At 43.0% G+C, this 144,179-nt stretch overlaps 1 protein-coding gene across 3 annotated transcripts; it reads right to left on the bottom strand.

Annotated features, from left to right (window-relative positions):
- Nucleotides 1-24,835: 24,835 nt before the first annotated feature.
- On the bottom strand, nt 24,836-133,175 carry LOC128457940 (chemokine-like protein TAFA-1). Of its 3 annotated transcripts, XM_053442505.1 has the most exons (5): nt 133,083-133,169; nt 133,005-133,017; nt 41,042-41,182; nt 31,213-31,337; nt 24,836-24,853 (listed from the first exon to the last, which is right to left on the bottom strand). In XM_053442505.1, exons 1-5 carry the CDS (start codon nt 133,167-133,169, stop codon nt 24,836-24,838), a joined length of 384 nt encoding a protein of 127 aa, XP_053298480.1. The 3 variants fall into 3 exon arrangements, with proteins under 3 accessions (XP_053298480.1, XP_053298473.1, XP_053298487.1); XM_053442498.1 differs by lacking the exon at nt 133,005-133,017 and having other exon boundaries at nt 133,046-133,169; XM_053442512.1 differs by lacking the exons at nt 24,836-24,853; nt 133,005-133,017 and adding an exon at nt 29,874-29,900 and having other exon boundaries at nt 133,046-133,175.
- Nucleotides 133,176-144,179: the final 11,004 nt, after the last annotated feature.

The raw sequence follows: 144,179 nt of genomic DNA, 5'->3' as shown, positions 1-144,179 counted from the left end.
AAAAATTAACTTTTAGTCGACATCGCAGTTGCCCCATAAGATTTCATTGGAGCCACTGCTGTCGTGACTCAGATGCCGGCTGAGATGATATAGTGAAATAAATCAAAAAAACTTGAGCCCAATCACAGGAAGCACAGCAACCACATTCAGACCTAACACGAGACCACTACTTGGGGCTGCTCTGGTAAAATTACCCTAATTCAAAATCACTCTGCTACTCGTACTCACATAGCTTGCTCAACACCCTATAATGTTAGTTGGTTGTTTGTAGATATCACAGCAAAGGTAATAAAAGGTGATGCATGATATACTCAAAACCAAGATGGAGTAATTTTATGGGAACTGTAGTTCTTATATAAGAAATAAATAATTGTCATTGTTAAGATAAGAAAAGGTGCAGACGGCCAACAGGAAGAGCAGATACTGATTTGTGTCCTCTGTCCACTATCAATTGACCCAGGTTGTAGAGCAGGCTGATATCCAGACACTTCTTTTCAGAGCTTCCTGATCGTGGCTGCACATCTGCCGGGACTGGCAGCCAGATGCATATGCCGTGCCCTAAGCCAGACCTCAGCCCAGACGACAAGCTCCACAGGCGGTGGCGGGCGTCCCTCATCCTGCTCTACAATGTGCACCCTCAGAGAGCTAGGGGCTACACGCTGCTGTGCCAGCCTGACAGATGCCATGTCAGCTCAGATGTGATCGGTGTGGGGTTAAGGGGGGGGGTGAGGGGTTGGGGGATTGCAGAATGGAGCTAAATCACTGTGTAATCAACGCGTGTGGTTGGAAAGGTGATGGGGGCTCAGCGGGCGCACAAACATTTGCAATTGTCCAGGTAGTCCTTGTAAACAGGAGTGGTTCTACAAAAGAGGCTGGTTGAATAATTGATAGGGTGTAAGAGGATCTGGCTTCGGGGGATTTTGGAGCATTGATTCTGGCTGAGAGGGAGTGAGCACGGGGAGGAGAGAATGGCTTTCCTGGTGCTTACCTTTATAAATGCTTTTCTCCTCTCCTTTAGCCATTGCATGGCCCAGCCCTTTGCATGCTAGGTCTACTTCCAATCCATCCCAGCTCCCCTCGCTCTCTCTTTTTCTCTATTCTCCTTTTGTGCTGTTATTCTTTGTGGAATGGTGGTCAGCATAGCCAGAGAAAAACAAAAGAGCAGCTGGCTGCAAAGAGCAAGAAAAAGAAAGAAAGAAAGTATATGCAGGATAATTTATACAAGGTAAGGAGGAGGGGAAAAAAATGATAAACAGGGAAAGGATATGTGAACATTGTTTCACTTTTTTATTGTCGTGAATGAAGTGCAAATACCATAAAAATACATTAATTTTATTTATTAAAAATAAAAAGTATAACATAAAAGCTTTAATTCTTAAATGTCATTTAAAGTAGAAATAATTTCTGTCCACATAAGCACACTCTGTAATTTATTTTACAACATTATCTTTACTTTAAATTGAATGTTAGTGTTATTTGTTGTAGTGTATGGTAAAGATAGAGGTGTAGAGTATTAACTCAGGAAGGAAAGAGAGAGGAAGATATTTCACTTTGTTTGCCCCCGGCACAAAATGTCAAAAAACTAAAAATATAAGCACGTGATATTTCCCCACTTTACCTGGATGAGAGTAATTATTAATCTGCTCTCTCTCTCTCACACACACACACTCGGCATACACACACACACTGGTAACCCTTTCATCTCACCAGCTGCAGGGCTTGTAAAACGAACTGATATAAACAAATTCACCAGCTTGGTTTTGGAGCCCTGCTCTTAGTCGGCATGTGCCGTGCAAACATGTGGGTAACACACACAAGCACACACAGACAGAGGCATGCACACACTCTTTCAGAGCTTCTTTTGACTCTGCACACTTTGCATTCCCGTCACGTCCACACACTGAGAAACAAGCTTATCTGTGGTTGTTTCACTCGAGCTGCACTTCCCATCAAACACAATGGGTATCAAAATGTGACATTTCTCAACACTGGTCACTGCAAAAGTGGCGCTGCCGAGTTATTGTTGTGCAAGTGATGGGCACTTGTTCTATTTAAATGCAAATCACTCTTTGGACAAAGTGGCACAGCTGTAGCATCAGGTGCTGTGACTGTATGTCGCCTGCTTTTTTATCAGAACAAATCACAAACATTGCATTTGAAGATTGTACAGATCGACATGGAAATGACTTGTACTTCAAAGTCACACACAGTCAATTTTTTCCTTAAATTTCGACCGGCTGAACTGAGATTGCTGCAGTAATTTAAAGTCCTGACTTTGCCTTACCGTAACACTTTGCAATTAGCTATGATGGCTATGCTAATGCTTTCCCTCCTCTTGGCTACACTCTTTGGTTTCCCACAGAGCCTGTGTGTCTGGGGAAACTGAATAGAGATGAGGGCTTTTTTTGGTCTTCGTCTTGCTCTTGGATTTGCTTATTTCTTCCCTTCAAATGAGGCCTTTTTTGTGCACGAAGTAACTGTGAACAGTGGGTGGCTTCTCCCGGACAAGAGACATGTGTTTATTTGGCATTGGGTGGGTGGGTTACATCATCTAGCTGTCCGCCTCATGGCCATGCGCTCCTCTGTGCCGACACAAAGACAACGCGCTAAGACCATCATCAGAGGAAATTAGTTCAGTAGCGTTGAAAGTGCTCGCCTCTCACAATAGCCAGTGGCCATGCTAAATCATTAGCCTGTCACTTTGTTGGGGTTGAGTCCAATTATTCTCTCAATCCGCCTCCAAACCAAATTGCATTATTGCAATTATATCCATTGCATGACATATTGTCGCAGCAAGGCTGCATGAGCTCGGGAGAGGACTCGGAGGAGAGGGGCTGAAAAAAGCCAGGCTGATGGAGGGGGAAAGTACTTTTGGTGGCATTATCAAGCACCGAAGTTTGTCTCACTGTTTGTTAGCCGGCTCTTCCAAAGGGCATATTGATCATGTTTTCCTCTGTAGTCGATGTTTGTACTTACCACATAAACATTTCTCCCCATCACCCTTTACCTCACTTTTTCCCAATTGATTAGTTTCTGTGTCTGACTTTGTTATGGGGACACTTCTTGTTACTTGTTAGTGCTCTTCTTATGAACCTTTACCACTTCTCCATCTTGCTTTTTCTCTCCGCTCTCTCTAGTGACCTCCCTCCGCCCCTGTCTCTCTCTCACCACAGCTTCTGCCATCACAGTGCGCTTGTCATCGGGCTGTCAGTGCTAATCAGGACATGGGGCCGCTGATCACTGTGCATCAGATCATTACGCGGAATTTCCACTCCGATGAAGTCCGAGGTGTGATTCTGTGCAGTTCTGTCGCCGCCGGCTCTGTCCGTGTCACCTGCTTTTACAGTAGATCATACTCTCTGCCAAGACACTTAGCACTGACTGTGGCTGACCGACTGCACCCCAGTCACAAGCTTGATGCGCATGCTGCACAACATTTCATTGTCAACATCCGTTATCACTCACTTTCATTATGTCTCTGTTGCCGTTGTGTGGTTGTAGAATTCATGTTATGGCATTTGGAGTTGTGCTGTCCTTTTTGCGTTTGTATATAGCTTTTGCATTAATTTTTCCGTTATTGCACTCGTGTGAGACATCTAAGCCACCGCACGACTCTCCAGCCTCTCTTTAAACAGCCATTTTAAAGAGTTTATCTCTTTGATCATTGCTTTGCTGTAGTCTATCCTCCCCTCTCGTTGTTAACTGCACTGGACAAGTGGGTGTATGTGTTTGTTACTGTGCCCTCGTGTGTGTGCCTGTGTCTGTCTGCTGTGAGAGCTCGGACCCAAATGTAATTAGACTTGGTAATGATGTGGCCTGTTTGCAGCTTAACCTCCTGCTTATGATAAATGCACTTGACGTATGTAATCCAGACTCCACTGAGAACACAGTGTGGGACAATGGCTCCATGTCACTCAGTCAAATAGCAGTTCTGTCTCATTCATTGGATCCCTCTGATCAGGGTTTTGACAGCTGACTTACCTAACCCTGCAATGACACGAAACCTTTCAACTTTGAGTAATCATTTGTAGGAGCAGGATCATGACTTAACTGGAGGGGAGACAAGACAAATAAGTGAGGATGACATCACATATTAAATAATGATTAAGTAATGACAAGCACATATGGTTGATGATATCTACACTCAGTTCATCAGTCTTGAGTTGAAATGTGTTTGTTCTTTTTCTGCACTTGTTCAATGTTGATGCAAATTAAAATTAGGTTGTTAGTTTGAATCCTAGTTAGAATGGCACTCAGTACAGCCAATACCTCTGCCAAGGACCATAAAACAGTCGTCTTATTAAACCACATTTGATTTCACTAGACCTTGGGTATTTATCTGAATCTGCACCACATTGCACATAAATATCAGTCCTCGGATCATGCCTGATTTTTTCAATGAATTGTTTTCTGAGACATCAAGGAAAAAGTTAAAAAATAAATATTGGATCAGCCTGAACACTGAATTCTTCCCTGAGCCATACTGCTTCCTACTACCAATTGTTATGCCAATCCCTCGAGTGGAATTTGCATGATCCTGCTTACAAACACACATACAAAGGTACAGAGGTGAAAACATTAACCTTCTTCTTAGCAGGGGTAATAAAAGTGTCCTGGTGAAGTAATTGATTATGCATTTAACACTGGCACTGGCAGGAAGCTTGATATTACGAATGATAGACAGAGAGAGAGACAGAGAGAGAGAGAGAGAGAGAGAGAGAGAGAGAGAGAGAGAGAGAGATCCAGCCTGCTGACAACTTGCCCTCCCTCCTTGCTCACCGTGCTGCCGGGGGTCACCTAGGACACTCAGCAGACATCAACTTAAACACCTTGGAATCTGAAAGGAATGCATGTCCTCCCTCATTAATCCACTCCGCATTTGTGTGTGGCAAACTGTGCACTTACCTGCATGTAGCCAGCATGTATGGCCCAGTGTGTGTGTGTGTGTGTGTGTGTGTGAGTGTGTGTACGTGTGTGTGTGTGTGTGTGTGCACGTAGGGTGGTCCAGTTCCCCAGGGTGTCAGATGGTGGGATGGCGGGATGATAGCCGCTCTTGGTGATGTGACAGCATGGGGGCAGAGCAGGGCCAGTTGGTGCAGCTCCATCTGTGGTCCTTCTGTTCCTCCACCAGCTGACCTTTGACTGTCTTTAGGTGTTACATGACAAGAATATCTGAGCCCCGGCCCATAGGGCTGCTGGTGCTGCAGACTCAGGATATGCAGAGGTTGTCAAAATGTGCATGAAATGGCTCCAGAATAAATCACACCTCCTGTCAAATGACTGTGTGCGTATGTGGACAGGTGTTTCTGGATAAAACTGGGAGGGCATTTTGTAAAGGCTTTGATTCACACTTGACACTGTGCTAATGAGAGAAAAAAAACTGTAACTTCCCAGCACTAATTTGGGTGTAATATCCCAAAGTCAGCCAATTCACTGAGGACAGGAGAATGAGAAAATCAAGCATCTGTTTCATTTCCCTAACTGGCCATAGCAAGACTCATTAACATGAACTATGCTCATCCACTGAGGCTGCATGGATGCGAGCATCTTCACAGAAAAATGCCAACAGCCAGTTAAGGAGGTAAAACACGTTGCAGACTGTAAAGTCTGGATCACAGCTCAATTCCTTTTGGAGTCACAGAATCCAAAGGAGAATCTCAAAAGGAAAATACGGCAGATAAAACCAATAACACTTACATGAAGGAACCCTTGATAATATCAAAGGGACCCATGCTCCACTCTCTGGTGCTGACGTGTAGTTCCGGTGAACTTGAACATCCATCATTAACCTCCATGGTTATGATTGCGAGCTGCAAGCCCGGCTTTAACAAAGCTGCCTATCACACCGCTGAGCTGCGTGGCAAGATTTCTGGGTCATTGCATATGAGAGCTGAGCTCATAAGAAAATGAGGGCTGTTGTCGCTGTGGAGTCGCACAACAGATGGAGAACGGAGACTGGAGAAAGTTTTGAGGAGGAATCAATTAGTTGGGTTCTTAAAATTCATTAGTGACAGCCAAATTACCAAGGAACAACTGGCTGATAATTACATCTGCAATAATTAATACACTTATTGTAACAAAAGAGGCGCAGAGAACAAAATCATCTGCTAATAGCTTATTACTGAGTTGATACAATCAGCAATTCTGTAATGAGAGACGACACAGCCAGAAAACTTGAGGCGTTGCAGGGCTGCTGTTAACGGATGTCCAACAACAGAACGTGGTCTCATTAATGTTGGCGGAGAAACACATGGCTTTAACTGAACAATACCAATACCCCATAACGCAAACAGATAAATTATAAGGTGCAGAAATGTTTTAAAGTTTTGTTTTGTTTTGTTATATTATGTTATATCAATTATGTTACGGTTAGTTTGGGGGACCTGTCTTCCTTATGGAGACAACATTTTAAGGTCAAGACATGTTTTAATGTTATGTCAGGTCAGCTTAATTTGGATTAGGTTAGGTTAGGTTGAGTTAGGCTAGGTAAAGCTAGGTTAAGGTCAGATTTAGGTTAGGGTTAGGATTATGGTTAGGCAAGTAGTAACTATGGTTAGGGTTGGAGTAAGTCTCAGGATCATTGAGACACAACTATGTGTGTGTGTGTGTGTGTGTGTGTTTGTGTGTGTGTGTGCAATCGGGGTGCTACAGTATTTATGTAATTATATTGTAATATATATATATTATATAATTATAAAATATATATTCTAAAATTACAGAAATACAGTATTTATGTAATTATATTGTAATATATATAATATAATTACATATATACTGTAGCACCACGATATATACTATAAATATATTACAATATAATTGAAGAGATCACAATTGAGCTTTACACCCACAGATATAGAGGACTACATGAGCATAGGAGACAGAAGTCATAATGAAAACAGCGGGACAGCTCAGTACCTTCATGTTTCTGTCCTTTGAATGATAGACAAGGTGAGCTGAGACTCAGTGGGGATGGTGAGGACAGCAAAGGGCTCCGTACCGTCATTGACCGCTCATCTGCTGGGTGGCATGCCCATCCTAGAAAAATTGTCAGCAAGGTCCCTGTCAACTTGAGGGAAGCGCCATAATTAAAACACCCTGGAGGTGCCTCGATGTCGGTGTCGGATTCCCGAGTGAATTTCACACGAGGCCTGCGCGAGAGACAAGGTCATCCTTGACTGCAGGTAAGTCCTAGTAGTTGTTAGGATGATTTTCTGTAAAAAGAAAGATCCCATCTGTAGGAGTGACAGATGTTTTACAGCTGCTACTGAAGAATTGTACAATGCAGCAGGTGGCTTCCTGTGCCGATTGAGCCATATCAGGAATACGCTGTTTGGCAGATTATAATAATATAAAATGTTTAGTTTATATCTTAAGGCTAACAAAAGTCATTCAAATTATTGATTTTATATTTCTGATTCAAGTAATTCAACTAAATCTTATTTACTACAACTAGATAAAAACAGTTTTCTTTTTTCATCTAGATCAATGACTTATTCCCTGGAAAGTAAAACCTTGCAGCGTTATAGAAAGTGACCATACAGATCTATATCCAGCCCCTGACTACACTTATGTAATGTGTTTCTCCCTGACCCACACTGCATCCTTCGATCAAGTTCTGTACATCTCTTACAAACAAACAAACAAACAAACAAACAAACAAACAAACAAAAGGACAGCGGTGTAAAATATTTAACCTCTTGTTAGTGGAGGTCCTATTTACCATATACTACAGTACGTATTTATTATATACTCAATAGTCCAGCAGTTCATAAATATGTTAATCAAATATTCAAAGATGTGGTAGCAAGAATAAACACAAGAACAGACCCATTAACCTTCTTTTCAATATCCTCAGGAATCCTACCAGGGTAATTTCTGTACAGTATCCATCTCCCTGGTAATTTAAACCTGGGACAGGGAGGTCCATCTTAACTGATTATTGTATACTTGGCAGGTAGTGCATGGGAAACCCTGCGCCATGAGACATAAGATGTCCACAGGGAAAGACATAGACCATCTCCTCATTATTACTTCTGCTCACCTATGCTTGTGTGAACAGTCCGCAAGGAAAGCCCACGAGATCAGACTGTCTGTTGTGTTCTCAGCTGCCTTGACACATGTCAACACATAAGCCATTGTCCTTGGGTAAACCCCCTGTGGGTTGGGGGATATGTGGCCGTATATATGATGTAAGCTGTAGAAAAAGAAGAGCCCTTGAGAGAGTTGCCGGCTTTTTTTTAAAAACTTGTATAGTGAGCGTCGAAAACAGAGGAACAGTCAAGAGGCTAATACATTTAAATTACAATAATCTTTACCTTTATAAAACCTTTTCATCATTTTTTGAAAATGAAGGTAGCCTATAATTTATTGTATATGAAATCCTATATAACCTGATAATAAACCTGATTATGATTATTCTGTGACCTTAACTGTCATGTTTCAATCAAGGACACTTGAGACGTCAAGTTTAATTCAATGAAAGAAATCACAACCCCTTTAGAGAAACGTCTGGAATAATCTAAAGACACCTTGGGCCTCACAAGTTAATGGGGGCTGCCCGTCAACATTGAATCATCGGTGCCGGTTCAGAAATACTGCAAAAGAGCAAAAGGGAGATGCACATCATAGAGAGACAAGCAGGCACATAAACAGTCACCCTCATACAAGGTCACAGTACAACATTCCCCGGAAACAACATCAACCAGTGGAATGACGCACAACCTGGCAGGAGAAATACGCTTTTGTACATGTCAGTGAGGGCAACACCTGCAACCACTGCCAGGAACATCGCTGTGGTGGTGAAGGTCTTCGACTGGCGGCAGTGACCAAAGAGCATCTGCGTCCACTGCCAAGAAGCACCCCCGGTGTCCGACATCTGGGAGAGAGGAAAAATAGGCCGAGCAGGCGAACACGTTCGGCCCACGCTCACACAGTGCAGACAGCCAGTGAGTGCAGAAAAACAGCAGCTGAGATGCTTGCTGTCGAAAAGTCTTTCAAACTGGTGCTTTCTTTTTGAGGTATGACCTCTCTAATCATGAGAGTCCTCCGCTGGTCCAGGTGGTAAACTGCACCACATGTAGCCCAGTGTTAACCCCCGACATCCTTATTTGAAGCATCAGAGCTCTTCACTGCACTAAAATGAGTGAGTGTCATTACTTATGTCGACCTTTTAGTGTCAGCCAGCACATCTCTTGCATCGTTGCAGAAGCCTGTTAGAGGCAGCGGACTGAGACATGACGAGATCGGACTGTGTCCACCTGTCTGTCTGTCTAGCAGACAGGTATATTGACTTTCATTCACAGGACATCTCGCCGTTTGCTCTGGGTAAATGTTAGAGCTATGACTATGCTTGACTGATGCTGTAGATCTGCCTTAGTCTTAAGTAAATATTCCACTCATGAGGTAGCTACTGGCTCTCTGCGGGACATTCACATCTCAGTTACAAATGGCAGAGCACGACACAACACAATGTCTGACTGCTATTTTCACCCGCTCACATCCTGCACACTGGATTTCTGACAGCTTGACCAGCTCCGGCTCCAGTTTCATCCATTTCTTGGGAAGAATATCACAGTATAGTTATGTCTTATAAGGCTGTAACAATTCTCGAACAAAAAGCAAAGTCGGTTTCGGTTCTTGAAATGCAAAGACAGAACCCTGACACACCTCTCTGCCTTATCCCACTCGCCTAATACGTATTTGTGTCCAATCACACTCCATTCCGTCATCTAAACCAACACAGAAGTGACTTGGGTCTTCTGAGCAATGCATGTAGAAATCAGGTGAATTGTTTTATCCTCATGGAGTTTCCCTGGAGATGCCGGCCGGCGCATATCCGACTGACCGACTGACTCTTAAATTGAAAGTACCCTGAGAGCCCTGTACATATTGTATAAAGGACATTTTTATTATTAGAGTAACACGTACACTTCTTTTTTTTCGAACCGTGGCTCAAAAACCGAGGTCCAAACAAACCATGGATTTGGACTATCCTTACAGCCCTACTTAGCGAGCCCCAGCTAATTATATCCATTTTAAAGAGCCATCATTTTCAATTATTTGCCAATACTTGTAGCCTGTCAGAGCCATCCACCATGTCTGGAAATGCCACTGGTAAATGTGATAGAACAGTTCATGTCAGGTGAGTTGTATAACAAGTGAATGGCATCATTGTCAAATCACTTTTTCAGTTTATACAGTAAATTAGCAACAAATCTGGAAATCTCATTGGAATCAAAGTCACAGATGCTCCCTTGATGTGAAACGATATTATTACAATTGATCTGGTACCGATAGCTAGTACAAATAAAACTTTAAATTCTAGAAAATTCGTCAATTAATTTAAATTTTGCTCAAGGGAAACCTGAGTGCATTCAAGTTAACTAAAAGTATGTTACGTCACCTCTGCATACAATAAACTATATCTAAGTTTGTGAGTTACTGGTCATGGGAGTATCAACCAATCATGAGGCAGAACTGTGATGTGACTGATTAATACAAAAATATTGCAGAAGACTCATTTAACTATTTTACCTAGTTGCGCTCATACATTTTTATTTGTAAGGTTGCTTACAAAAAGGAAGATGGTGTTAATGTAATGAATGACATCATGACATCAGTCTGCTTCCTGGCTTTGATGTATAACAGTGTTGACACTGTATGCATGTGTTGAGTCCGGCTGCTGTGAGAGAAAGGTCTGTACATATACTGGAATATCCAGTAAATCTATTGTGACAGAGGCAGTAAGGTGGTGACATGCCTGTAAATGCCCCATGATGACAAAAAATAAACTATTCACACCCAATCATTTTGAAAGAACAATGCCCAGTGGGAAAAGTCCAACACTTGACTAATGGTGTCACTTAATTACTAAGACACTCACAAACATATAGGGATGAAAGGCTGGACGTTGGTTTGAGAATTTCTGAATGTGCGGATCTCCTGGAATTTTCACACACGACAGTCTCAAGAGTTTACTCACACTGGTGTAAGAAACAAAGAACATCCAGTGGGCAGCATTTCAGTGGACGGAAACACCTTGTTGATGAGAGAAGTCCAGACGTTCTCCCTGGACTTGTTGGAACTGGCAAAAAGGCCTCTGTAACTCAGATAACCCCTTGTTACAACTGTGGAGAGCACAAAGGCATTTCAGAATGAACATGTTGAATCTTGAAGTGGAAGAGCTACAACTGCAGAAGATGTCAGATTGTACTTGTCTCAGCCCGGCACATAAATCTGCGGCTGCAGTGTGCACAGACTCAACAACACTGGAAAAACAAAGCCTAGTCTGATGAGTCTCAGTTTGTGGTGAGGCCGCAGATGGCAGGGTCAGAATTTGATGGTGTGGAGAAATGTTTTCTTGCCACATTCAGGGCCCTTAATACCAATTAATCACCGTTTGAATGCAACAGCCGATCTAATTTACCGATCTAAGTAGCTCAATACAGAAAGTTACCAAAAAAGTAGTTGAACTGAGTTTCTCCTGCCAGCCCCCTAGTAAAAATCCTGCATAGTTTTCCAGATGAGGCCATTTGAGAACACAGCAGGACATTCTCAGGAGGATTCACAGCAAACAACATCTAAAGTGATGGACCAGAAAACAAAGATTACAAAATCACAAAACGATAAAAACGATTCCAGAAGACACGGACGGAAATGCCAACGTGGAAAGACAGCAGCTAGTCTGATGGTGCTCCGGTGCTGAAGATCAAGCAGAGATTGATGAAGCTGAAGCAGGAGATCGTTCAGTGAGGATCGTTCTGTACAGCAGGCAACGTGTTTGTGTTTAATTAAATCTTTTTGTGAAATACCACTTAAAAGCTATGTAGTGTCCCTAAAAAGTGCCCTGTGATTGTAGATATACATGTTTTATGGCTGTGTCTTTACCTGTTTAAGAGAAGACGTGATCGGAGTTAAAATCACGATAATATGAAATGTAATTAAAAACCTATCTACACAGCTCTGTCATTTTCATTTTAATATCATTCTCCTCAGTTACGTTGGTTTCTATTTCTATAATTCAATAAAAACCTTTCTTCTCTGAATCACTGGAGGCTTTGATTCAACCTTGATAAATGTCCCTTCAATATAAACCCATGAAAATACAATTACATCGCAGACATGTCTTATCACATACATGAGATGCTGTATATGAAATGGATAAAGATCTGGTGTTGCTGTGCGTAATACTTCCTGCCTTTGACATCTTAATTAACAGCATCTGTTCACTTCTCTAAGCGGGTATGATAAACTCCACCAGAGTCTGCTGGGACTTAGTTCTCAAGGCTGTTCAGTTCACCACTTCTCATTCTGTGACTGGTTTCGCTGCAGTACTGAAGGGTTTGTTCCTCAAGTGCAGAGGTCAGACCGTGAACCTTTCAAGCCTATATCACCTGGGGGCTGTAACAGAGAGTGGGACGGTGGTTTGGTCAGTTTTAGCAGCATTGCAAACAATTTCAAGCCTGTACAGTATTTCAATTTACAGGATTGAATATCTCTGTGTTTCTGTCATAAGGCACAGAGCAAGGCAACCAATTGTTTGGACTCATTCAGCCGCCCAACACTCTTATGACCTTCTCTCTACATTATAAAAACCTGCTGTTCAGAAAGTTTGTTCAACAATGTTGCAGAAGTTCCTATGTTTGTGTTGCAGGTACAAGGTGTTTCAGTCTGGAGACTGTGCTGCTCATCCATCATGTGAAGCTACGGTACTTTTCTTCCACTATTTACTGTTTCAGGATGAATTCCTTACCTACCGTCTTTTGTTACTGGTATTTTTCTCAACATTATGATGGAAATAAACAGTACTGTACTTCCTGCAGGTCAGTATTCCCTGGATAACCGGGATGAAGTAACATAGTCTGCTCCGACACTTTGTTTGTACAGACAGAGGGTTTGTCAAAACTATTTGCATCAACTTTTAAGGCTTCTTTTACTTTATTCTTGCAGAAAAGGCTTTTTCTATCAAAACTAGTAAACTTTTTCCTTTTAAGTCACATCCACAGTACTACATTTTCGTTTTAAAATGCATCAACTCTGCGAAGGACATTCCTGGAGTTCACTCTACTCGCTGGCCCCGCTTTAATTTGAAAACTCTTGGGCTGCAATCTAGTCTCGACGAGCAGAAGCAGAGATGTTTGGAGCAGTGACATGGGCCCCCAACTGCTCATACTGTTTCAGTCACGGTGTGGCCTTTGCTGATTCATCAGGCTCCCTTCAAATGACCCTCTTCTGGAAGAGAACAACCAGTATTAGCCTCTAGTGTAAAACACATCCTAGATAATCATTTACAAGCGTTGCTGTTTTCAGGTGTAGACGGGGATTAAAACTGATACAAAGCCAAAATGCTTGTGTGGACATTGCATTAGTTGCATAGAACAAAAAATGTACTCTTATGGATGTAAACTTAGATGAATACAAACTTAATTTTTGTGAAGGCATGGATGGGCATGCAGACAACACACACATTCATCACTGTATCAAAAAAACTAAACACCATCACCACATACTTGGCCTCTAAGATGACCTTAAAGTATGTTAAAAACTTCAATGTCTCTGTCTATGTGGGGAGATATTGATTCAACATCGGTCGGTCAACATCTGTAAGGCCGGGGGATTGAATCCTATAATCGAACATCATATGCTTCCCACGGATAGAATTTAAAGCTGTAGGACTGCATCATATTATACAGGCAATCCTATCACTATGTCTGCCTTCTGCAGGGGATAAACACAACAACAAACACTCCATCCCCCATCCACATCTCTCACCCTCCACCTCATAATAAAAGAGAAATCAATTGGAATTCACCTGAGAAATGAATTACAGGCGGCGTGCAAACCTCCTCTCCGCTTTTCATTCAGAATCACCTGAGAGGCCAAGAGGTGAACTCTGCCATTATATTACAATGGCAGCACAGCTATAGACGGGGGCCAACCCTCCTTTAATGAAAACGTAATCTCCATGCTTCTGAATGTCCTTTCATTTGTGACCTTTGGAACTGCAGGGCAGGCTCCCTGTTGACCTTGTAAGATGACCTCTCCACCCACACCCTACTCGGATGGCTCAGTGATTAATGTCCTGCCCTCATCTTTTACTCTCTTACTGCTTTAATCTGTCACATTGTGTTCTCCTCTTCTTCAAAAAGTTTGTGTAATGTCTGGAACGCCTTATCTCATTCTGGCCATCACTTGTTGCTTTATAAAGGTGCACCGTCCAATTATTCAGTGATAACAATAATGTAACTTCGAAGGCGCTGATTAAATTCCAGTCACTCCCCTGTCAGTGACTTTGTCACAAGGCTATCTATCCAAAGACTTCTTTAATCTGATCGCTTCATGTGGATCGCAAGTGGATTTTCGTGCCTCTCCGAGCCCCCGCTACTCATGTTTTATTAATGTCATATGCTGTCGAGTAAGGCTCTCCTAACTGACTTACCAAGTCATCCCTTTCCTTGTCACAAATCAAATTAGCCCAGGCTGTGATTAATCATCAGGCAGAGCACCCAGTGAAAGGGGGCTGACACCTTATTAATTTCCTTAATTACATCTTGTATTAGGTTTCAGAATCGTCCTGTCTAATTATGCTGCCTTTGACTCCCAACTCTTTCAACCTGGCTACACAAATTATTTGTGCAACCAGGGGTATTTAAGTGGATTTCATTTAATATAGGTGAGCGTGATTAATGTAATAAAGACGTGTGTGTGTGTGTGTGTGTATGTGTGTGCGTCAGGGACAGGCTTGAAAGTTGGGTCATGCACCATTTTACACACCAAGTATGAAGATGTAAAGTTTGGGTTTTAGCTAATTTTACACCAGGAATTATTTATCAATGTAATCTCTGATTTTGCCATATCAAAGTGAATAAATTGTGGAAAATAAGAGCAGAAATATTCGTCTGTATCTTGTATATTTCACAAAAATTTAAATAAAAGGCTGCCTTGCTCTCAAGAAAAGAGGATAATTCATTCTAGGCTTAAGGTCTTTGCACATCGAGGGCGACGTGAATAAATGGAACAAAGGAGCGTATAATTCAGAGGCAAATTTCAACTAATCTGACGAGTCAGATTAAGTGCGATATGTTTTAGCGAATAAATAATATGGATTAAAAAAATCGCCCTTTGGAAGAAGAAAGATGGAATTAACAATGGGCGTTGATTCTTTTACTTAATAAATTACAAAAACTGATTAAATTCCTGTGTGCACTGAATAGTAATGAAGACACAGGAACGTGGTTCTGTTTCCAGCTTCAGGATGTATTTCTGAATGTCTGTCAGACAGTTTGACAAACTGCTGCAACAGCTGGCCCGGACATGGTCGATCTTTCTTGAGACTTTAATTTGATGAAGGTGTTTGTTAACAGTTCCAGCTGTGCATGTTTGGCTAATTCATTTTCTTCTCCAGGAGTTGTGTTGCCTGTTACTCAATCCCAGTCGACTCTCCTATATCCTTTAAAGTAAAATAAAGTAAAACATGAAACGATGTGACAGCGTGCATTGACTAGATGAAAAAAAATCTAAATATAACGTGAGTATTAATAAAATAAAATTGTACAAAAACCTTTACGTTTCACGTTCATTGTGAAATCATTCATCTACACACTAAAGCAAAAATCATGTTCTTAAATGCACACCAGGATCTGTAAAGGGTTACTATACATTTTCTTTTATTCATCACGTTGATAAATATCTTACTTCTGCAGCCCCCTGAAAAAATTAAATCATCCAAATGATCAACACATTTCATATGAGCTTGTGGATAGGCTCGCAGAGCTTTGCTGCCACTGTCATTATTTGTGTTTAGAATGCAATTCTGGAGGTGCTGAAATGAGAAAAGAGAGATTATGTGGCTGAGTGCACACGCTGCCTATGAATCATAGGAGAAGGACTGTGCTGGCTAATCGATGACAGAGTCCAGGCCTTCCTTTACCAGGTTGTTCATATATAGGGGGCGATTTTAAATAGTTTAGTTCAGAGCACTTGAGGAAAATGCACTGCCGGTGTTATATGAGATGAGAGCTGTGTCTTGGGGAGTCCCTGAATGGGCCTGCAGTGGACTGGGGATCACAGTTTCTCTGCAGGTGAACCTTTCACAGTAAAGCTTTGATATTCATGTGAACCACATATACCTGCTGGAATTAATGAAGCATGGTTGTCCCTGCTGTTGTGCTTATCATCAAGATGTGGGCTACATTGTAGACAATTAGCAGCGTCACATCAGGGGTAATTTGAAGCAGTCGCTGTGCAAGTCTTCAGTCAGAGTTGAAACTGACCCACAAAGGGCCAGTGGTGTGCATCTTTTTTTATTATTATTTTTTTATTACATCTGAAGTCTCAGTCCCTAGTCAATCAAACAATCAAATATATCTGATTCGGCTGCTTCAAAATTTATCCCTGAGAATTCTAAAGTGATTTCTGGACCCAAACACTTCAGCCACCCCTCCACCTGCATAGTGGTGGATAGATAATGGGTGAATTGTCATATTTCAGTAAACTATACCTTTAATGCAACAGCGGTAAAGAGCATCACTTAACTTGAGTAGAAACTGTGCATCATTATGACAGACACACAGAGTTATTATGAGTAGCCTATACTACATTATAAATGGTCTGTATTAATATATTCACATTCATACAGTGCATCTATTAGAAGCGCATTTTTTTCTATAAGGGGCAATTCAGGCTTCAGTATCTTGCTCAAGGACACTTCGGCACGCAGATGAACTGCCGACCTTCTGATTGGAGGACAACCGCTCAGTCACTCAGCCACAGCCGCCTATTATATGCCTTTCAGTCTTCCATTTTCTGATCTACGTTTATCTGGTAGAGTAGGATATAATGTAAAGTTAACTTTGAGATAGCTAACAGAAGCTTAAACAGAAAATGATCAGTACATTTTAGGAGGCTTGTGGTCTGTTGTAAAATAGGCTGCTGTAAGTACTAGTACTGTAAGTTAAAGTATTATTACCTCTGCTATGGGTTTTCCTCGTGCCTTTTTGTGGTTTGTATATTTGTTTGTGTGTTTTTTTTTATCTGTAAGCAGAATTAATTAAAAAGTGATGTTTTATAAAGACATGATGTTTGGATCTGGATGTAAACAAATCAAGCATATTTATAGGCGTTGAGATCTATGAGTCTGTATAATTCTCCATGTGTTATTCTATTATAGGAACTTGAAAGACCTGTAGGATTGTTTGGCCATGGTGAAGGTATATGCTCTACTGAGCTCCATTGTACTATATTCTATATTAGATAAGAAAACCCCTCATAGATCCATAAGGTACAAAGAGAGCCCAGGGCACTGTTTATAAAGAATCCTGGCTGATGAGCCTAGCTTCTTCTACGACCATGTGTTTCCCAGAGTTATATTTGTTCAGGCATCATGACCATTTTGAATTTATGTCACCCAGATTTCCTACACTCATCACACAGTGTGTCAAAGCTGTGACCATAAAGGCTTGTCATGCACGACATCATGCTGCAATCCTCCGAGCTGTCATTCAAGTTGACATCAAACAGAATAGCGTGCTTAGTGAGAGCCTATCACATCATATTGGTTATGTAGACAAATTATAATGGGACGTTTTTATGCATGTGAACATGTCAGAAAAAGGAGTGGGTTATGTATGGAGCTGCTGCAACACGATTCAATGACATCTACAATTTCCAGTTCTTAGTGAAAACAGTGCATTGCACGGCAGCAGGTTTCTAACACTGGTCCTTGAGGGCTTTTTTTTTTTAGCATGGTCTGTCTGTCTGTCTGTTTGCTCTCATCAATGTGGCCTGACAAATAAAACACATTGTGTTGATGGCTCAGGCAGTTGCATCTCACTTCCAATGTGGATCAATGGTCATTGCCTTGAGACAGAGACACAATTCCATTTGGGTTGATGGCTTGGGGGAAAACAAGGAGGAGCAGGTAATACGAAATAGAAATAGTCTGGATAGTCATACGCAGCCACTGTCATGGGAATAACATCCAAATTGATTTCTGCACCATGCCCATGTTAACATTCCACTCTAGCAGCGAGGTTTGCTATGCTGCCTAGATAAAGGAAGGCACTCTGCCCTATCGCGTGGTTGTGTGTCTGTATGCTTGTTGCTAGGTTATGGTGATTTGCTAAACCAGTGTAGGCTGATGTGAGTTTGTGAGCATGCAGTCGGGGCCGGGAGCACATTATGGTAATTCGCACAAAATTCTGCTGCGATAGCCTCAACAAGACTTGCGAAATGACAACAGGTCACACACAATTGTCTCTACAGCTCATGCAGGGAACGCCAGCTTGTGTTCATGGCACCGTACCGGGTGAAGCGTGGCACTTAGATTTCACCTGCCTGAGTGAGATGATAGCATTGCATCTAAATGAGGCGTGCCTGGCCCCAGGTCCCGAAAACCTGTCCTTCACAATCCCCACTCGCCCTTGTGCCTCTCATTTGCATACCAGAGAACGAGGCATCTCATTGGCTGTGCCAGTGTCCCTGCGTCTGCATGGACTCTCTCCATGTTCTTTAACTTGCGCCCACAGTCCAAGCACATGCAGATTTGTGTTAGGTTAACTGAGACTTTAAATCTCATAGGTGTTAGTGTGAGTGTGAATGGTCGTGATATACTGGCGAGCTGCTATAAACCATGTTTACAGACTCTGAGATTAGCAGCAAACTTTGTTTTTATGTCAGTGCGTGTTCTCCTGTTCTATGTGTTCTATTGGGTTTTCTTCTGTTATTTTAGTACGTTTTCAATCATATGAAACTCAAAGTCTTTTATGAATTGATGCGATTGTGGTTTCCTGCTCGGAGGTTCATGATAGACAGTGATACACTATCAAAGGCAACACAATGAAAAGGACTTTTATTATGAAGTCCTTGAAGTATGATATGATGTGGAGCCGACACAGACGTGACTGAACAGAGACGTTCATCTTGAAAATTTGTGTGTGAAGAAGGTGACAGTTGTGAAATGTGTGTTTTTTATATATTGTACTAGTGTGGATTTGGTTGAGAACACAATGTATCACTGCAAACAAAGAGGCTTTTTTATATTCCCCTTTAATTCAGATCGCTGTTGGGATTTATCAAGCTAAACATAAATCCAATTCAAGACTTTCTATTTGTCACCTTCATTCTCAATTCTCTCTCACTCTCTTCACCTCTTCTAATCAGCTGTTTACGGTAGTCCAAACAGTTTTTGCCACGATTTCAATCAGCCAATCTTGTCATTGCTGTCAAATTACTTTATATTCTGCACTCCTCTCTGTCACTGTCAGCTGTCACCTCCTGTCTCCATATCCACTGCCCAGGTTAAGCTCAGCGGAGTCCATTAATCTCAGCTCATTCACATCCACAACATTTCCTGGATCCTATCAACCAACACTAGTGTCTAGAGTCTAGACCCTGGGCTGTTCCTATAAAATGCGTTCACGCCCCCTTTCGATCTTGATGACATCACAGGGTTTAGGCTCCAAATAGACTCATCACTCTTTCAGTAAAAAAAAGCCAAACAAAATCTGCTTTCTCTCACAGACAATGAAACTAACAATTTTTACATTTGCACAATAAGCTACCTTTAGTTTATTATGCCCATGATTATTATTTTTTTAAATATTTTATACATATATTTTTTTAATTATTTCTCAATGGTATTTTTTAAAACTGCTGTTTTGTTTTTATTGTCTTTTCATGATTTGTATGTGCACACAGGTCCTAAGAAACGTAATTGTGTTCCACTGTATGTTTTACGGATATGCCTGGAAAGACAGAAATAAACTTGAAACTTGAAATTGAATTCTTGTTGTGCATGGCAATACATTGTGTGCATGATCTTGATAGAAAAACAGTAGAAATGTTAGAAGTTTAAAGTAACTCAATGCTTACCACTGTTGCATTATGAAAGGAGGGTGCAGTGTTCAAGTTTAACCCATTGTGTGGGGGATCTTTTGTTAGTTTCATTTCCTCTCTTGTCTGCATTGTTGTTGTTTTTAGCTGCTTTACTTCCCTCAGTATAAACACCTGCAGGTTAGGTGAACTGTGAACTAAATTGATATCTTTCAGCATTGCAGATTCTCCCAGTCACTGGAACCACTGGGTCAGTCATACGTTGAGCCTTTCTGAGCTGTAAAGGGTAAAGGTCACATATATACATACTGTAAATATTTATGTATCTATAGCTTGGTCTCATGTAATAAACTGAATTGCTGGTGTAGAGTTGACCTCCGAATGAAGATGATTTTAAATCAGGATTCAACTTGAATGTATCATTCTCAAAGTTAGAACATTTAAAAACTGTGGATTGAGAAACAAAGGCAGAACAACAGGGGCTGAAAGAGAAAGATTGCCCAAACCCAGTGACATAGCAAAACTTTTCGGTCAGTGCGTAGGCAAGAAAAATGCTCTAGTTATCCTCTCCTTGGTCCAAACTTTGGCTAAGTTCACTGCAGCATACTGTGTGTGTGGGCAGGTTTGGACTGACGCTACACTGCTTTGTTTCTGGCAGGCAGCCTGAAGGCCAGGCTGCGGTTCCAACTCTCCATACAAACTTGGAATTTCATCTGTCCGTCACTCCAGAAAAATCCTAGTTTATAGTTATTATACACATTATATAATTTCCTTCAAATATACCCACAGAAAAACATTAATATTAATCATATGTTAATGATAGATGGATAAATCAAGAAATATATAAAAGCATTAACACATTGCATGATGAGAACGTACAAAAAAAAGAAAGAAGATGCAATGCAATATTAGCACTGAAAGGTGTTTGTCAGTATACAGGTATGGGTTTGTAGAAAACACATACTTCTTTATTTGCACATGTTTAAGAGAGATTTTTAGTGTTTGTTGTGTTATACGCCTGCAAGGTGGATAAGGTGTTGTTATTCCCTCGTGATAGTCTCAGCAGAGTGTTCACACCATCTGTAGTGCCCACAGAGGATTTAAAGTATTTCTCTACATTTCTGTATTATTATACAGTATTTTCTTGTCCAGTTGGAGACCTAGGCTAAACCTATGCAGCTTCTCGCACACTCCCCTCCGAAATTGTAAAACACATTATCTCCTTTCTCTACCTGATCCCCCTCTTTTCCTAATCGAACTCTTGGTCACTCGTCCTCAAGTGGCAAACAACTGAGAGTGAGTGAGTCGATGTCAGAGCGGCTGTGCGGAGACACTGCTGTGAAAAATGCTCCCTGTTAAATGGGAAAGTGTGAAGTCTGAATTCTCTCTCTGGGGAGGCTGGTGTCTGTGACGACATCGGTGCCCCCTGTGGGACAAGACCCGTCGTGCTCAACTATCGCACGCTCATGTTTATGATGATGGATCTTGTGGGTCGACCCTGTGCAAGTTGCTGCGTTTTGGTTTAAAACCGGACAGGGGGATATGAGTTGAGCAAAAAACAGCAGAGCGGCAGTGAAATAAATTATCATTATGGCAGCCGCTGACAATCACAGACTGGCAAGGCATTTGGCTGACAAGTGTGTTGGTGGTTGGCGGGCATGGTGCAGTGTCACGGGACAAGACAGTGATGTATTGTGTACCCATCAGAGTGTTCATTTGTTACAAATAATGGCGTTGCACTAGGCCACTGGTGGGTTTCACTTTACACCGTGTTGTATGCAGTTTTGACCTTGTTAAGCTGCACAAATGTAGCTGCGGGCGTTTTCGTATCAACTTTGTGAAGCCTTGGAACTGGCTCGTTGTGATGTCACGGACACTGATTATAATGACATGTAATTTAGCCATTTCCAGTGTCCACTGATTAAAAAAGAATTAATCAAGAATCCACCAGAACAAAAGACTCTGATTTCAAAAGCACCTGAAGTCACTGAACGGCCGTCAGTGAGACCAAGTGGTGGTGTCGTTGATGATTTACTGAGGCTCTCAGTCGTCCAGCTCCAGTGGATGTTCATTGTAAAGGCAACACTCACTGTGACTCATGCCAGTAATGACTGTAATTATAGACCGCAAAGCCCCCACAGGTAAGGAGTGTGCCCTCTCTGCAAATTATAGGTTGCTGTGCAAAATGATTAAAGAATATGGATGTGATAAAGTGCAGGGAATGGAAGTGCTTGTCAGAGAGCAGAGGGGGCCACTACTAAAAGCTCCTAAAAGCAACCAAGCATTTAGCTCCCAAGCGGGGCAAAAGTTTTTTGCTTACCCTTGGAAGTTGCTAATGCAAGTTTTCTACACAACACTGTCCAATATCTGGTGGACGCGTCTTGGTTGTATGAAAGAGGTTGTCCTTGCTGTCAGGCGTTGATTAGCCATCCAGCGTGATGTGGACATGGCTGTCTCTGTGTCTCGGTGGGAGGTTGGCAGGACATGATGGATGTCTCTCTTCTGAGATTGCACAGCACCGCGGAGAGGGAGGAGGACGCAGCCCCTGTTATCTATTCATGCTGTGTTGCTTTCTGCTCGGCCTAAAATGGCGCAGGCCCTCCCTCCACAGCACGACACCATCACTTCTGGATAGAGCTGAAGGAGTGCATAAAAGAGAATAAGAGAAAGCACCTCTTCCGTTTCTGATCCCCAAGCACCTCTTAGGCAAAAAATCCACTTAGAACTTGCATAAGCAGGGAGGAAGAAATCCCTTGATTCTCAGCAGAAGCACTGAATTTGAGGATAATCTTCAGAATACGTCATTGCGGAATGCCTGTCTCCCAGATTCTGCGGATCCTCTCTAAAAATACACACTTACGCATTGTAAAACAGGCAAATGCACACGTACGCTCACTTGTTTTCTAAGTGCGAGAGAAAAGCAGGAAGAGACACGACCATGCACAAACCCAAACTGTGTATGTAAAAGATTTATCTTTCGTTTTCTCCCTCATTTTCCTTTGCACAAGCTCGGTAACACTGGAAGACAGTGGATTATATTAGATATGAAGAAACAAAGGAGGGAGCGGATCATTGAAGGGGAAAAAACATGCTCTTGCTCTCTCCCGTTCCGTTCGCATATTCCTTCATGATTCTGGCAAGACCATTGGGAGATTGATGTGTCTGTCTTTTTCATACCTTCTGTGACTGCTCAGTGAGGCCCTGGGCTCCATGGAACTAGCCAAATTCCAAAATGATGAATGTACACTGGTGCCTCCGCTGGGAGAAGAGACAAATCTCATATCAGTCGAGAGAGGAGGCTGATATTGAAAATCATCTGGAATTTTCGCCTGGCACGATATTGGAAATCTTTATTCTAATTGCATGAATGAATTGAATGTGCTCTTCTGATAAATCCACTCTGCCACCTAGGGAATTGTGCAAATGAAGCATCACAGATTTGTTTGTGTGTTTACTGCATGTGTGTGTGTTTGACTGCCCTTAAGTCATTTTCATACTCGCCTTGTGCCGGTGTTGATTGCTTGTTTACTCAAGCAAAAACTCTGTTCACAGTGTTAACATATCATATAAATGAAACTCTTGACAAGATCTTCCACCCACATATTACAACATATCAAATAGGGATGAGAGGAACATTTTTCAAAATATTGGTTACCACGTGAAGGAACGGGAGACAGCATATCAGTATAGAAAACCATATTTATTTCTCATAAGGCTGTCCTGTAATGTACTTATATCTACTGGGGGATAACTGCATGTTTCTCCATTGTGACTAATACTTTCTCTCTGTCATTTGGAATAAATCATTTCTCTCTGGTGTGTGAGAGCGAGATCTACACGACAAACACAATAAAGCCGCCGTCCGCGACCGCTCTCCACGGGCAGACACTGGTGCTAACTGTCCGATTACGGTCCCAGTTTTTCTGTTGCTGTTCTGTGTCCCTGCTGGATCTGAGTGGAAAGCTCAGGGGCTGTTGTCGTCGGGGTTGCTTTCTTTATTGAGGCAGTTCTATACAGTGTTTTCCTCGTCTTAAAAGAAACTACAAGCATTTTCGGGCTTCACCAACAGTGTTGCTGAATGACAAAAGTGACCAATATTTATTTTCATGATTCCAATGAGGCTGTTTCCAATGCAAGCATACACACAACACTGTATTGGGACAAGAGCCTCTGGAGAATATATTCAGGGTCTGATCAACACCCGGAGCTCTTAATAGTCTTCAGCTTCTTGGATCTGTCATCTAATATGTAATGTATTTATATATGTATATATACACAAATGATCTTACATACAAAGAAAAGAGGTGCTCATGAATTTACACTGGGCATGCCCACCGAGCAACGTCAAATGTCCATCAAGGAGTTTGAAGGTGAGGCCATGAGGGAAGCTCAGGCCTCCGAAAGATTCCTCATCAACCCGTCATAGGCTGCCAGTGGTCGTGTTCACGGGAAATCCAGTACATGACTGTCCTCTGTGTCCTCACTGCAAAGCCATCCTGCTGAGCCGGTGAGTCCAATACAAACACCGTCCTCGCAGAAAGAAAAGGATATCAGGGTAATTTCTCTCCTACAGTTCTGAGGATTCTCATGTTCGGGTCCATGTAAGCCCCTCAATCCATCTACCTTCAGGCAGGCTGCGCAAATGTCTTCAAATAATGTTTTAACAACCTCTAAATAACCCCCGCTAAGCTGCCTCAGTTTTCGAGGGCGAGACAGAGAGCGGTGGAAACAGAGAGCAGGAGCATGTCGGAAACTGGCCACAGCTGTGCGGAAGAGGAGAGTCACCAACATGGGGCTCATTGATCAAACAGGGGATTAGTCTGGTTTCAAATCCTTGGCACCACACGAGCAAAGCTGTTTATCTGGGTGGATATCCTTTTTGTGGTCCCAGGTAATCCAGTCAGTAGCAGTGGATGTAATAGTTTCAGTGCGTTCGGTGGGAAGAGAAAGGGGGGGTAGGTGAGGGGAAGAGCCTGGCACGCAGACCTGCAGTAGGAGCTCGCCGTTAGGTCCTGGGATGAATCTGCAACACAGAGGAGGGAGAAGAGAGGAAAGAAAACACACATACACTTAGACAGAACAAAGGCATACAAGTGAGCGAGGATTAGACCCCGAAGAATTTCTCTGTTTGCATGTCTCAAAAACAAGGGGGGAGTCTTTTGAACTGTGGAGGCTTTGTACAGCCCCGTCTCCCCTCCTGGTTCCTGCTCCTACTAAAAACAGACTGCTCAGACGAGCAGAAAAATACAAACGCAGAAATTGGAAGTGTGTTCAAGTGCACTGGAATATGTCAGGCAGCCAACTTATACGAAAGGAAATAAAACCCAGATGTGTTTCCATGCTGTGTATGTCTGCTTCACAAGTTGACACTCATATTTGGCATATTCTGGACTTCATCTCAGACCATCTCTAGCCTTGCTAAATGGGATCGAGGCCCCCGCTGTGGAGTCTGAGCTGTCTCCCTCCGTGACTATAGTTCATGGACTTTTATTCTACCTCAGATGTAGACCTGAACACATTTCAGAGGTACGGAGTGCAGCCTTGAGACTGCTATTGAATATCCTGCTTTTCACCATCCTTTTCAACCTGATGCTCAATAAAAAAATCTATGTGGATGATGTCCGTGACGGTTAAAGCAGCCGAGTTATTTGCCCTCATATGATGTCTCCACAACTAAAGCCTGTAAATGTTTTTCAGACTATTTCCTTATCTTCATTTTCTATCACATTTTCTAGTTATTCTGCTGCTTTGAGATTCTTACAGTGAATAAATCTGTAGTCGTGTGGTCACCGTGGAGCCAATTAGAAATCCCATAATCCCGTTCAACAAGAAATACTGCCGTGACATTTCCTGTACGCTTGGCAGGTGGTAGCCAGGTGTGTGGATTTGATTGTGGAGGGTGCTGTTGGGAAGCTGTAGCACATAGAGAGTCTTAACGCTCCGCTATGTTGGAAATGCTGGCAGGAGAGCCCAATGAGTTTACTAACCATGTTTTTCCTGTGGATAGAGTTTCGTGCACCTGTACTCACCCACTGCACCGTGTGTTATTTTAGGTAAAATGCTTCAGAGAACAAATAGAGAAGCAGGGGGACTCGCAGGTATTATAATGTGGGTTTAATTTAATGTTAACATTAAGAGACAGAAAACATATGCACTGTTGTTATATTGTTTCTTGGCTGCATTAGATTTGTCATAATCATTTAAAAGTAATTACAATGAAGTTAATCTAATTACATTTCAAAGTCGTTTTGGAAACATACACTCTTTGCAACCAATATATATCATGAATGAACTTTGAATTGTGTTATTTGTAGCTTAGACTCTTTTTCTTCATCACAATGCGTAGGTTTATATCTCTTTCAGATAAGGTGCTCACTTGAATTATTACAAATTTGTGTCCGTTTAAACCTGCCTGTTAGAAGACTTCACTTACGTGTTCATCCTACCTGGTTTATTTGCAACTAAGATGTTATGGTCAATGTGTTTCAAATGAAACTGTTCACATGTTATATATAAGTTAATTACTTCACTCCTGTTATTTGTTCCTACATTGCATGGACACAATCTTCAGACCCAAGTTCACACCTTTTCGAAATGGCTCTGTAATTACACTTGGTATAAAGCATTAACATAACAAAACAAATGTTGTGCTTCTATTTTGCAGGACAAACTGCTAATAAATAAGTAATTCTATGAATGTAATGTTTTTGTCATTAAGTCTTTGTCTCAGTCTGATATGGTGAAATAAAATGTATAATTTATCAAACTTTTGAAATTTTGATGCACTGTTTGACCCAGTTGCAAACCCATGATGTATTGATGTATTTATCTGTGGATGTAGAAGACATGTTCAACTTGGTCCACAGACTGACTGTTAGCCAGTACCCTATCCAGTACAGTTTTTTAGAAGGTACTTAGTTGATTAATATAGACATCCTTTGTATTTTGATAGCGATCCAGATCCAAATGAACAATATCTTTTACTAAAATAACATATTTGCATTATTGCGCAGCTGTCTCTCAGTTGTTTATGCTCTAGTTTGTCTGAGGACACTGCTGCTAGAAGGTTCCTGACACAAGGGAGGCATCACTGAAAAAAAACTCATTGGCTGCAAGAAAGTTATTTGCTTGAGATCTAATATCATATGACCTATCATCTCCTTGAAAAAGAAACACTATTGATATCCTCTCCATTGCTGACGATATCATTCCTATTAAACCAGTTGACCTGCCGTGGCTCCTCTGTGAGCTTCAAAATCTCGGATTTAACACATTGATTTCTCCTCCATGTTGTGTCACAGCGGCTCTCCGTCTTTTTTATCTCGTGATCTTTAAACAGAGTAATCCTCTAGGCTCATCCGTCCAGCATTTGCATCTGTGTCATCTGCTGTGTGACGAAACATTAAAAATGTTGGCGCGGAGAATGACCTCTGCCAGAAAAAGAGCAGTAACAGGTTACACATAACAGCTCGCTTGCTACACTTCCGACACAATCCACCGGAGGTTTGTTAGCGAGAGAAGAGGGGTTTTATGCAAATGCTGTCATTTCAGCCCACGTGCATGTGAGTGTATGTGACTAAAAGTGTCCTCTGTTCTTTTTTGTCCTCTGCCTCTTCAAATGAACAGTGCAGCAGGTAGCAGCGGATCGCTCAAGGATTTCCTGCCTATCCCGTCGTTGCTGGCAACTAAGCCTTCTGCATTCTAATTTGCTGGCCGCATTAAATTGCAATTTACTCAGACTTCAGTTAGTAAAAGGAGCCAAGGACGACTGCCTTAGCTAAAGAATTTTGTGCAAACACAGCCTCGCCTTTCCCACCTCTCTCGTTTAGAGCTGAGCAAATCAATCATGCTGCATGAGAAACCCTTTCAAACAGCGCTAAAGAGCACCCACTAAAAACAGAAGACTCCAGACAACAAAATACACCAAGATCCATTTAATGTGATATTGACAATGGAAAGAGCAAAGAAAGGAAAACAAGTATAAATTAATTGGAAGCTCCTGGAATGAACTCCTCCTCATTAAACCTGTATAAAAATGCCATGAGGATGACAGCCCGGCCGGTCTGTGCAGCCACCTGTCAGCTCACAATTTTAAAATAAGCAAGCAATCTAATATTTATCCCCGATGACACACTGTTTGCCATATGTGTATGATTTTATGTTAGTCTTCATGATGTCATTATACAGGAGTGAAGGAGGAGGAGGAGGGGTGATGGTGAAGATGCGGCATGGCCGGCGTTCACATTGGATTTGACAAATCAAGATGGGGATGGTTCTGCTGGCAGGTCACTTTTGCTCTGAAACGGTCTCACCGACGGGCCCCTTGTTAGAGTGGGTTATCTAATGACGACTGTATGTCAGTGTTTATGCTGCAGTGTGAAATCACTTAAAAAAGGCCATTAAAATTGATTTAATGCTGAGGGCTGTAGTATGCATGTACAGTATGATGCTCTTGCCTTATTACGGGTGACATGTTCATATTCACTCTAGCACATAGTGAAGTTATCAAGTGAACGAAATTCTCTTTTCACAATCATGAGAAACAGGGACAAGAACGAGTGGGAGGAAAGATGTTCTCAATGTTTTCATTACAGCCTCCCTCATTCTGCCTGTCGCTCTTAAGGTGTCTAATTGTTTGGAGGGAGCAGAAAGGGAATTGATCTATTTAGCCAGTGGAGCGAGTAATGCAGATCTATGGTGGGCGAGTGTTTTGGAAGGTGCTCCCCAGCCTCGCTCTCACTGTGACTTCCTCAAACAAAAGGGGCTGCCTTGTCTGCTGCTACAGAACAGGCAATGAAGGGCTCCCTCTCTGAAAGACATAAAGAAAGAAAAGAAGAAACATGGGTGTCAGGGACTTGCTTTGCTCGGCTTCTTTACTTTTCATGCCAATTTTTCATGAAACACAATGATGAAGTAAGTGTGTGTGTGTGTGTGTGGGTGCACACGTGTGCGTGCCGGCCTCATTGTGCTTCACTGACACTTTTCAGAGCAAAATGAAAACCTGCAGGAAATAAAAAAGGCTGCGAATAGGAAATATAAAGAAACAATGGCGCTTTGTGGGCTTGCTGTCTTGTGACGAATCAAATACAAATGAGGCAATTTGGCCTGAGAGGCAGGTGAATGAGGAATGTTGATTAAAAACAGAGAGCAGAGTGCAGGATAAAAGGCCTTTCATGTAGCCTGTGGGCTATGCTGTGTGCTGATAGCTGCCTCAACAAGAGCCTCAGAGGGGGATCAGGATATCAAGTGGACTCTGATAAGAAGCCACACAACCAAAATGGAAAAGACCTGCCCGGGGTTGTAGCGCACACATGTGAGCAAACATACACACGCACTTTCATAAATATCAAACAAATTGGACATGTGCGCGTGTACACAACTAGAAGGGAACACAGAGAGGAGCAAGTAGCATGTCACAGATTAGTGGCTAATGGGATTGGCAGACCGATGCAAGGCGCTGTAATCAAGCCCACACAGTGGCCGATAGCAAAGACAGGACATGGAACAAAGGAAGCAATGAAAGGCAGAGGGCCACTACACACTGATCACAGACTGCAAGGTTCTGCTGAGAGGTGGACCTGCTTCTCTGTGTGACTCTACAGAGCTATGAAAGTGCTGCTGCAGTATATGCATGTTTATTTACACCACATGTGTGTGGTATATATGACACAGTTTATATGAAAAACGCAGCAACTTATTTCTTATTTATGCGAGCTGCCTGCGCTGGGTGATAAATATTTACAGAGGGTGGTGGTGCGTTCAGTATTTGTGTCACGCCTTCCTAATCATGCACAGCATGTAAACACACACTTGATTATTTTCCAGCGAGTATTTGGGTTAATGAGAAGTCATTGAACACGATTTGGTTCCATTCTACCCGACACTCAAGTGCACATACAGTGGTGTGAGTGTGTGTGTGAGAGAAAGAGAGGCGGACACAGAAACAGAAACAGAAAACAGCTTAAGAAAAAGACTAACCTTTACAGAAGCTAGAATGCAGCTCAATTTCCGTGGACGCATCATCTGCATTTTGCTTCCAGAAGCTAAAAAGGGGAGTATGGCTGGGTGTTCTGCAAAGAGAGGGTCAAGAGATAAGGACATGTGTCTTTTGGGTAGCAAAAGCAGCTTCAGGCCTTTTGCCCTCTTCAATTTTATTTATAGATATGCATTAATGCTTTTTCACCATCTATGTGAAAACATTTACAATCTTTCACAATATAATAATTTGTGCCCAGGTATTTAAGAAAAACAATATTCAGCTAAAGTTTATTTATTTTAAAATTGTGCAATGGACTAAAGTGAGAATTCGAGATGCATTCTTTAAAGAAAACCAAATACTGCACCTTACCTTGACAGGCTGGAAAGCCCCATTCCATCAACTTCTTTCTGAAAGTTTTAAGCCTGTGGTGGCTGATAGGGGGGGGGGGGCGGGGCAGTGAAAGCTTTATGTCTATCTGCTGCCACATAAATCTGCAGAACAACCTTGGGAAGCCCCGTGTGGTCTAACCTTCACTGGCTGTTCCCTGTTTCCCTACCATCACATTAGTCTCTGCTCCGATTCAAAGTCATTGTCACGCGCTAAGAGAACACATGGGGCTGATGTGTGTGTTTGTGTGTGTGTGTGTGTGTGTGTGCGTGGGGGTCAAGCAGGTAGGGGAGGGGTGAATCAATTAAATTAATACAAAACGGGTGATCAACCTGTCACAGAGTGCTGGACTGCTGGCTTCGAGGACTTAACTCCCTTCATTATTTTTGCGTGCCGCATTTGGAGTCGATTTACAGAGCTGAAAGGGAGCGCAGAAGCAAAGTGGCTGTTAACTTTATCTCTGAGAGGAGTGCAGCCCGAGGCAGAGCCCACCTGTTTGTTTACTTCCTGCTTTACGCTTGTTCTCCACCACTACTGGGCCCTTACACAGGTTACTCACATCAAACTGAATCTAACTCGTTAAACAGAGCTCTCTGTATGGTATAATTGTAAGTGTGCGCATCCTTTTTACCCACAGGGTTGACACTGTACATGTTCGATTCTTCAGTGACTAAAGATGAATTAGAAGTGAAGCAGGCCGATTGCAGAGAAGCCTTGTTAAAGCATCAACTTGTCCAAACAGATTTGTCTTATTTCTTTGTGACTTTCTTTGTTTAAGTCGAAGAAGGAGAAGGTTGAATTGTAAATCTAAAGTCATGTACTTACTGAAAACGGTGCAAGGGTGTACATGTAGATATGTGTTAGTGTGCTTCAGTTAGAATATACACATACAGCACAGGTATGTATTGTATATGTATTTCTGCATCTTCGCACAGTAGGTGTGTGTTATATGTGTGTATGTGTGTATGTGTGTGTGTGTGCGTGCGCGTGCACGTAGACAACATGTGAGGCCTCACCCTCGTGGTCTTGATTTTGTTGCCAGAGGAGCACATCCATCCAGAGTTGTCAGGCAGAGTCTTGCACTCTTCTCCATCCAGACACGGTTCCATCTCACACCACCATTTCCCAATTACAATGGACGCTGGGGAAGGTGAGCACAGACATGCATGGAACAGGTTGGTATTTCACAGAAACAACTGTGTACATATAAATATATATACCAGCAAAAACAGCTTGACTTTAATGTGCAAAAGTAACAAATAATAGTGTAAAAAAAAAAAAAAAAACACACGGAAGAACGAAATTTATTATGTAGATGGAATCATCACAAAAAGTCAATCAAATGCTGATGCCTCCCACATAAACCTATTTTGTATTCATATTCTAAACAGGCAAACTACATGTGTACACACATGGGCGAGTGTCTAGATGATTGTTTTCTCTTCTGCCTCAGAGCAGTCGTATCATTGCTGCATGGATACCTCCTCTGTTGACAATAATGTCTTAAACCAACAGAAATGAATCATTATTTCGTTTTTGATATATCTAAATTGCATGTACGAGCGCAATCTCATTTTTAATCAAAACTAATTGCCTCTCATTAACATCGACTGAATATTTCCTGCAGCTATCTGACAAAAACAAATATGTTCTCATCTTCAAATCAAGATCTCTCTCTCCCTCCCCCCTCCCTCCCTCCCTTCCTCTCTCTCTCTCTTTCTATTGCTGCGTGTGTGTTTTAGGAGTTTGATGATACAAAATTAGACCTTTCATAATAGATGATCAACCGGAGCAAAAATAAATAAATGAAAAAAAGCTTTGTTTGGTATATGTTTCTCTAATTAACTTTCCACAGTTCATATGTTCAATTAATCTGATGAAGAAAGTATCCGCCCCTTTACCTTCACATCCAGTTGTTCTTGATTTGAGATGTGTATTTATAACAAATCAGCTCTAAAGCACCGATGCAAATTTGTTTTAGATACTTTGATTTTAGTTTTCCCCTTTTGTTAAATCCAGATACATTGCAATGGAAACCTCTCGGATCAAATCATGGCAAACAAATCTAAACCCTGTTATAAAAAATGTCAGCATGTTGTGCATTTTTTTTTAATTTGCAGTTTAAACCTCCGATCAGAATCTTTTTACTTCACTGACATAACGAAGATGTGAAGGTCAGATGATGGAGTCTAAATAGTAACTCGGAATTTCGTTTTCCAAACCCTTTTTTGAACCTTTGGGAAAAATATATATTTTTCCCATCAGCCAACTGCTGCCAAGGTTACTGGCCACCCACCAATAAATTGTGGATGTGAGCAACATGTCGTCTCAAACTGATGGAAGAAGACGGTTTAAGTGCCGTCACACACAGCACAGTGTGCTCGGGTTCTGTTTGAACGGACGAACAAACACACACACACACACACACACACACACACACACACACACACACACACAGGTATTCCAGACGAAAACTGGACACAGAGTTACACCCCACTGCTGTTCGCTAAACTTGCTGCATTTGCTGACTTCCTCCTTCGTTTTCCCCTCCATGAGCCCTGAGGATACTGAAAGCCAGAATGAGAGCATCCACCAACCAGCTGTGAACCTGCCCTTTGGCTTTCCCCATGGTTGTTTACTTTATCCACTAATTACCACATGTTGGCCCATCCTCCACTGCACTCCTGCCCCCCCTACTTTTTCTCCCTCCATCATCCCCCACGGGCTATCGTTAACCATGTTTACATTCAGCTGCTTCTCAGGTGCAACACCATAACTAGACAGGAAGTCTTTCTTAAGTTGCAAGTTATGACTTGGCTGGAGGACATTTGCTTAACTAGTTCTATCGAGTGCTCTCTGCTCAGCCACTTCCCTTCGCTGCAGAGAGTCAGAAGACTTTCTTACTCACAGTCCGGACACATGTGCATATATGTCATATATTAGTCCCTCGTCCAAGGAGTTCATATTTCACTGGCGTTTGATTGTTTATCTGTTTGTTAGCAGGATTACTCAAAAAAGACACTCAAACTTTTTTAATTAAAATTTTGTGGATGGATCTGACATAATCCAAAGGGTAGACAATAACATTTTGGAGCAGATATGACATTTTTTCACTTTCTTTAGTATGTCAAGATGGATTAATTTGATTGGTATTTGTTGGTAATCAGGATCACACAAAGAAGTACAGGACAGATTTTCATGTAACCCTGAGGAAGGATGTGGTTTGGATCAGGAAAGAACCCATCAACTTTTGTTGTGATCAGGGGGCTGATCAAGGATTTTTTTTTAACTTGCCTCAACATTGTGAGTTTAGGCTCTTTTCAACATTTTCATTGATTTTTGAGATTTGAGGGTATGCACTTTACTAAGTGCCATTTTATTTAATCCATTGGAAGTCTAGAAAAGGCACTAACTTTATCTTGAAGGTTTTTAGTTTTAAACGTAAACCATGTTTCTGAGGAGGGACTGAGTCAGAATACCAGCTGGTTGTTTCATGAAAAATCTGCTCCTGTTGGTGATATTTATTTAATGATGTGGTTTTGTTCTTTTTTCCCATGATGCAGTGTTTTTATGTCTTTGGCTTTTATTGAATTATTTAAAGGTTCACTGTGTAGAACTTAGTGATATCTAGTGGGGAAGTTGCATGTTGCAGCTGAATAGCCCTCACCGTACCCTCCCCTTCCAAACATGACAGAGAACGTGTGGCAGCCTTCAGTCGTCGTAATAACTCAAAAGGAGTTTAGCTTGTCCCGTCTGGATTACTGCAAAAAATATGGCGGCCTCCGTAGAGAAGACCCGCTCCATATATAAATATAAAGTAGATGCCTTTCATTAAAAAACAATGGACATTTTAAGGGACATGATTCAGACAATGGATTTATTGAGGATGAAACATCCAACCAGTGACAGTACTATACTTTCTCTTTAACTGTACTTTATGCCCACAAAATCAATGATGGATTACCAGAGGCTTGACAAATAGCAGAAAATATGTCTCTGCTCAGAAATTGTCAACTAGAGCTGTTGAAAAAAACCTTCTTGTTAAACAGGGGTTAAATAAGGTCACATCAAGGCAAAGATCAGATGAGGATAATTCACCACCTTTAAAAGCTACCGGATCTCTGGGTAATGTCTTGACAGCTTCTAATGGTGTAATAAAAGGAGAGTAAAAGTTTAATGACCTGGGATTATTAAATGCATCTAATAAATATTCAAATTTGATCTTTGAAAATCCCTCTCCGTCGGTCAATGAGGCAGACAGCAGGCTCATCTCAGGACAACTTGACAGCACAATGTAGTGACCCGTCAGCTCTGATGGCCATGAGGATATGAACCAGACAGAGTTCGGCCCTCACACAAACACACACACACATAAACACTCTTCATGTCTATGGCTGTACCTAGGCCAGGACATCTGGCTCTGACCTTGACCACTGGAGAAGAGCCATTTCTGGGTCAGGATCCATGCATCACTCCCTGGTGACCGCTGACCTCCAACAGTCGTTTTACTTTAACTACTCCCTGAGCAATCGTCAGCATAGAGGGTATGACCTTTGTTCCAACATGAGCAAACTTTACTCCTCCTCTGTGTCTGCCACGGAGTGAAGGAGGAGGGGGGCATTACAGCCGACCCCTGTCCTAATTCCTGCTTTAGGTTCGCTATTCATTTTCAGATCCATGATTTTAAGCACCAACATCAATTAATGTGATCTTCAGATGTTACCATAAAGAAGCTGCTGTACTCTGTCAGATATGACAGCTGGTCTTGGTTTAATCTGCAAAGTGTGAGAGTGTTTGATTCGAGATGTTAGCCACGTAGCAGCCTGTAGTCTGCAGCTTTGATGGACAAACAACCGAGAGTAGGACTTGAATTGATTGAAAAACATGAAGCGATGGACCTTTTACAAGTGCATCTGTCAGATCACTGTTGAGCGGTCTCCGTGATGGATTGAACTCGCCGTCACGTCCCTGCCAGGTAGCAGAATGTTTGAACACCTTGACGGATGAGGAGGGGAATTGATTTCTGCCTGCGTCAGAATGTGAATATGCCTCTGAATAGTTAATGTTTCTTTAACTTAGAGCGGCCGCAGAGCTTGGCTTAATCATAACAAAACAATGGCTTTCATATTGTGTCGGCTGAAGTGTTTGCTGTTTTAAATTTTATTCACAGATGAGCTGCCTTCAGTCAAGACCTGGAGCTGAAAACGATCAGGTTTTAAATTGTTACGCCATCAATCAGGTAAAATGTACAGTTTGGGGTGAAGGATCACTGCCTCCCGAAAGTTCAAACTTCTTTTTTTACAGACTCATGCAGGTCCTCTGGGTCTTTTTCTTTACCCCTTCACGTTAACAGTTCAGATCAGTGCTCGGCTACAAGTGCCATGATCCTTTATTACCCAAACAAGTAGCCAATCAATCGTTCACTCCTATAATCATGCAGGTAAGAATCATGTGAGAGAATTCCAGTGTAATATTTGTCTCAAAAACACATTTCCATCTCAATGAGACAGAGGTGTGCACCAGCAGTAAAGCACCGGAGGGGTCAAAGGAGCATGAAGCAAATGAAGCAAATGTATAATTACAGCAGGACTGAAATTGGACCACTAAACCCAAGGTCAGCCTCAGACGGTCAATATTCTGCATTAATCTTTGCCCGAGAGAGAGAGAGAGAGAGAGAGAGAGAGAGAGAGCCAAGGTTTGATTAGCTATTCAGAAAATATTTTTGGGCTTTCTCATCACATAGCTTTAATTTCAGAATTTTGCAATGGATATTCCACAGACTTAAACAAGCCGTCCTGTTTTTAATTGATTATTTTCTGTGTGGATGTGGAATTCAGATTAATTCTTTAAATTGCCTACAGAAACTTTGTCTGCATGATCGCAGATTCATTAAGGTGAAACCAGAGTTTTCTTTTAGACAAACAAATAACAGCAAAGTTTGTGAGGGTTGATGCACATCATCTATGCACTTTTGAGGGTGGAGCTGGTTCCCATATGTAACCAGTCTGTGTGGAGACCAAAAGAGATGAAACATGTTGACTGAAATGCAACAGCTATCTTTTTTTTTTTATGTACCTATAGTCAGACATGCAGATAGAGGTTAGTGTCACTGTTAGTGTTCTTTGTGAAGAATGTTTGTCTCCTGGGATAAATGAAACTAGTCAGACTGTAAACAATGTATGGGGAATGTAAGACAGAGTCTTGTCCCGGATAAGCATGGTCCCAAGATACTGGCCTGTGCCCCAGGAGGCTAAATCGTGGTCAGATTACAGTCGATTTGTTCCGTGATTGGAGACAAACAACCACTGACACATGTATTCACACCAAGTCAGAGTCTGCAAGTAACCCTAACCCTTCCAATAAAAACCATTATGAACATTGTATGTTTGCCTGTGGAAGTAGGATGTGCGTGTTTGTGTGGGGGTAGCATTCTTCAGATTTTGAAAGTGACTCAGGAAAATTTGATCTCCCACAGGGCGGACTTCCCTGATTCTTTACCTCTCTCTCTCTTTCTAGATACAACCGCAGACTTGTCACTAGCGTGTCAGTAGCTAGAGCAGAAAGCAAATATGATTTTTTTGTTTTCTTAAAAAAGAAGAGAGAGATGAAAAATAACACAAAAAAAACTAGGCGACCTTTCAACTCCAGCTGAGGGTCGGATCCTGTTCCGGCAGGTTAGAGGTTGAGAGTCTAATCATCTGCCAAAGCTGTGTGAGCTCAGACGGAGGAGAAAACCTGCCTCACAATCATTATCCTCAACTTCTCGAAAGACACGAACATCATTTCTGACCCAGGAGAATTCTGTGTGCTTGTAAGTCGCTCGTTATATCTGTCTATGTGTGTGTGTTTGTCAGTAAGAGAAAGGACTTATTGTTTTCCATTGTACAGTATAATCTACTCCTTCTGTCCGTCCCCTCAGGCAGTCTCTGCAGCAGGTTTGTGTCTTGCCAGCCACATCCAGTCGTGTGTGGAGACGATTTGACAGCCCAGCTGTGGGGGGGCAGAGATTTTATAGTGGGAGGATGAAATATAGGCTTTTCTTTGTCATTCATCCAGGAAAGTACAGTGGTTAATAAAATCAATATGTGCATAAAACATATATGAACAAGCTTTACTAATAGTTCAGAAACTCTTTGCGGATTTCCCCGTTTGCATTGAAATTTGTGATGTTTCTATTCATAATGTGCATCAGTTTGACCAATTGGCAGAGCTGTGGCATTTCTTGTCCCTCCTCTCAAGTAGAGTCAATGTGTGTCCCCGCTGGATGTATCTCAAACGTACCATGACAACCTGTCATGCTCGGCTATATGCGCCCACAGACAGACAGAAGGGTTCATTCCCCATCAGCGATCAGCAGCAAGCCGTCATGTGCGTGGATTTCTTCTTGAAAGACTTTACTGCTACAGCGGCTACATGAAAAGTGGTAGCATGTGTGCGTATCAGGGCATCTGCATGCATGTAAACAGTATGTCCAAACTGTGGCTGAGGGCTTTACACGTCTCATACGCTGTATTAAAGGCAGCAGTGCAGTGACGAGTGCCTAATCTGAGTGCATGTGATCGGCCCAGTGAGGCTGGAGAGATACGAGCGTTTGACTTGTTAAAAGGAATGTTCTTCACTGAAAGCCTTGTTGGCCCTGACATAACTGGGACATAGCTCTCCTTGTCAAAGCTAATAATCAATTCCCAACACGCAGCATAATCTGACAGCAGACCCCCACTGAGCATGACCCCCAACGCAGGCTGTCGTCATAACCCCCTATATTAATAACAACCAAAACAGTAACCAATGGCAACTGAAATAACCCCATGTGGCCCACATTCACAAGGTGGAGAACGCTTGACAATGAGACTGATCTTCAGTGTGCGCTTGATGTTGGGCTTTGATGCTAATGACCAATAATACAGTGCATGAAGAAGACCTGCTGTTTCTGCAAATTTTGCCAAAGATAAAGAAGCGTTAGCTCCCCTGGGCTCTGTGTTCAAACCTAACAACTGCTGAAGATATACTTTTGATTTGTTATATCAGGGCACTGGCTATTCTTTTTTGTGTAGGAACATAACCTGTGTATGCTACAGTGGCGGCAGGTGTCCCCCAGAGGGTGGCGAGATGAGATGGGTTGGGCTGCGGCATCGTTCCTTATCTGGATGGAACATTAATAATGCTGGGACCTGGGGAGAAAGCTCCATCTGGGCCAGGCCGGTGCGCTGCTAAGGGGCCAGACCACTGACTCCACAAGTCTATAATCCCTCACATAGTAGCAAAGGTAGCCTGCGGCGCCCGGTTGACAAACACACACTTTCAAGTGTAGCTTTCCTAGACAATCAAAAGCTCTGGAACAGAGTGGCCCCCTCACCTGCCTCTGTCCATTTATTTCCACATTTATAAAAAAATACCTTGATTAAACGGTGCGTTTGCAGCATCTGACACTTCCAACTACAAATGAGCTCTAATGAATAATCACGAATTTTTTTCCTCTGCCCTTCAGCTCTTATCCCCTGATGGTTTCAGGGTTAAATAAATAACAAACGGCCTCATTCACTTTAAAGAAAAGTGAATATTATCCAGGAGAAACTGTAAAGGCTTGAACTAATGGAAATAATAATCATTAACAGGCCAGGTCATCTTAACTCTTTCAATGTGGGGCAGTGCTTCCCAGCAGCACAGCTTGCTGCTCAGTGACTTGTCATTTCCATTTTTTCACCACTCTTTCCATAAGTGCTTGTTAATCAATACGCTAACAGCAAGGATTCTCCTGCTGCAGGAGTCCGAAGCATAGAGGCATGAAGTGTTAACAACATCTTCCACCTCTTTCACCTCCACGCCTCAGTCCTTGCAATATCGCTTTTGATTCATACAGCTCTGTCCAGCTTCTGCCCTCGACTTTTGGGGATTTCCCCGCTACTGTATGTCCACCTTCTATTATACGCGGTTCACCTATAAGGACTGGGGTGTATTTCTTAGTTGAGTGCAAGAAAATGTCCCTCATTTTTAGGTTTTTAAGTTTTTAAGGTATTTCATGAACTCTGTCTAGACAGTGCTTAGTGAAAGAGACACAAACTGAATGGTTCTAAGTCCAGAGTCCCTTGTCTGTTATGTGCTGCAGAGGAGACAGCGTCTGCCTCTCTGCTCAAGGACGACGCTGCCTGCTGAAAAAGCTACATCCCAAGGTCAGAGCTGTGTTAATGTTTCATTCAGGCGATGTCTCCAACCACAGGGCAAACACAACATCAATTTTTCTGAACAAAACTCCCCAAAGACTGGAAAATTCCGCCGTTCACTGAAAATTTTTATTGGGTTGTGGGGGATTTTTCATCCACCCGGAGGGAAAGTTCTTTTTTTGTGGCATCCTTGGGTAGCTAATTCATATTCTAGGGTCTTGTTGAGTGTCAGCTGTGGCTAACCAAGCCTGTGAAGCCCACTGAGCAGGCATGTCTGGCCTTTCATGTAACATTCCTCGTAATGAATATATTTTTGGTGTCATTCCTCTGCGAGGGGGTCAGTCAGAGAAAAAACTTTGATCTGTGCTGAAGGTGGAGGGGAAAAGATCAAGGCTGAGGTGCAATAAATGAGCTCCACGGAGTGAAGGGGGCATCGCAGGTCTGTCTCAGCTGACTTGTGATTTCCTTCAGCTTTTTTTCCCCTTCACATGGAGCTACCTCAGCCTGATTGTTTTTCTCAGCTAAGGTAATTCAGGTGCACTAGCCTGGAGCTTCCCTGACTCGTGTTTATTAGTTATTCATTTCCATCAGCCTGAGCTGCCTTGGGCGATGTGATCTGCAACATGCTCCTTGCTCAGGTGTTCAACAGCCCGTCATCTCGCTCCCATGATGCCCAGCAGCGCAGCACTACTGATTTCGTAATGGTTGAATGTATTTTTGTTATCAGAGGAAAAAAATATCACAGAGAGACAGCAGTGAATGGTATATTGGAAAATGCTTAGGCTGAGCTGTTTATTAAAGCAAGTGAAGAATAAGTGTTTTCAAAACAACTCACTCAAACCTGAGGAAAATCTGGAGAGGTAGGCTACTCATATTTTCACATTTCATATTCTTCAAATCAAATATGAAATTATTGCATTCAACATTTCCCTTCAGTAAAAGTAAACAAGTGTTATCATCCATATGTACATTAGGTGTAAAAACTGTTATACTACTTTATCATTTGATCATTATTATTAATGCATTACTTTAAATGTTGTATTTTTTTTAGACTTAGGTTTTATTTTTACTCTTTAACAACCTTTGCGTCATAATTTTTTAGCAAAGTACGATATTGTATTATAGTAAAAAAAGGAAACACTCAAGTTAAGAACAGGTACTAGGGTAATATGTTTAGGAATATTTTTCAATTTCCATATTTTCCATACTTACCATACATGACCAAAGTAATAGTAAAATAAACCCCCCAAAATTGAAATGTCCAAATACCTTCAACATAAACACATAGAAAACTTGATTTTAAGTAAGTTTCTTAAATTTTTTATTTAGATTAATTTAGCATCTAATGTCTTTTAATGACAGTGTCCTGTGGTTTATTATTTGTTTAGCAATGATTCTATTTTCTATTTCAGAAATAAAGAAAAAAGATATTTAAATGTAACATGTAATGTTAAATATTGGATGATCCTGCAAAACCCTTGATTATATAAACCCTTTTTTTGTCCATTAGTGTGTAGTATCTACACAAAGAGGGCAAAATAGGTTTTGCATTGTCACTTGATATCATTTGTACCTTTTGTATATAAGGAAGAGACTGAAGATGTATCACCGACAAAGACGTTTTCCCTCATAGCAGTCTTCATTAATAAACAAATTATTATTAAGAAAAATGAGTGGGCCTCACCATCCACACAGGAGGGCTTGTTGCGTGTCGTCCCGGCCACTTTCCCCGGTAAACAGGAGCATTTGACTGTCTGAGAACGCTCCTCGATACGATTCTTGTTACAGCATCGGTGGGCGGCGATCACCTCGCACGTGCCTCCCTCTGCAGACAGACACAGAGGAAAACACATCATTAAAACCGAGGCAACCATAGATCTATACAGTGTTTTTTTACATATAAATGAACGAGCATAAACCTCGACTGCCTCGCATCATATAGTGTGAAGCACATAGTAGTACATATATGTGTGTAACATATCGGCCCTCGAGGCATCTCAATTAGTATGTCATCTAATTGCCTCTTACTAAATGCTGGCTGTCCTCAGTACATACTAATCAGCCCATTATAAAGATCACAAACACTTAGTATTCATCATTGTGCTTGCCTTGACATCTTTGAAATCTTCCGTATGTTGTCCATACGACTAGAAAGGATGAATGCTTTGTCTCAGTGAAGACCTGCCAGTCATCAGACACATAATGGCTGACGCACGACCATTTTTCACTGGCATAGTGAGCCGATACCAGTGCATTTAAAAATATAATTTTTAAATGCTACCAACCCTGAGAGGAAGTGATGATTGCTCTCATTGTTGTATGACCTGCCACTTACAGAGAGGGAATGCCATAGAGCTTCTTTTGTTATCTAGTTTGACAGTCATAACTAAAGAACAACACAAATAAATAAATCAAAGAACACAACAATTCCTATAAAAAACTTGCAGCCGCAGCCAAATTTTAGAAAAATAAAGTAAAAATACAGGTCTTGCAAATGGTTGTGCTCACCATTTTCCTTGAGGGACTCTCCAGTGTAAATGTTTGGACGATTACTACAATTTTGACCAGCTCTGGTTAATGCTACACTAGAAATCTTTTCCCTCATCACCGGTCTAAAAAAAAATACTTGCCAGTGGCTGTACAGCACAACTGCTATTTGGAGCAGTGAAGAAGACATGGTTTCCAGGAAAATAAATGGTTTTGGTTCATGGTATTGGATCGGTATGAGGCCTGACCCGGCATCTCCAGCAGTATCTGAGGTATTTCTGAGACTGGTATTGGAAGATCTCTTTTCTACTGTACGTTAAAAACACTAACTCCAAAGCATAGGTGAAATCAGTCCGATAACAGAGGGAGTCAAGAAACATTCTGCCAAAAGAGATGGCAATTTGTGAAGATGGTGGTACTGGGTCAAAATCACAAAAGGATGGGTTGCCCAAGAGAAGGAGAGGGGGTGATGGCACTTACTGACATCCTGAAATGAGTGAGACAGGCAGGGAGAGAGAGAGAGAGAGAGAGAGAGAGAGAGAGAGAGAGAGAGAGAGAGAGAGAGAGAGAGAGCTAGAGGACAAGGTGTGTCTGGCTGCCAGGGACTGGCCATGCCAGTGAGTAATGAGGGAGCCACTGGAAGTGCCCCCTTCACACAATTATAAAGCGTGGGGCTAATGCAGCCAGCGGAGCTACAGGAGAGAGACCCTCCATCACCGCTCTCCCCTTTCCTTATGCCCCAGGAAAAACTCTTTATCTTCCCTTGACAGCCACTGCAACAGACACCAGCATCCAACAATTAAACTGGAGCTCATCCCAGGACGGAGAAGGAGAGAAGAGGAGAGGAGAGGAGAGGAGAGGAAAGGAGAGATGCCGGATTCCATCTTTCTTGTGCCTTATTTTACTTGGTGGCACCAAGTTCTAAAGAGGACATCCAGCTGTGGTGAGAGGAAGCAGTTTCTTCCACTGGCATGACAACAACCGGTCTGTGTTGTGCAAATGTTTAAAATGGCTCCGGTCATGAATTACAGAACTGAGCTCACAGCAGACTCGACAAGTTTGGCAACAGTTTTCTTCTCCCATTCCCATCACTGTCTGCATTGGCCAGACCAAGGGCTGCAGATACCTGGATTAAAAGGCAAACATTTGCAGTCCTGCTGGACCATGATGTCGTGCAGTATTAATGTCACTCTCTCAGCGTTTGTTGTCAGATATTTCTGGGCAGGAGGAGCCAGAAGACAGAGTGTAAAAGTGGGGAGAAAATCCCCTGAGTGTGCTAAAACCCCAAACCCCACAACGTGTTGGTTTGTTTAATATTTTACCAACAGCTTCCTGACCTGCAGACTTGCTTTCAACTCAGAGCACGGCTCTGAATAAGTGAGGAGTTTACATTGCGTCACAGAATACTGGATTGGCTTGAATACCCTCAGCTATAGTGTCAGAGCCAGATTTGCAGCTTTGCACTACAGAGGTGTATCCGACAACCATCTGCTGAGGCACAACACAACACACACCTATTCAAATCCATGTCAGCTGTGTGAATGTCCTTTAGGATTTAGTTCCTCAGTGGGACTTAAGTTAAAGAAGTAATTGCTGATCTGAAATATTCAAAACTGTGGGTTTCCCTAATATATTTAGAGGTACGTGAACAAGGATCTCCTCTTTGAGATTGATTTGGAATTAATTGTCTATAACATATATCACGGTCATATTGAGATTGAGATCTATTTTTTTTAAGACAGACCTGGGAACAACAATCACAAAAATCAATCAACACAACACAGATTACAAATTATACAATAAACTAGGAAGCGAGAAAGTAAAACAAAACTCTAATGACCAAAAAAATAAAAAATAATGCACACACACACACACACACAAAACATAAGCGCATGGCAATGTGTGTGTCAGCTATGGGGCTGAAATCCGGCCATCAACCTGGTGACAGGTGGACATTAGGCATGAACACTACTATCCATCTGGTATGTGGAGGAGAGAGAGCAGTGTAACTGGCTCCACGATGACTCCACTCAGTCTGTGACGAGAGCCACTTATACGACTAATGGCCACTTGGACTTGAAACAATCCCATTCAGGTAGCTGGGAGCTCAAGGTGACATACATGACCATCCATTATCTGTGACTTGGTTTGTGTATTGTGTACTTAAGCATATAATATTGTGTACTTTGTTTTCCATAATGGACATTTTCTGCTCAGCTACACAGTGGTATGGTGGTGTGTGCATTCTGCTACAGTAGGTCCATGACCACTTGAGACAGCACTGGAGGTGCTGATGGATGCAGTGCTGGGAGCCTGTCAGGCAGCTAAAGGGGTTAAACCAACCTGGAAAGATGGAGTGGCTGCCTGTGCACTCTAGCCTTTAGTGAGAAGAGGTGAAGGGCATCGATGGGCCCGGTGACTGGTCATTTTTCTCTTGGTGGCCCACAGTGACAGCAGCCATTACATGACTGGATGAGGTAATTATGTTTAAGGAAATCAATGCTTCATTGTTTTCAGCTCAGCCCAAGGGCCAATTAAGAGCTGCTAATGAGGGGAGGCTGTAAAATGTGGAGGTTGTCAGGGAAGACAAGGAACGAGGACCAATAAGAGTTTGTCTGAAAAAGGGGTTGCAGGTGGGGATGGCTTTTGAAGGGGAAGTCTTACAAACAGGCCAAAATGGCAACTTTACGGGCTTTATTCAGACCTGGTTTCAAAATTGGTCCTTGGACATCCAATCAGAAGTGGTGATGACATTAAACTCTTAGTGTTTGCCAACCCACTAAAAATGTAGCAGTGAAACTGTAGCCTTGCAGCATGTAGCAGGTCAGCATGTCAGCTGAGTATAAGCTCCTTCATATGCGGAGACACATGGGACACATTTACTTTCAAACAGCAAAAAGAATTGTGTCAATTGTGTCCCCGACATTCTCTGAATGTGTTTCTTGTTAATTAATGCCATGTCGAAGTCTACGCAAAAGGTCACCATTAAGAGGTCAAACACATAATGTATGACTGTATCTGCTCAAATATTCAAGCTCAACTAACAAACACAAATTAACAAACCCATGACAATTTATTCAATAAACACGCTTACAGACAGTTTCTCCTTTTTTATTTTCTTAGTGACTAAAAACGTACTCAACTGGGAACTGATTGTCTTCTGATCTCACTGCATCTGGAATTGTTTTTGGCACAGAGATAAATGCAGGTGCTCATTACAATGTTACCACAGAACCCCCCCCCTCAACACAAACACACACACCAACTCTTTCCACTACACCTTGGCTCAGCTTCAGCGTCAACAACTATTATCTATGCAGAGTAGCCAAGAGCAGAACTCCCTTCAACACCATCAGCAAGCGTTTCTGTCATCACTTTCTCTCTTTGGTTCTTTCACACTCACACACACACACACACACACACACACACACACACACACTGCTTCTCTCACTGCTACAGTTATTAAGCAATGACATATGGCCGAGGGAGGAACACAGCAGCCGGGAAAACTTAAGCCTTTCAAGGACTCATCATAACAACTTAATCTGTGCATACTCAGATGAAAATGAGCAGTTTTCCGCCTGCTTTGCTGGAGTTCCTGTATTGTTTTGCCAGTCAGGCAGCTGCTGACAGCCACCGCGGCCCATTTCTTCTCGCAGCTCCTTTTACTCCGTGGTTTTGATGCCATTCCCTGGTGATTGTGTGTAGCTGACAGTTAGCCACTTCCTTAGCGCTTCTCATTGACAAGTTATTCTCTTGTGGCAACACAAATTGGGGTTCCTGTTGTCGGTAAATAATTGTAGACATGCGTGGAGCTGAGAAATGTGACCTGCACCCATTTTACCCAAGAGTGGGATGTTTCAATCTGCTGCTGAAAATGACAAAAATTGGGACTCAAAGTCGTCAAAAGCGTCTTTCAGTACAAAGTGATTAAAATGACTTTGTACTGTGTCTCACAGTGGTCCATTCAAACGCTTATAAAAAAACTGTTTGTTAATCCAATTGGTTTAGTTCTGTCAATGTGTCTTTCTGTGAAGCCATGCATAATGGAACATAACCCTTTTCTATGATGCACAGTTTGAAACATGCTAAAATGCAGCTGATTGAAAAGTTGTCAGATATGTCCAAAATAAAAAAAGCTCTATTCTGTTTGTCCCAATTAGTTTTATGTTTCTCAGATTTGAGGGAAGAAAAAATTAGCATATTAATGATGTGCTTTAAGTGGCAGCGGCATCAAAGTGGACTCGGGCAAGCTGCCCCACTGCATATATGTTTAATACCGCCCATCAGAATTTTGCTTTTCATTACTTAAACATCAAGCTGGAACTTCATGAACACTCCCACTGATTACTTAGGATAATGTTCAAACATGTTACAAAGCAGCGCTGAGTGGCTTCCAAACGGAGGCCTTGGAGGCTGCACCAGGGAAGAACTTTTCATGTGCCTCCCATTGGCAACTGATACAGTTTATATATTTCAACAGAAATTACACAAGCCCCGTTTACTGCTCAAATGCCTCTAAGTTGTGTAACATGACATTTTAAAGGGGAACATGAGGAAAGAGAAATCTGTGGAAGTAGCAGAATAAGACCCCAGTGCTACTTTTTCATGATTGAACTACCTTAGAACACACACACACACACACCTCGTGCAATATTGAGTAGCTTTGGTGAGGCCTGTTCAAAATGGTGCTGGTATGGCAAAATGATGCTAGTCTTCCCTGTCTCTCTGTTTTCTAGCAGATGTTTTGAAAATGGAAAGTGTGGTCCACCCTATCAATCATGACACATTTGACAAACCAAACCCTCTATTCAATTATCTCTATTCAGGTAAAAGACTCTGCAGTAATACACCTGGGGCAAGCTGCCTGCCGCGTGTGTGCATGACGGCTACATCAGCAAACTGCAGTGGTTTGATGTGTGCGTGTGTGTGTGTGTGTGTTGTGTCCACACCGCCAGTTTGTCTGCTGCTGCGCCGCTAATGCCAGTCCTCTTTCCAAACAGACTTTGCCTTTGATATTGGCCATCAATAATAATCATCATCCATTGTTGTTAAGTGGTCTGAAAAGCGAGGAGAAAGCAGCGAGCGACCAGGGAGCGGTCATGTATGTTTACGCTCATTTCAGAGGGAGAGAGAAAAAGAGTGAGAGAACCAGAAAAAGATTTATCCTGTTAAATTATTGAAATCAAATAATTTTTAAGCTACATTGGGTTTCTGCCATGACTATATCACAAACATATGACCTCAACTTTATCCTTTAATAACTATTGTAGTAGCTACAATAGGTAAATACATCATCACTATAGGTTTTGTCTGTGACTTCAGATATGTATGTAGATATATACATGTATATGTAGCAGTAAAAACAGTTACTTCACAGAAGTGTACTGTTTTATTCTATGTGTTTATTCATTTATTTTAAATTAAGTGTAAATGTAATGCCGAATTATTCAATTGCTGAATGGTCTTGGATGCTTACAGTTCATTGAAATCTACGTTTATATTTGTATTTAATTCTTGAAGAAAAAAGTGAATTCTTTAATTTGTTTTACTGTATTTTGACATTAAGTGTTTGCCAAACGTTGTTACCAGAATTGTTACCATTTTTTTTTACAGTATAGAAATTAAAACTACTGAAAGGTGTCATTTCTAGGTGATGTGACTGGTGATCAATAAATGATCTATCAATTGATCTTCCCCTCGTTTATTTATATTCTAGAAACTATGTGCATGGAAAAAAAGCACATTAAGCCGAAACCCTAGATGACGTTCAGGGTCGTGTTGCTGCTCCAACCTTTTAAGATGGGCGCCAAAATAAAAACCACAATGTTCCCCAACAACCACACAGTGTGGCCAAGGCGTTAGGAGCAGAGCGTCTCAACTGCAAGTGCCCTGAAGCAATCCGCATCCTCAATGCCTCACTGGTTGTATAAACAAGCACAGGCACTTTAATCTGGCACTCAAGCGCAAGGGCCCGAGTGGCGCTCTCACTGGATTTACTGCTTTTTAATTGTGACTGTTTTGTGCGGTCACCTCTTGTGTGTATGTGTTTATATGTTTACTGTTGCTGAGCATGGAGCCACATTCAATCATATGGCACTAAAGGACTGAATCTAGGAGGAGATGAGTGAAACAGCGGGAAGAGGAGAAGAGCGAAGAACAGACACCACATGATAGGTAGATAGATTTTTGACACTGTGAACGGAATTTCGTCTGGCAGCAGTCCACTAGAAGCATAAAATAAAATAAAAAATTATAATTAAGAAACAAGACAAATAGTGCATATATCTGAGATAGTGCCACATTAGAGTTATGCTGATATGCATTCTGCTGAATAGAGGTGTTAACATGAACACTGACCGTGTGTTTACACAGGAAATGGAAGAAAAATGAACTCCTCTTATCGTGAGAACTTTCGCTACAGCGGTGAAGTCGGCTTAAGCCACAGCCACTTGTTCTCCCTCTGAAGTCGTCTCCCAGAGAGCTGACTCTCACCAATGAATAATAAAACGCAGCCTCAAGGAAGAAGGCTCCCGAGGAGTCTGCACCATTCACTGTTAAACACATCGAAAGAAGTGGGAGGAATGCCAGCTTAGCAGTGCAGATTTCCTCCACACATACCAAACAAAATAATCTCAGGGATTGTTAGACATTATTTATCTAATAAATAATGACCCGTGTGTCACATATGCATCAGGAGCTACTTTGGATCTACCACTTATCAAGTGCCTATCAGCGACCTGTTGTAGTGATCCGTGTGGCTTCTCCGACCTCAGACAGATTGAAGGCTTCAGGCTGGTTTCTTGCTGACCCCTCTGTGGCCTGGATTTCACTTTACTCCTGAGGCAGCATCACCCACAGTAATGGGAGTAGACAAACAAGTGGACACAGTAGCTATAGTAGTGCCTGAAGCTACCACAAACCTGAGGGAGGGAGGTCGGGAGGGATGGGGGGGGGGAGAAAGACACTCCAGAGCTCGAGCTGACTGACAGGAACCACTGACCCAGCTCGACTGGAGTCACACAAATCAATGTTGTTTTTCCCCTCTGTTGGTATGGCTTACTTTGAATCTGGCTATACCCTTACAGAATACTGAGCACGACTCAACAGCAGGTCCGACTTAAAGAAACCTATATTGGAAACAGGTTTGAGTAAAATAGGAGGAATCCTGGGCGAAAGAAGTGGTAAAAAGAAAAATCTTAAAATGCACCACGCATTCTTCATGCACGAAGACACGGAAATGGGCTCCAGTTTACTGAATCGGAAAAATGCAGCAATTGCACCACTGGTGGTAATAGTTTCAACATCTTTAACAGGTAATTCCATTAGTACGAATAAGAAATGTGAAGTGCTGCTGGACACGGCCTTGGTCGATTCTTAATCACCTGTATGGGTTTCCTCTCATGGGCCTGTATGACTCCACTGCTCACATCTTTATGGTTATTAAAGTTAACGATTGCTGCGTGGCTCATTTACTAAGGCTCTATCAATACCAGTTCAGCACCATGAAATTACCCCGGTCCAGAGGGAGCAGCGTGACAAACCGGATTAAGAAGGGCTCTGTAATGCCCCGGCATATATAACTCTCCGTGTCATGGACTCAGACCGCCACGAGAAGACCCACTGCCAAGCTCCATCCTCGGGAAGGGAGGGGCCCTGTGGGGGCTGCTGACAGCCATTATGGCTTAAATGTCAATCAAAGCTTTTATTATCCCCATGGTCATTCTGGAAAAAAGTCATGAAAACTAATAACTGGCAGGTTGAAAAAAACACACAAAAAAAACACTTTGGAAAGAAAACACATTAAAAGTTTTTAGGGGCTACCTTACAGATGAGTGGAGAAAGAAGGATGATTATGGTAAATATATGCAGGATGTAACCTACTTATGTGGTCTTTCAGGTGTGAGCGTAACTTTGTTGGATGCTCTTTTATAATCACAACAGTTACATTTTGTATGGAGATGGGCTTCATTGCATTTTAAATGTGGTATCAAAATAACACCCTGCAGTAAAGAGGAGATACGGCTCATGTGTCTTCACTCGCCGCTTATATTATTTCCATGACAGAAGGACAAGGCCAGAAATAATGTGCAGTGCCAGAAACACTATAATACAGAATTTACTGTATGCTGTCACATTCATATAAAGAGACACATTAGATAAAGCCAGCAAACCTTTATTTATCACTTCCTGTTTCTCACTTTATTGCCCTCATGCTTTGTGTCTCTCTGTGTGTGTCTTTGAAAACCAACACAACCACTGAATCCGAGCCTGCAGGTGTCGGCGCAACTCTCTTTGTTTTACTGCGGTACAGTTGGTGGTGCCTGACCTCCATCGAATGTTCATATGACACGGGTCAGTGCTCGCTCTAAGCGAGAATCGGATGGTGAAATGAGCAGCTAAATTGTCCATTCAAAATCACAAAAGTGCCTTTTTCAACGGGACCACATAGCAGCCTTCAAAAAGGGACATTCATGGGAGAAAACAATTGGATGCTGTGAGCTCTGGAAAATGGCCTGAATATAACCCATGAGTTTCAGTTGACCTCTTTTAAAGAGAGGAAACAAAGGAATGGGTAGAAAAAAGTTCACGAGCAAAGGTAAAGTTAGAAAGTGCACCATATAAGCAGTGCTTCAGCAGTTAAAGCTAAGAATAGACATTGATTAATACAATGATAAAGGGAAAGCGATATCTCAGAACACTGTTTGGTCCTATGAAGGATCCAATGTAGCCTTATCAGTAGCCTTATATTATTACATTACATTACAGGTCATTTGGCTGATGCTTTTGTCCAAAGCGACTTACAATTAGTAAACTCAACATTTTAAGAGGGGCAATTTAGGGGTTCAGTATCTTGCCAAGGACACTTCAGCATGCAGATGGGGAAGAGTGGGGATTTAACCGGCAACCTTCTTGTTTGAGAACGACCATTCTACCCCCTAGGCCACACCGCCCTGTCTGTATGTTAAGCAATATTATGTATTGCTTAACATCCATGCCAATTTAAGGATGTGGGTATGTGGGCAATGATGGTTACATTGAATAAAACAAAAGCTTTTCTTCTCAAGTAGAGACAGCATAAATTAACGTTAAACATGCTATCTTTGGTAACAAGCTATAGCTAGCTATGGACAAATGTGGATTTCAATCTATCCTTAACGAAACCTCCACTTTTCTGAAAATCAGATATGATACTGGACACATTATTATAAACGTGCAGATGTGTAGGTGTATATGCACATTAGACTTCACTTCCTAAGCTTTAAGAATAGCTTAGTAAATGAGCTAATTACTGTGTTTTATCATCAGAAATCAGTAGAAGTTATGAAGATAGTAATCTCCTTGGTCAACATTTGTGATGATGATGATGATGAAGAGGAGTAAGGGTGTTTTGAGGAGCAGTTTTTACAACTTAAGCCAGTGAATTTCAACCTTTTTTGAGCCGCGGCACATTTTTTACATTTACAAAATCCTGGGGCACACCACCAACCAAAATGACACTCTATGGACTAACACAGTACATATAATACATATAGTTACTAATATTATTTCTAAATGTATTAAAAAGCGCTATTTTAAAATATTTCAGCCCTTTCTTACTCTTACCTTTTAATAAGCACAAATTGAATCAGATTTATGCAACAATCTTTGATTTAACTAAACTTTATTTAACGGAGACATATTATACCCATTTTATCACATTTGATATGGTTCCTTGGGGTCTTATTGAAATGTCTGTAACATATTTTGGTCAAAATACCACAAGGATCATTTAAAACAGGACCTTTTAACCCTGTCTAAAACAGATTGACCTGTTTTGAGTGCCAATAGTTACTCCCGCCGTTTACCCGCGCTTCATTGAATTTCTTCACTTTGACATTCAGAGCACTGGGCAGAAATCACATCGCGTCAACACCCACCGTGGGCCTTCGCGATGCTTTGTTTTAATTAAACAGTCGGATTCCCCTGGTCCGCACCAGAGTCAGCTGCTAGGCGCCAGCCGAGGCGCACCGCCGGAGGGGGCCCCCGCGCGAACGGAGGGTTCCCCCAGCGGGCGCTGTAGCTGAGGTGATCCGCGAGAAGGGCCCGACACGCGTCCAGAGTCGCTGCCGCCGACCGCCGTACCCGATCCCCTCCAACGGCCCGCCTTCCGCACCGGCGACGGACACCGCCCCACGGTCCATTAGAAAGAAAGCACCCCGCACCACTGACGCCGTGAGGCACAGCGGAATAGGACCTCCCCCCCCCAAAAAAAACGTGGAGGCGTGCCGCACGCCGAGTCTCCGGCGGAGTGGAGAGGAGGGCGACTGCTCCCCCAGCCGCGGCACCTGCCCAGCGGTTTAACCACAAATACCAATGATATCGGTGAAAGTCAAGTTTATTACCGATGTGCAGATGTCGGTAAACGAGGCAAATATCTTCCGCTACCGATGTTCGGTCGATACTTCAGTGCAACACTAGATATTAGATAATTTCCCATGGCACACCTGACGATCTCTCACGGCACACTAGTGTGCCGCGGCACACTGGTTGAAAATCACTGACTTAAGCATTCTCAGGCATATTTATTACATTTTCAGACTTTTAAATCTTTCTACTTATTATCAATTATATGAATATATCCTTTTTATGTTTATGTTTTTTGTTGGGGTTGGATATTTAGCTCTACTATTCACTACACGCCACTGCTATATAGGATTGTTTGGTATGACACAGGGCTCGCTCCTGTCTGGTCTCAGGCCCAGTCTGAATATTGTGTGACACAAAATGTCACATTGGAGGAGGTGTGATGCATGGTGGCTGTCTCAACCAGCAATCACGCCATACTGGGGCTTCTGCGTGTGGGGTCTGAAACGACATGTCATTCGAAGTTCAGGCGAGGTCTGCCTGGATTACACACAATGCATTATGTGACATGCATAATGTATCAGCAGGCACTTAACATCAAATTATAGATGCACGCAAAACTTCCCTGAGCACTGTATATGTAGAGAAAGGGCACTTTGCTGTGCAGATAATCTGCCCACTTTCTGTAAAGCCGAGGTATCAGCGAGTGGCATGATTTTGTATAACTGGATGACGTCAATACAAAGCCAAAAGCTAATCTAAATCTGAACCATCCCATCCTGTTTACTGAGCTGATATACACGGTACCAATTTTTTATATAATTTGGGTTTTATGTGTTTTATTTTGTAATTTTTTTTATTTAACAAGGATATTGTAATATATTTAATTATATTTCAGATGTACGACTGAATATTTTTTAGAATTAAGTTCATTGCTTTTTCAAAGAGTGTCATAAATGATTATGCTATAATATTATCATTATAGCAGTGATTTAAAAGGGTTTCACAATGATGACAATAATATGATTCATCACAATAATTTATGGGACAAAATATCAACCTAATTTGATATCATTAAAGGCCTACCTTAATATGTTTAATAATGCACCAAGTTAGAAGTTTTGTTGTTCAGCTCACAGCATTAGTTCGCAGAGAATTTCTTTCCTATCCAGGCAAAATTGGAATTGAATCGAATCTGAAATGGAATGGAATTGTGACCTTTTTAATTGGAATCTAATTGATTTGGCAAATCAGTGGTGATACCCAGCCTTTACGAAATTACAGATGTAAAGAAATAGTGTAATAGGTGTCTTATCGCCGTGCCAAAGGGAGCAGTGAAAAATGGTGGGTGCACCTAAATGAAAAAGTTTTGTATACCTGTGCAACCAATATAGAAATACAGTCTGGACCCCTGAGAAAACTGTTGATGTTCCTACAGTCAATGCAAATTTTTCAACCACATCATCCTGTAGAGTTTAACCTCTACTTCCCAAAATTGATTGAAGAATAAGAGATAGGTCGGCTGGGTAGATGCTCAGTTCTCCATACAGCAAGACAGGAGTGGGGAGCCACCAGTTCCACTTTTATAACATCCTGGGAGGGGCCAAACTGAATTATTAAACATATTGAACATTATTCTCAATCCACTTATCTTTTCTTGACGTTTGCCACTTGCCAGCAATAACACGCAACAGCTACATGTGTTTTATTCACCCTGAAGAAAAGGTTATTTTACCATTTCATGTTGTTGTTTTCCTAAGAATTTCTTTTCAGAATTGTCCCTTGGGCTATTTACGGCCCAGAGACAACTCCTGCTATAAGAAAATCAATTACAACACATACAATACTGTATAACAATATGTGTGTCCCACTGCAGCAACATACAATATACAGTAGATATTAAATTACATTAAACTAAAAGAGGACTAAGACACAGTTGTGTTGGATAATTAAGGTAAAATAAATCTCCCCAGCAGTGTTCTGGAGTGTATCACTGCAAGTTATCACAATGGTCACTCCTTAGTGGTTACAACCCATGTTTACAACTACAGTTAAAACAACTACAACAGCCACGTTTATTGGAAACACATTAGCTGGTAAAAGCTGGAATGATCCTTCAAGCATTTCACAGAATGATTTGTCTTACTAACTAAATTCTACAGAGCTGTCAAATGCACAGGCTCCATTTAGAAAAGCTTACAGCTTCTGCACATGCTTTATTATTCAGTGCCTACATTCTCTATTTAGGTCCAGTAGCGTTGCCTGACATGAACATGACAAACTATTTTCTACTAAGCACCCTATTAAAACGGATATTGGCTTGTAAATGACGCATTCCTGAGATGATAATTGTGTGGCAGAGCATTGATCACTTTGCCAAAGACTGACTTCCAAGTGATGATCAATCTAAGTAAGAGCAAAAAGGGAGGGAAATCAATGTGCTAAACACTCGGCTCCTGTTTGACAATGCAGAATAACAATGTCAGATTCGACATTTAGCCGTTGACCTTGCTCTGGCAAGGACAGGAGAGTGTTGTGGACTATGAAGAGGACAGAGAGTGTGAACGCAGGAATCTGCCAGGACTGAACACATTTGATTAATAGTCTTCTTTATTATATACTGAAGAATAACTAATAGTAATAATAAATAATCATGGTTTTTATCATTATATTCATTCATTAATCAAACAATCGGCTCATTTGTCATTAGTTTCCCATTATTTCATTAGTAAACATTTTCTCAATTGTTTTCGGTACTTTTGCTGTTCAATATAGTGCATACTAAAAATACAAAATAATTATGTATTAATAAACAATTAAGTATGTATGGATACATTCTTAATACCTGTACAAGAAGTAGAGTTAGCAGCTATTTGTACTTATTTTCTCTTTTTTGACGTATTACATTTAAATTACATTTCTGTTATTTATACACCTTACAATTTGAAAAGAGGCTCCTTACTTTCATTATAATGAATTTTAGAGGAATCATCAGTTTATATTTATCTTTGCAACTTTTAGTGCCTCCTTCCTAAAATAAAGACAGATTTAAACCTAAATGAATAATAACAAAGAAAAGACCATCACTGCATAACACACAAAACATGCGTAACAAGGTGTGTAGGAGGTAACAAGATCCAACAGTGAAGTGAGGAAGACTCGACCGCGGTGTAAAGCTGCAGCTCATATGTCAAAGACGTGGAGGGAAGGGAAGAATCAGCAGACATCGCTGACAACGTCAATGACGAAGAACTGCAACAATGCATTCCCCGACTCTGGCCTAGTTTAAAATGAAGAATACTTCATTCAATACATTGTACAATTTCCTCTCGGACTATTATTAATGCTCACAAACCTTTTCTTACTGTAACCTCCCCTTTTTGTTGTTTCCTCCTGTTTGACACAATTGTTTTTTAAGTTAATTAATCTTCCAACTATATTAATGTGACATGAGTCTCAGTTTTTCAATTTTCATATACAGTCGCTAGAAATGACGTTCAGAGGGGAATAGTTTTCCCCTATACTTTTATATATATTTCAGAGCTTGTATTTTGTTTGACTTTTACTTACGTAAAGAAGTTTAATGAGTACTTTAATTAAGTTTTGAGATAAAATCTACCTGTACTTCAACTTTAGTCAAGAATGTGTTTCCTTTTTTCACTTTTGGTTAAATGTCTGGAATCACAATGTAAGATACATATACTTAGCCTTTCACCCCCATAATGGAGTTGGGCTTTTTACAACAATTATTAATACTGTCTGACATTGTTCAATTTCCAGGAAAAAAGGATTTTAAACAGAGAGAGCTAAAGAAAAAGCTAATTATCCTCATCATAAAGCAGAGCTGACACCTTTAGAGACAGGTTCTCGGTCTTATCACAGAGCAGAAAGGAGCCTGCTGGAAATACAGCACAGTACACAATGTACAGCAGATTAACTACAGGCCAAATAGACAATGGACAATGATAATCTATTTTTGTGTCACAGAGCACCAAAAATTGGTTTTCAACCCATCTTCTCTACCTTTGGGGAAGAATCACAGCCATGACAAATGGCTGTAAGTGAGACGGGAGGTTTTGACAGGGGTGAGAGTGAGAGGAGACGGCGAGCGCTTTCTCTAAAATCGGAACAATATGAGAAGTGGAACACAATTTGGCATCAGATTACTCACAGGGATATCCATCAAAACACACAATTCAGTCACTCAATATCATTACGGTGGGCTTGATAAGCTTTTAAGCTGGAGATAACATCTTGATGTGGCAACACAAATGGGAAAAGAGTCTCGGCCTCATCTGTGTCTATTGTCGAGGCCACAACGGAGAAAAATGAACCGCAGACCGTGGCGATGAGAGAGATGATTCATTATCAAAATGATTGACGAGTTTATCATTAACAGTGCCGTCCCCACTGACACGGAGTCAGAAACAAACTTCCCACACATCTCATCATCACATCGCCCTGTTTTGAATCAATACTTTTATATTCTTTTGTCGCATGTTTTCACATATTGCAATCAAATGCTTTTAAAGCCTCCTGTGGCTTTCTATCAAACGTCATCACGATGGGGAATTCAGTGAGTCGACTGTGAGAAGAGAGAGGCCTCAACTTTTACTCTTCTCTCTCTTGACTGAGAGTGATTTCTTCATCTTCCACAGCAATCCTGTGCGGAGGAGAATCAATCATGACTTGAAATATGCCATCATTCAGTCACAGAAACTATCCCCCATCTACCGGATTAAATATCAGCAGTAATGAATGACGCAGGCTCTTGTACCCATTAATTATAAAGATTAGAATGATGACTTTGTTTTGAACTCGTGCTCACGCTGAGTCTCAAGGTCACCCTCCTTTATAACGGGACTTAATTGCAAAGACACACAGAGGCGGAATGAATTCAATATTTTCTCCATTCAGTTTTCAGTCATAGCCTCTTAACTTGTTCATGCAAAGTTGTGGTAAAGAAAGAGAGTCTTATATCAACATTACAACCCAATATTCAGATACAGAGCATGTATGTATCTATGTTAGACGTGATATTGTCTCGTGTGAAACCGTTAAATAGAGATGAAATGAAAACTCAAATCTCCTCATCAGTCTTGCCTCTGCCTACCTGTAAATTTGATCTGTGCCACCGGGGTGGACTGTGAAATCATGTGGCTGCACATCAAAGTGTGACTAAATTCAGCGTGCATACTAATGCCGGAGCAACACACGCACAGAGCTCTGCCACGGAGCGAGAGGGAGAGCCAAGAAAGGAGAGAGGAAGAGCAGAGAAAGGAGAGAGGGAGAGGGCAACCAAAGATAATTTCTCTTCAAAGAAAAAATAAATATATTGGAAAACTGAATTATGTTGACATTTGGAGAATATTTCATCCGGGGATGGGGGGGTGGGGGGGAATAAGGTTAAACACAAATTTGCGGGTACATGAAAGCTCCCCTTTAACCACATTTCCAAGCAGGTTCCTGCCTTTTATCTATTGATTGTACTTGCAAAAAAAAGCTCCCTTCCTTGCATATCATCAAATTGGGAAGAGATACGGCTGATGTACTGCCAGAAAGCAGCCGTCACTGTGTGTATCCTCTTTATCCATCATATCCCCCGCATCATGTCCCTGGTCATTGCCTGCGTACTGGTGGCGCTCTAACTTGTGACTGTGAGATCAGAGGAAGATAAGTGATTGTCTTCTGGCAGACAGACGAGCTGCTGTGACAGGCTGTGAAGAAAGGAGCCCGAGCACAGCACTTCAGTAGATGCTCTCCCTATTTCTCTGTGTTCCCTCTCCCACCATCCACCCATCCGTCCATCCATCCATCCGTCCATCCATCCATCCGCTGCTCTCCAAGGTAGGTCAAAAGAAAGATCCCAGTTGGCAGCTCATTGCTCACTCTGAGGAAGCTGCTTGTTAGAGACTCATCAACTCCTCTGTGTCACCCACACTCACTCACTCACGCACACATGCACGCACGCACGCACGCACACCCACACACAATCACAAACAAACAGCAGCACTATCTTTCACTCTAATACTTGTCTTAGAGTGTCTCCATTTCATTTTTCTCTCCTCCTGCCTTCCCCTCTCTCAGGTCTTCGTCTCAGGTCTCTCTCTCATTAGACATCTCCAGCAGTTGAGTGTACAAGGGAGGTAAAGCATCTGAGCAGGCTGAACCGTGACATGATCGAAGATGGCCGATTGCACCATGCATGCGCTCTCGTTACTCCAGGTCACTGACCTCAGGTCATTGAGGCACAGTGTTCCCACTGGCTCGCAGCCGCTGTCATAAAAATCAATCTTTCCTCAAAAAACATATGCTTTGGGATGAGAACAGGTAGAATTCAGTATGTGTTATGGGAGCACATACAAAAAAAACTAAAAAGAGATTAGACTCTTCCGGGCTGTAATTACTGCAATTAAGTCAATCATACAAAAGAGAAATGAAGTGCAAGATAATATTCCTAAATGTCAACTCACGGCATTGTACTAGCTGTCGTTTGCTTGACACTGTTGCTGTGTGTTTTTGACTGATTTCCTCCTGGAGTAATTTGTACATTCAATTTCACATTATTGCTCTGATCTGTCAACACCTCTGCTCTCTAAATGGAAGAAAATGCAATAACGATATTTGCCAGCTGGTTGTCGCATACAAATTGAATTAGAGTGCAGCTCTCAAGGACAGCAACAGATGGTTGATCACAACAAGAGGAGAGTAAATCCCCAGTAGTTACTGTAGTATGACACTCCAATGTTTATCTCTGCAGACCCTTTTGGTAAAGCTCCATTAAACAGCCCTTTTGCACAACCACTGGCATTTTGGTAACGGTAAACTGCTGCATGTTCTCCAGAAGACAGACGCTGCAGACAAAGGCAGCGTGTTCCACCGCGTTTGGAAAGTCTTCTATCTTTCCCCCTCAGAGTCGCCGTGGCCGAGGCAGATGCCAAATCCTCAGAAAACAAATGTCTTCAGACCCGCCCGTTCTCTTTAGAATTTAATTAATCATCCTTAAATTTGGCATGTGGCCTTCTGAGAACAGTGCCGCTTTTTTATTGTGACGTCTATAAGGAGAAGAGCTCGACACGCCCTCTCTGGCCTGTGTGCACACCTCTGCTGGCATCAGCTGGAGGGCTCCGATAAGCCGAGGGAACAGGGTTGTGATGCATTCTTCTGTCGGGTTTCTGACCAATCCATCTAACCTCTCGCTCTATGTGCTCGGCATTTACTCTCAGCGGAAGCACAGCAGCAGCTCTTATAGAAGAATCTATAGGAGGCATAACCAAACGGAATCATTTTGCAATCATCTTAAACATTTGGTGGCAATTTAAATGCGCTGACTCTCTTTTATATCCTTATATGACTATAAAAAATATTTATTTTCATTCAAGAAACCAATTTAATATCTCCATGATAAAGTGCTGCAATAAAAATATAAAACATAATAAAAAATATACATTATATCATATTAATAAAAACACGTGATAATACTAAGCAAATAATGCAGAGCCTATATCTTTATTCCGAGATCTGCAATAATTGTGACCCTAAAATCTGATATTATCAACCAGACTGAACATATAATCAGTCAGGTGATTTATTAGTCCATAAGGAAAAAATCAATAGCTTCAGCGATATTAAAAATAATCCTCAGCCGAACCTCCGTGAGAGCTGCAGATGAAAAGGATGAAAAGAGACGGAGGAAGAGACAGTCGCAGGAAAAGACAGATGGAGCAGGTTGCCAGCCAGCGAGCTCGCCATACTGCCGTGTCTCCTTGTATAACTCATCACAAAGAAACCTTCCGTTTTTCCCCTTTCTTCGTCTACGCCGTTTCCCCCACTGACCTCGTCACAAGTTTAACCAAAACTTCTTCTTCAAGGACACGGTTTAAACGGAATCTTCTCTTTCCGTAGACAAACAGTAATATGGGTCAGCCCTGCCTGAACACCTGAAGTTTCAAAACTATTGATGCTAAATCTGGCTTTGAAGAAAGCCCGCAGAAAAACTCTTTAATTAAAATCACTACCTCAGATCAACACTTGATGAAAATATCAGATTTTTTTTTTTCACGAATACAATCAAATTGAAGTAGGGAGAGAGGCCTTGCTCTTTTCTTTTCCCTTTTTTTGGTGATACAGCTTCTTTAGACGTTGACATAACAGACATCTCAGGAGGAGGAGAGGGAGGCAGGGAAAACCCTCAACATTAGCTATTGTCAAATCAGCTGTCAAACCTCTCTTTAAACACTGTTAAACACATCAGGCCTGTCAAGCACTTCAGGCACGCTGCAGCTTTTGAAAATGACACAAGTTCCCTCATCAGAGCGCACACACGAACCTTGAGGGAAGCACGGAAAGGTTAATACACAGTAATTTTCCAACTCAGTCGAGCAAAACCATTGATCACTGCGTATACTGCACTGTGCCGCACTGAAAAAGGCGTTCATCGCTGACTCATGTGACTCAGTGTAGGCGAGGGGAAGTCATTCTGTACAGGGCACTTAGCAATGTCGCAGAGCTAAGGTGCCGTTGTATGGGTTCAATATAGGGTCAAAAAGATTATGAGTGTGTACAATTATTTTGTTATGTTAAAACTTTTAGTTGCCAATGAACCTCTATAAGGAGAAATAAGGTGATAGAAAGTGTTAACGAAATCTGTGTTAATTAAATCTATAGAAGGGAGTAGTGAGGTTACACAAAGACAATGTGAAGGGAGAGGTGCTATGTTAACATCTGTGTGAAACAGCAGTAAACCTTCCCACCATGTGTGACACATAAGCTAATTTCAGATGAGCTCCGTAACAATTTGCGTGGGTCTGAACCTTCTCCAGGGTTTGTCTTTCCCATGTGAACAACACAACAGGAGTTTCTCCAGATTATTGGCCCAGATAAGGAGATCACACGTTGCTGTTTACAGCACATTGACACCAGCGTCGGCCCTCATCACCAAAGGCTCTGGACTCCCGTCATCCAGATTCGACATCTCGGTCTGTGTTTTCTACGTGTAAGGATTGTATTCCTATATTTCTTTTCGGTTGTGCGTGTTGGAAACAGCATCAGCAGGCCCACTCGCTCGCTGTGGATCCTCCAAACAGCCCCCTGCTGTTTTCTCACATGGGTTCATTCCGACAATATTTGAAGTTTTTACTTGGTGGCAAGTAAAAAAGTAAAGTAAAAAACTGAAACAATGTGAGAATTTCCAAACCAACTGACTTAGACAATCGTGCTCTCACATACAGCCCCTCTGGATAAACCAGTGCATGTCTAAAAGCAGCTATTGAATTACATGTAGATGTCTTTTAACCTGAATGTGACTGGACGACTATAATCCATCACAGAACAGGGTCCAATCAGCTGGCGGGTGGTTCTGTTACCTTCTATCTCCGCTGCGGGTTCTGAAAGGTGCAGTTGATTTTCACGATGAGGCTGTGACCCACAGGTGGGTTTACATTCAAACAAACCACATTACATGTTCATTAATATTTTCTACAGCATCATCAAATATTAAACCCACCTATGGGTTGCGAAAGTGGAGAGACAATTTATTTTACATGCTGACAAAGGTTGATTTACTAAACACCTCTATATCATATGTGTACACCACTTTACTTAGAGTCCTTTCGACCCTAATTTGAGCCCATAGTGAACACCTTTTCGTATTATATGGCAATCTCCATTATGTGAGTAGGCCTGTGGACGAACTAATTAGGAAGCTTCTTTTCTTTGCCATTAAGTGCTGGCTCCCAGCTCTGTGCCACTGACCACACTATCCGGTTAATGAGCTGAGTCCCTGTGTGTCGCACCAGGCGACGCCCAGCTAAGAACTCCATACTGGAGACGTGTTCTTTAAAGACGTACAGCGGCATGTGGCAAGGTATACGCTGCGTTGACCCCCACAGCAAAGCGCTATTCACTCAGTGTTAATGAATCAATCACTTTCTCCCAGATAAATCACAGTGGAAGCATCGCAACGAACGACTGTCACCATGATGAATTCCTTCATTTCATGTAATAAGCTGGCTGGGAAGTGATTTATCCCTGGTGCGCAGGCAGCTATATACAGCAGTGGACATGGGTGAGAGATACAAAATGAAGTGTAATATGTCATTGAAATATTTCCCAAGCAGTCTGTGAATAAGGTTGAGCTGCAGGAAAAACACTTCAGTCCGAAAGCCAGTCGATACCGAAAGATTTCACTCAATCTCTGGTTGAAGCGGCCAGTTTATATAGTATCTATAGTACATTTGGTCTCCGAGTGACCGTGGGCCAAAACACATTTCCTGACATCACCATGACATCTGGGTTGAATTACTGTATACACCAAGTCCTTTCGAGGCTCATGTTCTCTCCACTCCTTATATTACCGAACGAGGCTGTTAGTGGGAGTAAGAACTAAATTCTAATGCTATCGATCGCCCTTGCTCTGCCGCCCTCATTCAGGGCCAAGATTAAGAGCTGTTGTGATTTTTTTAAATGCAGACCTCTTCTCTGGCTAAGTGGGAGACACTGCGTGCTAATCAATTTAAACCACTGCTGGGCTCAGAGCAGCACGCCGAACAATCCCCTCCCAGTTTGTGTAAAGGAATTGATGTGAGCGCTATGGGTTTGCGTTGATCCCATATAAGTGATGCTATTACTAGGCTCAAGTCTATTTGCCAATCGGCCCACACAACTTAAAAAGCGACATGGCACATATCACTACATATTATTTCATTATTATAATTATTATTATGTTCTCACAAAGTTATTTTTTAAATTATGGATTTTTTTCGGATCTATGATCAAAAGATTGGTCCTTTCAGTTTGAGAGCGGGCCTTATTGATTTTACATTCAGATTTTGTTTTGCTTTGCACTCGAAACCCTGAACTCAAGTAGCCCCTGCTGCTTGTGCTAAGTTTTTCTCTCCCAGTGCTCAAACTGTGCACTGACACTACCAAATATGTTGTTGCTTGGAGAGATTTCCTGCACTCCTCCAGCTTCAGCTCTTTTCGCGCTGCTTCTCTGCACGTGTGATGATCTGAAGCTGGAGCACTGGAAGCCGAGCAAGTCTAAGCACAAGCAGGGCTATTACAGGGCGCATGCATCGTTTACAGTACAAGAATAATACAAAACGTAACATAAAGTCCTGCTGTCAAAATGACATTTTCTCTAGAATAGGAAATATAGGAAAAATCACATCAACTTGAAATGATCGTTTGCAAAAGTTAACTCAGAAAAATCATGGACTAAAGAAAATTACAGTAGAAGAGAAATGAAGTGAATTTGAGTGAGCACCATTAAACTATGGACTAACTAAGAATGCCTATATCCATAATCATGAATCACATTTATGTTAACATTGCTAAAAGATTTATACTGGCCAAACTCCATTGAATATTCCATTTGCTGAAGTGGTCTTCTACTTTAATTTAAGACTTATTAGGAATCTATCATAGTGAATATAATATTAGTATTTTACATGGTGAGATAACTGGATCAGATGTTGAGTAGCAAGAGGTAAGTAAATGTAAATAATATAAGTCAGCACCAATATGGTTCAGAAGCTCTTAGAGTCTTTGCACACCAAGTCCATATTTATTCTTATGCTGTTTTTAATCCGTCATCCAATAACCTTTACAAACAGAAACATTGCACACTGAGTGCGATACATTTTATTATTCTATTACAAAAATGTGCATTAGTATATATATATATATATATATATATATATATATATATATTTAGCTCCATCCAATCCTGAGAAGCCGTCAGGATACAACAAATTCAACAAGTCGAACCTGAAAGATTTTCTTTTCGTAGTAAACTAAGAGTTCCTGTTCTTTGAATTCTTCTAACCCCAAATTCCCAAATTAAGCCTCCGTGAACGAGCCCCTTAGGAGCAGTGTGCTCCTATTCCTCATCATTACTACCAACTTTATAGGCCAATCTCATAATTAATTAAAAATGAATTAGATATTCCCTGAACTTATGGGCTGTAGAAATCAAAAGGTGATGTAGGAGGCTACGCTTTAACGACTCAGGCAGCATGATAATTAAGGAGCTGTCACCGTCTGTTACCTTGTCACGTGCCTGTATCTCCATGCATATCTGTGTGTGTGTGTGTGTGTGAGCGCGTGTGTGTGTGCGTGTGATTAGATCCGAGTCCCCTAATCTCTTAATATGTGTCTGAGGTCTCTCCGAGTTCAAAGGTCGCCATTTAATTATACTGCAGCAAATACTTAATTTTCAATTATGATGGTGCTGGGGAGCTCACCTTGAAAAAGGACGACTCGCAGACAGGTGGACGGCCCCCCTCTCACCTTTTCAGAGGTGATTTTGACCTTCTTTATTTTTTTTTTAAACAGTGGAATTTGCCAGTGTGGTTGATTTGCATGAGGGTTGTGGCATAATGAAGGTCTCCTGTGGGTGAACCGTTTTTAGTTGTGACTTTGGGGTCACGATGCAGGGATAAGCCCTGGCTGCAAGGGAATCTGTCTTCTGCTGGGGCAATTAGCGCGCACACACACACACACGCACACACGACTGAGAAACATTGATGCCTGATACTGAGGATAAGTCACATGCAACACCTCCATACAGGTAAGTTAATGGTGAACAATCAAACCCTAAGTTTTAGGCGACACGCAGCATAAAGGAAACAGGGTCCTGAAACAGTTGGGAGACTATTCATTCAAAACACAATGGGAAATTACCTGCAGCGGACAAACTACTATTTAATTATTCTGTTCCATGTTTGAACTGAAGTCAAGTGGCAGGTGTGACAATGTTCTTTTAACTTGAGTTCAGTCAAAGGTTCTGAGCCACAGTAGGAGAAACCTGTCCAAAGGCAGAAAGTGGTCGTTTGCAGGATTTGATTTCAATACCTAAGAAGTTTAGACAGTTTAGCATAATACAAAAAATTTCATTTAATTTCGCCTCACATTTCCTCAGAGTGGCAGCCAATAGACGGCACTCAGCAGGACACTTTCCTCCGAGCTGTTGGCATCGCAGAGCCCGAGCAGTGGGACAGTCTCACTACACAATGACTGATGAAATGGCTCCCGAACAACACTCACTGCCTCGCTCTTCCTCCTCCCTGTCTGCCTCTCTCTCTCTCACACGCTCTGTCGCTTAAATACTCCACTTGAGCTGAAAGCTTCCCTTGTTCTCAGCGTGGAAGAGCGGATGCAGGTTCAAAGACTTTTCTTTTTTTCTTTATCTCAGCGAGAAAATGAGTCTGTGTCTGGCATCGGTAGGAAAACAGCTTCTTCCACTGAGATCAGGTACGGTGTGTGGATGCCAGTTTTTAACACTTCCGTTTTCCCAGGCACACAGATGCCTCCCCTGAACACTGCACACACCAAACTCTGTCACCTATCTTATTCAACTACGGCTAAGAGGATAAGACTCCAAAAAAAGAGTGATGGTGGAAAGACAAGCACGATAAGAATTCATTTTCCTGTATTGTTGCAAGTAATTCCCTCTGTTCTGCCTCTTCGATTCCAATGCTGCTCATTTATCACAAAATACTACCTGCCAGATATTGGAGAAAATATACTTATTGTAAATTTGTGGGGATTTAGTAAATCCCTACAGAGGAGCAGAGAGAGGGGGAGGGAAGAAAGAAGTATTGAAGGAAGAAAGAAAGAAAGAAAGAAAGAAAGAAAGAAAGAAAGAAAGAAAGAAAGAAAGAAAGAAGAAGGAAGGAAGGAAGGAAGGAAGGAACGAACGAACGAAGGAAGTCACCAACTAGCGCATTCCCCGTTGGATCCAGTTTTCCTCTCTCTCTCATTTTCTCTTGTCTTTCTTATTTATTGTTACTTACACTTTTCTATTCATACAGTATAAACATACAAACACACATCAGGAAAAACAAACCACGTAAACAACATTCATACCACAACAATCATAGACCAATAAAATACATACACTAATTAAACATCAACAAATTATAATTTTATAATCAGGAAGCATGTTTATTAAACGAGTATATGACTGCTCTTGGACTGTATTTTTTGTAGATACACATTATGTGATCATATCAGCCACTCATTAAACTCATTCACCAAGAAGGTCAAGTCAGCGTGCTTCTTTTTAGAAACACTTTGGCTCATGAATCTTTCAGTTTATCAGAATCGCTCTTTTGGCAGCCAAAAGGATAAAGCCTCACAGTTCCAGTTTTTTCTTCCCTTAGCTGTGCTGCCTCCTCCCCTAACAAGGCATCCACCGGACATGGAGAGAGATTAATATTCATTATCCCTGAGATCCAGAGCAACACTTCTGTCCAAAAGCAACTTGACTGAGGGCCAGTGCCATAGCTTATGAATCAACATCCCCTCCACAACCATGCCAGATTAAATTAGACAAACTTTGGTCTATTTTTTTCTATTAAATCTGTAGAGGTTGATAGGAACTCTGTGAAGGATGTCCAATTGTATAACTGCATCCCTCTTCTCTTTCAATAACTCCTACACTTGCACAACTCTGTCTAGAGGTGACATCCGTCTGCATCATGAATGTAACCTGAACGGAAACCGGAAAATACCGATGGTCACTGAGGCTGACTAAGAGTTTATATTTTTAGGCTGTGCACACCAACACACAGGGTGGGTGTATTTATCTATGACATATAGTGTATATGTTAAAACATGAATATCAATTATTGTGTTGGGTAAACACATACCCAGCAAGTTCTTAACGGATGGGTTCAGATAGTTTTTAGTCCTATCTCTGTCGTCTCTGCTATTATTGATGTAGTTATTTTCACATTTACATATTTCTCACTGTGTCTCTGTGGGTTTTCTCCAGGTACTCTGACTTTATCCCACTGTCTGAAGACATATAGATTTGGGTTAGGTTCATCTCGATGAACAGATTCTGCATATAACGTTCGGCTTGTGTGGACTCGTTGGACTGTAAACAGTGTACAGCAAACAGCAGATGGAGTCTTAGTCCTCTTTCAACACTGGAGGCCTCAAAGTATTGGCTGTTGCCCCAGAGGCTAATTCATCATCAGAAAATAGCTGATGGGCTGCGAGATTGGGGCTCGTTGGATTGGAGACTCTAAATTGACCGTGGGTGTGAATTTGAGTTTGCATGGGTGTTTGTCCAGGGTGTACCCCGCCTCTTATCCAATATCAGGTGGGATTGGCTCCAGCTACCCCCTCCGACCCTCAAAGGACAGACTGTATAGATGTGTGGATGGATAAATTGATGGACAGTCACTGGTACTATTACACCGCCCTACTGACCATTAAGTGATCCCCTACTAGTGCAACCGCAATGTAAACAAACAAAATACCAATTACTGATGATTTCAACTGATCAGTTTCCTTGAATTCTATGTCCCAGCTCTGAATGCTTTTTCAAAGAGTCTTTTGCAATCGGCGCAGACAGCTGTCGTCAGCGAAAAAAGCAAAGTACACTAAAGCCGCTGTTCCAGCAAAAAAGTTGTTGACGAGCTTGTGATTCCCATTTAGCAGCTAAAGACCTGATATATTCTCAGCAGTTAGTGGTGACCCAAAACTGACCAACACATTTTACAAGATATAGGCTACCCACTAGTCATATTATGAAGAAATCTCTGCATGGCATCTCTGTCATATGCAGTTCATGCAACATGTGTGTGTTGTTTACCGAAATCCAAACCCATCGTTCTACATTCAAGTGAATCTCCTGATCGAGGCTGTGTGCCAGCCCTCATTTGGAACATATTTTCACATTTCATACTATAACCTCTGTTTTGCTTCACTACTACAAACACTGTGTTTTTAAGCCCAACAATCTGGAGGATGTGTGTACTCTTCGGGGACACGGCAATTGCCAATGCGTGTGTGAATATGAGACCGAGCAGACTGTTACTAATTTATTTTTCAGGGAGCGAGGAAGCGGGGAGAGGCATGAGTGGAGCTGCCTCTATCATTCACCATTTATTGAGAGCATCAGCATCTCCATGTGTCCTCTGAGGTTTTCATGTACATGTACATTAAAACATCCCCCCCCCCTGTGCGGCTTCTTCCTACTCACGCAGTAGTGGTGTGTGGGTTCGGAAGGGGTCTCAATTTGGCCGCGTACTGAAGTGCACTATTTAATATAATCAAAGCAAATAGAGTCTGAGACAGCAGAAGTGAAAGCAGCGGGGAAGATGACGGAGAAGAGCGGCGGCGGTGGGGTTCTTGCTAGTGTCCCACAGAGGTTTATCGCTGCGTGGTCAAACCATCCCAGGGTGCTTCATTTCTCCTCCTGTTAGTGGTTTGATTAGAGATTCAACCGCGTCGGCGAAGACGAAGACGAGTGGGATCTGGGCCGATGTGGGATGAGAAAGAGGAGGTTACTGAGCACAGAAATGCTCTGTTCTTTTTTTCAATGCCTTATTCGTCCTGGATTAATCAGCTATTGTCCTACAACCGAGAGCTGGAATATTTATTCTGCAGACGAGCTGATAGCACTAATGATGATAATAATAAAACACTAACAACAGTCAAGCCTCTTGGGGAGGCCTTGTCTGTGGGCATATCTTTAGTAATTACATGCTGCACACCCATAATTCAGCGCTAATGTGTTGTGAAAAATAGCGGGGGCTGAGAGGTAGGTTACACAACTGTGGGAGGATGAAGTCTGAAAATAAAACCAGGCAGCGCTAACATGAAGCTGCAGTACTGTAGGACTCCATGCATCTGTAGAAGAGATAACGCATCTGAAAAGTAAAAATAATAATTGCACCGAGAGATGACCGCTCACTGAAAATGTAAATGATATGGTTAGTTCCTAAATGGATTCCTCTGTGAACGCCCATGACCCCCACGCTATCCTCGCGGTAAGTCCAAATTGCTTAGACAAGGACGCTTATTTTTATCTCATGCTTGGCTTGTTCAGGCCTGTGACAGATGCAGGACCTGTTTTTGAAGCAGAAGCACTTATTGTTTCTAAGACCAGATACCTGAGTTATGAATGTTTCATTCAGGAGACTAAATATGAACCGGTCAGGTGAATGCCTCCGCAAGAACATGGAAGAACAGAAGAAGAGTCATGCATGCTGATAAGGGCTCCATGAGAGGATGGGAGAGAGAGAGAGATGTGATAGTAAGACAAAGACATACATTTACTTAATTTTCAAATTTTCTTCAATCCCTTTTCATGTATACGTTTCTACCCTTCAGTCAATCACGGCCAACCATAGGTACCCACAGCAATAAAATCATGCGATGAGCTTCCGAAAACAAAAAGAAATCACACAAACAGTTTTGACTAAACCAGCTCAGCAAAAGATCCATCATGTTGACTTGGGAGACATGGGGAACAGGTTCTTTTGCTGCAGTGACATGCTGGCCTGTCGCATCTGAATTCGGGCGAGATTTATCAATGTAACATTGGCTGCAGTCGAGGTTGACAAGTCCTGCCGTGTCCGACGGAGCGGTCTGCAAATCCACAGAGTCAGTAAGTCACACCCACATCATATGTGATCCGACCCCTCACCCCCCCTCCTGCTGAGGTGAGGAGGAAACCCTCCATACACACTCCGTGTGCAGAGTCGGGAGCGGAAAAGATTGGAAAAGCACTCATCCATGGGCCAGCAAATGTCATGTCCGCAGCAATATAGTGAAAGTGATACATTCTCAAGAGCTTCTATTGGTTGTAATGTAATGTTGGGAAAGCAGCTGTGATATGAGTGCAAACAAACACAAACACACACAAATACACACACACACACACACACACACACACACACACACACACTGACACACACACACACACACACAAACACACTCCCTCATTTCAACTCAATGTGACTCTTAGACGTCAAGTCCCATCCATTGCAGAGAAGTTCCTCTCACCATGAGCAGATTATGATTTGTGGTGAACTGTGGCACACTAGCTGCTTAATGGACTTGAACAGGATGGAGGAGTCTCATTCTCATCTGCCACTAAGAGACAAAGTTGTACACACAGACACTGATTGAAAGAAAATAAACACAGGTGGAGAAGGGAGGAAAGAAAGGAAGAAAGAAAGAGAGGATTGGAAGGGGAGATCCACTGGGATGTGTCAAATGCTGGATGAATCACTAAATGCTTCCTTCTCTAATTGGCTCTATTGAGTGCATCAGCATCCCCTGTGGTGGGGGCCAAATGCCTCCCAGTGCATGAGTGTGTGTGTGTGTGTGTGTGTGTGTGTGTGTGTGTGTGTGTGTGTGTGTGTGTGTGTGTGTGTGTGTGTGTGTTTGTGCGTGAGTCTGCCTCACATCTCGACACTCAAAGTGATGGGGATCAAAGGATTGCCACTGTGCGTACAGTCAGTCATGAAGTGATATTGTCAGCTCCACTAAGGCTCAGATCCTTGTACGCAAATGTATGGCGGGGCTCAGGACTGCTGTGCAGGGGATCTACTCTGCTTTATCCCAACAGTCGAAAGGCCGACATCAGTGTTGAGCAGACATTCAAAGTGAATACTAAAGGCCCGTGTCCTGGTCCATCATATAGGATGAGCCATTTCCAAAGTGCACGTGCGATTTCATCCAAAGCGACTTGAGCATTCCAGACAGGAGTCAGAGGAGCCCACAGTAAACCACACACTGGTTTTATGTACACACACCACTGAGGCGCAGAGAAGACTCAGACGAGGATACTACCAAATAGGTGAAATGGGGCAGGGGAAAATGCTCCAGGTTCAAATTTTCTGACTAGTGGCTTTCAGTGGATTACATCACATTTACATCATCTTTACCAGACGAGTATTAAACATTCATGGATTCTCCATCCACTACATTGTTAGAGTAGCCATAATCCTACTGCTGCATGTGCAACAATTGAATCCGACAGAGCTAAATGCAAAGACACACACCGCGTGTCTCTTACCATTTACACAATATTTTATGGAATGTGGGAGATGGAAGAAATGACAGCGTTTATGATACATTGTAATTAAATAACAGCATTAGACAAACGTGCATTCATCTTGTGTGTAATATATTCATGAATATATATAGCGAGTGTTGCATACAATGATTTTTTTTATCACTGGCCTCTGTACGGAGTTGGACAGTGTTTACTAATGCACATTTAAACAAAGAGAACACAAGTGATGTATAATAATTTGCTTCCGCTCTTTGATATGGACATCTTGTTAAGTGCAAGTCTCTTAGTAAAGGCCTGTGATGTCACCATGGCTAGCCATTCGCTTGCTGTTTGTTCACATCTTTCCTCTGGTCTTTTTCTGTAAATATTTAAACACAATTGCTAAAACGTACATAACAAGGCTGAAGCACGCATGCACTGTGGTGTCACCTCTTTTTCCATCTGTACAGAAACAATTTGCCTTATTTTACTGCATGGGTGGTCAGTGCATAGAGAGAGCAAAACAAGATGCAGCTCAACTACCCATCTGGGATGTCGGTCTGTGTGTGTATGTGTGTGTGTGTGTGTGTGTGTGTGTGTGTGTGTGTGGCGGTGGCGGTGGGCAATGGGAGGTCACATAGTCATTTAAGGCAGACTCACACGCAGCCAACTGATTCAGGTACACTCTGACAGGTCAGTGGGCAGTATTCACGAGAAAAACAGTAATTGCCAAAATATTGCACTAAAATGTGTCTCTGAATGACTCTACCTAGAATATTACCACACAAAAAATAAAATTTATATTTATTCATAAATCGACTTCATTTTTATTGCTAAAAATCACACACACACACACACACACAGACACACCACAAACAAAATAAGAAGCTTGTTCTATCTATTGCAGAATCTATCGCGTTAATACACTGTAAAGGAAGCATTGTATTAAAGGATGTAAATTCCACAGTTTATCTACAGTGAAAATGACTCAATCAACCAATTAATATTGATGGCGATGTTTCTGTTCTTAGCTTGTTCTGTGTGTTGTTTGAGTATGAAACAGCGTAGGTGAAATATCATGACTTGTTTGCTTTTGTCAGTGATATGCAAGCTGAAATTACACTATGTAACCTCTATAATGCTCAGCATCTGTTTGCAGGGTGTACATGGATTTAAAAATTAAAAGAACAAAGACGTTGAAATAAAAAGAGCTGTTGTCTGGATTTTAATTAACAGTGTAACATGCAACAAAGGTGTTTAACCCGAAATTGAAATTTGGAAGATACCTTGCATTGTTTTTGCCACTGAAATCTACACTATGCTAATTTGACCATGCATCCCAGCTGCACTCATAATGGGTGGTATGCTTGCAAATCATCTGTTTGGAAATATTGTCATGGTCCTGTTTGTTTCTCCCCCATTTCCAAGTTCTGTGTCAAATGGCCAGGGGGAGTCAATTTAACAGGTACTGGTCCGACTCTTGGACCAGTACCAAGAGTCAAGTGCAAAGATAACCCACAATTTGATAGAATACACTTCTACCAATAGAGGGTTTGTACACAGACACAAAAACATACCGTCATATGCTGGAAGATAGACTGCAGAAAGAGGTCAGAAGAACGTATGGCTTCCAGTGAAACCATCCTTTTCTCTGAAACTCTGTGCAGTCTCGACCCCCTGACCTCTCCCCTCTCTGGTACTCTTGAGGCTGCTGAAAATAAACTGAGAGGACCTATGGTGTATTCTGACCACTCTGTCTTACCTAAAACTGCCAAGCCTCTCCCCAGGAGAGACCTAACACCCTCAGATGTACAAAAAACTGAGCCCTCCAGGCTTTTGGCTCTCCTGTACCTATCTGAAAGTCCCTACCATCATCAAAAACATTCACTGAAAACAGCCTTCCAGGGGAGAAACACTCCTGCTGCAGTAATCACTGCCAAACCACATGTGTGCACAGTAACCAGGAACTGTTTTCTGACCATGAACCTCTAAAACTCCATTTAGTCTAACTTGGCTTCCCTCAAGCCATAAAGCTGGCGATGATCAGAGTGCAGTCATTAAAGGAATAACACTCAGGGAACATCAATAAATGCCCACAAGGCTCTTGGTTCAGGTCAATCATTCTAGTCAGTTAACGGTCTCCAAACAACAGGGCAAATTCATCATAGGGCATAATCACATTGGGCTAGTCCACATTCCGCCTCAGAACAATATCCGCTAACGACATTAGCGAAGGGCTAGTAATACAATGTGATTTGCTGCCATCACACAGAGGTGCTGATCGATGGCAGGGAGCTTAATTTCAGGAATCCCAGAATTCCCATTCAAACGTTGTCTACCTGCTGAACACACAGGTATAAGTGGGGCTGCATGCAGAATGTATGTGTGTGTTGCTCAGTATGGGAATAAAATGTTAAAAGGTATTATCAGTATATGACCAATAAAATGGGTACGCTAACTCTGTGAGGCAACACTAAAATACCACTCTTGAATGGCTAGACACTGTTTTTTTTCTTGGTTCAACAAATTCAATTAACTTTAAAGAAGAAAAGCATGATACAGACAGAAAGTAGGTCATGGATGTACTCACAGGCACAAAATATATGAAGTATACAATCCAAGTTCCTGAAAGATCTGAGCCTAATCACTGCATTTCCGTCCAAGGAGAGGCTGCGTATCACTTGTGCCAATAACTGCTATTTAGATTCTTGGGAGCTCTGATCAGCTACAGATCCCAGATATATCCTGCACATTGAAGTGATCTGTAATAAAAGTATCCACACACTGTAACCAAAGCCAGACCTGAATTGTAATTTTGTTAGAACGTTAAAATCCATGTCATTAAGCATGAATATTTTCATTCAAATAACTTGTTCAAAGCAGTGTATATTACCAATCTACAAAGTGGAAATAATGTGCCTTTCGGGTCAGCAATTTGTATGGTAAAAAAAATTCATCTAAATATTAAAATGTGGAGGCAGGGATTTTTATTTGAACTGTGGTTTTTAACAAAGAAAGCAATTTAAACAGTGTCTTGAGTTTGTAATATGTGGTGACCACATTAATTTATCTCCTGTATTAGTTACACTTCACTGTGCTGAGCCCCAGGGCTGAGTTGTGTCTCCGATGTGTAGTCCTGTGCTGAGCAGTCGCTGAGCAGTAACGTTTTTGGATGTTCTGTGGTGTTTAAGCGTAACAGGGGCTCTTGAGCGGGAGCTCAGCATAAGAAGTGTGTCTGCTCTGCCACCTCGCTGACAGAGGAGCAATGGTCCCCGGATTCAGGCCTCTGTGGCCGCCCTCCGCCCCCTCTCCCTCCTCCTCTCCTTCCTCCTCTCCCTCCTCCTCTCCCGCCAAACACCACCTACGCCTCCCCAGCAGCACCTCCATCCATATTCACAGCCGCCTGCTCCCTGTCATATTCGCCTCCCTGAGCCTCCATTGCTGCCCAGCCTCATTGTCACTCAGCTGGGGATGGGTGGCGAGGCAAGTTGGGGCGGAGGCCAGGGCCTGAATAATGGCCCCTCTCTCTCCTACCATGAGAGACCAGCAGTCCGTTTAGAGGCAATCTTACTGTGCCTATGAAAACAGGCTCCTGAGAGACACACACAATAAAAGTGTGAAAACAACAGGGGGAAAAAGGGAACTGGCGCAAAAGGAAACCAGCGGAGAGATGACAAAGAAAACAAAGGAAACTGTGTTTCTCCTCTAACAATCTCTGCAGCTGTTATTATCTGTGACTCCATGCAATTACCAAATCATAAAAAAACAACACCACAATGCACGACCACAACATAGACACGTACACTGTGGTTCGAACACAACACAGCCCACTTTTTGTAACAAATCAGCACAGACCGACCCTAATAAACAACCCCCCCCTACAAAAAGACCCCACACAATAAGGGGGGTTCCTTAAATCTTCTTGCTCAGGAGGTGCTGAAGCAGTCAGCAGCGTGGTGCAGCACATCCCAGCAGTACTTGTCTGAGTACAGCTGCCCTGTGATACTCGCCCCATGCTGACTGGTGAGCATCCCTGACTGGGCTCCAGCTGATGTGTCCCTTGAGAGCCTCTGATGAAACACAGGAGCTCATTACCGATCACACCCCCTGTAGACTACAGTAGGCGGTGGGGCGCCACCTTGGAGTCACATCGAGTATTAAAAGCAACTGTTCACACAGCCTATACGGCAGCCTGCTTAAACTCCTCCTGCTGGTTAATGTTGTTGGGGATTTTATAGAGAAACAGACAACCCTGCGTTTTTGTCGTAAGACTCGTGGTCATGGTGCAAAAGGCAGCTGGCAACTCTCTACTGTCTAATTCAGCTTCGCGTCCGAGCCAGGAAGCTGTCAGCTCCAGCCTGGTCAGCTGGTGGGCTGGCAGCTAGCAGAACCATGGCAGAGAGGTGCTCACCTTAGGTCACCCATGAGGCTCACACCAATCCCTCCTCCACACCAAGTTGTGAGGCCACGGTGTGACAGAAGACCTGTCAAACCTCTGGCGGAAGGTCGGCCTTGATGGACGGTGCCCTGCAGCAGATGCTACGTGAGGATGGACAAGGTTAATGTGCTTGGATTCGCCCTGGGGTACAATTCCTCGTCAAAAATTAGCAGAGGACAGCTCCATTGAATCTCAGAGCAGGCAGGTTATAGATGGGCTTTCAAATTTAGAAAAGCCTTAATTGCAACCTCTGCTTCAATGAGCCAAAACAGTATGACTACTGACAGATGAAGCAAATTGTGTTAAGTCAAAATCTGGGATATATTAGACATTCATCAGTTCTCATAGTCAGTATTTTTGATGCAAAATAATTTAAAGACCTTTGATGAAGGTCAAATAGTCATGACTGGATCAGAGCAAGGCTCACTGTGGACTCCTGGTAAGCAGTAGTGAGCACCTACTGACAGAGGTCGGGGAGGGCCACGGCCCGAACCTGTGACAGGGTGTTGGGGCATTTGTTGGTTCCATCCGTGGCGGCTCCACCTCACAACTGACAGGACTTAGAGAATCTGCTGCTCACTCCTACAACTATCCAGAAACCACAGGACACCGTCAGAGGCCTCGTAGAGATCGTGCCTCATTGGGTCAGAGCTGATTTGGCAGCACAGGAAGAACAAACAGCATGTTAGGCAGAGGTGATTGTAATGTTCTGGCTCATTAGTCATCAGTGTAAATAATTGTTTTTTGTGTTCGCAGCACATTTGTTTATTCGTCAGGAAAATGAGAAATAGCTCAGGAATAGTTTGTTGCCCTAAACTCTGCGGACCTGTTTGCATCATCCTGAGCAATTGGAGGAAACTTTAAAATCCTAAATATTAGCCAGAACCTTTATTAACACTCAGCTCTTAAAAAAAATGCTGTTGGAAAATCTGCCTCAACATGACGCAAGTATGATAAGCTAGAACTACGCTTGCCTGAAGATGGTGCATGGCTGTACCCTGCTGCTGCTGCTGATATGTGGCACAGGTTGAGCTAGAACTTTAGGTCCGAATTTACAAGTTAAAGTAAGCTGTCACTGCAGTTCAGATAATAGATACTACTGGCCGATCACAAGTTTGAAACAAATTTCAAAACCTGGACACTGATAATAGAGTTCATTGTATTGATTGCATTTCAAACAGCTGGAGGTGTTGGGAGCACATGTGACTGTGCTGTCCTTTACCCGATACTGAAGCTGAGGGACGTGCACTCGGCTCTCCCTCACTCTGACAGACTGCATTCTTCACTGTTGACAGGATACCTATACACTGTAGATGCAGTGGCAGGGCCCATTTTGACTGCAGGGCTGTGGGGGTGTACTTTACACAACCAGTATTGCTTTTGTTGTTAATTTAATTTGAGGGAATTGTTTGAACTGCTTTTATGTCAGCTGAGGGGGGTGGGCTTTTCATCATTCCAGAGAGAAACATGTCTCCTTGCTCTGCTGATGATCACCTGCTTGCTCCTCCTGTTCTCTGCCACACTTTGCAAACTGATGTGGATCTTTTCAGACTCTGGATTCCCTTGCTCCCCCAAACCCCCGGGTTTGATGGTCATTTTTCACATTTTTCAGCCCCTTGTTGCAAGATTTCTTTGTAGATTGTCTTTTATAGACTTTCTATTTCTGCCATTGGGTTGTGTTTATATATGAACCTTTCATTTATTTTCTCTTCCCCTTTTTTTTATGGGGATAAGGCATCCCAATAGCTCTTGTCTTGTGGTGGGCACCCAGATGCTTGAGGCTGCTTGTCTACAAGATACACAGATGTGACATCTGAGCCCATCATTGAGCTCTTAATTGAAAGCATGCTGGGATCCAAATTGTGCCACTGACAAATCGAGAGTTCACCAACAATTATGTCAATAGAGCATATGGAACCCAATTTGATTACAGAACTGGGAGAATTGTGAAATAAATTAGTGCTGACGTGTCTGGGTGAGGAATAGAGAACACACAGACTGACGCATAGATATAATTTTAAATCAATAAAATAACTATGGCGTAATGTTAGTTCATCGCAATAACAATTAAAAACGATATGAATCAAGCGTTATTAATTTCATCTGGGACACGGAGCTTGGCTTTTTCTTCCACTTCCATGCTCATCATTTTGTCATTCTGTTCTATTCTGGGACTGTCGATCTGCTAATGTGTGTATCAGCTTGTTTATTAATATTGCTGCCAAAGCTGGAGCCATGGGTTAGCAGTTTTACAAGAGATGCTACTGTCACATTCCCAACATACCGCCCTGGGACATTCACAGTAAAACAGGCAGCAGGGTGTTCCACTTCTGGATGGTTTCTCCAGAGATAGCTGGGACTAACAGCATTATCATTATAGAGACATGTGCTGATGGAAATTAACACAGCTAGAATGAAAGATTTATGGGGATATTGTTAAAGTTAGTTCCCAAATGTCGATTTTCTTCATCTTCAGAAAATGCTGGAGACAAATACTGGAGCTGGTGTATTTTTAACAGTGTACTTGAATAGAATGCTAAATATTGCAGCACAAAGTCAATGAAATGGATGTCACAGTTGGACCAGTGTGTCCACAGCTGTAGCCTGAAGGTACAACAGTGGAGTTCAACACCAAACGGAATTCCCGCTCTCGCTCTCTCCCCTCTTAAGTCCAGGCTGCTCTATATAAAGCACCATGTCAATGAAATTCACTTGGACAGCTACACGATTTTTCTATTTTTTTTTCCTAGGGCTGTATCATACTCTCAGATCATTTATAAATGAGTTGGCGGGAAGTCGGCATCACGAGACATGCCTGAGCGTGGCGAGAGTATGATAATAGACACACCAGCTCTGGCTGGACGACAGTTCTCTCTAGCGGAATGGGTTACATGGAGGGATATTATTTAGAATCATACTAAGAGCCATGTTAATGTGTCTCCTTGTGCTGTTCCTCTGACAATTTTCAGTGTGAAATGCAACGGAAGCCGAAAAAAGAACAGGCAGGAAAGATACTTTCACGCCCACACACTTATTATCACACACTTCCTGCATGGCAATGGAATTCATAGAACATTCAGACAGCTAAGAGGTAAACCGTATCTTAACAATCCTGGCAGTTTCTAGGGAAGTGAAGATGTGAAAAGAGAAATGTGGCCATAAAACCAGGTCTATATTTTGAATTTCATGGCTCACAAAGTCTGGAATTAAGGCAATTAGGCACTGTAGGGATTATCGAGATTTACTTATGTTAGGTTGTAGTCTAAACTCCGAAACACACAACCTGATGCTCCAGTGCCATGACATAACAGCGTACCTGGTATGTGGCTGGAGAAGGGTCACGTCTGTGTGTGGTATGACCGGTCCAGCAACCTGAAGGTTGAAGTTGTGCAGGTGTCAGTCATACAGTGCTTAGGGGTTTTGGTGTGCATCGCTCCCATCATCGGTGACCTCCGCCTGCAGTTCTGTCACGGCATGTCTAAAATCTGTCTGTATTCCAGTGAGCTTCAGAGTTTTCTGCAGTCAAGGTCGTCTGTGCTTAAGGGGTTGGTGGGAGCCGCACAGCACTTCTCCAGGGTCTCTAGCGGTGACAAGAAATATGTTGAGTTTGCCTGAAAATGTTGCTTGTCAGCGAATTGCTGCACAGAGGGAGGGTCATTGGATGTGGACGTGTTGGCGCTGGTGCTGATCGCAGGGGGACATGTCAGAGAGTCAGCATGGAGGGCGCACGGTTAATCACAGAAGCACAGAGGGCCTGAACCCCGACATCCATGTTTAAGTAGTGAGGTTTGACTGCAAACATCTTTGTCTAGACCTGGGAGATAAAACACCATTCCAAGGCTGCGTGAGTCATTTCAAGATGTGTTTTTTTAATGTACTGGTATTACATTTTGCATAACTGTTAACATTTTAAGCCAAATGCGACATTAGAACATCCAAACAAAGCCTGCAACCTTCTCAAGCTGCAGCAAAGTATTTTGCTCTCTTTCCACAGTTAGCTCTATAAAACACAGCGGAAAAAGTGAAACAGTTGCATAACAATTGATCTGCCCCCTCAATGTAAATGACTGAAAATTGCTGTCTTGCCAAATTTAACTGGAGGCTGAGGACGGGACTTGTGGGTGGACATAGGTCCTGCTTCCCCCTGGCTCTGACAGGGGCCTGTGGGCCGCCCAGGGCCACTCGACATCATTTCCCTTTCATCTCCATTATTTATAGACTTGGAGCAGAGGCACACTCTCCCTTGCAGCAGCTCATTGGGCTTATGTCTCCACTCTCTCCCTATTACACAGAACTGCTATTTACACAGACATCACTGGTTAAGCACTGGCCTCACAGGGACAATGCTATAAGCCCTCCATCTTTTCCTTCTGTGTAATACACTACAGAACGAGGTGGGAGGGAACGGGAGCTTAGCTTCTGGCCACAAGAGAATTTCTAAACTTTTGAGAAACAAGTTTTCGGGCTTTGTATCCTTGCAAAAGCTTTCAACCAGATGTCATCATCTTGCAATGTCCTCATGTTTTCAAAGTCTATTATCCTTAAGGGAGAGAGAAATCAACACCGGGGTAGCAACTTCAAATCTGAACTAATTTTGCGTTCATTTGAAAATTTCCATCTGCCACATATAAATACCAAGAAAGAAAAAAGAAAAAAACTATCAGACTTTAAAAAATTTAAAAAGAAAAGAGCTAAGTGGGGTGGGAGGATGAATTGAGGATGGCGTTGCCAAGTCGGTCGGGAATACTTTAGACAAAGCAGACGTTTGAAGCCAAAAAGTGTGATGATAGTAAAAGAAAGTAAGGAGTAAATGGGCTGAGAGAGAAAACTGCCAGTTTTATGTGCGTGTACTTGGGTGTGAGTGTGTGTGTACTTTATCTTACTCAGAAATATGAAAGGGTAAAAAGCTTTTGTCTTCCTAAAATGTAATACAAAGTAGCTGTATGGCTCTGTGGGACAGCAGGGAGACACAGTTGTCTCCCTCAGGGTGATGCAACCAACGCCAGCCAATCAATCTCCTCTCTCCAATCTGCATCTGGGTCTGCTGCTGGGGGAGCTGCACGTACAGGATGGCCGACACTTGATGAAACCTGATGCCGCCGAATTCCACTTTTCTACTTTGAATAATCAGGTGAAATTGCATGATGTATGGCGTGTCAACTTAATGCCATATGACTGTGTATATGTCTGCTTGAGTGCCTCAGTGTGTGTGTACATACTGTACGTGTCAGTGGCACCACATGTTAAACCATGTATGAAAGTAATTACATCCCTGGAATGAACCAGTGTAAAAACTTGAGGATGCAATTATGCTCCCATTGAATAACTCATCCTTCCTGGCAAGAGCTAATTGCATTAAAATGGATTGTGTATAGTCCTCTAGCATGAGGCATTAAGATTAACGCCAGGAGAGTTAATAGTGTGTCATCTCCTGAGCAGACCCCCCCCCCCCCCCCCTGCCAGTCTCTAATATAAGATTAGAAGCAGGGAGAAAAAGAAGGGAGTGCAAGAGGATAGAAAAACATGTTCTGTTTCTCCTCTCAGCATCTGCTCTCCCATCTGGGAAAACACCCAAGCTATTCATCAGGCTCCACGCCGCTGTCTGCATGCATTCAGCTCACTCAAAGGTCACAGCGTTAAAACACCAATCCGAAATCCTCTGGCCTGATTTTAGAGCGCCATGTCTTCAAAATAGACCAACCCTTTAGGCCAAACTTATTTACATACAACGCAGACGGGTGTGGGTAGATATATGTATTTCTGCATCATTCATCAACCTCTATTTTTCCTCTGTGCTTCGCGGCTCAGTGTTGTGTTGACAATGTGTCTTTTCCCCTCTCCCATGCTCAGTTTGCTTTGGATTTGAAATTCAACTTTTAAAAAGGGTGTCCTACTTGCTAATGCCACAGAAAGCTGTGTCGTGCGTCTAGACACAAGTGTCCTCCGGGTGCAGCTACCTGTTCTGTCTGAGGTACAAGCATTAGGAGTTTGATCCGTGTGGCGTTTTACACTTCATTCAGACTCGAGGTCCAAGAAAACGTGTGTGTGCTCGGATGTGGCTCAACGTACTGTGTCATAGTTCCCTGTCAGGCCCTCAGCGCTCCACCAGGCAGCTAATGCCTTGAAGAAATGGGCTCCCGAGCCCGACTTTAATCCCTACAGCCTTTCTGTCCTCACTTCCCTCCTTCCCTTCCTGTCAGAGCAAATTTAATGTGACACATATTCACAAGAACATGGGCCCTTGTAATTGTTTGGGCTCTGGTGGATCCCAAGTCGTGATGATGGCAGTTAGCCATTTGACTGTAAGGCTGGCTTACTGAAGCAACCAGCAAGCAGGGGCAAATGCTCACTAATGGCTGCGGAGATATGTTGAGAAAGAAACACGATTTCTCAGTGAAATGACGTGTAACACAGATCCCACACAGGGGATGTTCCTCACTTCTTTTTTTTGTTCGAGGGGAAGAGCCATCTTAAAAAGCTCCTATCCACAAAGCATTTTCTCACCCATAAATACTGTATATAAAGTATCAAATATAAATTCCGCAAAGCATTAAATTCAGGAACTGATGCTTTTTGTGATGTCGTGCACACAGCTCGCTGTTTCAAACAGCAGTTCTAATCTTAAATTCTGGAGTTAGTGTTAAAACTATTATCATGGAGGAGTCTAAAAGTCCAAAATGATAAATGAGTGATAAATATTTACTGGTTCAAAGCGTCTGACATTTTGTGATGACAATTTAGGAGCTGATCTTCGGAAATGATCATCATCAACAATAATGCTCAATATTTATTGTACTCCTTAATTTAATAATCAGAAGCTATATGAATACAGTGTCAACCTGTTAATTCAAAAAAAGAAGAATTAAAAAAACAATGATTCCAATAACTTCCTTAAAAATGAAGAGTGAAATAATACATTCGCTTAATGAAAATTATAACTGTTATATAATGGTCCCTCCTAGATTCGTTGAAATTAATGCAGTCATTTGACATTGTTTAGTCAAATTTCCCTGGATCCTGAATAAAATAATGAACAATAGGCCTCTGAGTGGCCTGAGAACACTGAACTGATTTGACGGAGAATTATTTCCCAATCCTACCGTATTTCTCCCTTCAGTGCATACACAGGTTTCATGCTCGTCCTCCAGTGTACTGTACAGAAGTATTTCATTTTTCATTTTCATAGTCTCCTGAATTACAGAACAAACAGCTGAGCTCACAGGTCTCGATGAAGGTCACTGTCTCACCCAACAATACAAAAGTAGAGTGTGAAATGGTTTGCTGGAGGAGTATTACAGTCCTATGAATTTTCACAATGTTCACTTTGCTTGTGTCTTTTATTTCATTTCAAAAGGAAGTTAATCGGCTTCACTGCATACAGACGGTTGAGTCCTCCTGCAGCCACCTTGGATTCGGATCGGAACCCATCCCCCATTCTTCCCCATTGCCCCATTCTCTCTCCCCATTTCACGCTTGTACATACCTACCATTAAAGGCAAACGACCGGAACTTACTCATGATAATCATTAAGTTGACAAAAGTGTAAACCAAGCTAACAGAGTTTAGCTTTCAGTAAATGCTGGTACTGATTGGCTGTGCAATGACTCATTTACACAAATGTATTTTCAGATGCAACTGATGGATTTGCCATGTAGGCAATAATGTTATTGATGCTAATCTAATTTGGTCATAATGGATAAATACGTTTTGTATGTTTCCATTTGAGGGGTTGCTCGATTTATTTTAATGAGGTGCATAATGTTATATGGTTATAGACTTCTTCAACGTCATTTTAAATAGGCTGCTGCAGAATAATGTTATTAATGACACATGGAAATCAGTCATGGTGAGGGAAGGCGTCAGACACTATTACTATAGCCATGTATTATGAATATGTTTATGATCTTACAGCACACTCCGCTGTATTATTCATAAATTCTTCATTTACACTCAGAATGACTGTGCCGGGTTAGACTCTCTTAATGTTACAGTGCTCCGGACGAGGGCCGACTTCTGATTGCTCAAGCCGTTAGGTCGAGGAAACACCAATCAGTGGAAATAAGGACCTTGAACCCTGGAGCAGCTTTTACTGGAATCTATAAGGGAGCCATCTATACTTGGTTAAGATCTCCTGGCTTGCTGATTGCTGATGACAGTGTGCATCTTTGAAGTGTGAGGGTGGATGAGTAACATGGATTCTGTTCTAATATCTGAGTGCATGTCCCTTTTGAGAGAGAATAAAGAAACTGTCAAGGGAAAGCACATTTCTAGCTTTGGTAAAATAAAGTAAAAAGGAATCAGGGGGATGGAGAAAACTTTAATAATGGCTATAAAATATTATTTTTTTCAACAGCAACCTCAGGAAAAGGTTTTTACAAATGTGAAGTTATACCCTGGCTATTAGGTAAAGACAACATTAAATTAAACCATGCGAAGGAAAGAAATATTATTGTAGGTTGCCTAAAAATAAACCACTGAAATTGGAGTAGAAATCAATCAGTAGCCCTACAAACGGAATGCAAAGTTTGCACCTCATTTCCCATTTTATTCTCCCAACAATACTGTGCTGTAAAACCTGAGTTGGCCTCTCATATTGCTGGAAGACTTAGAGAGATTGTATAACAGCTCCAATGCCTTATTTAAACCTATTGTTATTATAAGATGTATTTGATATCTTGTCACCGTGTGGGTGCCAGGTTCATTCCACTCCGAGTCTAACCACACTCAAAATGAACATGCACAGAGCTACAAAAAAAAGAAGGTATTCTCAATGTTATCAGCATCGTAACAGCTAGGGGTGGGAACTCTTGATTCCTATTCAGACGGCTATGATAAGTTGATAAAACCATTATTGATGCATCAAATAATTTGTTTCTATGCATGATATATCTCATGATTATTCACTAGCCTTATTACACGTGTGCTGTAATTTACAAAATAAGATATTCAGTTCTAAAATCAGACTGCAACAGTAAATCTATAACAGTTGGCAGTGCTCTACACATTTAATTGACATTCGTTCAGTTTAGACCATCTTTCGCCTTTACTGTATCAGGGTGCCTGGCACTTAGCAGGCGCAGGGGCGTTACTCTGCAACAAGAGATTCTACACCTCTGCTCTTTTCTAATCACTCACACTTAGAGCTGATCTTTGTCAAAATCCTGGATAAGTGGGTCGTCGCTTCTTCTGCAACAATGAAGTAAAAATAAAAAAAAGTGTGTGTGTGTCTGCCCGTCTCATGGACTCACAAAAACTGATAAGCACATGCATTTAGTTATTAATCGACGGTGTCAGATCATGAATCTGGATCGTTCCGGTCACTTTAACCCTGATGTCCTGACTGTGTGCGTCTCGTGTTGTGTGTAGCAGAGTGCACACGTGTTTAAGTACATGACTCATAAACTCTGAAGCGATACGAAGTACATATAAGAACTGTTTAGGTCTTAACAACTTCTGGTTAGTGTCTCTGGTCATTGTTCAAGTGTAAAGTGGTCAGAAGAGTGGAGGGAGGACACTCAGATGGACACTCTGACACGGTAGAAGACTATCGGACCTTTAATGTGCGTCTGTCCTGATCCTGAAGCAGAGATGGTTATAATTATGCAGTGGCGGGACATTGCTAATAAAATTAACACAGCAGAAAACAGGAATGGATTATGTTCTGCCTCTGCATCGACGGCGGATCGTCCATGTCTACATTGCGGAAAGATGTATTTCCCCACCTCTAGTAACCACATGCCTCGGTGCATTTGAGTTGACTGTGAGTCACTCAAGGCTCCCTCAGCATTCATCCAGCCAACTGACTCTCCACCATATTTGGATGCATCTATTCCACTCATTTCCAGTCGTGGAGGAATTGAAGATTTAGCGAGATGGCATTCAACCGATAAGACGTAAACACTTTCCATTTGAGAACATTGCATGCTACCAGATAAAATGTTACTGGTTCAGTGGATTAGATGAACAGCAATACACTGGGGGAGAGGAGGCGCAGGGGGGGAAAAGGGCTGCTTTTTTTGTTGCCATGCGTTGATTTGAATGACCTGACAGCAATCACGCCCCAACAGATACCGGGAAACAACAGCTGTAGTTTTGGGCGAGCGTACCGAGTGATGCCGCTGTTCCCAGAGAAGACATTTACAGCCCACGGCGTGTCACTTCCATGTCGCCCAGGCGGAGGTGCATGTGAATGTTCTGCCATTAGCATAGTAACGGACAAGTTTTAATGTGATTATGAAAATCTCTCAGCCAGTGCGGGGAGAACACACGGCCTCACTATCGATTTGGCCCTGGGTTTCTCCTGCTCTGGTTGTTTATTGGCCCTTAACTTCGCTTATGTGCTGAGGAGACACCTGCAGAGCCCTGACTGCCAGCTGACATACCAGATTCCTGAACTCATGGCTGGATGACGGCCCACCCGATAACAAGCCACAGGAGCGCAAATGCTCTTGGAAGGTGTGAAGCCTGTGCGTGCGCGTGTTTTTTGTGCATGTCCATGTTCATATACCAAATGTCTGTGTGTGTCACTGGACACGTTTCTGATGTGTGTGTTCAGAGTGCGCAGAGTTCATATCGACTGGAAACAGTGTGATGAGAGTTAAACCTAAGCAGCCTGGGGAGGTGTGGATTAATCGAATGAGCTGGCAGACAGATTCCTCATTGACCACAGACAGAACCGGTCAGACAGATGGTCAGTCAATGCCTATTTTTGAATACATACGTATCTCTCTGTGTATGTGTGTGTGTGTGTGTGTGTGTGTGTGTGTGCATGTGTGTGTGTTTGTGTGTGTGTGTGTATGAAACACCCTCTACCTCCACCCTTCCATATCCCACACACCTTCGGGGTGCAACTCAATGTTTCAGCGCAGTTCAGCCAGTGTTGCTCTGAATAAATAATGCCGTCAAAATGTATCTATTAGATGGGAGCAAAGCGAGAACCCAAAGAGAAGTGAAAGTGAAAGAGTTCATTTAGAATTCACCTCTTTTATAACAAACTGAGGCAGGAGGCATCTGTGTTGAGGAGGAAAGCCCAGTTTTATTTTGCTACCTTTTAGAGAAGAAACCCATTAGGCCCGGGACAAATGGCTGATGGCACAGGAAAGACTCAATAATTCAACAACCATTGTTTCCTCTGATGTGCACGCCGCTCTCAATTGACCTCTGCTCCGCTGTTGTTTTTCCCGCACCGGCTTGATGGATCTCCTCTGAAATAAGTTTAGGGAAGACTCCGAGGACCTCCAGAGTATAAATAAAAGCATAGCTAGAGGCGGCGAGTTCAGTGTACAAACACGCACTTTGCATGTCAGCCAAGATGAAAGCAGCAGATAGAGAAGTGCACATGCCCCGGACCTCTCCATACATCAACTCCTATCTGTTCATCAACAACCGGCGAGCTTCTGCCCCACAGCTCTTCAGTCACTCAGTGATAAATTAATTACTGTGGCGATGCTAGTCTCTCTGCTCTGGCTAGAGGCTTATCTCCATATGATGAACTTGCATGTGTGCATACGTGAAGCTCGCTGCACAGAGGTCCAGAGCACAATAACCCCCAGATGAGAAGTCCTAATCAAATCTGCTTCTCTCCTGTTTAGGGCTTAATTGACTTCACAGGATTAATGAACACATCAACAACAAAATGTGTGGGTTTGTGTGTGTGTACTGCACTACGATACAAGTTCGTTGAATATAAATAAGCACCGCAGTCTAACGGCTCACCAGAGGAATGTACTGTCTGGGCTAGTGGGGACGTGGCAGTGCATTTGGAAATCGCTCACATTTCACAGTCAATTATCCAACAGCCATAAATGCCGGCTGACAACTTTGACCAATTTAGGGGTTTCTGTACAAGATCTAGCTCTAATTACAGGCCGGAAGATTTGTGCTCGTAGTATTTGGACCCGTCCAGCCGGGGGAACCTTCAACCTCTTCAGAGTTTCAAAATGTAGATAAATCCAGATGCTTTGGTTTGATTCAAATCTGTGGGTTAAACTGAACAATATAACTGTACAATGAGTCCTGCAACCTACACAACCATAAGTTATAACTAGAGTGGCATAACCCATAAGAACATACTTCCATCAAGGCCAAATAGTCCTCTTATTAAATAAAGGACCATATTGCAAACACTAATTAGATATCAGTCCTCTAAATATAATAACTTCATCAAGATTCATTAATTATGCTCTTATAAATCTGTGAACATTTCAATAAACCTCTTGCAATGTTAAAGAAAGTAAAAACAAGATTTGTGGAGACAAACAAACAACTGCAGATGAAAATATAACCTTTATTTGGTTGGGTTAAAACACATTAACTGTTTTGTTACGCCTTAGAAAGAGATTGTGGTTTGGGTTAGGATAAGTTAAATGAGTCGTAGCTTTATTAAAAGCCCTCTATTTATATTTGGCATTTCTGGTCTTGATGACCTCTCAAAGCTTTACACCTTCTGGTCAGTGGACAACCGCTCTACCCCTTCAGCCACAGCCGTCCAGTCTCATTCTGTATTTAAGGATTAAAAGAGTGTGAAACAACAGATGACCTGTAAAGTTCTTGGCTTGTCCTTCAAGGTGTGTGTTATTCACTTTGGATACTTTGACAATGACATCTTATCTACCGGCTGAGCGTTGAGCAGTTCAGCATGGGGCTGGTGTAATTATTGCTTTGAGTAATTATTTCTTTTCTCCAGTCGGCAAAGACTAATCCATCATATTGATAGTCCACATAGATCCCTATGGGGGAGTGCACGTTCACTGAATATTTAAATGTGGTGAACCACGTTCTACAGAGTCATTCAATGAAACAGCGTGATGTGATATTCTTCATAGCAAAGACTTCCAACAGCAGACTAAATCAAATACTCTTTTTTTTCTATGCTACGTACGGTTCATTGACTTCAACTGTGAACTGAGAGTTTTACAAAATCCTCCATCTGAAACATAGAATATCTGTTTGACTTTTTCTTTCCTTCCTTTCCTTTTTAGGGGGAAAGGGCATTTTGGAAACAATTTCAGGTATTCCTCCAGTTCCTTAATTAACCAATGCGTTCACTATATTTAAGCAGACTCTCCCACAAAACCCCCAATGAAAAAAAGTTCAGAGCCCAAAGTTCTGCGAGACATCACAGAGACGTGCTCCTGCTCCTGTCTAGCCACGGCCAATTGGATTAGTGGAACTGCTGATACATTGGAAATGTGGTCTTTCTCTGTGCAGCACCAGCAGATTAAAAGCATCTTCCTCTTCACAGAAATGCAAAAAGGCAAATAAGCGAGACAGATAAAAAGAGAGGCACTGGCTGTCCCTGAAATGCGTCTGCATAAGAACACTTGGCTCATGATACATAATGTAGAACTAGCTGGCTGTGGACGGGATAAGCTATCATGGAAAGGTGATGCATGACGGATGGAAACGCAGCTCTTCCTATAAAAGGTCTTTTCTTCGATGCCTCTGTGAGGAGGAAACGCTTAACTCCCATCTGCTGCATTGTGATTGGTTAAAGATTGTTTTTACTTAATTTCTGAGGCGGCTTTTAGCTTTACACCGAAATCCGAGTTCAAAATCTGTTAAGTTGCCCCAATCGGTGTAAGGAGTAAAAAAAAAAGCATATGTCAGCTCATATGCTCCATCACAAACTGAATGTCTGTTAAATATTCAAACAGCTCTTTCTCCTTATCTTTCCCACTGGGAAATTCTGATTAACTTAAAACCTTATACAGAGAGAAAATGTATGTTTATACAACAGTCATTATGAATCCTTACACACAACACTGTATGTGCATATCATTGATAGGATTTTATATAATAGTCTTATATAATAATGTATCTTAATACTTCACTTAGATACCAGTAAAGGAAAGTCAGATATAGCTTCAACCACGCAGCCCAGACACGCAGCTACACCAACGCGTTCACCCACACGCACGTAGGCACTGTGTGTTCCCATTTTCAACTTGTGTTCCCATCTCCGGTTTTGTTCTCCACTGTAATTGGAAAACCAGTGAAGGCATTCTGGGAAACATGATCGTGCAGCCAAGGGAAGGCATCCAGGCAGAAGATATAAAAATTTATAACTTTCAACATTTTCAAATTTTTGATGTGCAGTTCAGTGTTGGGACTATGTGTGTGTTTGAGTGAGTGTGTGTGTGTGTGGGTGGGGGTTACGCCTTGTACCTTGGAGTGAAAGGGGACAGTCATCCTCTCACAGAGCCCTCCGGTCTCTTCCCACGTCTGTCCCAGACGAGTATCTCGTGGGCTCGCTAAAGTTTAACGCTGATGAAGGCTGACTGACATCATGAGAAATTAATGTTACACATCAGCCGGAGTGCTCCTGCAGCTCAGGGTGGAGACATTTAGATCTTTTACATTTCCTTCTTCGGAGGTGGAGGGTGGTTTGACATTTGTGTATTTGTGTGAATGTGTGTGGGAGGACAGTGGGTATAGTGTGTAGTCATAGTGATACGGGTCTGTAAGCTTATAGGGCTCAGACCTGCCTCTAATCAAGAATGGCACATAGGGTCGGGCGATTTGACCTAAAATGAATAACACTATATCTTTCACTTTTTGGATGGTGAGTATTATTACATTATTCTAAAAGGAGGAGAATTCTGTTCTTTAAAGTGATATCAGTGCATCTCTTACTCTTGTATGTGGAGCAGCGGCAGTCAACAATGAAAGGAGGGACACTGGTGTGGTATCGGGGCACAGATTGTCCCCACGCTGGTTTTGGCCCAGTTGAAGGTTGTCACCTCAAATTCACGTACACATGTTTTTGTGTTTCGACCTTTTGCTCACGTGACGCAGCAATAAAGACTCCATAACAAAGTCTGGTTCTGGTTGGACTATTTCATTTTTTACACTGCACAACTGTATTAGTGAAGATAAGCACTAACAATGCGTGTCAGCTTCAGAGTAAGAAAAACTCAGAGGAGCTTTTTACTAACTGCATCTGGTTCGGATAAAAAACAAAAAGTCTTGGTTACATTTCTCTGGGCTTGGACCTACTGTACTGCACGACACTGCAGTTTGCTCCGTGTGGGATGATTTAAAACCCGAGCCAAAAGAGGTGCCCTGTTTTGGGGAACGAGACGTTCCTCTCTTGTGGACCTCGAAGTGGCCCCGCCTGGTTCCAACACTATTTTTGGCACGACCTCACCAGGCTTCTTATTGATCAGTTTGGGTGCTCCCTTTTGACAACTCACCTTGCATGAAGACAGCAGCTTATAAACTGATATGGTGATTCTGTTTTACTTTATAGTTTGCAAGTATTGAAACCACAACTGAGCATTTGAAGAAAATGAAATGTTTATCATTTTTTAGAATTGGGACACTTATTTATCAAGGTGAAAAAGGTATAGCACGATTCATGTCGTGGTGCACCAAAACACCGCTGATGATTATATGATGCCGTGTAACCCCCCCCCCCCCCAGCAGCAGCACACTATTTAACACTCGCCATATGTTCATAAGTTTGACTAAAAATTGCACAGACTCTTTAGCAACATTGTCCACAACCATACCAATGGTCTCCACAGATTAATTAGTGCATAGACATCCCCACCTTCAGACAAACTCCTAACTCTGCTCTCGTTATGTGCCGGTTCTATAATTACCCAGGAGGCTCCCTGTTCGATGCTATTTTTATTTTATTTTTTACAGACAAACATCTTTGTCTTGTTTTGTTAACCCCTCTTTTTATGCAGTGTCAGCGTGCACAGAGGCTACACCAACACTCAAACAGTGAGGGACTTCTGCTAAAGATGAGTCTGAACTCCTATTGTGTGTTTGAAGAAGAAACCTAATTTCATTGAGGAACATTACAACTCATGTGCTGGACGTAATTAGTGTTGTAAGTGAGCTGCCCATTGTCAGTGCGCGGCAGGAGAGATCAGAGAGTTGACTTCTTTGTTCTTCCAGCTAATTATGCTGTTTTTAAAACCAGCAGTGGAAAAAGCAATGCCGTGAAAATCACTATCACAAGGAGCAGAAATCTCAGGAAATGTGCAGATTTTACACAGCGCCCTCGTCGTAATTTCATCATCACACCACACACTGTGCAAACATTGCTGTTTCTCAAACTGTCAATGTGCCTTTTTACAATTCAGCTCCTTGAAACCACTTATTAGAAGAAACTGCTGTAACCCTCTTTTTACCTTATTAATTCATGCCCTGCTTTTTTTCTGTGGCAGCTTGTGAGACAACAGGGTGGAGACTCTCTCCTATCTCCTCTGTTCATTGTGTAGCTGTCTGTGTATTACTTTGTAATCAGTTGGGTTTTTTACGCTATCTACTGCAGGGTGGGGTGGCGGGGCGACAGCAAGCTCGGGGGGGCGGCGGGCTGGGTGAAAGCTGCTGGGACAATTTATCATTCTGTTTCTTCCTTGTCGAGTCAGAACCCAAGACTGTTCTTCTCTTAACCCAAGAGCGGCGATAACAATAAGCAAATAGTGGAGCCATTTCTAGCATCTGTATTTCACACACAATCCCCCGCTGACTGAGGTTTGAACATTCCCCCCACAGCCCCTGACACAGCAAGCTGCCTGCCTCTGTACTTTGGCAGTTGCTGTGCACAGACGTACACAGAGCATGCACATACCCCAGCAGAGATGCAGATAAACAGTTGAATAGATAAGGAGCCTACAAGATGAAATGTAAAAACAATTTGACTTGACATGCCACATACACACAAACACTCTTCCTCCTCCTCCTCCTCCTCCTCCCTCTCTCCCTGCAATAAGAGCATCAGCTAGGTTGTTGTCTTTGTCAAGCTGCAGTGTTGTGAATAGATGCTTTGATGATGAGTGATCACATGTAATTAAAAGTGAAGACACGGAGAAGGAACTGTTGCTCCACTTCATGGTCATGTGCTCAGCCGTCTAGTTTTGCAGAAGGAGATCAGGAGAGCCGTGCAAGAGTGGAAACACACTTAAAGTCACACACACACACACACACACACACACATACATACTTGTCTCTCTACAGTTGTGAAGACACTCAATGACATAGTGCATTCCCTAGCACCTAGCCTTAGTATTTACCCTCAGACAGTCCTTTAAATTTGTGAGAACCAGCTAAATTGTCCTTAAAACATCAGAATGTCCTCACAATGTCAAGATACTGAGCCACGATTGGCCCTCATAACTATAAGTGCATGTGCACACACCACTGTGGATTAAATGTCAGACAAGCACCCTGCATCCTGCACAGGGAGGGAAATATAACTTTGCTTCGATTCAAGCGTAATTTCTGCTCACTATGCAACTATATCTTTCCTGTGGGCATCATTTTATCATTCATCTCACAAAATACGCCTGGAGACATTTTTTTCTCCCAGTTGAGCACACACACGAACACAACTTCTTTTCAATGCTTTCTGGCACTGAAAGTAGGAGGACTGTTTGTGGCAACTTTGCCCACGTCAAAATGTACTTTCCTGGGAAAAGAAAAATAAATAAATGTCTCACTAAAGATCTGACATTTATTGAGACTCTGGCTTTTGTAGAGAAAAAAAGTGTTTTCTTCAGTGGGGAATTGCACGACCGTCCAAGACGTGAGTCAGAATAAAGTTCTGCTCTTGGTCGGGCTTTTATGCACACAGTCTGCATTTCTCAACGCCCAATTCGATACCACTGCAAAAAACTAAACAATAAATCCTGTTTACTTCAACAACCATTTTAATAAAAATATTTTAACACAGCACTTACTTTCACGCAGACACTGTCCCATATGGCGTTTCTCTGAGTTAAACTTATATTTATTTGCCGTAGCTCACCAACATGTTTGTTTGTCTCTTCATGGCATTAAATATCCCTGTGCTTTCAGTCACTCTACTCTCTGTAACGCAAAACACTGGTTTGAATACTTCTGCCTACCAAGATTGCAACTGTTATCATTTGCGCAGTAATTTTTAGTAGATCACCCGCAAAACGGCCACAATCCAAACGTGCAATCTGTTATAATGCACACGCAATTTAGCACTCTTTATTTGGGGTCTTAATAGATCAGGCCCACAATGTAATAACACACGCACACACGCACACACATGTATATACCTGAGTGCGAGGCTACAAACAGTAAGTTACTACACTAGCAGTGACAAACAATTTAAACATGTATTTATAATGCTAGTGTTTTGGCTAGGATTTTGGTTTTGCAGCGGCGCCAGTCAACAAGTGATTCTTCTCCTCTGCTTTTCTCCAAACACCCACATACAGAACCAAACAATAACTCGCCGAGCTCACATCCATGTTCCTGGATGAAAGTGGCATCGCTTCTACTGCAACAACGAAGTAAAAACACAGCGTTGTGTGTGTGTGTGTCAGCTCGACACTCAGACTGTTAAAATATGTGTCTCTTAAACTCCAGAGTGAACCAAACAAACACAAAAATATAAAAGATAAAGACTACTATGACGTTTTTAGAATTTGGGCATCAGCTTGTTTACCAACGTATCGGTTCTCGTGACATCCCCAGTTAGAAGTGACTTCCCCGATCTGTGCATTACATTTGAGGATTTGTGGATGAAAATGTATCAGAATATAATTGTTACCACTTTTTTCCCAATTTGTACAATATATATTTCAACTATGACACATTTGTTACATATTCATTGATTATTTGTTTTGCGTCCTGGAAGTAAAGCAATCTTCTATAGTTTAAAGTAATCCTAGAAATCTCTCTCTGTCTGTAAATCTGGAACCATCTCATCGGGTTCACACCTCACACAAGCTTTTGTATTATTAATGGCACAAGGAAGTGCAGTGTCCAATTTGCTTTGATTTGGACACAGGATACTTTCAATATTAATAAAACCTTAAACAAAAGGTTGATCTGTGGCAGCGGCTGCCGGGTCTTATCAAAGCAACAGTAACAACTGATTCTCCAGTTCAGGTTTTTTTTTGTGCAGAGTGGAGCTTGTTGAACTTTGAACAAACAGGTGAAGAGCTTTTTGTGCAGAATCGGTGGAGCAGGTTTACTCTGTGGCTCAGTTACTGCAGGTCACTTTACAGTTTCAGAAAGAGGTCTGTAACCAGCACCACCTCAGGCCACACAAACAGCTCATTCCAAACAGAAGGCTGCACAAGTCAAACCAATGACACTCTCTCAAAGTCCCCAATAAGCATTCAATCAACAGAGAAATGGCAAATAATCAGCAATATGTAATTATTTTTAATTGATCATAAACATCAGAAGATAATGTTAGAAAAACTCCAGCTCAGGTTTAAGAACTAAACAAGACAAGTGAAGCAGCTCTGATGGAGTGAAGCAAAATAAAACATGTACATTCACTCAAGTATTGATTATTATTGACTGATTATAGTGTTGATAATACTCTTCTTTACTACATTAGCCCCTTTACGTTTAAGGAAGTAATAGTATTACTATTGACTCCACGGTATGTATGCATGAGCTTCATTCATCATTGGATAAACTATGATGCATTGATATAGATTTAACTACCAACAGCTTATTAAGTTGTTAGAATGAGCTGTACCTGGAGAGCATTAAAACACTGCTTACATCTAAATTCATCAGCTGCACACAAGTCCCTTAATGTATAATACCACTATGAGTGGGGCTCGTTTGCATATTGAATTTAACTTTATTACCTGTGTGTTTGTTGCTGTTTTCATTACTTTGCTCAGCATCACCACGTCACTCTGAGGCGGTTTTACACCACTAGCCTACGTCACTGCTGGATGTACGATCTGCCTTGCTATTTTGAACTGCTGTGATGTGATCACCATGTTTTGTGCCTAATTGTTCCTGTATCCATTTGATCTGATTCTATTTTTACTCCATACTTTTTTGGCCTCTATTTATTCTGTACCTGGGCTGAAGTGTTACCCACTTCTTCATGGGAATCAATAAAGAGTTATCTGATCTTACTTTTACTTTAAAGAGGAAGATAAATGTTCTTAGAACTTCTTGCATTTCTGTTTGTCCAATATTGAAACATCTTTCAAAATATATTCAATGCGTGACAAGGAGAAATGGTGCAGAACATCTTGTAAAAGAGGAAACGCTGAAATTGAATTGTTGAATGTTGGGATAGTTATTGTGCTGCTCCCTATGATCCAGGTCTGAACTGACTGAACCAACCACTGTCAGAGTGCTGTTGCAGTAAAGTGAGAACATGCTTAAGTTCTTCTAACGACACCTTTGCCTTGGAGTTAATATGGCTCCTTAAGAAACACAACCCCTAGCTGCAAGTGAGCAACAAAGATCCTGCAGTGTTTTCACCTCAGGTTAGACCTCATCCGCCCGACTTCTGCACTACGTATTCCCTGTTTAAAGTGGTGGTGACAGCACATGGGTGTAGTATAGGACTCCTCTACTTCTCTGTTTCCACAAGTTCCATTATCTTTACTTCCCTTTTTTCACTCGGCCACATCCTGCCAATACCGCAGACACTCCCCCTTTGTTGTGTTATTTTCCCTTTCACGCTATTTTCATCAGCTACTTATTTATTGATATTCTTTCTTTATTCATATTTCCCCGATAGCAGTCAGACTATACAAACACTTTTCTGCCTCTGTTTGGCTGGAGTTTTCCTTCTTTTCTTAAAACGATTGTATATTTAATTCATTATTGAAGCTAATGCATTAATTATTGACACGTATATATAATAAAAAAAAACAATCAAGGTCAGTGGACTTTTGTGATTCATGATAATTCTTCAAGTTAGATCTTTTGCAGTTTTATTCATAGTCTCATCACAAAGACAGTTTTTACCCTGCGGGACACATTATTTTCAATTTACATCAAACTCAGTTGTATTCTTTTCTATTCTTCACATTGCTCCATTAAGGTGATAAATATGCATCAATAAATCAAGACAAACTTTCAGACCTTCTTCAGTCTCCTCTGGCTCTTTTATTTATTTACGTTTCCACTACAATGCGTTGCACTGAAGTCGTATAAATTTGCACAAAACCTCCCGTTCGCTTTGTGAAGTTGTTCCATCAAGTGGAGAAGCTGTCGCTGCCAAATAGATGGAACAACGCAAATGGTAGAAGTTTCTGCCAATTTGCATGATGAGAAAATGATATGCTGGGCAATGGCCCTGGTGTTGATGAAAAGAAATATGGAAAATAGTTTCTATATTTAGCATCCCCGCGAGCATTTAGTTGGGGTGGCTCTGGCTCAAATTCGTGCTGCTTTCTGTGAGCACTGGGATGAAACATTAGCAGTGGCTGCGTCAGTCGGCAGGCATGGTAATCTACAATTTCAGGAATTGCTCTCTTGTCCTTAAATGACACGGAATCAGACAGCAGAGGTATCTCAGGGTGTACAAAATGAGAAAGGAAGGTGTGTGGAGCACGGAATACATCAGTTGGGACTGTTATGATGGCTGTGGTTGTACACAAGGGGTATAATGCATTTCCGGCACTGGGATGCAAGGGCCAGGAGCTGAGCCCCCAGTGGGTCCCTGCACTTCCATCAGGTAGTGATTACTGCTCAGGCAGTGTGATAGGGACTCACAGAGATACCTCGTCCAGCCCTCTCTTCGAGTCACACCACGATAGAGCTAAGCAGCTTGACTATAATGTAAACAGGTACAGGTGCAGTGTGTGTGTGTGTGTGTGTGTTTGAGAGGTCTCTTTTTAGACAGATTACAGTGTATACTCTGCAGACATATATACTGCTGGAGCCTCCACCTCTCATTAACACAGTGGGGGTAAAACGACTGAGGGCCGCATGGGGACTGGGAGGAAGGAGACCCGAAAGGAAAATAATAGCGCAGAGAGGAAGAAGTAGGGCTGGATCGAGGAGGGGGTGGACAATTTGATGAGATTGTCCCCTGTGTGTGTGTCTGAGCTGAACTATGCTCTTTGTTTTCACGTGTGCAGATGGAATAAACCTGTTTGTCTTACAGAATGACATAACTGAAAGTAAAATGACTTTAATACAACAAATGCATATGGTGGTGGAATGTGTAAGAATTAAAAAACAAAATCATACAGACCCTGGTTGAGTGACTGCAACTCTTTCTATTCTCTCCTATTTTCTGTTGCTCTGGTTGTGTAAAACCATCACAGCACAACTTGGCATTTCCATTACAGCTTGACAGCTCTCTGAAGTCGGAAAAAACATCGCCTCATATTTTTCTCAAGCCTTTTGGTCCTATTTCGTAACCAGGGCAGGGAAATCCAAGGCAACAAGTTGAGCCTAATAGGCAATTAGCTTTTCAATGAGCTTGACTCGCTGTGATTACTGGACGACATTAGTAAATGATTCTGAGAGGAAAATGTTTGCAAACTAGATAATCACGGCCATTTTTGAAAGTAATTGAAGATTTAGCAGGTGGAGGTTATATTTAAGGAACATGAGTTGGTGAAAGAAACATGAATTTAAATTTACCACTCGATCACAGGCAGACGATTCTCCTGGGGTGCTCGGTTCAGGATCACTTCACACATTTCATCTCTGCACAACACTCGCTGACACGGCCCTTCCTACTCTCGTTCTCAAAGACTTCATAGTGCGTGCCTCTGCTTCTAAGTGTCCCTGGCCTCTCCTTGGCCCCCTCCATCTCTTCCTGTTTCCTTGCATCAGCTCCATTTTTGTCTCAGAGTCTACAAGAGCTCCAGTCGCTCAGCCTGAGCCGAAAGGATCGATGAGCGACGGGGCCTCTTACTGTAATCACTGACCCGTTCCCCAGCCACCGTTTGGCCCCTGACCTTCTTTTCCCCGGCTCTGAGCACAGAGCTTTATTTTTGCAGAGCAAGGTCCGAGAGGTCGTAATGATTTCAGTTCACTCGGGTTACAGCCCCTGAGCCAACTCAAACTCCAAAAGTCATGACAGACTTTGCTCCTATTATTATCCGTGGCTCTGACTTCACACCGTTGGTATAACTCAGCCAGATTATCAGAATAATCCAAGAACACGGCACATCGTGTAGCCAGTTTGTAGTAAAAGGTAAAGTTTGTGACAGATTAACAATCTGCTCCTGACAGACCACTGGTTTTTGAGCAGCTAAGGAGTTTGTTCCTCCGAGAGCCTCAAGTATCTAGGCTACATACCTGGGGGTGTTTTGATAAATCATAATTTACGTAGTCCAGATATCTGTCTCCATGGCAACCCTCAACCCTTGTGCATAGAATTTGCAGCCCTGGAAAAACCTGGCCTGGCTCTCCGCATCTGAGAGCAACGATTTTCAACACACTACCGTAACAACCAGTGGTAGAGGGATGAGACTTTGATTGATGCCCAGGGTGAAGTAAAGAAAGAGCTGTACATTATGTGAGTCATATGTTTGCACTCTCTCTGTGTGTCACTGGACCTTGCCCTGCTCCGAGCCTGGCAATTCATCCTCTGAAGACCTCTCGGGGATATGGTGAAGTATTCTCTCAGGCCCAAGGGTGCACTTCTGAGACGTTCGCTGCTCGACAGCTGCTTAAATCAGACGGCAGACAAAAGATCCCGGCTAATTAATTGTTTGTCAATAAGGGCACGGCTGTCGGAAGAAGCTTTATTTCCCGCAAAGTGACAGCGCTACTGATGTTGAATAACAACGCCGGTCGTGCCGTAATGTTTGAAGAACAGGTTTTGTGCATAATGCGGGAGGTTGATGGGGTCATTATTTACAATAACAGCACTCTCCCTGAGATGTTGAATACTTAATCCATCATCTGTGAATCATCTACAGAGAGTGATTTATTCCTCAGCGCCTGCTGCTGCGGTTTCTCCGCGGTGAGAGCTGATAGCGATGATGGCAAATCCCGCTGCCTTTCCGAATGTACATTTCGAAGGCGGTTTGATACTCCCTGTATCACTCATGCTGCTTCCATGTGTGCATTGAATCATTTAATCGTAGTGTGAAATGACAGGAGCAGTAATATGTGAAAAACTCCAGCGTATCGTCTGGAAGTGGAGAGATCAGTGATATCTGAGTATGTGTCTTTATTCTACACTCGCTCGCTGCTTGTTTCGTATGACTGAATTTAGTGGAATCTTCAAACAGACTGAGAGATATGTGCTAAGAGAGGGATGATGGAGTTGAAAGACTTACCTTGACTCCACTTAATGCAAAGTCTGATTAGCTCACTGCTTCCAAATGTTAAATTTCTAGGGTTTTTGCGTTATTATCGTTAATGTCATGTTCTATTGTTATCTCCTGCAATCAATGCTATTTTTTAGTTTGCAAATAAAAATCTAATTGATCATGATATACATTTATTTAGATATTGAACTGGGAGAGAATGCCTATTGTGTCCGTTCCCAGGTCCTGGTAGTTATAACATTATTCAGTGGTTTTGTGATTCCAATTGTTATTAGCGTCACCCAGTGTCCATCATACCCTCATCCAAAGTTGAGTCAGAGACAAAGCTGCCATATCTCACTGTGGCGCCAAGACTCAGTCAATAGTTTTTTGTTTTTTTTTCATTTCACTCATCTCTTCAATGCTCTTCATCTATTTTCTCCCAGTTTATCTTCCTCCCCACATTCTTATAAATAAGTGATATGGCAGCACATGTGTTTTTTGAGCCTAAAGATTGCAGTGAAGAGCAAACACAATGGAAGGAATACGCAGAGATTGGATGCAGGAATGGAGGCCTGAAACCATTGTTTACTCTCCGAGGAGTATAGCTTAGAGGTTGCATTAGGTGCTTTAAAAAAGAATTTGTTTATTCCGGTGCATAGTCGGTAAATAATAAATAATGAATTAATTCCTTTCTTCGGGGTCCTTTGCTTTGAAGCAGGTGGGGGCTTTGAAAACTTTGGCATCAGAGGGAGTGTTTCAGGTAGCTGCCTAATTACACTTCCAAGGCCTGGCTGTCTAATGGATTCTGTTTTTTCTAGCTATCACAAACGCAGCAGTCTAGAGCAGTAGTAGGAATTAATAACACTATTGTTGCCTCTGAATTATTTTTAAATGAACCTGTGACTACACAGTCACATGAAAGTCAGGGTTATTTTGACACTGTTTTGTGAAGCGGTAGAGGTGTATGACACATTGTTATCTCTTTGACCCAGCATGCAGTTCAAGTTTATAATTTATAGTGTGGATGTCAAATAGGAAGAGGATCAGAAGCAGGCAGCAAGTGCAGGGTGCTTCACGTTTATAATCACATTGAGTGTTGACTTTTATGCAACATAGACAAACTAAAATTTGGTCAGTATCAATTACTCTGAAAAACATTGTATATACACAACATTCTTGTGTCTTATTTCTCGGCTTTCTCTCTTTTCATCAGCAATATTCGACTCTTGTAATTCAACATGGACGATCATTCAAAACACTTATTAGGCATCTGCTCCCTTATCTCCAATGGGAATCAGTTCTAAAGAAATTCTTGATCTTAATTTTTACAAAATAGAGATCACAAACAAATACAAACTCTCAATCAAGCATGCCGGGTCAGTAGGTGCCAACATCTACTTTCCATCAAATAACAGAGAGGAACATAAGCATGCTCACTGAGCTTATTCTGCTGTCATCTGGTATGTAGCCACCATTGATGTGGTCGTTGCTGGGGCGTGCTCATTTCACGAAGCAGCCGTGGGCAGGTGCAAAGTAATGTGGGACATCATCTGTCTGCGACGTCTCTGTTTAATCGTACACACTGATACACGCACACGTTTTTCGGAAGTCCTTGTGAAGGCGTTTGTTTGCTGTTTGCTTGTGGACAAGAGGAAAATAAGGGAAAAGTTTGTTTGGCAAAAAATCCACATTAGAGTGGACAGGAGTTTAGCATATTGAAATCAGGAAATTCCTCTCCGGATAATCAAGGGTTATCTGTGAGTTCTCGAGTGGGAGGATTTGTCAGTGTGACCAGCCTGACTAATGAATTGTGACATTCAGGCGCAGTGGTAGGGCCTCAAAAAAAGATGTGTATCTCAACAAGTAATCATCAGGCTGCTCTTGAGAGGCCAAGGTCTTTTACCAAACATCCCCAATTAAATCTAATTGTATGTAACGCGGGGTCAGAGCACATGCCTCCGAGAAGTTAAAGCAGTGGGACAGTTACGGGGGTTTGCATAGATTACAGATGATAACCAGGAGGCCGGCGATCAAATCCAATGACTGTAATATGACAATAATCCGACATAATCACATGTAGATGAGTCATTATTTGTATGTTGCTCATCTCTTAGATAACACTACTTGCGAGGCAAAAGAGACCAGCACATTTAACGAGCTGGGAGGCGCAGACAGACAGACAGGGTGTTGCCGACTGAACGAGAACAAGCTCCGGGAGGTCGGGGGGGAAGGCTTGTATACGGAGTACTGCGCTGAAATGCTGCGGTTACAAAGGATGAATGCATGGGTATGCAAAACTGAATGGCATTTAGCATGAATATGCATCTGTGCAGTGGCGCGCAACCACGCCGCACTCACACACGAGAGAGCACAGCATGTCCACCTGCAAGGAAATGAACCAGCAAATGCCTCAGCGTGCACGCATGGATGTTAAATGCCTCTCTTCATTGTGAAAAAGTTAACTTACACCTCCAGGCTGTCGCTCAGACAGGGGACTTCAACTGCATTTCCACTTTGAGTGATGACAGTTGAAAAAAATGTAATGATACGTTGCTGCATTTTTCAACTGGGCCAGACATTTCATTCACGCTAAAAAGCTTCTTGACTTTCTCTTGACATTGCCCAATTCTCCCATCTGAGTCCCGCTAATGTGAGCCATTGTCAATATGCCAGTGTGGGTGTGATTAACGTACCCGCAGTTAGTAGCGTAAACAGGCAACCCACAACCATCTGTTTCTTTACGATGCCTGGTTTGACGGTGTCTAACGTGCCACCTCCTTCGTAATGGCAGCTCTGTAGAGACGACTCGATAAACCGAGGCTTCCCTTTTCAAGAACCACATCCACTGCATCATAAAAGCTTAAACAGTCTCCCATTATACCCAGTGTGGCCTGTGGGTTCATCCTATAAGTGGCAATGGATTAGCAAGAGGACCAGCATGTGGTGAGCCTTCTAAGGTTAACATTACGAGGCGTCTGTTGGTCCAAACTTGCATTATTTAGAGTTTGAGTGTTAAATCACTTGCTGTGATGAGGCTCCAGCAGAGCACATTTCTTACTCCTGTTGGTGTCTCTCTCCCTCTCTCTCATCATGTCTCTGATTCAGATTTCACTCACAGATCTCTTGGATCTCCGCAAAACTCTCGGTACCACCGAGAGTGTCCTCGTTTAATCTATCATTTAAGAGCATTACTTAGAGAGGGGGCCTATTAAGAGGAGCAAAAGAAACCTGGCCAATCCTCCCTGGCAAGTGTGGATTTTTACTCGAGGATGAAAGTCTGCGGTAATCCCTCACCCTTTCCAGAGGTGCTAGGTTAAGTAGGTTAGCAATGATCTGGCATTTCAGAGTGAAGAAACAGGAGACATTAAAAGCCCTCACTAGTATGCTACATATTAAGATTAAATTACTTTGGAGTGAGGCCTATTGTAGACAACAAAGGAGCAGGGGGAAGAAAATGTGGAAGTACGATAGAGCGGTGAAAGAGGAGCCGCGTACCGGGGTGTTACTGATAATCCTGTTGTTCTGTTCAGATTTCTCATATCAAATGGATTTGCAGCTTACAAGCCCTGATAGCTCTGTTACTTATAATACGTGTTAGAGGATGCTTGGGTGGCGGTGTGCACTTTGCCTAAACAGGAGTGCGTGTAGGTTAAATCTTTGTTTATATCTCTAAGGGGCCTCACCAGCTCGTATGTCTCAACCATGACAGACGGGGCCCAAGCGGTTTCCCCAGCGTGCTGCCGCTCCCGTCACATCAACGTGAAATGTTGATAGTGCGGCAATCGGGAAGTCGAAGACTGCTTGGTTGCCGTGCTCCTTACAGGCAGCGCCGCTCATTGATTTGTGCTTGGGTTTTTAAAGGTTTGGGTTTCCTAACGATTCACCTGCGGTTCTTCTCCTCTCTGACCAGAAGGAGCGCTCCCTCGGGATGATACCGTATTCGATACCGGACAAATTCCCTGGCCCCCGTGTCTGCTGCAGCGAGCAGGAGACACTCCCCGACACCGTAAGATACAGATCTGTCTACACAAGAGTCTCAGCCCCGGCATCCCACAGGAAGGCCAACAGGCACAGTGAGCATCAGCGTTTTACAGCAGCCAATGAAAAGATACAAGCCAGTGTTGCAAATACAGGTCAAGTGTGATGGAAGGAGAGGAGCAACGAATTCAGAACCACGCATGCCAATCATTCCAGGTGCTCCCAACTCTTCTGGATATAAATGCTAAGTATCCAATTACCTGGTATTTTCTTAGCCTTTTCCACACTTGTCAGATTGAGAAATGCGACTATTTTTCATAAGAGGCGGCTGGTGTGTTTTAATAATGACAGACGCGATGTCCAAGTTCAAAGAGGAGTTGTTTCTGGGAGAAGAGAGACTGATCGACACAGAAGCAAAGAGAAGTCTTGATAATTGCATGTGACTCCCTCAACACACAAAGAAGACAAAGTGTGGAGTGGGAGGATAATGGTAGACAACATCAAAGCATTAGTGGCAGCTTTGCAACAACGTACACGGTGGTTCGCTGCCACTGTTATAAGCACCTCGTGTCGCTCACGCAATTTATACTCTTAAAAGAAAAACCCACTCTAAGTAGTGCTCTGATTTCTCCATGGAATTACCGACTTCAAGATAATCACAGTGGATTTTTTTTCCCCATACATGTAATCATCTTCTGGTACACAACAGCCGAGCAGTACCCTTTAGTCGACACGACCTCTATCTGAGATCACATGGCTTTCTTCTACTGCGCTATTAGTTGAACAAAAAGGAGTCTGCTACAGGTCCGTCTGGTTTCGTAATGGCTTGCTGCCACACGGACACGGGTTTGTTCATTGGAAATCTTAAACAAAGCACAAGGTCTTTTGGCCCCGTCTGATTTGGGAGTGGGGAGAGCGGGATTGGCTATTATCTCTCGGGGGCCTGCCGCTGAGGAGCATCGGGAGGCTGCAGCCAGACCCCAGGTGCACTGTCGTACACAGAAGAAATTGAGCAAACAGGAGATAAGTGAGATGGAGGGCTGTCCCTCTCTCTCTGTAGGGCTGCCTGACCAAACCATCCCTCACTATTAGGTTTCCGCTCCTCTTTGCCCCTTGTCTCTCCTTTTTCCAGCCCGCTGTCCTCCCCCCTGTCTCTCCTGTACTATCTTAAACATGAGGCGAAATATCACCAGAGTAGGTGGTGAAGGACGTCTCGGGAAACTGGTCCTTTTAGAATTCCTCTTCTATACATATAGCATCAAACTGAATTACCGTGAGACACCAACCATTATTCCATACTGTGCATCATATTAATATGCCATAGGTGGAGGTTGCAATAGGAAGAGTAGGGGAGGATTTTACAGTCTATGCAGCAGCTCATACAGAAACAGCCCCAGGCGAGTAAATAATCAGACAATGCTCAGTCAAGGCATGCGTTGGCAGAGCAGAAATGGGGCAGACAGGCGCGTCAGAGAACAAGACAAGTCACATTACGGCGGCCCGCCACTGTCTGGTCTGGCACATGAATGAACCGAACATTATTTGAGTCAACACATACATAAACTTTCTCAGCATCCCTGTCAGTTGGACGAGGTGCACACCCAACCACCCATAGGAGACAGCAGCGACAGAGACAGGGGACGAGGCGCATAGCCGGTGGTGGTCATCACAGCCGCTCACCAGCCTGATGGAACAGAGCGGTAGTGGCAGGCTCCAGATGTGGACGAGCACATGTCTCCACCCGTCACGACACAACCCCGGAGGGGGTCGGACAACGGAGTGGAGGTGACCGCTTCTGGCTTGAATACATCAGATCACAATGGAGAGAGATGGTTCCGTGCCTCGGAACGTAGAGCGACGCAGTTTCAGAAGAAATGTGGCTGATCTGTGGGTTATCTGAGATGACCGCTGGAGAAGGAAAGCTTGTGTTTCTTTGGGTCACGTTAAATGAAGGACAATAGAATGAGTGCAGAACAGAGAAAAGTTTGGTGAGTTATCGCAGTAAAAAAAGAGAAGCCAACTGTATATACAGTTTTCAAGAGGACAGATAATAAAAATATCCCCATGCTGTATCGTGCTGGTGGTCAGCCAACCTTGACTTTTGTCCCAGTGATAAAAGCCATTTGCTCTCTGTGCCAGATGCTGTTGTTAGCCTCATTAAAAGTAACTCTAATCAGATGCATTTTTAAAAGACAATGCTGTGTAAATGGAACAACTACCTTTCTGTGTCCAGCCTCCCTGAAGGAAATCAGCTGTGTGTTGAATGCACCATATGTTATTTACCCAATATAATTTTTATCACCTCACTGTCATTGGAAGCGCGTCCTTTCACAGCGGCCACGTTAACTTGTCTCGCTCGGTGTGGGTATCATATCGTTACCATGAAAACGCTGAACGAGTGGGAGGCTGCTTGGTCCTGCACTGACACGTGAAGTGTGACGACAGACGAGTGATATGCTCATTATAACAATTTCATGAGTAGACTCCACGTCAGCATGCCAAACCTTGTCAATATTCCCTTTCAGGCTGTTTCTTTTAGAAATCTACTTTCCTTTCAAACCCTGCAGCAACAACCATCAGAGTCTTACATCACACGGCCCTGGCCCCTGACACACAAGACTCCATTATATCAGCAGGAGGAAGGAAGGACAACAACAACAACCACCCCACAGCTCTCTCTTTCTGCACCGGCTCCCCCTTTTCCGTGTGCATCTCTCCGTCCCTTTGTCTCTGTCCGACTTTGTTACAGCACTGGCAGGATTTAGTAGCTCGTGGAATATTGTATATGCCCCAAAAACATCCTGAATCAATCTTCATTAGTCAGTGGTCAGCATGAGCTCAGGCAGAGGGAAATAAGAGGCTCCTGTCAGCTGCAGAGATATCTAGGGCCATTTTGATGGATTCTCAGAGGAGCTGACCTTTGTTCTAGTTGGTACTGGCTCGCTCTGTGACGGAGAAGCCACTTGGCCGTGGTTTATTGAGCGCTTCTTACTCAATCTTTCTTCTTTTTCTCCAAAAATCTAAATTAAATGAGCAGTAGTTTGAGTTTTCGATAAACTGGCGACGAGAAAAATAAGACCCAGTTATAATCCGAGGTAAGGATGATTGATGGCCCTCCCTCCTTAATGAGAGCAATGTAGTAGGGAATTCCAATTGTACTGATTATTCCTGATTAATCCTTGAGTGAAGGTGATCGTGACTGATCGCACACATGCAAGACTTTGTACATGTCCTTGTCTCTGATCCACTGGGGGCTGTGCAAGTCATCCACATCTGATTTCTCACACTAAAGGCCTAAATATGTTTTATTCTAAGACTGGCAGCCCACCTGCTACTATAGCAGATTATCCCTCATTACATGTGTGCGTATGTACAATGAGGGGTGATTATATTAAAGCTAATCGAGAGCATAAATGTCTGTTCTCGCTGCGTTCACACTTCAGCCTTTTACCTCTGAGGTCCACTGACACAGGCCAATAAGTAGAGATGTATGGTTTATTACTTTGCCTATTATTGCAAACAGGCATCCAGCTGGTCCTGCAGATGAGCCAGTTAGGCCCCTGTGAGTGTGTGTGTGTGCACGTGTGTGCGTATAGTGGTGAGAAAGCATCTAAAGCAGCCCTCCTCTTCCCACTGTAGATTTTCTCGTATCCTAATATTAATGTCCCAATCGTATAAAGTGTTATTGAATCCCAAAAAGTGCAGGGTGAAGTCTGGGGTAACGACAGGAGTGGCAGATAAAGAGCCTATAGAGAGAGAGGCTTATTTTCTTTTCATTTACTCCCGAGTGGTGATTTTGCAGCTCCGATCGATGGCCGAGTGATAAATAAATAAAACAAACACAATGTGAATCTGTTGCTTTCAGATTAGCACACATTAGAGTGAGGCCTCACTCACATATCTTAATGTGAGGAGAAAGAGAGAAAAAAGGAGTCCCTGCTGATAATGGAGAGTTTATTGCAGTAAATAAAGCAGTGGCTCGTTTCCTGTCTGCTAAAGCTGATACTCTGTAAGGTGTCACTGGCACTGTGCGGCAGGTTTCCTTGCCAAATGAACAGCGCATGTCAGTGCTGGTGTGAATGCTAAAAACACATTCCCTGGGAGAGCATTTGTTCATGAATACCATTTACTGACATTATGTTCCCTCAGCACTTGCATGCCGCTCGCTGAAATGTGTGAGGAAAACTTGATTTTCATCTCATGCTCAACATCTCTCTCTCTCTCTCTCTCTCTCTCTCTCTCTCTCTCTCTCTCTCTCTCTCTCTCTCTCTCTCTCTCTCTCTCATTTTTTGAGCAAGCCAACAGTCCAATTATAAGGAGTGGAAAGTAGCGAGGAGAAGCAGAGTTGTGTGTATCGGAATACAATTTATGAATCATTAAGAGAGAGGGGGCATTAATATTTCATAGCCCTTAGACCACCAACAAGTGTTGGAATGGATTCAGTAAACAGTCATGGGTACTTCCATGTGTGTGTGTGTGTGTGTGTGTGTGTGTGTATGTGTGCATGGGCCAAAACGGCAGTCCTAACTGCATTTATGCAGCACTGTATGAATTCATGCACATCCGCACCCTGCACCATAATGTAAATACACATATGCTTAGCCTCACACACACACACACACATACAATAAATACACACTCAAATCCCTCTGGAGGAATTTTAATTGCTGTCTGTGGGGGTGACATGGTGGGGAATCTGAAATCAACCCCCCAGCACAGTCTTCTTACCCTCACCCTCCTCCTCCTAACCCTCACCCGCCTCCTTTCATTGGCTTTTACTCCAAAACGCTCTCTCCTCTCAACCCTTGAGCATAATTACTCCTCTATCTACAGACAGAGTATTGGTTTCCTCTAACTAAAGAGCAGCAGGCTCCTGCTTCCTCCTATCACTCCAGACCTTAGCTGGGTCGCTTCTTCTGATCAACCACTAAAAGCGTATATCAAAAGGGATATGTGTGTGTGTGTGTTCCCACTTGCTTGCGTGTATACCTGTAGAGGTCTACGTGTTGGTATGAGCATTCGAGGGTGAGATGTGCACTCATTTGCTTAAGAGTGTGTTCGCATATGCACGCTTCTTCCCCTTTCTCACTGGGTATTGTGTGTTAGATCAAAGCCGTAAACCCCTCTGGGCTTGACACACTCTAGCAAGACTGCTGCAGCGCTGAAGCTGAGCCTAGCTGCAGTAATTCTGCTGATACTGTATGCTGCCATTAAAAAAAGTTGAGAGGGGGAGTGGGCTTTTTTGCACGATGGGGGATCACAGAATTATTTCATTGTTTGGCAGGGTTGGTGAGTGTGTGTGTCTGTGTGTTTGTGTGTGTGTGTTGACAGGATAGGAGAGATGTCGGGGGGACTGGGGAGAAGAAAGCGATATGTGTAGAGTTATAGATCTCTCCTCTCATGCTCCTTTTCCTGAAACATTCCCATGAGGGGTGAGGACATCACACAATTCTACAGAGGCTGGACGGTGCGGGTCACTGTTCAGAGAGAGCTTTGCTGAGAGCCAGTGCTGAGCCAAAGCCAACGACTTACAGAATAAAAAAAAAATATATAAAATAAAACAAGCTGGAACAGCTACAGCCTATATGCTCTGTGGGGAATACAATAGCTGAACAGAATGTACAACAAGGGCCCCAGTCGTATTTAGATTTCACAGGGAAAGTATTTTTTTCTCCACCCTATCTCCAGCTTTGTGTTTTTCAGCTCTTTTTCTATCCTTGACAGAGAACAACAGGTACTTGCATCACAGAAAAGGTGTGAGATGATGCAGTGATTGTCGGCTGTCGAGGGGCTGCTGCTGCTGGTGTTGGGGCAAAGCGCGAGAGCATTACAGGGGAGCCTGTACCCAAGGAATATTCTCTGTGTTCTTGGCAACTCCACTCATCTTGGCCAGTGGTCGAGGGTCTCGGAGCGAAGTGGCGCTGTGAGACCACCGACATCAAGGTGGCACTGTAGGTGTCATATTTTGTTTCACTTTCTGTTTTGGTCTTCTATCTCAGCTGGGCGGCGGTGGTGGTGGTGGTAGAAGACAGGGGAGCGATGGCTTAATCAAGAGCGGGGGTCTTTGAGGTAGAGGGGTCGGAACACACAGGAGGAAGGTGCGCTCCCTCCTCTCCATCTCATTCATTCTACCTGCTTCCTTTGAATAGCAAAGGAGGACACAGAGGTCTCTGTGGGAGGACAGGTAAAGAAAGGGAGACGCTCCTCTAAATCAATCTCTCGATCTCTCTCCCTCCCTCTCTTCTCTCTCTTAATACTCCCAGGCTTTAGCATGGGAGCCTGATGAATAATGGAGTGAATCGTGACCTTTGCAGTCGGGTTCAGGCCTGCTCTGGCTTCCTTCTGATCTGATGAGCGCTTTTGATCCAACCTGCACCGGAGTGCAAAGAGACCTGGATAACTTAAAGCCCTCTGATAGACTATACTGTACATGCTTTGCCACTCTGATCCTTAAATTGACAATATTTAATACAAAAAATCAGCTCCTTTTACAGAAAAGGGGCAAAAGAATAATCAACAAAGACCTTTTTAGCTTCAGCAGTCAACTGCGTCACCAACGGCTCGTGATGTGGAAAAAAGTTAGTTTTTCTTTGCCTCGGAACTATTGGTGCAAAGCTAACATGACACCTTGCACCACTAAGTGAGGTGTTCAAACGATAGGTGTGATTGTTTTAAAGTCTCATGCAGGGAGGATAATAGAATGAAAACTATATCAACAGGGTTAAAATAAAACAGAAGTTGTGATTCCGTGATAATGAGTTTGATTTGCTCAGTTCAATAAATGCGCATCGCCCCGAGCACAGCCTGCACTCGGCATCGTACAATTATCATGCAATCTCTCCCTGTTTTCTTCACACCAGACACCTTCTCTCAGCCTTTGCCCAGGGGAATCCTCCCACGTGGACGTCTTAGGTGACACCGCACAGGGAGAGGTAGAGGTGTGAGGGAAAGTGTAAGATAAAGGTGATAGAGAGAAAGCAACCAAAGAGACAAAGAAGAGACGGTACACCTGTCTCAGCAGGCCCGGCTGGGGAGATGATATCCTGATTAAAACGAGATGTAGAGTCTGGAAAACATCGATCACACAGATCACACTTCACCTGGGCCACAAGAGTCCCAAGATGTGGGGGATATTAAAAAATCATGAGGAGTGGATCCCCTTGGTTGTGTCAGGGATGGGAGAGGGGGTGGTGGAGGGGTGAGAGAGGGAGAGAGAGAGTATGGCGATTGATGGAGAGAAGTGTTTAAGTAAGTGTTCCTGCCAAGCCGAGTGTGAAGTAAGGTCAGGAGAGCAGAATGTGAGAGTGCTGAGGAGGCGAGGAGCAGACTCCCTCGGTCTCACTCCCTGATCCTCTAGACTGACACATTCAGAACAATCCAAAGAGCAGGATTAGGCCTGATAACAGAGTCAAAATGATGCCTAATGAAAAGTTTAATTTACCCCCACCTAAAAGGTTTCCCCTTTCACTCATGTGTTTGATGATGAGCAAGACGCCTCCTAGGCAGATTTCCATGAAACTTGGTGAAATGATCTGGTATGAGGCAGGAAAGAAAAACTATACAGTGTTCTGTTTCTTGAACATACGGAGAAAGGGCATTCTACAACATCGTCCTTGATATTTCAAAGACTATTTAATGGATCTTGACTAATGTACAATGGCTACATCCATATTGCATCAACTCCGCTCTGGATTTGCCTGACGTTCACACTAATCTGGATTTTCAGAGCTGCTAAAAAACAGTGTTTCTGTATAGACGGATGACGTAGACAAGCGCTTGCTGATTGGGTCTTTTCTGTTGCAAAATGGACTTTGCCGTTTCAGGTCCTATCCCTTCTGGAAGAAAACTGCCAGCATTAGCCTGAGCTACTGGAGTATGTCGCATAATGGATAATCAATTACAAGCTGACCCTGATGTCTTTTCTAACAGCTGTTGTACAGTTACATTCTGTAATTTCCAATGATACAGCTGCTCACATGCATAGGAGACAAGCTATTATTTGAGCAATCTGCGGTTATTCATGTCGTTGTATACATTAGTGGTTTTCAGGCGTGTTTGTATGGACAGGAATTAAAACTGATACGGAGAGATTGTTTAAAATAAAAACATAGTAGCATGGATGTATCGAGAGGCGGTGGACTAGTGGCAGAAACTTGGACTATGGGCAGAAAAGGTCTCTGGTTCGACTCCACGGAGAAACAACAAAAAGATGAACCTGGATTGATCTGTCCAAAAATCCAAGAGGATTCTCCCTACCCTGTCTAGTGCCCCTGAGCAAGGCACCTTGCTCTCCGTGCGCCATACATGGCTGCTCACTGCCCTGTGTGTCCTGCACCAGATGGATTAAAAGCAGAGGTTAAATTTCCTACAATTGCATGAGTATGTCTGTGCATGTGTTTGGGACAAATAAATGTATCTTAATCTTAAGTGCCGCTCTAGCTTTTGTAATTCTTCTGTCCGATGTGGTTGCAGCAGTACTCGGGGGCCTGCTCGCTCTCCCAGATTGTTAGGGGTTGTGTTATCAACCTTGGAGAAGGACTGATGAGTCATTTTGGCGCAGATGGGTTCATTCTCTCCCTCTCTGCTCTCCATTAAAAAGACACAGAGAGGAAAGTAAAAGAGACAAAGAGAGACAGCCAGCCACCTGGGTAACTCTTCCTCCCAAACTGCACTAAGTAATCAGCTGTAGTGCAACAAGTCAGAGAAGTGGTAATGCAACAGCTGGAGAGAGTATGAAGAACAAAAGAGGAGGCGAGAGGAGCGGGGGGGGGGTGTTTGCAATGCGATGTCGACCGCGAAATGCCCCGGTGAAAGAAGCTCTGATATTACTCCCTTTTCATGACGAACCTGGCCTCTTGGAAAGTGTTGTTGCCCCTGAGTAAACGAATGAAAACGTACCCGGGTTGTTGTTGTTGTTGCCGCTGTTGAGCCCTATGAGCTGTGTGATCACGTTCAAATGCTGGGAAATGGACGGAACAAATGGATTGGAGTAGAAAGGATGGCTCTCAGATCTCCACCGCCAGTCACTGAACATTACCCCGTGACAGACAGTCACTGCTACCGAAACGTGCCATCTGTAATTTCCATTGCAGGCGCGTGCGTGTTGGAAAAATGAGCCGTGACATTCAGCCACACAACAATGGTAACACACGTATTTCACGCAGCTCTTCCATAACTGCACTGATCATAATAAAGAAACGTGAAAATAATATATAATATATTGTTAATTTTGAGAAACAACTGAATGCTAATTGTTAGATTCTTCTTTGTTGCTTGCTGCAAATTAAGAGTGAAACTCGGTTTTCTGAGGCAGTTTTTTCTCCCAAGCTGCAACTCTCAAATTTCACATTAAATTATGGACATCAAAACTTCAGATGTTTGCTCATGTTAATGATAAGCTCCGCAGCCTTTTCATTTTACGCTGTGCACAACAATACGCACCATATGTTTCCACTCTATTCCTGCTTAGTCCGTCCATTCCTCGAGTTAAGATCCTGGAGAGACAATTTGTGCAGTCCATTAAGAGCTTATGAATTGGATTTAGACCAGCGGACTGGTGTGAATGGAGGGTCGGAGCATACGAGCTGACAGCCACTACTCCCCTCCTGCTTTATCACTCGCCCAATTGTGTTGGCTCGCGTCTCAAACGCACAAAGGGTAACTCATTACTGTCGAACAGCGCTCACAGCTCTATTCACACATTAACACAATAGAAACTTTCTATGTCTATCAAGTGACATCAATGCTATAATGTGCACACGCCTGTCCACAACGAGCATGCTGTTATGTTAAGGGGAGGGGAAAAAAGACACTTTAATCAACGTCACACCGATTGACTGGGTATATCCACAGACGACAAAAAGTCGAGTCATGCCGCTAATGTGATCTTGTACCTCCTGTGAGCGGCTTTAAATCTGAGCTCCGGTATGACACCTCGCTGCTATTCATATGCAGGCGTAACATGCGGCTCACACGTATTAATAAGTGATAAGGTAGAAAGGTAATAAAAATACCTGGGCGGTGTGGCCAAGGGGGTAGAGCTGGCGTTCTCCAACATGAAGGTTGCCGGTTCAAACCCCACTCTTCCCCATCTGCATGCCGAAGTGTCCTTGGCAAGATACTGTTCCCCTAAATGGCCCTTTATAAATGTGGAGTGTACTAAAAATGTAAATCGCTTTGGACAAAAGCGTCAGCTAAAATGACATGTAATGTCAAATAAATGTGGAGGTTTGAGTTTCATATTTTCTTTATTTCTTCCAAGTGAAACTAAAAACGAAAGATTCTAAATGATTAAACTGTCACTGTCAGACGGTGCCGGGCGGTTCACCACACAAACCACACATCTGCACACACGTTACGCACGTGCTCACGACACAGAGATGTGCGACATCTTCACACCTCTGTGTGTGATCATTCGTCCAAACTAAAGATGTGCTGGCTCGGAGTAATCCAACTGGTGTGAAGGTGATTTATTAATAAGGCAAAGTTCTTGATGTCAAAATTCAGAAACGATATTGAATTTTGACACCGTTAGAAAGCTAGATGCTAATGAATTGGACATGCATGATGAATGCTGAGCAAATTCCCCCCTGGCTTTTAAAACTGCAGTCCGGCCTTTCTTTCATTCAAACAGAATGAGCAGTAATTACTCCCTTTAAATACAGAGGGTGTGTTCGATGCAGCTGACATTATCATGGTAAAGTGCAGCAGCCGGCGGAAAAACTGCGGCTCTACTTTCCACAGTTAATGTTGTTTCTTACACAGTCTAACAAATATGTCTTAATTACAAACAACTGGAATCATTTCCCTTTTTAGGTCATTTAAATAAATATTTCCACTCTGCTTTATTGGTAACATTCCCTATCAGCATGATCACTTGTCGTTGCGTCTGTGAATATTGCTGTTTGTGAAGCTATTAAAAGCAGCCACTTTAAACTCTTTCTTTCAGAACTAAGTGGCTTATTTAACGGCAGACCCGACTGTGCCGAGTCGCAAAATTGAACCCATTAACCTCCACAATAAATAATACATAACGAATTCAGGAATCCTGTGTGTACTAAATATAGGAATTTGCACACTGGAGAGAAACTGGACAATAAATGTGAAAATAGGGAATTGTACACAGGGAAATTTGGATTTAAACATGTTTTTGATAACGTCGCTTGCTGTAAGAGGTGAGTCAGAACAACGTTGGTGTGATACAGTCAAAGTTACTGCTAGTTTGATGCAATCACCCCAGAAGTGTGTGTAGCTGCAGAAGCATTAAATATTAATTTCTCCACTCAGGATCCACTGATTCAGAGAGAAGGTGGAAGCCATAGGGCACTTAATGGGATACTCATCACACTTACTCTGATGGGCCCGGTGCTTATCTTGCTATTTATCGTTTGCTACACTCAAAATCTCGCTGCATAGTTTTTTTCCTACACAAGGCTGAGAGATTTGGGTCGCTGTGTGTGTGTGTTTGTGTGTCTGGAAGTTCAAGTGTTTACATTTGTGTGTTTGCCTGTCTTCTTTCTAAACACAAGGCTGGTGCAAAAGCAAGCGTGTGTGCTTGTGCCTGCATCTCTGTGCAGTTCAGTTTTTTTTTTAACAGTGGCCTATTAAATGCCCAATATCAAAACTAGGCCCCGCAGAGCTGTCAGCCGCGCGGCGAGCACAGGCCGAGTATCTCGCATGGACGGCGGATTAGTTTCTGTCTGTTGCTCAGGGTGAAATGTGTAATCTCGTATCTGAGAAGTGGGAGGGAGAGGGGGCGGAGGGAGGAGGGAGGAGGGGATTCTCGCCATTAATGTTTAACCTTTTAAAAATGGATTTGCAAGTGTGACGAGATAAGGGGCCGAATGTGATCTCGAAAAACGTCTCCTTCCCGTGACAAGAAAACGGGGAGAATGCAACGGGAAGACGATGGCAGGGTTCACTGTGAAATTAAACACACTGTGCTTAAGATGTCACCTTTCATCTCATTTCCAATGTTGTTGTACAAAGTATTAACATTGTGTGTACACAGCATATGTTCTGTGATAAACTGATTCGGTAAAACAATGCAGCGTGCAGCTTTTCCCATTAAAATCTAACACATTCAAAAGCTGCTGGACACCATAAGTGGTTGTGCTAAAAAATAATGAAAACAAGCTGGCTTCTGTGGCGTTACCAAACACTGTCAAAGCTGACAAATTAATTTTATTTTAAATCTGGTTAGGAATCATAGCAATGGTTTGAAGACCAGCAGGAGCTCTATGATGATCAGTGAATCACATGCAGTGGTACAAAAACGCTGGCTTTATTTTATCTTTTTTTATTACTAACATCAAATGCATCAGCTCATGGGGCCATGTCGAAACATGCTTTGAAATAAATGCAAGTGTCACTGCTGACATGTTGATGTGTAGCCAAATGTTGAATATATTCAACATGATATCTGACTGGTTTTTGGTCTGCATCCACTGGACAAAAGAAATTCAAATTCTGACCTGAGGAATCTAAACCTCTGAACCAATTACCATGCAAATTCATCCAATAGTTTTTGAGAAATCTCGGCAAAAGCAGAAATGTCAAGCCCGTGGTGGTAAAAGACGAAATGTCAGGGGATCGTCAAAGTCGGGACTAATAACAGAAGGTGTAGTAGCAGCACTTGAAAAATTACACCACACAAAATTCCCCATTCACTTAGCCTTCAGTTGAAAAACAGATGGATAGGTGCTTCTGACTTGGCACAAGGATTACCGGTGGAAATTGACGTTTCAGTGACTGAGACACTGAAGAGACAGGGAAGTCCTCATTTAATGGCCGCGTCCAAAACGGAAACTAACTCAAAAAACTGCAAAACAAATTAAAGATTTAACTTTGCCAAGAATGTGAAAACGATAGTCTGATTAATAAGGCACGGATTCTTTCAATAGAGGTAACTATCAGGTGGAGTCCAGCATATTTGATGTGGACCAAATTAAAAAGAGACTGTAACAGTGACTCCATTGAGCCGAGTGTGAAACAGGAGGCCACCAAAATGGGACTTTGAGTGCACAAGGTGTAAGGGAGAGGATATTTATAGATGGAAATATAAAATCAAGCCATATGTACAAATACAAAATGACAAGATAACTCCTTATAACAATAAAGGTTGGCAGTGGAGATATTTTCCACCATGATGAAGGGGCTACTGACTTTTTTGCAGCTCTTAATATGGACTTTTCATTATAATTGAATTAATCAAATACTCATACTCCATTAAGAATGACTGGAAGATATGCATTAATCTGTTTTATAGACAAAGTTTGACATCTGCGACTATCTCCCTTCAGAGTCAAATGAGACACACACAATGATGAAATGCATTGTGATTCTATTCAAATTCATAATAGGAAAAAGCTAAAAACTATTTTTGGAGATGTCATATTGTCTTATTGCATAAAACAGTTTTTGAAGTCATATGTCTGACATCTTTAGTAAAATGAGTCTGAAGCAGAGTTACGTGGATGAAAACAACTGACATGCTAGCCAAAGCTCAGGGTAAGAGACGTGTTTGAGGAAGAGGACGACGAGGAGGATGAAGAATGCGACAGGAACCAGCTGCAGCATCACCTCAAGCCATTAGGTAGAGACTGACCTGGTCCATCACTGTTACAGGGTCGATAAAACCTTTATTTCTCACCATCTGAAGTAGATAGAGACCTGGAATAAAATCCTTTATGGTTTAATTTGCTGTTTGTCTGAGGCTGAGATATAAAGGTTTCAGTAATTGTCAGGTTTTCAGAAAATCTCAAGGGTTTTACCAGCTCTTAAGTTTCAGGCCCTAAGGGTTTAATTGGCCTTATTCTTCTTAGGCTTTGGCTGGAGAAATATCTGGATTAAATAAACAGCATTTATAGAATTGCTACTGACCAACGGTGTGCATACTTTTTTTTCAAGGCATCATGTACAGAATCATACTGCTGAATCTGTGAGGGTCATCACTTTTGCAACGAATAACACAGACATGCAACAGTTCCCACATTTAACTCTACAGGGTCTGGATTTGCATTTGTATCTGCACCACTCATAAATATCAATCCCCCAGACATGTCAGATTTGTTCCATCAAGATCAATTAATTATTCTCTTAGAAATCTTGAAAGATTTTGAGGAAACCAAAAACATGCTCTCCCTCTTGCGAGGTTAAAAAAAATGTTTTCCTGGATCTGCCCTCCGATCTGGATCCGCACCAAAATTCAATGGGTTCTTCTCTGACACATTCCTCATCCTTCCACCAAGTACCAACTCACAGACAGATCTTCTGTGGTTTGGATATTCATGTTGAGTTTCTTGACAACAATAGAAGACTATGGCGCAGAAACAACTGTTTCAACTTGTGGCCATTTTATGGTTGATTCAGTCTCCTTAACAGGTTTTGCAAATGAAAGTTAAACAATTGATAAAACAACACTAGTGTTGTTAAGTTTGGAAAGACAGACCACATGCAAACACTGTGAGCTCTGAGACAGTCGGGATAACGAACCAGCACACCAGCCAACACACCAGCGAGGCTTCACAGGAGAAGAGGGTTAGGTTTTTAAACAGGTTAAAGTTTCCACTGCCTCCTCGTGAAGAACCAATAACAGCCTCTCTTAGCAGCTCCTGGCCCACCATTACAGCATCTCTCTAATCAAATGGATACCATCTGTCTGGCCGGGCTTCAGCAACAGCAGCGCAGCAAGCTGGTTGGCTGGCTCCGGCGGCCACATCCTATCTTGTTCTTTTTTGCATACACACAAGCTCATTCTCTTTTCTCCTCTCTTTTTCTGGCAAACACACAAACAGGTGGACCCCGCCAGACATGCAAGCGTACGGCGGAAAACGATGCAAGGCGGCAACTAGCAGCTCGTCTGGAATGAGACGTACCAGTTAAACGATGATCGATGGTGGGGCAGTCAATGGACAGGGGCACAGGAGATTGATCGGCCAAATTCTCTCACTGTTCAAACATGTCGCCGCCTCTTCCAACTGGCAGCAGGGTTTGAACAGGCTCCACAAGTACACAGAAAACATGGTTTTAACTGTCTTGTCTTTCATTCAGACACAAAGTACAGGCACAGGCTTTATTCCTAAGAGATTAGAAAATATTTTGAAGTTGTGCTCTTGGTTCATAAATGTTTTACACAATTTACATAGTACTCTAAATATGTTCAATACTATCCATGCTGAACCTACAACTTATGCATTTCTTATTGATTTGTATTCTTTGCACAGTGTGAGAGTCACAATCCTATTTTAAGACAGCATAATCCCCTCTGGCTCATGAAGAGGGATATGAGGCGGCTTTATCGCTGCAGTCTCATATGTAATTCACATATATTACGAGTGCCCTCGCAAAGGGAGCCGAGATGTGTACGCCTTCCTCATCCAATTCACCTCTGGATGAGATGGGGTTTTCACAAGAGCCTGTATAAGACCTTAAGAGGGGCTCGTATTTACCTTCCAATATCACCGACGCTGCTAACATTAGCACACGGCACCCCTGGCAAGAAAGAAAAGCGATCCCCTCGGCTCCAGCTCCGGATAACATCTGTCAGCCACGGCCGCGGGGCTCACATCTCCTCGGGCTGCAGACAATCTCCCCTCAGTGACTCCACACTGAAGTGGTACTCAGGTTAATTCCAGGTTTCGTCATCCCATTCAGACGGTGGCAGGTGAAAGATTCATCACACAAACTGCTTTGGTTTGGAGAGGATGATTCTCAGCGTGGAGGAACACTGACACCATCAATTATCTCGCTGAAAAGCTTAGTGAGAGTCTGGGATGTTTTGTTCCGATTCATGAAGTGATATAAAAAGTGACAAATCATGAAACAGGGTTGAAGTTGAAATGTTAAACTTTTTAAACACAAGTCTATGGGCCACTTAAAGGAGCAACTTATGATTATTTTCATCATTAAATAAACTTTCTTCCTGAATAATCAGTTCATCGTTTTGTCAAAAGGTTCTACAGATGTGTGTTCTGCTTTTTTCAGTCTTACCGACCACTCAAAGCGTTTCACAGTACAAGTCACATGCATGTTCATGCAGCTCGACAACATCTTCTGCTTGTGCAATCACACACCGTTCAGCACACTGCCATCAGGGGCAATCTGAGGTTCAATATATTGCCCTAGGACAAAATGCAGATTTGTGGAGCCAGGGATCAAACTACAGATCTTCTAGTTAGTGGACGGTCCGCTCTACCTCCCAGATAAATCAGGAAGTCACTTTAGATATCAACATAAAGTGAACAGTAGATAGACCAACACGGGACTAGACCAGGTTCTCTTCATTAATCTAGGATCTCAATCACAAAATTCTTCCATTCAAGAAGAACAGTGTAAAGCATTTGGCTTAAAATGTTAGCATTTTTATATTGATAATAACAATAGTTGCTGATTGATATTCTGTAGGTCAGAAAATCAATCAATTACTAACTATAATTAGTGTTTTATGCACTCTAACCATTCCAAGTCCAAAATCAATATTTTTCAGGTTTTACTCAGACTAAACCATTTAAGTGCTTAATGAGCATTTAATGACTCCAAGTTAAAATAAGACTGAATCCAACTCCATTAATCACAGCCAAATAACATAAAAAAACATACCAACACAAAGTCAAACAGGATACACACTAATTGGATCCTGTCCTGGTCCAGGGAGTCGGGAGAAACCGGGTCAAAACTATACACTGACTGTTGACATCATTTCTAATTGTAGTGCACTGAGTCTCTCTTGGTCTATAACCATCCAACATGCTGCCATAAACTTCCCTTTATGTTTATTTGAGGGCAGAGCCCCAGTTCATTCCAACCCTGATTTGACATTGTAAAGTTTGTCTCGCAAAGCAACTTCGGACAAAGTAAATAAAGATAATGCCACTGTAGCTTGCACTTTAAAATTAAATAGATATTTTTTTCCGTGACAGCAAAATAGCATCAATAAACCATTAAACTAAATGACCCTGCTATTCTGCACTTAGAAAGAATGAATGTCTAACTGGAAACTGTGTGACACATCAAGGGGAGGTTCAAGGCTGAAAATGGGACATCACTAGTAAACCTCAGGTTGTGCTTAAGTAGAAATGATACCACTCCTATTTATTCTCACCCCAAGACCCAATGTTGTATTACACAAACAGCTGCATATACAAGCTGCAAACTTCTATTCACACCCAACCAAACCTGAGAGAAAATTTGTCAAACAGACATTCGGCTTCTGTGCCTAAACCCGACCAGAGCTCAATGCACGGACAGTGTATATCAGATCCAACGTGACTGAACTGACCTGAACCCAAGTGCAATTTCAAAATATTTCTCTTAACCCGATGGACCTAGGTCGGGTGGCCACAAAGGTAATCACAGTTGTGGTACACATTATTTCTTACCTGCCATTGTTTTATCTAGGACATTTAAGTGTAACTGGTTGGAGTCCTGTTGTGAACTCTGAGAGGAAGGCACTGTTTATTAAACAAAGACAGGCAAAGAATAGAACTCCTGCTTTCAAGAGAAGTTGTAGCCTGTTTATCACCGGCAGCCCAGTGGGACTAGAGCACGTAACCAACCAGGAAAAGAGGGTTTTGCAGACACAACAAAAATAGCTCTCTAAGATTTGCTGAGGTGATGTCACAAGGTCAGAGCCGAGGGGAGCCTGTCAGACACAGATGTTGTTCAAGTCACACTGATACTTCTAGTCTCTAATGAGCTTCTTCTGGCATGTCCCTCCTCTTCACCTCTCCTCTTCAATGGCTTAAGCCTTCACCCCTCTACCCTCCAGCGTACACCACCAACTGCATCACACCTGTGGAACAAATAGTCACAGCTCTTTGAATATGTGGCCCCTTCAGCCTGCCCCCCCCCCCCCCCCCCCCACTGCAGCTGTGGGAGACGTTTCCCATTTGCAGATGAGCCAGGAGAAAAATATATATATACTATGCTATCTGCTCGCCTGTCTGCCCTCTCATGTGAATCATCCAAAATTGTAATAACATCACTACAGCAACATGTTGGTGCACAGAGACCCGGCCTGGCGTGTCTCCGCTGACAGCGTGCACACAAATTCCTTCACAGTCCGACAAGCTCAGAGAATGTGCAGCCAGCTCTGAGTGTCATGCTAACAGCATGTGTGCACATCCACCCTGCGATCCCAGAGCAGATAAAGGTGTGAAAGCAAGCACTGCATAAGTGACTGAGATAGCGAATTAAACTAATGCTGATGACTGAGGCTGCGACAGAGACAGCGTCATCTCTTTCTCTCTTCACCTCGGAAAAACATTCAGCAAAAAAAAAACATTTCGAAAAACAGGGTAGAATGCTAAACAGGCGCTGCTCACTCCACTGGATGTTTCACAAAACTCTTCTGTATTTTATTCATGCTTGAATCAAAGTCTCACGCTCTGATTGTGCCTAAGAGAAGAGGGGGAGCTCTGTGGAGATGGGAGCACAGCGCAATGCGAGGCTTGCACTCAGCAACACAGGGGGAGAGGTGGAATGTAATACTAAAAGCTAATATACAGTAAGTGAGCCAGAGGTACTTCTTCTCTCTTCAGCGAAACATCACACTGTTACTCGGCTTCTTTGCATCTGCTGAGAGCGAAACTAAAGCCCTTGATCCTGACAATGGAAGAGCACACTGACTCAGCTCTAAGCACACTTTTCATTACCAGCTTAAACCAAGTCACACACATACAGGAACCCAGGCTGTCAATAGAGAAAACAAAACAAAACACTGAATTGCTTTTGAGAAACAAAGAAATAAAGTAGCATTTAACTTCTATAAGGACATCTTTTTTGCAGCTTGAAACATGCAGCAAAATTTATTTTTAGATTTTAAATATATATCTTGTATACTGATATCCCTTCTTTTCAATTTACTCTGATACGGACAGTCGGCATTAACCTGCACACTTTGCCTCAGGGCTGACTGCTACGCCTGGGCCACACTGGACCCATGAGCACTGCGGGTGTAGATTGGAGTCGCTTTTCATTTTGGTGCTAGTTTCATGAGGTTAAAGCAGCAGCCACATTGCTCAGGCCCTCGTGGAGAGAGTCTGGGTTTTTGCGTATCTCACTGCGTGTCACACAAAACATACATTTTGCAACACCTCCTGTGTGCCTGCTCTGCAGAACACGCAGAAGACATGTTCCAAGTGTCAACAAAACACGCACAGAAGATGCAGCAGATCAGCGACGCCTCCGTCACCTGCCGCACCCAGTGCAGTCCGGGCGTTGCTGACAAATACTTCTTTGTGGATGTGAGGGATGAAACCATTTTGCATCGTGACCGGGTCTCAAACTCCCGCATGAGTTAAAGCTCAGCTGCAGCATTGTAAAAAACTGATCTTTTTGTTTGTCTTTCACGAAGGCGCTGCGGCTCACAGGCCTTGATGTGGATTCAACTCCACGAGGACAGAGAAAGAAAAAAAAAACATTAATATAAAAGATGAGGTGAGGGATCCAGTTATACATCAGTACAGTTCCAGCACTTTTTTATTCAGATTCCATGCGTGCCTTGCAGTTTGTACCTCGGAGAGCACTAAAAATCCACAAGGACGGCAGGAAAGCTGTTGCGATCAAACACGGCATGTGGAAAGGTATTCAGCTCTATCAGCTCAGTTCCAATAGCACTCCTTTTTTGTACACAGGTCTGCCATCCCCATATTTCCCTTTGACACCTTCAGGGAAAAAGGCTGAACAAGTTGCTTAGAGCCGGCATTAATCCTCATTTGAACTCAACTCACAAAACTTACAGAAGGAAGGTCAAAAAGGTCTTTTGTCGGAAAAGCGTGTCTCATACCACTTAAAACCTCGGGGAAGTGAGAGGAGGAGGAGGAGAAAATCCTACATAGCCTGCCAGGCTGACTAGTAATATTTTTTTACGAATACTCACAGCCAACTTTTTTCAGGTTCCCAAGATAATTGAAGTTAAACATGTCTTTTTTTGGCAATGCCACAGAGGAAACCCTTGAGTAGTCTATGAACAGAACTTGGATTAAAACCCAGGCAGATGAGTATGGCGGCTTAAAGGCAGACAAGGCGTCTGCGGAAAGACAAAGACAAAGAGCTCACAACTGAGGAGGGAGATGGTTTATGTGAGAGAAAGCTCCAGTGGGCCATTAGGCTGCAGACGGACACATGCAGGTGCCACCTCATCCTTCATTCTCTTCCTCTCCCGGCCAACAGGCACAGAGCACGAAGGTATGAGGGCATTGAGCCATGTTCAGTGAACCTGACATTTGCTAGAGATACTGTGGCAAATGAAGATACATTGCAGGTCCAGTGGATACTAATTGTCCTCCTACATTTTCAAGAGTCTGTCACCATCCTCACCGTGTACAGTACAAGTGACTGGCACATTCAATACAAAAGTGGAAAATCCACAACATGCTGGCTGATCCAGATTAAAATAAGATGTCCTGTCTATTTATTCAGGGATTTGGCGGTGTCCACTTTATGTGTCATATTCTGCAGGGCAATGATGAACAGTTAACTGTGACATCTCGACCCGACTTCCATTATTACAGCGTCTGCTGTCAGATAAGGATACGATAAGACAATACAGTGCTGCCTCGGCAGAGCAGCCATATAGATTCATCCAGACACATCAGACAAGACAAATAGTCCTCAGCTAATGCTGACAGAGCACCCTGGGTGGAAAACTTAGACAGACTTTCAATCATACCTTTGACAAGTGCGGACATATTTAAGCAAGAGGATTTTTGTTTCCATAATTCCAAACCCCATAATCCATTTTTGGCCCCTGTCAGGGCTCGAATGAATGATTTACTGGGCCAAGCAGAAAAAGGAAGTCACCTTGGCAACAAATTGAATACATGCATCTCAAATTCACGTTATTAGGAGTGTGAAAACAAAACTGAAACACAAAGATGAAGAGCTTTTCACACATTTTGTGAATGCATGGGAGGGAGGTTTACAGAGATCACATTGCAGGAGAAAAAACTAAATAAATTTCACTACAATATACGCTAACATATCATATAAATTGTTAAGGTTCATAGGCCGAAATTGTAGACAAACAGATTTATATTGCCATCCACTAGGTTATCTTTTAAAATTGAACAATACTGCAGAGTTTGCAAAAAATTATCTTTTATCACTAAGAGCATCATGTGATAAATTGCACACATATGATTATATTTAACATAGCCACTTTAGAGCAGAATTAGATTATTTTCCTTCAATCAATTAATACCAGTTAAAAAAAAAAAGAACAATTCAAACCTGAGGAAAGTCTGAAATTCCCGAATTAACACTTTTAATTAGTTTTCTCACACATGTCAGAAGTGAAGCTAGAGAGAGATGGAAATAGGAGCAAGAAGATTATACTTGCTCCTGGCACACTGAAAGCACCAGCTACATGGCAAAAACAATGAAGCCCAACGTGTTTCTTTGGATTCTGTCTGTGCAAACTGAATAGAAGCTAAAAAGCCTTTTTCTGAAAAAACGCTTTACATATCTCACTAAAATATCTTTAAAAAGCGATTGCAAAAAAACAAATAAAAAAAAACCGGCAAGCTTTGGAAAGTAAATTAGCAGTATGATTACAACAACGTAATTTGACCGCCACTGGGTAAATGAGTTCTCTGCAAACAAAAAACTCAATGAGTAACATTTGTCCCCCGCAGTGGTTTTAAATGATGCCACGCGGTAGCTCCGCTGCATCACAATTATCTGGCAGTGTCTCTCCGCTCCATTAACATAAGCGAGCTGTTTCACTTCAGTCAATGCAGCTAAAGGGCTGGAGGGGCCATGATGTGACAGAGGAGCTGCATAAGATAGTGTTTGATTAAAGATGATAATGATCTATGCTACAGTAACTTGCTCTTGCTCTATTTATCCGTCCATTGGCTTCACATATTGCTTAAGGGTCACAGTGGGGCTGGAGCCAATCCCAGGAGGCGAGGGTTACGGCTTGGACTGGTTACCAGTTTATCTAAGGGCCCACATAAAGAGAAAAACCATTCATTCAAACCTACTGGCAATTTAGAGAACCCATTCAATCTAACATGCATGCCTTTGGACTGAAGAAGTCGGAACATCCATGGTAAACCTGCGAGGCACAGGGAGAACATGCAGAAAGAACAGAAATGGCTGCAAATAGAAGACAATTTAAACTCGATGAGAATAGGCTGACTCCAAGGTACTGCTAGACAGTTGGGTTGTTTGGACACTCTTTGCATTGTGTGACTGGTTTGTCTATTTTCATACACTTCAATTTATTGAAAATAATTGGGGAAATGGGCCACCTGTTGTAAATAGCACCCGCACACTCTGCCAGGCATAATTATCTGAGATCAGACTAAAATAGCATCTAATCTGCTGCCATCCAACCTCACTCAAGGAGGCAGAAGCTGAACTGCCTCATCCACTTGGAGGCCCGTGATGAGAAAGACCGCTGAGTAAACAAATACTAATGACAAGGTAACAGCGCCACAGGTGAAACTGAATCGGTTTGCCAAGACACAATATGAAACTGTGAGAAAAACCGAGGTAATTTCTAACTGGGGGACTCACTTATAGCTGTCAAACATTCTGCTCAAAGAAATTCCTAATTGGCTGTTTACTAAACCCCGGCCCTAACCGCAGCTTAGCAACGGTAACTAATCGGGACAATAAAGCTTTGTCGATGGACATTTTAAAAGGAGCTTCAATCTGTAGGATCTATAGAGTTTGGACAATGGCGTCTTGCCTGAATGGAGTGAAAAGTGGTTGTTTACTGGAACATAAGCTGCAAATGTTAGCTCGCTAACAAGCGTACTAACCACATTGGTTCAAGGGCAAGAGTGTGTGTGTAGTACAAACAATAAAAAAAGATAGATGACACCTCTCATAAAAATGAACCCAAAATATCTCAGAAACGGGCGCTGCCATCTTGCTCTAGATACATATTTCGGGTCTGTGCAGAACTTATCGTGGAGTGGAACCATCAAGGTCCCGCCAATAACTGTCCATGACCAATCTCGTGTGAGTCTGAGATGTCAAAATGATTTCTTTCCCTGGCTTCACTTTAGAGGAGCTGACATATTGTTCGTCTTTATATGCAGTCTTGGGTCTGTAGCTAATTGTTAATATTAGGGTTAAAGGCAGTTTTCCAGTACAGGACTGGAACAATTGCATATTTGGAGCTTTAGCATTAACATTAGCTCAGGTAAACTAGCTATAGCTTATAAAATTATCTGTCTATTGTTTTTATTTGAGGCGACAAAAGTCAATATAGTCATAGAAATAAAAAGGTCTGCTTTGATTGACTTCTGTCTGAATTCCCTTGTTTTTAAATAATTGCTAAACTTCCGGTGGTACGTGGTACATCTCTCTCTCTCTCTCTCTCTCTCTCTCTCTCTCTCTCTCTCTCTCTCTCTCTCTCTCTCTCTCTCTCTATCACTGTACACTGTTAATGTGCCGTGAGAGAACTGTGAGCTGGGCAGGTATAGCCCTGGTAACTAAGGTGGCGGGGTTTAGTGAACAGTCAATTAAATAGAAACATATGAAGCGAACGGTGAATGGAGAAAGAATATATAACCTCTGGTCTAGTTACTCAGTGGAGCTCACCTCTAAGTGAATATCTGATTATGTGTGGAGGGAAAAAGTCAAGGAACGGTACACACGCCATAGAAACTGCCAATTCAACCTCCAGTCCGCCCTCCCCTCTCGCTGGCCATAAAACGCAATGTAATAGGATTCCTAAGCTTTTCCAGTGACTGCTTCCACTATCACACAGACATTTAAGTGCACTAATCCATGACAAATTGTCTCATCTGATCCATGACAAATCGTCTGAGAGGCCGATAGAGACGAGGAGATGGAGGCAGGGAGGATTGGGGGGTGGACGGGGGGCAGAGGATGGAGGGCTGAGGGAAGAGGCCAGGCGCAAAGAGAGTGCTGCTCGGCACCTGAATGATCAGGCAGTTATTGCCTAGTTTTATAGAAAGGTTGCTTTCATTACCTCGAAGGACATGCTGTGTGGTAGAGGGAGCGAGATCACACAGCACTGATGAGCTCTCTCGACTGAGCCCACAGTTTTCAAAGCAATTATAATCCCATGTGGAGGTAGATTATAGGATTTCAGCTCCTCTGTTGGCAAAAGGCCGGGTTTGTATTTCGTGTTTACAAAATGAGTGTTTCTAATTAAATTCGTGTCATATATAATTTATGATTTTCATCAGCCTACAATCTAGATTTCGCGAAGGTGGATTAATGATACACATAAAAGTCAAACAACGACATGGAAATGAAAAAAAACTCAAAGTGAGTGCACGTAGGATATTGTCTGCTGCTAGATTTCCACATGAGCCATTGCTGCCAGCCAAATCAAACAATTCCTTTTCATCCACTTTACAAAAATATGATTACGACGTAATCCATTCAAGTGACTGTAATTTAATTGAATATTCTTTCACCATCAATTCTCACACTAATTAGTCCCCACAGTTTAATGGGGATGTAAATTAAGCTGAATTAGCGGGAAAACAAAACGACAGAGAGCCTTTATGGACAGCTGTCCGTGTGGATACCATGGATGGATCTGCCACTCATACTGCAAGAGCTTAGACGTCCACAGAAGCAAGGAAGTAAGATTATAGCTTTGAAGATGACTGTGTAAAAAAAAGGGCATGTTCACTTCTGTGTTTCTGCCATGAACACTGAGCTATTGAAATGAGAAGTCTTAGAAGTGTTGAAATGAGTTCCAAGTTGGAACAGTGTCTGCATTCAGTTTGTGAACCAGTGGCTGGCATTAACATGCGTCCTGGGTGATCCGATCACATGTGGTCCCCACGTATGTGAGTTCGGGCCTGGCATTACAATGCGTCTCCACATGGGTCTTGATGAAAATCAACACAAACATCCTTTTCATTTGCAAAGACCAAATTTGATGGTGCCTTTACTGGCTGGAAAATACATTCTGCTTGCATCGCCTGCTGGAGATCAAACTAACACGGGCTGAGTCTATTCCTTGGTTTGATCTGTGCAAACGAATTTGTCAGATGTTTGCAAGATGTTTGCCGCACTCATAATATATCTAAATTTACAAATTTTCAGACGTCATGGATGAATGTCATAATTTGAGACCCAAAAGAATGAGTGCTTCCTCTTACGCAAATGAGTTGAGTAGCTGGTTCTTTGATGTGGCCCATGATGCTTTCTAATACACACTGCCAAGAGAGTTTGGTCAAGTGCAGCCACCTCCAAGAAAATGGCCTGTGTGAAAGTATCTCACTGCGTCTTTAATGCATCCATTCCAGAATCCAACAGTCCCAGTGAGGTTTATTTCTTAATATAACCAAACACTACCAGAAAAATCATCACTCTTCTGCAGCTGTCCTCTCCTCTGCATTGTACAGAAAGAGTCAGACAAAAAATCAATTGATACTTTGTGAATGTATGGATTCCAGTCTTCCACCCTCCACAAATATACCAACTAGGCGGCCATCCTGAATTAGGTTCAAGGTTTTGTCCAAATGTCCTCTTCACCACGACAGTTCTTTGACATGTTTTGAACTCTTAAAAATCCTTATGTGTATCAAGTGCATCCTTGTATGTGATCACGCAGCTGCTCTTGTTTGACCAGCTTGGCTAATCCAAGTAATTACATGTTTTCTTCTACCTCAAAGAGCTTCCTCCACTGAGGGAGCTTCATGGACGATGAACAATGAGCTCATTAAAAAAACTCCCAATCATTTGTGATCATCCCTTTCTAATCAAAGGACAAAAAACATGAACACTATACATGAACCACTGCGTCAGTTATCAGCCTGTTCCGCTGTTCAACATCCATTTTTCATGGACATGCTAAATCAGCATTTCAGCCTTAAATGGCAGATCTAGGATGTTTCTAAATCAGTGGCTATAAAGGGCCCACCATTTACACAGAGGGGCCAATTATATGTCCAAAATCCATGCACTACTCCTGATTCAGGCACTGATCATTGAATATATGGGGAAAATCGCTGCTTGACCCGGCACATTGTGCACTTCAAAAGAGATGAGACAAGGAATATTCGTAACACATCATATTTATTATAGTTTTTTTGTAGGTAACTTTTTTTTAATAGAAGGACAGGGTCACTTCACTCAATGAGACCTCAGCTGGAGCCAGTTGCCCCCCTGGCCGAGCCGCTGTGTCCGCCCCTGTGATATTCTTTCTAATTGCCATCTTTGTCATCATCAGATGTAAACAGTGTGTAGCAGGCGAGTAGAGTGGGTTTTACAGCCGCACCTGGTACAGGAATCCTGCTGTTCTGTTAGGTGTGAGACTCGTAAACTGCCCCGTCATAGTCATAATAAAACAAAGCAAGTGTTGTTATGTTCCCACGGCCCCTCTGGGTATTGGTACGATATGAACACGACTGCTGTGTACATACTTCAACTGAACAAGAGTCAATTTATAGTGGAACAAGGGGTAACTTATTGATAATACTGTAATACAGTCAGTAGACATCACATTAGGGAGCACTTTCATTTTCACGATAGAAGACACCACATCAACTGTAACTACTGCCAGCGACGCACTGACAGTGTGAATTGGTGGCACTTTTACTGACTTGTGATGGAGTCCAGCACCGTGCACTGTCAGGAGCGGCCTGGTTTATGCGGCAGCGGTCTTGGCAGCGAGCGCTTGTGTCGGCTGCGTTGGCAGGTAGGGCGAGCGCAGAGCCGGGGTTTGTGTGTGTGTCCTGTCACATTCAGCTCATCTGTCATCGTAGTGGATTATTTCTTGAGATACCAGAATTGGCTGCCCGGAATCAGGCCGCCATCAATCTTCAGCAGCACGAGCACGATGCAGAGGAGACTGTGTGAAGCAGGGACTCATGGGAAACGGAGCGGTGCCGCTTCCTGAAGCAGGTGACGAAGCAGTCAGGCAACTCATTACTCAATCTCCGCCTCGGTGGTGACTATACCGATTTGTCATAAAAACGTTTAAAAAAAAAAGACACAGAAATGCGATCTTGAAACTTTAATCTCCGCAGTCACCATTTTTTTTTTGTCAGCTCAGTGTTACAGGAGGCAGATGAGCTGATTTCTCAACCATAGTTAGATGCTTGAACAGGCTGCAGGATTACATCTGTACTTAAATCAACATGACCTTCACTTCCCCTCCTCAGAAACCCACACAGCCCCTTGTCTGTGTATCTTTCTCGATGCGGAATGGTTTGTAAGTTTTTGTTCCACTCACACTCTCACACAGTCGGCTGGGCTGCGTGCCAAGATCCACACAAATTTATCTCAGGGCAAAACACAGACCCAGTATTCCACTTAAACACTTGGACTCACGAGTGTCCAGAACACGATACAGAGGCTGCGCATAGCCACAATAAAAGGCCCGGTGAGATAGCCCATCTTGTTATCAACATATTGAATAAATAACTCAGCAAATGTATTCGTATAAAATGAAGCACAAAAGATTGATATCACTAAGAACCCATTCTACATCTTAATTGACAGTGTGGCAGACAGTACATCAGACACGTTTTCATCATCTCATAGAAACACAGAGACTTTATTTGATTACAGTAAACAGCAGAAGCGTGAAAAGCGATGGATTCTTAAAGGCGAGACATCTCCATTATGACACGTCCTACATATCCATATCTATTTATATCTGAGGGCTCTGGCCTCAATGCAACCGGAGAGCTCCTCAAATTATAAAATCAATTCTAATTCAAATATTCATCATACCATCTCAATTCTGAGAGAGCAGTTCTGGTTAAATCGGTTACCGCCACTCCGCGGATGAGTGAGATTGATGTCGGCTTAATCCTCTTCAAAAAACATGATATACAGTAAATTGTACAGTCGCTGAACAGGAAGTTAGAAGATAGGAGAAATGTTTTCTTTATGGGGGCACCCGCTTGTAAAATATCATAACATGTCCCCGGCATTTGATAGTCAGCACCAATTACGGCTGTAATACATCAGAGATTGTTTGAAGTTTTCCAGGGAGGACTTGTGCCAAAGTAGCACTATTACAGACTCACTGTGGATACTGGCATATTAGATCACATCCCTCTCTCTTTTATAATCTCTTGGCGTTGCTAAATCAGTCCAACAATCACATCAAAAATCAATTTTTGTGTTTATCATCCACCTCTGCAACATGAGTTTGCATCCTCTCAGACCTGACGAGTTCTGGACACAGCTCCCATGTCCCCGGAGGACCCATGAAAATGCCACGCCATAATGGCCCCGGTGAGTAAATGGTTTGTGAACGTCCCAGCATGTAAACGTCCGCTCCCCTCGCGGTGTTGTATGCAGTACGCGTGAGAGTCTGACTGGATAACCTTCAAGAGGACTCTCAGTCATAGCCATCTTTTGCCTGGATGACTCTTCTGGATCTCCACTTGTGGTTGGAAGAGGGAGGGGGGTTTATTTCCCCCCCTTCATCCCCTTTGGGAACACTGCATTATTCAAAAGACACTTACTGAGCCTTGCACTTCCTTGTACATCTTTGGCACCAAGCTCGACTTGCCAACCACTCAAAAAAAGAAAGGAAGAAGACAAAAAGACACAAAAAAAACAAGAGAAAAACCGGGAGATAGCCTTTAAAAATTCATTCAGAGCTCTCCGTCGCTCATCCCTCACCGTCCTGTTCCAATTAATGGGACCGGGAAGCTTTGAAAACTTTCTATCATAGTTGGGATTTTCATGTTTCAGCTGTTACCAAGCGAAAGTAAGCCAACACGCTACCTAAGGATACCAGTGTTTAACACAAGCAGCAACAATTCTATGCTGGGGTTTTTTTCACTTCCTGCAGTGCTTCAATTACTGTCTTTTAGCTCGGCAACGCAACACAGACAATGAGAGGCAGGCAGACGATAGCATCAATGTTTAACAGCCGCTTGGCTTCCGGAGAGAGCCCCACTCTGCGCGAGGGTTCAGCATGGGAGTCACACTCATTGTTAGAAGCTTAAAGAAAGCCTTTGCTTTTCTCAAAAAAACCTCTGCCTTCCCTGTTACACTCCCACATACACCATAAGCAATGCTGGTAAGCTTTTCCATAATCAGAGAATTAGAGCCGCCTCAGCGTATACCCTCCCCTTATGCCCCTACAGTGCAGAAGGCGTCAGGCTTAATTGCAAAACGTTTCCAGTGCAAAAGAGGGAAACATAATTGTCATTTCCATCTAAGCCACAGTGATCAAAGCTCCCTTGGTTACCAGCACAGTAATGGGGTTCCTTTGCCTTCAGCTTTTCCTCCTCATAACAGTCTGTCTGTGAGATTCAGGGTGCAGCAGTCAAGAATTCCTCACCGTGCACAGGAAATAATATCCCCGCCTCCTAGCTCACATAGTTCGAAGATACTTTTTGTCTAACAGGACTTCCGAGTTCAGATTTAGATGCAAGCATCCCGCCCAGCAAAGTAGCAAGGTCTCACAGTTCAACCATCTCACGACCATTACTACTGCTAAGTGTACAGAGATAGACAGATAGAAGTGTGACTAAACGTGTGTGTGTAACATGCAATCGGAAGCACAATTAATTATCTTCCCCCTCTGCTTATCTTGTATGAGTGCGAGCATGGTGAATCATCACGTTACAGTACAGCGCTGGGTCACCGTTATTCAGACCGTGCAGCAGCAGTCTCTCTACAGAGCTGCAGACGTGAGAACCTCTCCTGTGAAGCTGAAATCTGTCAGAGAGACGCACATACCCAGGGTGAGGATTTCTGTGCGCCCGGGCCGGGCCACGTGGTGCTGCTGGATGGTCTGGTAGAGTGTGGCGTGGCACAGCAACAGGAAGCCGAGGCTAATCCACATGACCAACAACCAGGACATGGTATGGCCGATTCTGCAGGACGACACACAGAGTTTTATTACAGCCTGGGTCCATACATCATTACAACACACGCCTAAAGACAGGAACAAGCACTGTATACTGACACGTCTTCACAAATCCTTTGGTATCAGATGATAAAGTTACATTCGCATTAGCATTATTTTTATAATAAAATAAGGAATGAAAAGTAAAACAACTAAACTAAAGCTTAAATGAGAAAAAAACCTGCAAACAGAAAACACAAATGAAGATTCAATTTAGTTCATAAATCCATTTTTCTGTCTCGTACAATCCGACTGGAGTCTCAAAGGACTTCCACCATACTGAAATAACAGATTAGCTGCAGAAGAAGGAAAACAACATACCGCGATCTCTTTGTCAGACTAATAATTTCATAATGAACCGTATAATAATTTAATGAAAGCAACAATGACATTAACAGCTACACAAGAGCCCTGAATATTCTACAAAGAGGTCGAAAAAGATTGCATTTCTCAGAGCAAACATCTTTTTTGTTTTTTATTTGGAGATTTGCTCAGCGACTCGCCTAATGGCTGACGAGGGCCAGCATATGGAGACACGCCTTAGCTCCTTATTGAATAATGAGACTCTCCTCCTTTCCAGGTGTTATTAGCACCTCTCTCCATTCAGAAAGCCACAGTGGGGGAATTTAAAACCACCAGACGCCCTCCTCGAAAACAAACAGGGGTGTGTTGTGTTGTCCGTCTTTTAAAACTGCATTACTGCACCGGGAAGCCGGTTTTACTGGCAGTTTGGAAAATATTATGAATCCTGTATACGGATGTTCAGTTTTTAAGAGGAATATTTGGACACACACTCTGGTTTGCAATCATTTCTACATTTCTCACTTGCTGCGATTGCGACTTGTGAATCTCGGGAATGCTCTCATGTAGCAGCGTGAGTCTAAATCTAATGTTTCGAGTCTACCACATCTGAAAACACAAGAGAATACAAAGAAGACTCCGAGCCCCAGGGAGTCTGCTCAATAAATACTTCAATCAGAAAAGGAAAAGGAGTCTGTGTGGACACAAATGAAGAAAAGCAGGCCACATCCACCGGGCTATAATCCAGACAGCAGCTGCTTGCGTCTGTTTTGCCCAAACTACACTTTGTGTTTTGAGCATCTGTGCATGTGAGATTAAAACCATTGAGGCTACTAAATGTGACCCGTGCGTCCTGTGCCCCGGTGACATTGACAGCGCTTAATATTCACTGAAAATTAAGCATATAATTATGAGCAGCACATTGTAAATCCCTCCACCCCTGCGCTAAATCCGATATAATCCGCGTTTTTGTGCAAATGCAAAATGGTCCCATGGGTGTGTTTTCTTATTTTAACCCCACAGTATTGTTCCTGCTCGTCAGGCTGCCTTTCCCTATATTCAGCTGGAGCGTTACGCGCGCACACTTCACTGAACCTTTGCACAGAGAATCCTGAGCTGAGCTCCTCCCGGTTATCGGAAATGCATCCCTGCCGAGAATAGTGCGTGTTGCTCACCGGCAGCGTTTCACCAGCGGTGCAGACTGCGCGGAAGAGTTGGAACGAAACGAGCCGGCACGGGCGTCACGCTAAAGCAACTTCAGAGGACGAGTAAGCAGCTTCTTTTTTTCCAGAGAAGCGAAAGCGAGGTGTTGTTTCCCTGGAGCCGGCGCGAGTGAGCTTTTTTATGTGCAAACAGACAAACCAGCTGGTTTTTCCATGCGTATAAAAAGGAAGACGCGTTGGAAGCTGTTTACTCGGAGTGTTCTTGTGCCGCGTAAGAGGAGAGAAAAAGGCTCCTGCAGCCGTGCGTAATAGTTTGATCCAGCCTCGTGGTAAATGTGGCGGAGGGGAAGTTAAAGCGCAGACACACCTGCAGTTACATGCGTGTGCTACGTCGATTTAGATCCGTTTTGTTTCCTGCAACTTCAGGCATGACTCCCACAAACGTGCGTACCTGAGTGTCATGCAACAACATAATAATATAGGCTGGCATCAGAACTTTTTATTTTCTTAGATGCACTCGCTTAGTATTTACTTTGGGGTTGTCGTCAAGATTACTAACACTAGCTCAACATGTTTTAAACTAGTATGACATGGTTAAAACAAATAATGATTTTATTGTTATAACACAGTAACAGTCTAGTCATCTTGACAATTATTTTTCTACCAGCTGTATTTATGGCTAATGATATCACTCTGATGCATTTGTCCCCACCCATCCTACCCCCCCAACACCAGCACAGGTTCCTGGAAAGTCCCACACCCTTACCTGAGCAGTGCGTCCAGGAGGAAAGGGGCTCAGTCACAGGAAGCGCCTGCCTGCCCAGCAGACTCACTCTTCTGTCTTAAATCCATCCATAGTTTGGAGCCACAGGGATTCCCGCTGAAATTCCAGTCCTCATAACACAGGCACCAAAAAAAAAGGAGCTTAAGCGCTGTTCTTTTTTCCTCAATATTCCTTTCTGCTGCCCAGTTCCTTTTGGAAATCCTCGGCAACCCAAACAGTCAGGGGTCTGTGTCACACACTGGTCAGGATGGGAGGGATGGGAGGCTAATCATGTCACTGCTGTACCAGCCACATACGTGCAGATCTCTCCTCCTCTCCTCCCTCAAGTCTGTGTGTCTCTGCTCCCGTCTGTAGAACTCCTCTGTTGTGATGACAGGAGAGCTAATTTACCCCCCTCACTGATCGTCTCTCTCTCTCTCTCTCTCAGGCGTGCAGCGGAAGGCTCCAGTGGAATGACTGCTCTGTCTGCTCTTGGCTGCGTCCCCCCATTGAGAAGCTGCGCTGATAGTGTGAGCCTCAGTGCTCTCTCCAACGCACTAAGTAGAGTCTGTGTCAGAGAGGTAGAGCGGGTGTGTGAGTGAGAATGTGAGTGTGTGTGTGTGTGTGACAATGTAGCCCAGCTGGAAAGAGAGAGAGAGCTGAGAGTGAGTCAGATCACATGTCTTAAAGCAAGACTGCCCACTCCTGCATCAAGACTTCATCAGCAAATGAAGCATGCTTTATTAATCCAACCCTCTTCACGTCCCAGCCATGCGGGTTTCGCCTTCAGCTCACTCTTCTATCTTTCAATGAGTGTAACCATGTGCACGTGCACACACTGTAAGTGGTCTCACACTTTACTGTGTGTGTGTGTGAGCTGGAGAGGGCAAGGAGGGAGCTTGACTGAGCGCTCCTCTTTTTAGTCATCAGCCTCGAGCGTTCAACGGGCGAGCGTGAGACTTGCTCAAAGCACAGGACTTTTAATAGAAGGCAGAGTGCCTCATCAGAACTCTGAAATCACCATCTTACACATTTCCACCAGTTTTTGTGGCGATGAGTAAGGGTTTGCTTCTTACGGCTGACTCCTCTCGGATTGTTTCCCACCACGGCAACAAACTTGCACAAGCAGTGGCAGCCTGAAAGAGTCTGCGAGCCTCCCTCTGTCACCTCCTTACAAACTGAATCCGCTGGCTCTGAAGGGAAGACATTCACTGTCTTTTGTATGTGTGTGTGTGTGTGTGTGTGTGTGTGTGTGTGTGTGGGCGTGCACCTGCGTGTGTTTCCACTGTGCTTGAGCCATGCTGGCAGGTGGAAGCAGCCGGTATTGTTTGCGTGGAGTATGTTTTCCTCTAACACATTTTCTTTCCATATAGAGGAGTTCGCCTTTAACTCATTACTCCGTTAACCAGAGATTTACAGTATATGCCAATCCCACGCACCTGCCATGGCTGACTCACTCACTGTCTGACATTTCACAGAAAATGAACTCGCTGCTACTCACAACAATACACAGCTGAGGGGCTAAATAAACTGGCAGACAGTGAGGATGGTGTCGCTGCTGTGGGGGAGTACAGACAGATGAACAAAATGATGAATATCCGGATAAGCTTTGTCTCTGAGCTGATAGCTGCACCCTGTTTTCCTCGTATGCTGTGATTTGTGACAATACAGTACATCCACAAAATGATCAGCTTCCTGATTGGCTCTCGAGATGGTTAAAAAGCCCCTCAATCGCTGGTCACTGTGCCATTCCACAGGGCATCCTGGACCATCCCTGCGGCTGCTGCTGCTACCTTGCCTGCTTGTTGTTAATATGCTGATTTGACAGGCAGATGTGCACCGCCCCACAGAGTTACAATGTGCTGGTGAAAGAGATGACTGTGTGCACAAAAACACACGGTAAGAAAATAAAGGAAGATATGTGGGTGAATCTATCACTCCCTCTGTCAGATAACGCTAAGGCATCCACACTACCACATTTTCCTTTGAAAACACTTGTTGAAAACAACTCTTCAACAGATATGCCCGGCATCCACACTACTCTAGAGTTTGAGAGCTGCTAGAACGGATGAGTTTGGAAATGCTGCGGCGCCGTTTTAGTTTGAAAACTCCAGGGCTGCTCTTTAGTCGGGATGCGCACAAACGGTTTGATGTTTGGAGATGACAATGTAGACACTCACAATGTCTTGCTGGTACTTTGGGTCAAGACATAGCCTTTCCTGATTCCCCATGACTCCCATGACGTGACCCCCGTCTGAAAGAAATCAACCGGCATTAGCCTCGACTACCAGTGTAGAACACAACACGGATAATCAATTACAAGTGTTGATCGTAGCATAGCTCTTTCTGCTTTAACAACCAAATGCCTTCCTGTTCACACTGGCAGGCGCATGCCCGGTGTAATGAGTGGTCATGGGATTTCCTGCATGTTAGTAAAGACAGGGATTCTATGAATACAGAGTAAAAAGCTTGTGTAGACAGAGATCATTTTAGTTTGAAAATGCCTTTTACAGACTAAAGCATAGCAGTAGGTATGTTGCCTGAAAGGGGCATGAGTATGTGAGTGGGTGAAATTGTGGCTTTTAACCGAGACATCCGCTTGTAAGTGAGAACTGGTGAAAGCCAGAGTGTCGCAGTAGTAATCCCTAGATGACTTTTTGCCTTTGAACTCTATCCTCTGTATTTACCTAGTTCAGTAATAATCTGATGCGACTGCGGTTATGAATTCTGAAGCTGCCATCTGGATTTCCGTTGGGTAAAGCACGCCACATGTTAAGCGACCAGATTCACATTAAGCAGGAATCGCAGAGTAATTACCACATTGATTAGTGTTTCAACACTGTCAAGCTGCATTTCTACAAAATGGCTTGATTACCAATAAATAGGCTTATTTGTATTTGTGCATATTGGTTGATATTACCTTTTGTGAGGTGCCTTAATAGCATGCACGCTTGAATTTCATTTTGTTTTCAACGCTTAATGTCTTTATGATCTGTCCCATTAGACTGAGATGAAGGCGTGAAATGGAACAGGACTACAAACAAGCCTCAGAGGAGAAGTTAAGATTGAAGGTATCCAATTACCACATGTTCCTTTCAGCAATGCGCAGCAACAGCACAAGCCTCCCATTTGTACCTCCATTTTTTTATTCGCCGATGTTAATTTGTTGCGGTCTCCTGTGTTTTCCTCCTGCATGAGTGTGAGCTGTGTTGGGAGAACGGACTGGAACAACAGAATTTCACACTAATGCTGGAATTGCTGCTGTGGTCCTGCTCTTCTCTGTCCCCCCTTCTCGGGGGCTTCCATCATTTCCGAGCAGCTGTTGCCGCTGCTCGTGCCAAGACCTAACCACAACCGACCAATCGCTGGCCAACTCTATGTTTGGATCCGGGCAGCCCTGTTAAACAGCAGCGTTTGCCAATATTTCTGTCCCTCTCCTTGTCTTTCTTTATCATCCTGTCATTCTCTTTCTTTCCGTCTCTCCCTCTGGCTAATAAAATTCTTCCATCGAGTGCAGCCAACAAGCTTCAATATGCGCCCACGAGCAGTCACAAAATACCAATTTAAGCCCCACCAGCAGCTTTCTGCCTCCCCTTTAAAAAATGAGCCTTTGTCCACTATTATTCCTGCATACTCTACATCATTTCTCAGTGGAGCAAACCAAGCATTTCTTCATCTGATGAGGAGAGTTGTGTTTGTAAACCGACGGTCGCTGCATAAAACATTCTTGCAGACAGAAAGGCAGAGTGACATCGAGAGGAGGAAGACAGCAAGGAAAGGAAAAGGGGAAGATTAAGGCAGGCAGAGAGAATTCATCGGAGGACGTATGCAGCAGCAGCTCTTGCTCACTCGTGGACGGAGAAGGGAAGAAGATGATAAATGAAATGCAGGAGCCTGATCTATAGTTGTAATTAATTTCACATGTATCAGAGCGTTCATTTTCTGCTTTGGCTCACAGGTGTTCATAATTAAGGGAATCTTGCTGCAAATATGATCTATTTGCAGAAGTGACATTTCAGGGGTAAAAGCTGGGTTAGTGGAATTACAGTTCTCCAGACATGAACAGCTCAGGCTTTACTGTCAGCTTCCCCCTCCCTTTGCTTCACATCCTGTGAGAATATATGCTAACATGTCAGTATGCACTCCACAAGAGCAGAGGATTTTGATGTGGTCACAACATAAATTACTTTCAATTTTCATCCAGAGAGTTAGTCAGTGTGTCAATAACACACGCCACTATTTTGTAAATGAGCCGTTTTCATTCACAGTGTTGATGTTCAATACCAGGTCAAACGTGGTGGGACATCATACTGCTCTATATCGTCTAAGAAAGGATGTTCAGATCATAGACTCTTTATAAAGATGGACGAAATGACTGCTCTCCAAAAGCGAAGCCAAAGGGTCTCAATTGCCACCTGGTAACTGGCTGCTTTATAGGTCATAAATCTGTCCCCCTCCATGTCAGTGGGTGGGACATCCACTGCAGAGACAAACTTAAAGGTAACTTTAGTTTAAACAAAAAATGTATTAGCACTTAAATGGCACTTACTAATAGCACTTGGTAGTTTGGCTTCCTTGAAGAAAATGGTACTTTCTTGATTCTTGTTGCTCTGGGTTCGTACCCTCATGGTTGAATGCACTTATTGTAAGTCGCTTAGGATAAAAGCGTCAGCTAAATGAATTGTAATGTAATGTCAATGTTCATGTTAGAAAATGGTTTCTGTCTGTTTCTTCTTCTGTTCATTTTTCCAGCAAGTTTCATTTTAATTAACATGTGATGATGAACACAGGGTAAAGTGTTATGATTGACAGCTGAGACTGACTCGCGATTGCTCCAGCTCGTATAGTGGACCTCACTACTGCAGCTGTGCTAATTTTCATGTCCTGCCTTCTATAGCCTTTCAATTTGTTTGCCTGCTCTGACTGCGCTCACACTGCTGACTGTAAGCCTGCCTTTGTACAGGAGAATCACTGCTTTCACTTCACCTGCTCGGCCCCTGCTGAGTCTCATTTTGTTTGCATCACTGTGATCAACTGATATAAGGCCACTGTTTATAGTCTGCACCATATTTATTTCCCATTTCCCAAGCGGCTTGCGATGTGCTATGTGTCCAACCACAACAATTCAACTGTTTCCAATTAAAGATGGAAGGATCAGACACACATCACCTGCGCTGAGACTTCAGTCAGTCGGACCACATCCAGGCTTCAGTGTTGTCAATGTAAGTGTGTCAGTAAAAGGTTGATACGTGTCCAAGTCCACATGAAGCTGCCACTGTGTTGCTGCAGTGAATAGCATTGTGCAGCACAACTAAAACACCACAGAGACGTTTTCAGACATGAATTCCGGAAAATGTCTGCAGAATTGGTTCTCAACCTTTTTTTTCTGGAGTTTGTCGTTCACATATGAAGAACACAGCAGGAGATGGTCTGGGTCAGATGCATTTATAATGACAGGAACATTTCCGGGAACATCCAGACAAACACTGACTCATGCACAAGGAAGGACTTTTATATTCCACTTTTTTCCACAGTTCTTATTGACACATACTTTGGATGCTAGAAATGCTTTCAACATGACAACTAGCTCGCTGTGAATTTTCCTCCAGAGTTCACACGTGGTCTCGGTTGGATATTTTTTTCAAATTGTTTAGGCGGATTGAATGACTTGGATGTTTGCATTTTCACATACAGCCCCTCTACAAACTTTCAAGAAAGTGTTCGGCTTTACTGCATGTCTACAAGTAGTTCAGGAGAGAGGACTCTAATGCACCGTTCTGAGACAGTCACCGGGTTCACAAATCAGGATTCAGTAGGGAGGCAAACAAAAAGGAAACAAAACAGGAAACAAAACAAATTCAACAAGCATAGGCAAATGCAATACCACATAATTTACCATAAGAGAAAAAATTGCTGGAACAGTTGGGGGCTTTCTTCTTTTGCGCGCTGACACGCCACACATGTGGCCGCCCACTCTTTGACCTCTTTGCGAAGGCCAGGCCACACAAACTTCGAAGACACCAACTTCACCGACGCCCGGACACCCGGATGAGAAAGAGAGTGCACCATATCAAAGACCCGACGGCGCCAAGCAACCGGCACCACCGGGCGGGGGCGGCCCGTGGAGACGTCGCAAAGGAGGGCAGGCCCACCGTTTTGCACCACTGCCTCCTCCAGCTCCAGACCGGTACTCGCAGCTCTCAGTGCAACGATACCCGGGTCCCCAGGTTGATCGGCAGCCAGTGCTGAAAAATCAACCCCAAGATGCACAGGGCACACCAGCACCCGCGACAGGCAGTCTGCCACCGGGTTCGCTTTACCCGCCACATGTTGGATGTCCGTTGTGAATTCGGAGATTGCCGCTAGATGGCGCTGCTGGCGAGCAGACCATGGCTCTGTCACCTTCGCCATAGCAAACGTCAATGGTTTGTGGTCAACATAGGCTGTGAAAGGGCGGCCTTCCAGCAGGAAACGGAAATGACGCGTAGCCAGGTACAACGCTAACAGTTCCCGGTCAAACACGCTGTATTTTCGCTCACTGTCTCGCAAACCGCGGCTAAAAAATGCAAGGGGCTGCCACGCACCCGCAACACGCTGTTCAACAACTGCACCGACAGCCACATCCGAATCGGTCGTGAGGGCGATGGGCGCCCGAGACGCGGGGTGCGCCAGAAGCGCCACGTTAGCCAGGGCAGCCTTAGCCCCCTCAAAAGCCTGGATCCTCACAGGGGTCCAGTCAACCTGGTCCCTAGCTTTCTTAAGCTTCAAAGCACCATACAATGGTTGCAGGAGTTGGGCCGCACGAGGCAAGAAACGATTGTAAAAGTTTACCATGCCCAAAAACTCCTGTAGCGACCTGACCGGGTCGGACGGGGAAAATCCGCAACTGCATGCACCTTCGAGGGCAAAGGAACCGCACCCTGCGACGAAATGCGATGGCCCAAAAAGTCTATGACAGACAGCCCAAACTGGCACTTGGCTGTGTTGACAATGAGACCATGTCCATCAAGGCGCTGGAAAACCTGCCTAAGGTGCGACAAATGCTCATCAACCGACGGGCTGGCCACCAAGATGTCGTCCAAATAGACGAAAACAAACGCGAGGTCACGTAACACCGAGTCCATCAAGCGCTGGAATGTCTGCGCTGCGCCTTTAAGGCCGAACGGCATTCGCAGGAACTCGAAAAGCCCAAACGGTGTAATGACTGCAGTCTTGGGCACGTCCTCTGCCCGCACAGGCACCTGATGATAACCTCGCACCAAATCGATTTTAGAAAAAATTGTCATGCCCGCCAGACGAATCGAAAAATCCTGAACATGCGGAATGGGATAACGGTCATGGGCCGTAATGTTATTTAAACGGCGGAAGTCACCGCACGGCCGCCAAGACCCGTCCGCCTTGGGCACCATGTGGAGCGGCGAAGCCCACGGGCTGTTGGACCGCCTAACGATCCCCAAACGCTCCATGGTAGCAAACTCCTCCTTCGCGGTGGCTAACTTCACGGTGTCGAGGCGACGCGAACGTGCGAAAACGGGCGTACCCGCAGTGGGAATGAGTTGTTCCACGCCGTGTTTAGTAACCGCGGCAGAAAATGCGGGCGTTGTCAGCGAAGGAAATTCCGCCAGTAAGCGCTGGAAGACATCCTTTGACGCCGCGAAATTAGCGTGTGTTAACGGCCCGGGTCCCCCTGTCTGACACGGAAAAGACGCAAAAGACACAGCATCAATGAGCCTGCGATTAGCTACATCCACTAACAACCCATTAGTGCACAGAAAATCTCCTCCGATGGAGGCTACAACAAAGTCACACAGAAATTTGCGTCCATTGAAACACACAGTCACAGACTTGGTACCAAACGTCTCTATAGCCGAACCGTTAGCCGCTGTCAGACGCGGACCACTGCCACAGGCCGAGAGGTCCGTAGCTGCAGGAGGGAGAAGGCTCTTCTGCGAGCCGGAGTCCACCAGGAACTGATTACCTGATATGGAGTCATGAACGAACAGCAGCTCCTCTTGCTCGCCAGCGCCCACGGCTGCTACCGAGCGCCGGCTCTCCCGTTTCCCGGTGCCTCGAACGCGCACGGAGGAACGCAGCGGCGCGCCTTGCTGCCGAAGCGCTGATGGAAGAAACACAGCTGGCCGCGCTGTCTGCGGGTGGAAACTGCAGCCGTCAATGCCGGAACCTCGTCCTCCAACGTCGGCTGCAAGGACTCCACGGCCACACTCTGCACGGAGACGTTCCTCGAAGTCAGCAGGATCCGGTCCGCCTGCTCAGCCAATCCACGGAAGTCGCCGGCCGCCAAACAAGAAGAGTTGGCGAGGGCTGCGCGCACCTGCAGCGGGAGCTGGCGCAGAAAGATGTGCGGGAACAGGAAACCATCATCCTCGGAGCCCAGCAACGACAAGATCTCGTCCATCAGGTCCACTGCTGAACCATCGCCCAAACCGGGAAGCGACAGTAGCTTGTCCGCTCTCTCCGCGGCTGACAAGCTGTAGCGCCGGAGGAGAAGCTGCTTGAGGGCGGCGTACTTTCCGCGCAGCGGCGGGGCTCGCAGGAGCTGCATCACGCGCCGGGTGGATTGCTGGTCCACCAAAAAATACCTGGAGTCGTCTGCCGTTACTCCTCGCAGATGGAAAAGAGCCTCGACGTGCAGAAACCACGGCGCGGGGTCGTTCTGCCAAAACTCCGGCAGTTTAACGTGCTCCGCGGAGCTGGTCGGTCGCGGAAGCTGCGGTGCCA

This window comes from Pleuronectes platessa, chromosome 2 (assembly GCF_947347685.1).
Source record: "Pleuronectes platessa chromosome 2, fPlePla1.1, whole genome shotgun sequence".
NCBI lineage: Eukaryota > Metazoa > Chordata > Actinopteri > Pleuronectiformes > Pleuronectidae > Pleuronectes > Pleuronectes platessa.
Note: the sequence above shows the minus strand (reverse complement) of the source record. Positions and strands in the feature narration are given on the sequence as shown.

What these genes read in the sequence shown, in the direction of transcription:
- LOC128457940 (XM_053442512.1), bottom strand. Translation starts at nt 133,169, where the DNA reads ATGTCCTGGTTGTTGGTCATGTGGATTAGCCTCGGCTTCCTGTTGCTG. An exon ending in CACAGAAATCCTCACCCTGG is followed by an intron (nt 41,183 to 133,045) that starts GTATGTGCGTCT and finishes GTCTGTCTGCAG; the next exon opens with AGGGAGGCACGTGCGAGGTG. An exon ending in ACAAAATCAAGACCACGAGG is followed by an intron (nt 29,901 to 31,212) that starts GTGAGGCCTCAC and finishes CTCTCTTTGCAG; the next exon opens with AACACCCAGCCATACTCCCC.